This window comes from Lutra lutra, chromosome X (assembly GCF_902655055.1).
Source record: "Lutra lutra chromosome X, mLutLut1.2, whole genome shotgun sequence".
In the NCBI taxonomy this organism is placed as follows: Eukaryota; Metazoa; Chordata; class Mammalia; order Carnivora; family Mustelidae; genus Lutra; species Lutra lutra.
In genome coordinates this window covers 15,580,355-15,703,518 of record NC_062296.1, presented here as the reverse complement: position 1 = coordinate 15,703,518, position 123,164 = coordinate 15,580,355, and the positions used below count along the sequence as shown (strand labels likewise).

Sequence of the window (123,164 nt, the reverse complement as noted above, 5' to 3'; positions counted from 1 at the left end):
AACTTACTTTGGAAGAACTGTTTAACTCCACTAAAGGGATTTGTCCATCTCCAGGGGCATGAATTGGCTTACTCCCCTTGGAATATATATATAAATATATGACTGCCCTGTACTATTTACATAAATGTAACAAGTATATATATGTGTGTGTATATATATACATATATGTATATATATAACATATACATAATAATATATATTATATAATATTATATATAATATATATTATATATATATAACAAATAAATAAAATATAATATATATACACACACACACCATTTTATTTATTTGTTTGACAGAGAGGGAGCACAAGCAGGGAGAGCTGCAGAGTGAGAAGCTGGCTCCTGGCTGAGCAGGGAGCCTGCCATGGGGTTTGATCCCTGGACCCTGGGATCACGACCTGAGCTGAAGGTAGGTGCTTAACAGACTGAGCCACCCAGGTGCCCCAATAGTTACAATTCTAATATAATCTGTGCTCCTAGAGTACCACTTTTATGAGGATATCAGCCCTATACCTTGAGGAGGACACCCAGAAGCCTCCCACATGAAGCAAAAACAGGTTATTCAAGAGAAATTATAAGAGGGATAATTAATTCCCTCTTTATGCCTACACTGTGAGCTGCAATTCTGTAAGGGGGGTGGTAGTAGATCTAGATAGGTGGTCCCAAACTTGTCCCTGCCATTGATAGAAGTAATAAATGACAACACACTTCTGCTTTGGAAGCCTAACAGACTCATCTAAATTGATTAGCTGGTGTTGTCACAAAGGATCACCTCGCCTCTGATTTCCTCTTAGCCAGTCAAGGGAGAGTTTGTACTATAGCAAATACCACTTGTTATGTTTATGTAAATAGTACAGGGCAGGCAGAAGAGTTTGTGACTAAGCTAAAGGAAAAAGCCACCTTCTAGTCGAACACAGACTTGATTCGATTCTGTGACATGTTTTCATTAGCTGGGTTTCGTAATCTAAGCCCCTGACTTCAAGACTTGTTATTGATACTCGCTTCGGATAATTGCTTGTGTTACATTGGCTGATGCAAACCTCCCAGTCTTAGGACACCGAGTTATTACTGTGCAGTCATTTTCATCTCAGAGAATGCAACAGTTCATCCCACAGCAAGCAGGAGGGAAAGACTAACCCCAACCCGACTACAGACTACGTTTTCTAGATAGCCACCCTGACCAGCAGTAGGGAAATCTGGGTGTCATGGAGAAATGGCCCGTAGCTGGACTTCATCTGTCCTTGGCCAAGAGAGAAAAAAGCAGCCCTGTCATCCAGTCTGATGCTCACAGAGAGGCCTGAGTGTTGGTACAAGCTGCCTTGGTACTCACCGCTAGACTACGTTATTCTCCCGTTAAACACAAACAATCTTACAGAAAACCAGTGTCAGCCAAGGTTACTCTAAGATTCACGATAGAGTAAGATCAAACAAGGCTGTTTCACAATTCTGTTTAAGTAGAGACAAAAACAAGATTACCCTGTAGCCCACAAAATGCCAAACATCTCCCTCTCCTGGTTATTGTGAGTGACTGCTGCCTCTCTACAAATTAAGGTAAAGGAACCCCTCTTTGTCCTCAGTTCTGCTTTCCACAGTTTGTTACCCAGGGTCAACCATAGTCGAGAAGCAGATGACCCTCCTGATGAATCATGAGAAGGTCCCCAGTAGCCTGACGCTACGTCACAATGCCTACATCATTCACCTCACTGCATCTCGTTGCTAGGTGTTTAAACATCTCACGTCATCACAAAAAAGAGGACAATAAGATATTTAAGAGAGAGAGAGAGAGAGACCACATTCACAGAACTTTTATTACAGTGTATTGTCATCATTGTTCTATTTTATTATTAGTTATTGTTGTTCATCTCTTCCCATGCCCAATATATAAATTAAACACTGTCATAGATATCTATATATATATATATGTGTAGGAACAAACATGGTCTATGTAGGGTTCGATACTGTCCATGGTTTCAGGCATCCACTGGAGATCTTGGAATGGATCCCCTGTGGGTCAGAGGGGACAACTACAGCTTTATTCCTGCAGTAGTGGGTTCTCTCTGTAGATCAGACTTACTGAGATACCCAATCATGGAATTGTCCCTGCTTTCGGAAGGCAGCTAATCTAAAGCAAATCCTTGCCTCCTTATACCATCCCCAGATTCCCCAACCAAAGCCCAAATACTGTCAGAAGTCTTTCCTAACTCTCTCTTGCTGAGATACCTCACGGTTCGTCCACAGCGTGTGTTCTCTCTTGTGGCAACAAGTAATAAAAGCAACTTGTTCAAATACAGATGTGTTCCTAGTGGCCTTCAACAGGAGGGCGCTGAACACCGCAGAACTTTGGTGGGACCTAAGAGCTGCTAATGAGACTCATCTCCAAAAACCCTGAAAGAAATGTTTCAGGAAGTGATAGACCTTTTTTTAAAAAGATTTTATTTATTTATTTGACAGAGAGAGAGAGAGAGAGAGAGAGATCACAAGTAGGCAGAGAGGCAGGCAAAGAGAGAGAGAGGAGGAAGCAGGCTCCCTGCTGAGCAGAGAGCCCGATGTGGGGCTCGATCCCAGGACCCCGAGATCATGACCTGAGCCAAAGGCAGAGGCTTAACCCACTGAGCCACCCAGGTGCCCCAGGAAGCTATAAACCTTTGCAGGAGGATGAACTTAAGGTATCTTACACAGTTTTCCAGCTGAGGTGAGGGGTGTGACTGACTTGGATGTTCTCAGCTCACTGTCAGATAAGAAGAAAAAGAAGAAAAAAGAAGATCTGGAGGGCACAGTAGAGCACGCAACTCCTGACCCTGGGTTGTGTGTTCAAGCCCCATGCTGGGTGTAAAGGTTACATTCAAAAAATTTATAAAAGATCTGGAGGTCACTAAGGGATAAGGTGTGCCCTTATCGAAGCCTCAAAACTCAACTGAATTGTGTCTCCTACTTAACTAAGCCTGTCTCCCTCTTCCTTGCGCTCCAGGTTCCTTTGAGCTCGGGTCTACCCATATCCCCAGGGTGGTCTGAGCAGGCCTCCGCTCTCCTGGGAATCCTACCATTGCAAAGCCTTAGGGATGCCAGCACTTGGGCACTGGGGCTTCACTTTCATCAACTGGGCCAATTATTACCCTTGATACATTAGGACAAAAAGAACCTGAAAAGGTGATTTTATCTCTCCTAGAAGTCCAGAAAGATGGCACCAAAGGAGAGGAACTCTCGTCCCACAATGGCTTGGATGATAATTTCTACCTGGGATGGGAAGGGGAAGGAATGGCTCAGGGAAGACTTCACAGAAGAAAAGCAAATAACTATGTCAAGTCTTGAGGGATGAGTAGAAAATCTTCAGGTAGCCAAGGGGTGGGGGAGAACAGACTGTGAAAAGAATATTCTAGACCAAGGGAACAACATTTGCAAAAGCAGAGAAGAATGAAAGAGAATGAGACATTTGGGGAATTCTAAATGGTTCACTATAGGCTCAGTGTAGGACTTGAGGACGTGGAACAGTAGGGGAGGGAGAGGAAGAAGTCCACAGGGACCAGGCTGTGGAAGGGCTTTCTTTGCAATGCCATGCTTTTTCTTTTTTTAAAGTTTTAATTCCACTATTGTTAACAGAATTCAGAGGAGCCAAAGTTTATATGTCAAAATCCCAATCCCCACTGTGACAGTATTTGGAGACCTTTGGGAGGTCATTAAGATGAAGCTCTCTTGAATGGGATTAGACCCCCCCAAGAGCTTCCCCATTCCTTCTGCCATGTGTGGACCCAGCAAGAAATGGCCATCTATGAGCCATAAGGTGGGCTGTCACCAGACGCTGAATTGGCCAGTGTCTTGATCCTGCACTTCCCAGTCTCTAGAACTGTGAGAAATAAATGTGTGTTGTTTATAAGTTACCCTGTCTCTGGTATTTTGTTACAGTAGCTCCAGAAGACTAAGACAGGGAGGAACAGGGTATTTACTCTAAGTAAATAAGTCTAAGCAGACTCTAAGTAATTTCCTGTAGATCACTTGTGAATTACAAGTGGAAAAATTAAAACTTCTCAGATTTCAGGAGGAATCTGGTGAATGTCCACCTTAACCAACTGATCAAAGTTTGCATCTTCAATCATGGGACAGAGTGACATCCTGTGTCTTCATGATGCCCTGAGGACACAACAACTCTTCTGTGCTCTTCCTGCTGAAGATACATCACCAGAACTAGGAGGAAAGATTAGACAAACCCAAACTGAGGGATGTTCTGCAAAATGGCTGTCCTGTACACTTCAGAAATGTTGACGTCATGAAAGTCAAGGTAAGTCCAAAGAATATTTCCAGATTAAAGGACACTAAGACATAATGACAGCTAAAAGCAACTGGTCATCCTTGATTGCTCCTGGATCAGAGGGTAAGACTGCGATAGATGATCGTAGTGAGACAGTAGCTTAATGTTAACATGGACCATAGAGGAGATGGGATTACATCAAGGTAAATTGCCCAATTTTGATAATTATACTGTGGTTATGTAAGAAGCTCTTTCTATTCTTAGGAAAATGCCAGCTGAGGTGTTCGGGGTAAAAGGGCACCGTAGCTCCAATTTACTCTTAAGTATTTTTTTTTAAAGAAGATTTTTCTTTTCAAGTATTCTCCACCCCCAATGTGGGGCTCAAACTCACAACCTCGAGATCATGTATCCCATGTGCCACCGCTGGAGTGTTTCAAAAAAAAAGTAAAGAGAGATGATCCGGCACATCAAAATGTCAACTAATTGCAATTTTTAAAAAAGATTTTATTTATTTATGTGACAGACAGAAATCACAAGTAGGCTGATGGTTGGCTTCCATTCCTTTAACAAACTGTTTTCTTTTTTTACTGTCAAAACATTAGGGGCGAGGGTCAAATTTCTTTTTTTGTTGTTTGCTTTAAAGATTTTATTTATTTGTTTGACAGATAAAGATCACAAGCAGGCAGTGAGGCAGGCAGAGAGAGAGGAGGAAGCAGGCTCCCTGCTGAGCAGAGAGCCTGATGTGGGGCTCCATCCCAGGACCTTGGGATCATGACCTGAGCCGAAGGCAGAGGCTTTAACCCACTGAGCCACCCAGGGAACCCTAACTGCAATTTTCTTACAACTTTCTTCCGCAGGTTTGATGTCTTTTTGAAGTCACATGTTTAAAAAAACAAAAACAAAAACAAAAACACCTCTGTAAGGATGGCTCTCTGTTTCTCCAGAATAAGGTCAAAGTTCTGAAAATGGCCCACCAGAGCCTGTGTGTGTGTTTTGGCTCTCCAGTATGTCTCTCCTCTCACTGTGGTCTCCTTACCTTGTTCTGCTCCTGGCACACTGACCTCAGCTCTGTTTCTAGAACATGCGAACATAAATTTTATGAGAAGAGAGAGTTCTCTGTTTTGTTTACTGCCGAATCGCCAGCATCTTACACTCATCAAGTGTTCTTGACTAAATGCTGGTGAGGTCAAAAATACATTTATTATGAACCATGCAGTATTCTAAGTGCATTACATATATTACCTCATTTATACTGTGATGATCATGGATACGATCGTCATCATCATCATCAACATCCTCATTTTGCAGAGGAAGAAGCTGAGGCATTGAGACAAGAAAGAACCCAAGCAGTCTGCTTTCAGAGTCTTTTTTACTAACTACGCTGCTGTGCTGCCTCTCTTGTGGTACGGTCCCTTCTATGTTGTGTTTAAAAGCATGCACATTGGGCACCTGGGGTGGCTCAGTGGGTTAAAGCCTTTGCCTTTGGCTCAGGTCATGATCCCAGGGTCCTGGGATGGAGCCCCGCATCAGGCTCTCTGCTCGGTGGGGAGACTGCTTCCTTCCCTCTCTCTCTGCCTGCCTCTCTGCCTACTTGTGATCTCTGTCTGTCAAATAAATAAATAAAATCTTTAAAAAAAAAAAAAGCATGCACATTTAGGTGATGTCTAAAAATGTGTTGATAAAGGACGCCCACTTATGTAGCAAATCTATGAAGTTATGATGGGAATGACAACCAGCAGGGAGTCGGCTGGATGGGAGTGTTTAAGGTGGCAGGCAGACCTAATCAAAATTCCCCTTGAAAATCGCTTAGCAAGTCCCCAACACTGATGATTTTTTCCTCCAGCATTGGATCCTTTCCTTATTTCTATGGTTCAGACCCAAACTCAATGGCTGATTTGCAGTTGGGGGCCATGTTGGATGGAAATCACCTGCCTCTCATTTGGCCTGGTAATACTCACACCAGGAAGGGAAGAGGGAATGATAATAGCATGGACCTTCACCAGATTAAAGGTCTCTTCTAGCGTCAGAAACAGGGACAGAGTCTCAGTAAGCTCAGCCATCTCGCTCTGTGGGAGGACAAGCAAATCAGCAGAGCCCCATGAGCTCTCGAGACCTTCGAGTTTCCAGGATGGCTCATCACATCCCGTGACAGCCTTTTCTGGTGTTTATCAACTCCTATCAGCAGTAATGACTTACTTATGTTTAACTCTTATCTCCCACTACAATTTCAGCCCATTTCCTATTACTCTAGATACAGAGAACAGATGGTCAACTTTCTCCTTCTAACCTTCCAGAGAGCGGAAGATAACCACTGAAGCCCTCCCTCCTCAGGTGGCATTTTTTTTCCTGACCAAAGACTTCCAGCCTCTTCATTTTTATGCATCTTTCATTTTTCAGCCAGTTGTTTCATTTGTGCCACACTGGATTTTTTTTTTTTTTAGTGGTTCTACTCCCAGTGTGCAGCTTGAACTCATGACCCTGAGATCAAGAGTCACATGCTCTGCCGACTGAGCCAGCCGGGCATCCCGCACTACACTGGATTTTTAAATAAAAGTAAACATAGTGGGGCGCCTGGGTGGCTCAGTGGGTTGAGCCTCTGCCTTCTGCTCAGGTCATGATCTCAGGGTCTTGGGATCAAGCCCCACATTGGGCTCTCGGCTCAGTGGGGAACCTGCTTCTCACCCCCTCTCTCTGCCTGCCTCTCTGCTGACTTGTGATCTCTATCTCTGTCAAATAAAAAAAACTTTTAAAAAAAGTAAACATAGTGATTTTTTTGGAAAAAGTAACACATGGAAATGATGAAACTTCTAGCAGAACAAAAACATATGCAGAGGAAAGTAAGTTTCACTCCCATACAAACCCTTCTCAGTCTCCTTTTCTAGAATCAGCTCTTCTCATCAGGGTCTTCTCCCACAGAATTTTCTTAACATATCCAAGTACAGGGGCGCCCGGGTGGCTCAGTGGGTTAAAGCCTCTGCCTTCGGCTCAGGTCATGATCCCAGGGTCTTGGGATCAAGCCCCACATCGGGCTCTCTGCTTTGCGGGGAGCCTGCTTCCTCCTCGCTCTCTCTCTGCCTGCCTCTCTGCCTACTTGTGATCTCTGTCTCTCAAATAAATAAATAAATAAAACTTTAAAAAAATATCCAAGTACATATGAATATATTCTTCTCCTCGAAATTCTTTTTCAGTTCAACAAACATGCATGAAGCATCTACTATGTGCCAGACACTGTGCCAGCTCCTGGGGCTGGGCCTGAGGGGAACAGAGATGGCTTCCCTGTCCTTAGCAGGGGCACCTTTAGTGGGTGGGGGGAAGGCATAGTCATGTATTCATTTGTTTATTAAATATCCACTGCTGGGTATTTACCCTAAAGATACAAACGTAGTGATCCGAAGGGGCACGTGCACCCGAATGTTTATAGCAGCAATGTCTACAATAGCCAAACTATGGAAAGAACCTAGATGTCCATCAACAGACGAATGGATAAAGAAGATGTGGTATATATACACAATGGAATACTATGCAGCCATCAAAAGAAATGAAATCTTGCCATTTGCGACGATGTGGATGGAACTAGAAGGTATCATGCTTAGCGAAATAAGTCAATCGGAGAAAGACAACTATCATATGATCTCCCTGATATGAGGGAGAGGAGATGCAACATGGGGGGTTAAGGGGGTAGGAGAAGAATAAATGTAACAAGATGGGATTGGGAGGGAGACAAACCATAAGTGACTCTTAATCTCACAAAACAAACTGAGGGTTGATGGGGGGAGGGGGGTTGGGAGAGGGGGGTGGGGTTATGGATATTGGGGAGGGTATGTGCTATGGTGAGTGCTGTGAAGTGTGTAAACCTGGCGATTCGCAGACCTGTACCCCTGGGGATAAAAATATATGTTTATAAAAAATAAAATTAAGAAAAATATCCAACGAGCCCTCCCTCTGTGCCAGGCAGTGTGTGTGCCACTGAACAACATGGAGTTCTGTCCTTCCAGAGCTCATAGTGTCATGGGGGTGGGGGAGGCAGACCAGTGAGCAGACCTGGTGTGAAGTAGAAGCCAATGCCAAAGAAAAGGGAAGATGATCTTTGGCCACCGCTCCACCCCCCCTCGTAATCTGTGTGGACCACGTGGGGTGTGGGCCACAAAAGCTCAGCCTTGCACACAGTGGGAAGAGATAGCAGTGGTGAGTGGCCCAGTTACCCCAGGTCAGACCCTGAGCTCAGCCCTTGACACCCACTGTCTCCTATAATCTTCACAGGGATATGACGGGAATGCCATTAGCCACAGTTTACAAATGAGGACACTGGGGGCTCCATATCACACAACTGAGAATCAAACTCTAGTCTACCTTTCTGGAAAGCCTGGGCTCTCATCCACACCATTCACAGTTTCTGAGCTTGGAGATGAGTAATGGATAATTCTTATATGCCCCCTCCTCCCCTTCCCCCTACCCCCCACCCAGGGAGAGCCACTAGCCTACAGATGACAGGTTGTCTCAGTTCATTAGACTGAATTTTCCCATTTAGGGTGTGGATGAGGGGGAAAACACATTGGCCTGGGAACCAAGGACCCTCAGTCCTAACTCCTGCTCTCATAATCTCTGTGACCTTGAGCAAGTCATTGTACCCTCTGAATTTAGGGTCCTGACCTTGGAAACGGGGAGGCTGGCGGGAATCATCCCCAGAGGCTTGATGGGATTTGACAATATTTCCATCATTCCAAACGGTTATAAGGACACCTCTGGGGGCAAAAGCTGCATTCCCCCCGCTTGAGAATGACATAAAACCAGTTCTGTAAATCTACTTTCGAAGCAACTTGAAGAATGGATCGGCAGTGAGGGTAAGAAGCTGCCTCCGTCTCACTGATGGCCTGAGACGTGAACGTGCTGGTACTTCCTTGGCCCCCGATTTCTGCTCATAGTTCTGAACACTCTTCCCGATCCCCATTTTCTCAATAAAGTGAAATGAGCCTTGGTTAAGTGAGCAAGTACCGGTTTAATATATCCAATTTAATTAAAGTGATAATCAACTAGCAACTGCAGATAATCCTTAGTGAACACCGGGAAAGAGCCCCGAAATGAATGGGTTATTATAGGTATGTAATAACCTGAGAACTTTGCTCAGGCTGATTTCATGCTCGGGAGAGCAGCCCCATGACGTACTGTCAGCTGCAGAAAGAGGATCTGCCCTGGTCAATTAGCCCCATAAAGCTAAGAGCAGAGAGGCTGGGTTGATCTAGGGAAAAAAACAAAACAAAAAACCAAACCAAAACAAAAAAAACAACAACAACAAACCTGTGACCGAGGCAGGACCAGCTGATGAGGAGGCTTCCTGCATCTTGCTTGTCCCATTTCACATCAAGCATAGGGATTTGGAGACCAGATCTGGTCATTCGTAGAGCAAATTCTTCTGGACTCCATAGTGACACGGGGTGGGAAGTTAAAGGAATCCAGCTCTCAGGTAAGTGTCTTTCTTCCTCTCTTCCATGCTTCCTTCCTTCTGTCCTACCTCCCTCTTTCCTTCCTTCTCTCCTTCCTTTCTTCCTGCCTTTACATTTTTTTAAATGATGAAAGAAACACATATTCCTCACAGAAGAACCCAGTTACCTATGACTGTATGAAGTATAAAATAAAGGTCCTTACTCTCTACCCTTTCTTTCTCTCTTTCTCTTCTTTTCCTCCTTCTCATCTTTCTCCCATTTTGGGAAAAAATATGAAAGTAATGCATGCTCAGTATAAAATTCTCAAACCGTACAGAATGATATTAGTTATAGAGGAAACCTGTTTTGTCTGCGTTCTTCCATCCTGTCTTGTCTTCTTCCTCTCTCCCCTCCCTTTCTTCCTTCCTGTCTCCTTCAATTATAAAAATCACATAGGTAACAAATGATAATCATACAAGGACCAAGCAGTACAGAATTGTCTGCTATACAAAAAAAAGTCTTCAGTGCCCATTCCCCCACCTTTTCATACCTGACGGACCTAAGACTTACCAATTCCTTTTAATGGCTGCATAGTATTCTGTAGCGTGTCCCATGAGTTATTTACTGAGTGCCAGGTAAGTCTCTGAAACATACATTGCAATTGTTATAAAAGTTTAGAGGAAATGCAAGAAAGATATAAATTGGATTGTTTGCCACTGAAAATTTCATTTTATAGATAGCAATCGTATCCATTTCTATAGCACTTTAGACTTTGAAAATTGCCTTTGAAATATCACCTCATTTGATCCTCTTCCACAGCAGCTCTGGGAAATAGGCAGATTATTATCTCCATTTTTACAGATAAGGAAACTGAGGCCCAGGGAAACGAAGGAACAGAAATACAGTCCCACAGCTACTTATGGATTCTCAGTCCAGTCCTCCTCCAGCACTGTAAATTTAAGCTGAATTTCATCTTACAAGTCATAAAAGATTTAGACATCCCCTACTTCTAAGCTCGTAGTTTGGGAAATCCATCCAAGTCATACAAATTCCGTTATTATTCTAATGAGAATGGTAGTAGACCACTTTGTAAATATGAAGAACTATATTAATGTCTGGGGCTCGGAGTGAGCCCAAGATTCATTTGGTTTCATAATTGGGTTCTGTTACTTTAAATGTAAAGTGGGTCTATTCACTCCAAATCCCACTTAAAAGTGGTAAGAAATACAATATGTCGCATTATCCTACAGGAAAAGAGATGTTTAAATCAGTAGTAAATCATTCAGAAGTGCATTTTATTTAAAATCAGAAAAGGCCCATCAGCGCCCTACTGTAATATAGTTCTGTAAGATTCATAGTTTTAACGGCGTTTTGGCTGGAGAAAAGGGGATCTCCTGTGTATTTCCCAAATAAGCAGCTTTAATTACACTTTTTAAAAAATGACTTATTTCTATTTTTAGAGTGGAAGGAGGGGGAGGGGGAAAGAATGTCAAGCAGACTCCCTTGAGATGTGGAGCTCCATCTCACGACCCTGAGATCATGACCTGAGCTGAGACCAAGAGTCGGATGCTTAACCGACTGAGCCACCCAGGAGCCCCTAATTACACTTTTTATTTTATTTTGCTTTGCTTATCTATTTGCTTATATATTTTTAAAGATTTTATTTATTTATTTGAGAGAGAGCGAGCATAAGCAGGGTAAGGGTCAGAGGGAGAAGCAGACTCCCCTCTGAGCAGGAAGCCCGACTCTGGGCTCAATCCTGGGACTCTAGGATCATGACGAGCTGAAGGCAGATACTGTTAAGCCTCTGATTATTTATTTATTTTTATTTTTAAAAATTAAAAAAAGATTTTATTTATTTATTTGACAGAGGTCACGAGTAATAAGATTTTTTAAAAAGATTTTATTTATTTGACAGAGATCGCAAGTAGGCAGAGAGGCAGGCAGAGAGAGAGGGGGAAGTAGGCTCCCTGCCAAGCAGAGATCCCGATGCGGGGCTTGATCCCAGGACCCTGAGATCATGACCTGAGTCAAGGGCAGAGGCTTAACACACTGAGCCACCCAGGGGCCCCTTATTTATTTATTTATAAATATTTTACTCATTTATTTGAGAGAGAGAGTGCATGAGCAGGGAGGAGCAGCAGAGGGAGAGGGAGAAGCAGCCTCCCCGCTGAGCAGGGAGCCTGATGCAGAACTTGATCCCAGTACCCTGGGATCATGACCTGAGCCGAAGGCAGACGCTTCATTGACTGAGCCATCCAGGTGTCCCCCTCATTACACTTTTTAAAGGAGAAATCTGGGTAAATGTAAGGAGATGATCAGGTTTCTCTAAGCAGATCTGCTTTAAAAATAGAAATGATTTGATGAGTTACTTTTGCCAATAAAGTCTTCTTGCATGGTGCTTCCTTCAAAATGTTTAGGATCATTAAATTTGCAAGTCGTTGGATTGAAGTTGTGTGCATTAAGGTGGAATGCATCTCATTTTGTAATTATGCATTTGATGTCTGTCTTTCCCTCTGGGCCAACTTGTCTTCCCAGTGCTGTACTGTCAGTGCGTGCGCGTCGTGCGCGTGTGTGTGCAACACAAGGTCTGGCACATATAGGCTCTCAGTGAAGTTTGTTGGAAGGATAGGCACATAAATCAGTCTGTGAGGTTTCAGCAAGGCTGCATAACTCAGGCAAGCGTCAATATTGCAGCTGGAGGACATGGCTTTAAGCGATAAGAAAAAGCCTGGCGTCGGGAGAGGAAAAGTATGCTCACGTACACTTAGAAATTGTTTGTTCTGAATCTCAGCCGGGTGAATTTCTGACTTTTTGAACACAGGTTTACACAATGAAAGAACATATCACATGTCGGAGGCTTTATGGATTGGTCCTCATGTTGAGTTTTACCTTTCTCTCAGGTAAGAAAATGGATTCTTACAATTTCTTTCAATGTCTCATATGCAGTAGCTTACAGAAATAAACCATTTGAAAAGTTGTGGGGCTGCCTCTCAATGGCTTCCTTGTGATCAATATGGCTGTAGGATAGGTTGAAACTTCAGTAAATGAATCCATTCACTCAGGATTGTATAAGACTGATTGAAAATTGGCCTCAAGTGGACAGTAGTTTGGACTATTGTCTTTGACATTTCTTTATTTTTTTCCCTTCCTTCCTTTCTTTTTTTTCTCTCTCTCTTTCTTTTTTCTTTCTTCCTTTCTCTCTCTCTCTCTTTCTTTCTTTCCTTCCTTATTTTTTTCTTTTATTTTTGATTAATTAAGCAGACTCCACACCCAACGTGGGGCTTGAACTCACAACCTTTAGATCAAGAGTTGCATGCTCTACTGACTGAGCCTCCAGTCTCTGTCCTTGACATTTTTTATAAGATTTTATTTATTTATTTGTCAGAGACCAAGAAAGAGAGCATGCACAAGCAGGGGGAGCAGTAGGCAGAGGGAGAGGGAGAAGCAGGCTCCCTGCTGAGCAGGGACCCCCCCCAATGTGGGGTTTGATCAGGACTCTGGAATCACAACCTGAGCTGAAGGCAGATGCTTAACAGACTGAGCCACCCAGGCATCCCTGTCCTTGACATTTCTTTTTCTTTTTTTTTTTTTTAAGATTTTATTTCTTTATTTGACAGAGAGAGATCACAAGTAGGCAGAGAGGCAGGCAGAGAAAGAGAAGGAGAAGCAGGCTCCCCGTTGAGCAGAGAGCCCGAGGCACGGCTCGATCCCAGGACCCTGAGATCATGACCCAAGCTGAAGGCAGAGGCCCAATCCACTGAGCCACTCAGGTGCCCCTGTCCTTGACATTTCTTAGTGCAACTCTGAAATGCCATTTGGTAGCTAATGCACACTCAGTAGAAGCTTTGAGTTCTCTCTTGGGCTGTTTTCCCCCATACAAGTGTTTTATTTATTTATTTCAGATTTTATTGATTTATTAGAGAGAGAGAGAGTGCAAGCACGAGGTGGGGGAGGGGCAGAGGGAGCGGGACAAGCAGATCGCCTGCTGAGCAAGGAGACTGACTCACCCCAGGACCCTGGGATCATGACCTGAGCTGAAGGCAGATGCTTAACCAACTGAGCCACTCAGGCGTCCCAAGCTTTGGACTCTTGATTTCAGTTCAGGTCATGATCTCAGGGTCATGAGCTAGAGCCCCAGGTTGGGCTCTGCACTCAGCCGGGAGTCTGCTTGTCCCTCTCCTTCTCCTTCTATCCCTCCCCCATTCGCAAGTGTGTGCGTGCATGCTCTCTCTCCTCTCTCTCTCTCTCTGAAATAAACAAACAAATCTTTAAAAAAGTTAATGCTCCCTAGAGCATGATGATACCATTTTTTAAAAGATTTTATTTATTTATTTGACAGAGATAGAGACCACAAGTAGGCAGAGGCAGGTGAGAGGGGGAAGCAGGCTCCCTGCTGAGCAGAGAGCCTGATGCGGGGCTCAATCCCAGGACCTTGAGATCATGACCTGAGCCGAAGGCAGAGGCTTAACTCACTGAGCCACCCAGGCGCCCCACCATTTTTCTTTTTTTAAGATATATATCTTATTATTTTTTTAAAAAGATGTATTTATTTATTTTGAGAGAGAGAGTGTGTGGGTCAGGGGAGGGCAGAGGGAGAAGGAGAGTCTCAAGTTGACTCTGCTCTGAGCAGGGAGCCGGTGGCAGGGCTTGATCCCATAACCCTGAGATCATGACCTGAGCCAAATCAAGAGTCAGATGCTCAACCTACCGTGCTATCCACGTGCCCCTAAGACATATATTTTAAGTGCAACAATTTTTTAAATTGTTTTGTTTGGTCACTATTCTTTTCTTTTCTTGTATTTTACCTTATTTTATTATGAGATCATCTTTCTGTCCTTTATTTGTATATGGCAACAAGCATAGACTAGAGATGGGGAAACCAAAGTATGCCAAAAGCTGGTCACTGATTCACAGGGACAAACAGGGGTCTGTTTTGCAGTGGCCCATATCTTGCTTAGGCTCTGTGACAGGAATGGAGGTAGATTCTGTCTCTGTGTCTATTCTGCAGTGACTAGATGATTAAGACAGTTCAACTGAAGTAGCTCATAATTTAGAGACTTAAGGAAAAGGTTGCCTTGGAAAATTGCAATCTCGTCCATATTAAGTAAATTCAGTTGATAACATTGTTCATTTAGCACATCAGTCTTTAGCTAAAAGGTCATACATGTCAGTGAGTGACAATCCCTAATGAAATAGACCTGTGGTTTAATTTGAATAGTCCTCACATTGAGAGCTAATCTTCTGGAAAAATACCAAATCATCATCACCATCAACAACAAACACTGACTGCCTTCTTGCTGTGTGCAGGGCCTGATGGGAAACCACGTTTCTCATAATAAAGCTTGAAATGGGACCTATGGGGCACAGTGGCAACTCTGTCACCTGGCCTTGACTACCTGCTAAGATGTTGATTTATCTTTTCCCCTGTCTGTTTCCTCAAAGGCAAGAAACTATTTTGCCATTTCTTTATCCAGAATGTCCAGCACAGGTCTTGACATTCAGGTTAGACATTCAGTACTTATTTGCTGATTTAATAGATTTGTTTTATTTAATAAATCGATGCAATTTGAAATCGCACAACTTTGTACACCTGTATGGTGGTAGTATATAAGACACAGACTCTAAGTGGGTTATTATTTTTTTAAAAGATTTTATTTATTTATTTGACAGATAGAGATCACAAGTAGGCAGAGAGGCAGGCAGAGAGAGAGAGAGAGGAGGAAGCAGGCTCCCTGCTGAGCAGAGAGCCCGATGTGGGGCTCGATCCCAGGACCCTGGGATCATGACCCAAGCTGAAGGCAGAGGCTTTAACCCACTGAGCCACCCAGGTGCCCCGGGTTATTATTATTATTTTTTGAGGGCTCCTGGGGCATGAAATAGAGGGATCCAGGAAGAGGGCGATCTAGAGGTCTTTAGTATAGTCATGAAAGAAAAAGTGGGAGTGTGTCGTACTGGAAAATTAGAATGAGTTTGAGAGCAATGTCATTGGTCAATGGAAATTATGATAGATATGCAGATCTGAACCCTGAAGAGATCACTTTAAAGCATTCACAAGGTTTTGCAGGCTAAGTCTCAAAACCATAAATCAAGACAACGACTTTTCTAGGTTATCAAACAATTAATTCTAATTGTTCTTCAATTGGTAAGAAACTCATCATTTTCTTCCCTGGGGAGTGGGGTGGTGGGTGGTGTGGGGAAGATCCTGTCTTTGAAACAATGGCATCACTAAGGTTCAGTCTCCTTCAGTCTCCAGATAAGTCACCAGCTTCCCAACTGTGAGGGTCATTGTGAGATAGAGGGCCAGGGTCAACACTAGACCAGGCAGAGGGTGATTCAGATGCTCTGACTGGATGGAGCCAGAGTGTGGAGCAAAACCATGTCTTTGGAAGAATACCCAGGGTCAAGAAGAAGAAATGAACCCTGACATAAAGCCTAAGGGTTGAGAGCAGAGCCAGCAAGAAGGGATGAAGGCTAGGTCAGGAACTGAACAGTTGCAGAATGGAGCAGGAGATAAGGAATGAAGCTGCAACAGGCTCCTCACTGGTCTCCCTGCCTCCACTCTTGTTCTGCTATAGCCCATTCTCAACATGGCAGCCAGAAAAATCCTTTCCTGCGTCAACTTAGATCATGTCACTCTTCTACTCAAAACCTGCCAATACGTTTCCATGACAATTAGAATACAATCCAAACTCTTTCATAAGACCTAAAAATCACTGCATGATCTGGTCTCCCACTGCTTCTTGGGCCTCATTTCTTCCCATACTTCCACTCTCACTCCACTCCAGACACACTGGCTTCCTTCCTATTCCTTGAACATACCAAGCACAACTCTACTTCAAGGCCTTTACATATGCTATTACCCATGTCTGGGTGACTCTTATTCCACACCTTTGTAACCCTAGTTGTTTTTAGTCTCCTAGAAATAAGTAAAAAAGACTTTTCCCTCAAGGAGGTCTTCCTTAACTATCCTATCTACTATAGGTATTCCCATTATCTCATCCCTGTCCCTCCCATTAGCTAACTCATCAGCCTATTAATTTCCTTCAGAGGGCTTTTCACAGTTTGTAATCCTTTATAAAAAAAAGATTTTATTTTTAAATAATCTCTACACCCAACACGGAGCCTGAACTCACAACACTGAGATCGACAGTCTAATACTCCACCAACTGAGCCAGCCAGGTGTCCCACAAGTTGTAATTGTTATATTTGTTTATCAACTACCTCTCTCTTTGGAATTTAAGCTGACTATGGCCAAGGACCTGGTGTGAACGTGAGTTCACTCTATCACTGTACTCTAGCACTGACACATAGTTGGTGCTCAGTAACCATCATGGTTGAGTAAATGAATTTTCCAGGGTGCTTCTGGTTTTATGAGTAAGGACATCCATTTTGTTTGGTGAGACATAGGCTTTGGGTACAAAATTTGAAGGAAAATCACATTACCTATGTGGGGGTAATTTTCTGCTTCTTATTCTGAGAAGAACGCCTGGCAGGCCACATATGTGGTCAGCAACCTGGGTCCTGGTGGAGGGGATGTGTTGGATAAGTCGGTGACTAGTGACTGGTGACAGAAATGAGGCTCAAGGGGCACCTGCGTGGCTCAGTGGGTTAAGCCTCTGCCTTCGGCTCAGGTCATGATCTCAGGGTCCTGGGATCAAGCCCCACATTGGGCTCTCTGCTCGGCAGGGAGCCTGCTTCCCCCCTCTCTCTCTCTGCCTGCTTCTCTGCTACTTTGTGCTCTCTCTCTCTCTCTGTCAAATAAATAAATAAAATCTTTAAAAAAAAAGAAATGAGGCTCAAAGTTGGATGTTTTTATAGTTGGCAGATCTGGTTTACCAGATTAGCTGGTTACTCACAAGACCAGTGGGAAGCGTAGACAGTGGGCGGCAGGCATAACTCCAGTTCTCTGTGGCTGTTCACATGATGACCACGGTGTTGTGGGTCATGGAGCTGCCCAGTATCAGGCATCTATCCCTTATATCAACTCAGACAGCCATAGGTCTGCTAGACTGGGACCAGGTCTACAAAATTTTTCAAAGCTCCTGACCATTCATTTGCAAGGGTTTGTGATACTAAGAGCCAAAAGACTCCTTGTGCAAGTATAGGTTTTGTAAACTATAGAAATGAGTGTCTGCCCACTATCCCCCCACTTTTTAAAAGATTTTATTTGAGAGAGAGAGAGCATGAGCAACACAAACAGGGGGAGGGGCAGAGGGAGAAGCAGACTCTCCACTCAGAAGGGAGCCCAACACAGGGCTCGAACCCAGGACCCTGAGATCATGACCTGAGCTGAAATCCAGAGTCAGACACTTAACCAACTGAGATATCCCAGGCACCCCTGCCCACTCCCATTTTATGAGTGACTAGTGACATTTCCCAGTTGAGGTAGGCTTGGTGTACCCTTGGCAGAATCCCCATCCTCAGAGTGGCCAGATTCTTGACAGTATCCATGCAGCCAATGCCTCTGGTGAGTCCTTTCCCTAAAATTTGCTCTCTCTTGTCTCCCTCTTCTGAAAGGAAGTATCTCCAGGTGATTAGCCAGGCCTTGAGCCTTATTCAGTATGATGAGTTGAATTGTGTCCCCCCAAATTCACATGTTGAAGTCCTTTCCCTCAGCACCTCAGAAGGTAATCACAGTTGGAAGTAGGGTCATTACAACTGTACTTAGTCAAGCGAAGACAAGGTCATAATGGAATATGATGGCCCCTAATCAGACATGACTGGTGTCCTTATAAAGGGGGAAAATGTGGACATAGACACACATACTGGGAGAGGGCCATGCGGAGATATAGGCAGAGACTGGGGAGACGCAACAGTAGGTCTCAGAACACCAAATATTGCTAGTGAACTAGAAACTAGGAGAGAGGCGTGGAACAGATCTTCCCTCCAGAGCTCTTAGAAGGAAAAGATCCTGCCAAGACTTTGACCTTGGCTTGTAGGCTCCAGAACTGTGGGACAATAAATGGCTGTGGTTTAACCCCACCGGCCTATGGCACTTCGTTATAGCACCTAAACAACGCACGCATCACTGCTCAGTCAGACTCTCTGAGTAAAACAGAGGAAAGCAGGTCACCTCACGGGGGAGAAACTGTGACCGGGTCATGCCTCCAGTATCTGACCATGATGAGCTTTGTCTGTCCGCTCCTCCTGAAATGGTTCAGGGCAACACACTGTAACATCTCCATCCCCTACCCTCTGAAACACTTTAACATCGTGAGGAGACACTCGGCCAAAAGAGGACGGAGAAGCAAATACAGGATATATCTGATGATTACTCAATACTGTCTTCAGAAAATTCAGGGACTTTCCTGGTTTTAAAAAAAGAATCCCTTGGATTGCCTCTCTCTTGAGGTTCTAAACCTTTTACTCACTGACTTTTAAAACGACTGTATTTATTACTTTCGTGGTCTGATAGGAAGAGGGAACTTTCCCCAGAAATTTTCCAGAAAGTTCTTGGGCAAGGCGCCAAGTTCAGGTTGCAGTCCAGAACTTCTCATTCTATGCCAAATGCTTCACCCACTTCCCTGATACCTTTGCACGAGGAACAGTCCTAGAGTCCAACTCAGTGCCCTAAAAGCACGGCAAACCATTTATTCAGAAAATAGCAATAAAGGACCCACTATGTGCCAACTGTTGTGCTGGGCACTGGAAACTGACACTAGGGGGCCAAGACTCAGGTTAGGCCCCCGCCGTGAAGAATCAGAGAACATGAAAGTTGAAGTATTCTGGGAAAAACCAGCACTGGTGAATGCTTCACGAATTCAGGTCTGCTTAAAAATTGTGTAAACATGACATCACCAGGCAAAGCAGCTTGGGAATCTCACAAAAGGCAAAATAAAATTACATATTGAGTAACAATTGTGGCAAGAGTTTTATTTTCTTTTCCCCAGGCTCTGCCAGAGATAGGCCTGGAGCACAATGTTTTGCTATATCACTCTGCTAGAGAGTTAAAAAGCAGTACCTGGCAGACACAGCCATCACAAGAAAAGAAATCTGCAGACCAAGATCCCTTATGAATATAGATGCAAAATTCTGTTTTAAAAAAGATTTTTAAAAAAATTTTACATAATCTCTACATTCAACGTGGGACTTGAACCCACAACCCTGAGATCTAGAGTCACGTGCTCCACAGACTGAGCCAGCCAGGTGTACCTGACCCATCCCTTTTTTTAAAAGTAAACTATATGCTCAATGTGAGGCTTAAACTCACAAACCTGACATTTGGAGTTGCATGCTCTACTGACTAAGCCAGCCAGCCTCCCTTAGGTGCAAACATTTTTTAAAAATATTTTTTAAAATTTAAATTCAATTAGCCAACATAGAGTACATTATTAGTTTCAGAGGTAGAGCTCAGTAATTCATCAGTTGCATATCACAGCCAGTTAGATGCAAAAATTCTTTTAAAAAAAAAGATTTTATTTATTAGAGAGAGAGTATAAGCAGGGGGGAGCAGGAGAAGAAGAAGCAGGCTCCCCACTGTGCAGGGAGCCTGATGCAGGGCTCTATCCCAGGACTCCAGTATCATGACCTGAGCTGAGGGCAGACACTTAACCACTGAGCCACCCAGGCACCCATAGATGCAAAAATTCTTAACAGGGGTGCCAGGGTGGCTCAGTCAATTAATCGTCTGCCTTCTGCTCTGGTCATGATCCCAAGGTCCTGGGATCAAGCCCTGTATCGGGTTCCCTGATCAGCGGGGAATCTGTTTCTCCCTCTGCCTCTTCCCCACCTCCCCTGGCTCGTGCTCTCTCTCTCGTTCTCTCTCTCTGTCTCTCTCAAATAAATAAAAATAAAATCTTTAAAAAAATTCTTAACAAAGTATAGCAGACTGAATCCAGCAATATATTTAGAGGATTATATACTTTGATCAAGTGGAATTTATCCCACAAATGAATGCAAAGGTGGTTCAACATGTAAAAATTGATCAATTAATGTACTAAATCACATTTACAGACTTAAGGGGGGGAACCATATGATCATTTTAACTGATACAGGAAAACAGTATGACAAAACCCAACACCCTTTCATGATAAAAATGTAATGTAATAAGAGCATCGATGGGGTTCCTGGGTGGCTCAGTGGGTTAAAGCCTCTGCCTTCAGCTCAGGTCGTGATCTCAGGGTCCTGGGATTGATCCCTGCATCTGACTCTCTGCTCAGTGGGAAGCCTGCTTCCCCCTCTCTCTGTCTCTGCCTGCCTCTCTGTCTACTTGTGATCTGTCAAATAAATAAATAAAAAATCTTAAAAAAAAGAGAGCATCTATGAAAAACCCACAGTAACCATTATACTTCATGGTGAAAAACTGAAAGCTTTCCCCTATGATCAGACACGAGATCAGATTGCCCAGGTTCCCCACTTGCATTCAACAGTACACTGGAAGTTCTAGCCAGAGCATTTGGGCACGAAATAGATATAAAAGTCATCCAAACGGGGAAGAAAAAATAATACTATGTCTATTTGTAGATGATATGATCTATTTGTAGATGATATGATCTTACAAATAGAACATCCTAAAGAATCCACAAAAAATATATTTAAGTTAATAAACACATTCAGCAAAGCTGCAAGATATAAGATCAACACAAAAAATCAGTGGTATTTCTATGCGCCGGCAATGAACAATCTGAAATAAAGTTTAAGAAAACAATTTTAGGGGCGCCTGGGTGGCTCAGAGGGTTAAGCCTCTGCCTTCGGCTCAGGTCATGATCTCAGGGTCTTGGGATCGAGCCCCACATCAGGCTCTCTGCTCAGCAGGGAGCCTGCTTCCTCCTCTCTCTCTGCCTGTCTCTCTGCCTACTTGTGATCTCTGTCTGTCAAATAAATAAATAAAATCTTTAAAAAAAAAACAATTTTATTTACAATAGCATCTAAAAGAGTAAAATACCTAGGAATAAATTTAACCAAGTAGTTGAAAGACTTCTACACTCAAATTACAAACATTGCTGAAAGAAATTAAAAAGACCTAAGTAAATGGAAAAGATCCCATGTTCACGGATTTAATAAAAGATAACAAGATATAATATTAATATGTCAATATTACCCCAAAGAGATTTCCAGATTCAATGCAAGCCATATCAAAATCCAATGGCTTTTTTTTTCTTTAAAGATTTTATTTACTTATTTGACAGAGATCACAAGTAGGCAGAGAGGCCGGGGTCGGGGCGGGGAAGCAGGCTCCCTGCTGATCAGAGATCCTGATGCCAGGCTCCATCCCAGGACCCTGAGATCATGACCTGAGCCAAAGGCAGAGGCTTAACCCACTGAGCCACCCAGGCGCCCCTGGCTTTTTTTTTTTTTTTTTTTTTTACAGATATGTAAAAGCTGATTGTGCAATTCATATGGAATTGCAAGGGACCCTGAATAGCCAAAATGATCTTGAAAAATAACAAAGTTGGAGAAACCATACATCTAGATTTCAATGCTAACTGCAAAGCTATGGTAATCAAAACTGTGTTATTGGCATAGGAACATATATAGATTAATGGAACAGAATTGAGAGTCCAGGAAGAAACCCATGCATATACATATGGTCAATTAATTTTCCATAAGGGTGCCAAGAACATTCAATGGGGGAAAATAATTGCTTCAACAAATGGTGCTGGCCCAGCTGGATGTGTAAATACATATCCATGTACACATGTATATATGTGTATACACATAAACATATAAAAAGAATGAAGTTGGACTCCTGTCTTCACACCATGTACAAAAATTAACTCAAAATGGATGAAATTTCTAAATGTAAGAACTACCACTATAGAAATTAGAAGAAAGCACAGACACGGGCTCGGATTTGGCCTTGGATGACCTTTGGGCTTGGATGACCTTGGATTTGGCAAAGGAGTCTTAGAACTGACACCAAAAGAAGGAGCAGCAAAAGAAAAAAAAAACAGATCAATTGGATTTCATCAAGATTAAAGATGTGTGTATCACAGGACACCATCAAACAGTGAAGAGACAGCCTAGAGAAGGGGAGAAAGTATCTTCAGGTCACATATCTCATAAGGTTCTAGTATCTAGAATATATAAAGAGTGCTTACAACTCAACAACAAAAACAGGAATAGCACAATTTAAAAATGGGTAAAGGATTTGAATAGACATTTCTCCAAAGAAGATATGCAGATGGTCAACAAGCACATGAAAAGATGCTCAATGTCATTAGTCATTAGGGAAATGCAAATCAAAACCATGATGAGATACCACTCTCACCCTCTGCAATGGTTATAATACTAATTTAAAAAATGGAAAACAACAAGTGCTGGTGAAGAGGTAGAGAAATTAGAACCCTTATAAACTGGTGGTGAGAATGTTGAATGGCTGCTGTGGAAAACAGTGGCTGTTAAACATAAAAGTTAAACATAAAATTACTAAATGACCCATCCTAGATATATAGCCCAAAGAAATGAACGCATGTGGGGCACCTGGGTGGCTCAGTGGGTTAAGCCGCTGCCTTCGGCTTGGGTCATGGTCTCAGGGTCCTGGGATAGAGCCCCGCATCGGGCTCCTTGCTCAGTGGGGAGCCTGCTTCTCTCTCTGCCTCTGCCGGCCTCTCTGCCTGCTTGTGATCTCTGTCTCTCTCTCTCTCTCTCTGTCAAATAAATAAATAAATAAAAAGAAATGAACGCATGTTCAAATTGAACAAATGTCATGAATGTCCACAACAACACTGTTCATAATAACTAAAAGGTGGGGGAAAAACCATTAATGTGTCCATTAACAGATTAATCAGTAAATAAAATGTAGCATATCCATACAATGGAATATCATTCAGCCATTAAAAATAATGATGTACTGGGATGTCTGCCTGATTCAATGGGTAGAGCGTGCCACTGGATTTCAGGGCTGTGAGTTTGAGCCCCATGTTGGGTAGAGAGATGGCTTAAAAAGAATATCTTAAAAAAATAATGATCTATTGATGCATGCTAAAACATGGATGAATTTGGAAACATTATGCGAAGTGAAAGAAACTAGAAACAAAAGGTCACTTGTATGTTTCCATTTATATGAAATGTCTAGGATAGTCAAATCCATACAGACAGAAAAGTAGATTAGTGGTTGCCAGTGGGAGTGAGGGGGGAAAGGGCCATGACTGCTTAATGGATATGGGGTTTCCTTTTGGGATAATGAAAATGTTCTGGAACTAGATCATATGATGGTCAGATACCATCATGAATGTACTAAATGCCAATAAGTTGCACACCTTAAAAAGAGTAAAATGGCGAATTTTGTGTTATGTGAAACAGTACAAATAAAATGGTGCCTGGGACTCCAAGGGCTGTAACATAGCCGTTTGTATGAGGCTTATGATAAGGTTTTCCAAACATGGAAAAACGCTTCTTTTACCTTGTTAAGTGAGAAAAGCAGGGTACCAAACTCTCCATGCAATGTGATCTTGGCCACGTAGAACAAACAAAACCTGTACCCGGAAGAAAAGAAACGTTAAAGGAAATTTACCAAAATGTTGTCTCTGGGTGGTGGGACTCCGCCTGACTTTGTTCTCATCTTTTTACTTTTCTAATGCTTGCCATGTTTTCTTTTAAGAAAGCATGTACAATATCACTTTTATAATGGGCAAAACACCTTTTTTTGAAAGCACGGACAACAATAAATGTAATTTAAAATAAAAGGAAACAGGATAGAGGCAAGGAGACACAGAGGAGCCAAATGAAGAGAGAGCACGCTTCAGGGGAGCAATCATGCAATTTGGACTTGAAAATTGCCAGGAAACAGATGGCAGTGTCCAAGCAGACATCTGCAATGGATAGTTAAATCATATGCAAAGACACAAGTGGCCTTTGAAGCAGGCCCTGGAGAGGCCCAACAGAGAAAGCTGCTTGCCTGGCCAAACAGAAGGGCAAAGCCTTTGCCCCCACCTCGTTGCAGCCTGGCCTCCTCTGAGCCCTTGCTGGGAGCCCGGGTCGGGGGTGGGGTGGGGTGGGGGGGCTACAGCAGGGCTCCGTGAAGATGTGCTTGGCTGTGTAAGGGTACAAAAGAGGTTGTGGGAGAAGAAAGAGACTTCTAATCATGACAGTGGCAAACATAGCAGCTGACGTTTACCTGGGGCTTCACAGTTGATAAACATTTCACATACATAACATAAATGGCAGTTACATTACTGCATCATCCTTCGTGACGGCCCCGCCAGGAAACTAATTAGTATTCCAATCTTAACCATGGAGGAAGGAGACACAGAGAAATGACGTGGGTTTGGTGCACACTCGCATAGCGCTCACTATGTGCCGCTGTCCTCAAAGCTTTCTCGTGCATTAATTGTCCACATTGATGCAGCTAGTAAGGGACAAAACTGGGACTCAAAGGTGCGTTTTTGGATTCCACTACACTACGCTTCTGCTGATATCTAAGTAGGACTTAGCTCTGCCTCCAGAATCTCAAGTATGGCCCCAAGTGGTTCTGTCCATCCATCCATCCATCCATCCATCCATCTTTATTTTTCTGATTTTATTTTTTTAAAAGATTTTATTTATTTATTTGACACACACACACACAGAGAGATCACAAGTAGGCAGAGAGGCAGGCAGAGAGAAAGGGGGAAGCAGGCTCCCCGCCGAGCAGAGAGCCCGACTCGGGGCTCGATCCCAGGACCCTGGGATCATGACTTGAGCTGAAGGCAGAGGCTCAACCCACTGAGCCATTCAGGCACCCCTATTTTTCTGATTTTAAATTTGACATATGATTGCATAAAAAGTACAAAAATTACTGAAATAAATAGCATAGAAAGCATAAGTCCCCCTAAATCTCACATCTGAAGATATTCATTCTTTTTTTAAAAAGATTTTATTTATTAATTTGTCAAAGACAGAAGGAGATAGAGCGCACATGTTGGGGGAACGGCAGTCAGAGAGAGAAGCAGGCTCCTTGCTTGGCAAGGAGTCCAGTGTAAGACTCGATCCCACGACCCTGGGATCATGACCTGAGCAGAAGGCAGACACTTAACTGACTGAGCCACCCAGGCACCCCTAAAGATACTCATTCTTAACTGCTTGATGTGTGTTCTTCCAGATTTTTTCTATGCTATGCTAATGCACACATTTTTCTCTTATTTTAAAAAGTAGGATAATACTGTATCTACACTTATGCAATCCCCATTTCATGGAGTACAAAGCCTTGGAAATCTCTACATGACTGTGTAGATCTACCAGATTTGTTTTAAATCTCCATTATATAGAGGTAACAACTGCTTAGCTAGTCACTTACGGATAGACATAAAGATCTTCTTACTTTTTCTCCATTACAAACAATACTGCAATAAATATCCTTGTACATGCATCTTTGTATACACGTATATTTGTCTAGGATAAATGGATATAAATGGAATTGCTGGGTCAAAAGTATATACACAGCCATACACGATGAAAATGTTCATAGATACTGACAGATTGCCCTTCAGATAAAAAGATTACTGGGGTTCCTGGCAGGCTCAGCCAGTGGAGCATGTGATTCTTGATCTCAGGGTTGCAAGGTCCAGTCCAGAGTGGGGTGTAGAGATTACTAAAAAGTAAATAAGTAACCTTTAAAAAAAGGACTGTATTAATTGGTGCTCCCACCAACAGTGTATTAAAATGACTTGTTTTGACAGATGTTGGCAAGGATGCAGAGAAAGGGGAACCCTCCTACACTGTTGGTGGGAATGCAAGCTGGTGCAGCCACTCTGGAAAACAGCATGGAGGTTCCTCAAAAAGTTGAAAACACAGCTACCCTACAACCCAGCATTCACACTACTGGGTATTTACCCCAAAGATACAAATGTAGAAATCTGAAGGGGCACGTGCACCCGAATGTTCATAGCAGCAATGTCCACAATAGCCAAACTATGGAAAGAACCTAGATGTCCATCAACAGATGAATGGATAAAGAAGATGTGATATATATATATATGTACACACACACATACATACATATACACGCGCACACACACAATGGAATACTATGCAGCCATCAAAAGAAATGAAATCTTGTCATTTGCAACAATGGGGATGGAACTAGAGGGTATTATGCTGAGCAAAATAAGTCAATCAGAGAAAGACAATTGTCATATGATCTCTCTGATCTGAGGAATTTGAGAGGTGGGGGGGTGTTGTGGGAGGTAGGGAAGGAAAAAAATGAAAGAAGATGGGATCGGGAGGAAGACAAACCTTAAGAGATTCTTAATCTCATAAAACAAACTGAGGGTTGCTATGGGGCAGGGGTGGGGTAGGGATAGGGTAGCTGGGTTATGGACATTGGGGAGGGTATGTGCTGTGGTGAGTGCTGTGAAATGTGTAAGCCTATTCACAGATCTGTTCACGGATCTGTTCCCCTGGGCCAAATAATACATTATAAGTTAAAAAAAAAAAAAGATATGAAAAAAATAAATAAAATGACTTGTTTCCTCACAAGCTCGTCATTGCTGGATATTCTCAGCCTAAAATGCTATCATTTCAAAACAGTAAAAATAGTATCTCATTGTAGCTTGTGTTTTAAAAATAGGAAGAGGCCATCTTTTTGTATTTCTGATTCAGTAAGTTGCTTGCTTGTGTCCTATGGCAACTGGCTTTGTATTCGTGTATTGCAAAGAGGAGAAACCCTGTAGACAATAGGGGATTGTGGTACATTCTCTTTTAAGGGACAAATAAGGCCTGGAGATTTACATTCACCATAAAACCCATTCTTAAACGTTGTGCTTGACGTCATATTGGAGGGCTGAGCAGAAATGCAGTTGGCCAATCTTAATCGATATTGGGTTTCTTAGTGATTATCACCTTGTAGGGTTACCTTTTGATTTATTAGCCACATGAAATATGGTAAGATAATATAATCACATAAGCCAGGGACAGAAATAAACGTTTGCTCACTCTCCATGGACAGTTCAGAAATAGCTCCCCGGCAGGTGGATGGCAGGGGCTCCCGCACAGGGAGCGGGGTGCGAGCGCACATGCATGCATATGTGCGCGGGCAGGCATGGACTTGCTTGCCTTTGAAAGATACTCAGTGCAGGAATGGAGGGAGACGATCGTGTAGAGCTAGAGAATATCTAGAAGCTCGCACCTGGGGCCATCTCTCCGAAGCAGGGAAGTGGTCACTTCTGGTCAGCCCCTCTAGTGTGCTGTTCTGGCTGTCAGTTTTAGAGTGCTGGTCCCAAGGTCACAGCCCTAATTTAGAGAGGTTGGAATTCCATTCTTCCATAAAGGCCTTTTCGGTTTGTCTTGGGCTGCTCTGGGACTGGAATTAGGTGGATGTTGAGCAGTTCTCAGCTATTTGCCTTGGGTCCTGGGGTGCGAGCTTTGTCACGGTGATAGTATCATGATTCACCAATAGCTTCCCAGGAAGCAAAGGGCACACTCAATTAAAATTTTTGTAGATATTGCCAAATTGCCCACCAAATGACTGTAGTGATGGACATGTTCTTTTTTTCTTAAGACTTCATTTATTTATTTGAGATCGAGGGAGAGCAACAGAGAGCGAGCATGAACAGGGTAAGGAGCAGTGGGGGAGGGGGTAGCAGACTCCCTGCTGAGCAGCGAGTCCGATGTGGGGCTCCATCCTGGGACTCCAGGACGGCGAGCTGACCCAGGTGATGGCGGATGGCCATGTTCTTCAACAACGTTCGAGAGGGCTTTGCAGGCATCATTGCCCTTAATTTTCAAACAGTTTTGTATGGTCAGTAGACAAGGCTATTATCTGGCATAGATTATAATGTAAATGGTGGCTCCCTGAGTTGTGTTACATATTGTGGCCTGGAATCCCCATTTTACTGAAGCAAAGGTTGAGACATCAGGAGGTTAAAGGGTCCTTGCTCAAAGTTACACAGCTGATGAACATCAGACCTGAGATTCCAACTCAGGTTCTTTGACTCCAGAGCCAGTGGTAACTGGGTCCATGGCCATCTGAAAACTTTTATAAAAAAAGATTTGTTTAGGGGCGCCTGGGTGGCTCAGTGGGTTAAAGCCTCTGCCTTCGGCTCAGGTCATGATCCCAGGGTCCTGGGATCCAGCCCCGCATCGGGCTCTCTGCTCAGCGAGGAGCCTGCTTCCTCCTCTCTCTCTGCCTGCCTCTCTGCCTACTTGTGATCTCTGTCTGTCAAACAAATAAATAAAATCTTTAAAAAAAGATTTGTTTATTTCAGAGACACAGAGAGATAGCAGGGGGAGGGGCAAAGGGAGAGGGAAATCAGCAGATTCCCTGCTGAGTGGGGAGCCTGATCCCTTGACCCTGAGATCCCGACCTGAGCCGAAATCAAGAGTCAGACACTCACCCAACTGAGCCTCACAGGCGCCCCCCTCCAGGAACCTCTTAAAGATATGCAGGCCTTTTGGTGAGGAGACAGAAGGAAGGAGTCGGGGTACACTCAGGGCAGTGCCATTTCTCCCATTCCTGAGGACAAACAGAAGCCTTGCAGCTTCAGTATTATCCAACTGGTCATCCTCCAGGCCTCTGTCGGAGCCTTCAGTGAGAAGCAGTCTCCAGAGACCAAATAAATCAGGTAATTTGGCTCAGGAAAAGGCATTGGAGAAATAAATTGCTGTTGCACCATGAATATAATAAGGCAGTTAGGTAGATGGAAAGAGCTATCTTTTGATTACACGAGTGAAGGTTATGTGCAGCAGATTTTTAAATCCAAGCTGCCTTTTCCTTGGCCGCCTCTCTGCCAACTTAGCTAAATACTTCTAGCTGCTTCCCCACACTGTCCAGCTGGTGTGTGCTCTGGGAGCACTAATCTGACTTTTCATATTAGCCCAGGCAAAATATAATTAGGAAGAGACTCTTCTGCCAGAAAATGTCACATGCCAGTGTCAAATAGAGATGATTTTTGTATATCCACTATTTGGGGTTGGGTTGGCTTTTTTTGTTTTGTTTTGTTTTGTTTTGCACCCGTGTTGACTCATAACAAATAGCATTGTGTAATCTGGGATTGATTGACTATGTGGCTAAAGAAGATAAAATTGGGGGCGCCTGGGTGGCTCAGTGGGTTAAAGCCTCTGCCTTCGGCTCAGGTCATGATCCCAGGGTCCTGGGATCGAGCCCCGCATCGGGCTCTCTGCTCAGCGGGGAGCCTGCTTCCTCCTCTCTCTCTCTCTGCCTGCCTCTCTGCCTACTTGTGATCTCTGTCTGTCAAATAAAATAAATAAAATCTTTTAAAAAAAAAAAAGAAGATACAATTGAATTTTTGTTATCAAAATTTCATTTGCTTTCTCTTTCCCCTTCCCCAAATTTGGGCAGAGGCACTTTCCCTAAAAGGAAAAAGACTGGATTTTTATGGAAGAGCTGACACATATGTGAGCCTGGCCAGCACGGTTCCTGAACTCAGTCGACTCACAGCATGCATTGACCTGGTGTTCGTGGAGAACAAATTAAGTGATTGGATGGCCTTCTCCTATATTGCTAATAATGCCTTCCTGGGCAGAGAAGCCATAGACCTTGGACTTGGAGGAGACCATCAGCAGCTAATACTATACAACTTGGGCAAGACCTTTTATATCCGTTACTCCCTGACTCCCTTTCAATGGCATACGGTATGCTTGGTATGGGATGGTGTGAAGGGCAGATTAGAGCTCTTCCTGAATACTGAAAGGATACTGGTAATGATGGATCAACCACAAAGCCTGACACCTAATGGGACTCTGATTCTAGGACATTTTCTTACGAACCGGGACAGCCAGGTAGGAAGGGCCCTGCCTGGCTTCACAGGCAGCTTGTACTACTTTCAGCTCTGGGACCACATCCTGGAAAATGAGGAGTTTCTCAAGTGCATGAGTGGAAACATTGTTAGCTGGGAAGAAGATGTTTGGCTCATCAACGAGATCACCCCAACTGTTGACACGAGACTGCGCTGCTGTGAGTAACTTCTGAACTGTCCTCCTTGGCAAGGCTTGGTCTTCTGTTCACTAGTCTGGATAATCCACTCTGGGCCAAGGCTCTGTCTTCATCAGAGGGGCCCAAGGTTGCCAGTTTTTTCATCTGCTTTTTTTTTAATGATTTTATTTATTTATTTGACAGAGAGAGATCACAAGTAGGCAAAGAGGCAGGCAGAGAGAGGAGGAAGCAAGCTTCCCTCTGAGCAGAGAGCCCGATGTGGGGCTCGATCCCAGGACCCTGAGATCATGACCCAAGCTAAAGGCAGAGGCTTTAACCCACTGAGCCACTCAGGCGCCCCTATCTGCTTTTTAACGTAGAGCAAAGACTATTTTCTTTCTCTTTGTGTTTTGTCTTTTGTTTTGATATCATTTAAAACTTGCAGAAAATTACAACAGGACAAGGAATTTATACAAGTTCTTTACCCAGATTCACTGATTGTTACTTTGTTTCCCCGGATTTTATTATTCTTCCTCTCTCTCTCTTTCCTCCTCCCTACACACACACACACACACACACACACACAATCTGTTTCTTAATCCTTTAAGAATAAGTTATGGACATAGTGCCTCATTACCCCTAAATAGCTCAGTGTGTATTTCCTTAGAATAAGGACATTCTCTTACTGCTGTACCTTGATATAATATCAGTATTTAATCCATCATCAATATTCAAATTGTCCTACTAATTTCTTTTATAGCTATTTTTCTAGATTTCTCCACTGTTACTATTTTTCCCTCTGAAATTAATAACCAATTTCTGGGAAAGGGTCCCTGGGTGGCTCAGTTGGTTAAGGGTCTGACTCTTGGTTTCCGCTCAGGTCATGAGCTCATGGGTCCTGGGATTGGGCTCTGCACTCAGTGGGGAGTCTGCTTGAGGATTCTCTCCCTCTGCCTCGTCCCCCCTCAAATAAATAAATCTTTTAAAAAAAACCAATTTGGGGGGAGATATTTGGAGGCTACGTAAATATCCTGTTCTTCTCAAACTTTTTTGTTAAAACTGACTGATCATTTTTTTTTAAGATTTTATTTATTTATTTGACAGACAGAGATCACAAGTAGGCAGAGAGTCAGGCAGAGGAAAGGGAAGGAAGCAGCCTCCCCACCGAGCAGAGAGCCCGATGCGGGGCTCGATCCCAGGACCCTGGGATCATGACCTGAGCCAAAGGCAGAGGCTTTAACCCACTGAACCACCCAGGTGCCCCCTTCTCAAACTTTTTTTAAAAAGGTTTTATTTATTTGTCAGAGAGAGTGAGCACAAGCATGGGGAACAGCAGGCAAAGGAAGAAGCAGGCTCCCCGCTGAGCAAGGAACCCAATGCGGGACTCGATCCCAGAAATCTGGGATCATGATCAGAATGGAAGGCAGATGCTCAAGCAACTGAGCCACCCAGGCGCCCCTGTTAACAAACTTTCACCCAGTAGTTTTACATCTATCAAAGATGCTTGCCTCAATGGCTTATACAATAGTCCCAAAACATTGATTTTTAAAACTCTGTCATTTTTCAACATTTATTAGGTAGTATTCTATTGCAAGGAAGAGTGTTTTCTTCTTCCACATTTACTTTGATATTCCTTCAGTTGTTATGTGTCTGTACCAGCATGAACTCATGGATTCTTACCTTATTCAATGGGTCACAATCTGTTGCTATCATTTATTTTGATGTTCAAATTGGCCCAGTTTGGGCCAGTGGGAGTCCTTCCATCTGGCTCTTGTGTCCTTTTGCCACGTTCCCATCATTTTTTGAGTACTTCCTTACTTTCAGCACAAGATGTTATAGGCTCATCTTGTACTTTCTCTGCTCAGCACAAGAATCAACCATTTTTACCAAAGAGTCCTGTTTCCTTTTAGCAAGGAATGGGATTTATAAACCAATTCATTTTTCTTTCATGAGCAATGATCATGTTAGGAACTTTTTGGGATGGCGTTCTTGGAACGGCTGCTTGGAACGACACATATATTTTTCTCTCCTTCTTTCTAATTTCAAGGAGAGAATATACGATTGGTTTTCTCTGTCCAACCCTGTTCTCCCCTCAAATCCAATCTTTTCCAACCTTGGCAGCAGCGGTCCTGAGCATGGGTAAAGTCAGTGATAACAGGATCAAGATGAGATTTCCACTCCCCCCTCATTTCCTGAAATGTGTACTCATTCTTAGGTTTTATTCACGATTCTTAGGGATTGGGGGTGGTATCGAGGGAATGGGGGTTAGATCCACGCCTAATAAGTTCTCACAGACTTCGGGGATGTATTTTCACCAGCAGTTTGAATTAATGGCAGAGGCACATTCCAGGGGGCTTCTGGGTTTCTTTAAGATGATACTAAAGCAAAGAAACAGGAAAGCTATTCCTTTGAGTGACTACCTGGAGACATTTGGTTTTTCTCTTTTCTGAAGCCTTGAAAATAAAAGAGAGCAGTGTTCGCTGGCTCTGATTACAAAATGGAGCTAGGGACTAGTAGGTTAAGCCTGAACAGCTCACCCAGAGCAGTTTAAAGTTACTTAATCTTTGATCTAAAGAACCGGAAGTATGGCTCTATTAAATCCTTATGCTTAGCAGTGGTCTTTGAAAACCTAATCTGGCCAGTGAATTGCCATGGCCTTTCCTACCACTTTGCTGGCAAATCACGAAATCTAGCTGATGTTGTTAAAGTGCAAGACAGCCCTCATTTACTTTGGTCTTTTGTACCCTCTTTAATGAACATCCTATCCTCTTAGTCTGATTGGGTTCCGGTAGGCATAATACACCAATACTCCAGCACAACAAAAAGGAAAAGAAAGCACAACCTAAAATGACAACCCGAAAAAGGAGTAGAAAATATTATTTTTACTTTTCAGGTGTCTTCAGATGTTCTTTCTAAACCTTAGACCAGGGCTTTCTAACCTGAGGTCCGGAATGGCCTCAATAGTTGGGCAGAGCCCTTGAAAGGTTTGAAAGTATACTAAAAAGGCAAGATGGATTCCTCTTTCCAAGGACAGAGTCTATAGTTTCCCTCCTATTCAAAAATAACATGGTAATTGCTACTTTTTACAAAGTTCTTTCCACGTGCCAGGCATTTTATAGATGAGGAAAGAGAGGCTCAAAGAGGTTAGGAAAAACTGCTTAATGTCACCTATTAAATAAACAGTGGGGCTGGGATTTGAGCAAAAAGTTATCCGGTTGCAAATCTTGTGCTCTTTTCACTTCTGCCTGCTCACCACTGAAGGAACTGTAACACCATAGAATTTCTTCTACCTCTGCCCTGGCCGTGTGACATCTGGGGGAGAGGGGACACTTACATGAATAAATACGACTGATTACAACATGGCTAGCTCAGCTTTTGCCTAATAAATTGGTATTTATGGTCTATAGAAGGATTATGACCTTTAAGGAATAAATTTTAATGAGCATATTGCTAGGTTACAAATCTCAATAAATCTATTTACCCATAAATTATATATGTATATATTTATATATTCATGAGAACAAGGCTTTTGGGGAACATTTGCTGAAAATCATGAACCCTATCTGGATTTAATAAACAAGTATTCACAAGAGTTGGCGATGTCTCAGGAATATTTAAACAACACAGTAATAAATAATAACAACAGCGAAGTTGCCAGTCATTAGGGATTTAGCTGTGGAGGTGTTTTTAAGCATCTTTTCTTTATTTATTTATTTTTTAAGATTTTACTTATTTATTTGCCAGAGAGAGAGAGAGAGAGAGAGTGAGCACAGGCAGGCAGAGTGGCAGCAGAGGCAGAGGGAGAAGCAGGCTCCCCGCCGAGCAAGGAGCCCGATGTGGGACTCGATCCCAGGACGCTGGGATCATGACCTGAGCCGAAGGCAGCTGCTTAACCAACTGAGCCACCCAGGCGTCCCCTTTTCTTTATTTTTACAAATTACAAATGCAGGGGGCAACCTGGCTGGCTCAGTTGGTGGAGCATGGGACTCTTGAACTCAGGGTTGTAAGTTCAGTGTACACGTTGGGTGTAGAGATGACTTAAAAACAAAACCTTTAGGGACGCCTGGCTAGCTCAGTCAGGGGGGCATGTCACTCTTGATCCCAGGGTCGTGAGTTCAATCGTCACGTTGGACGTGGAGTCTACTTAAAAGAAAAATATCTTTTTATTTTTTTAAAAAGATTTTATTTATTTATTTGACACGGAGAGATCACAAGTAGGCAGAGAGGCAGGCAGAGGGAGAGGGGGAAGCAGACTCCCTGCTGATCAGAGAGCCCAATTCGGGGCTGGATCCCAGGACCCTGAGATCATGACCTGAGCCAAAGGCAGAGGCTTAACCCACTGAGCCACCCAGGTGCCCCCAAAAAACAAAATCTTAAAAAAAAATCACGAGTGCAATACATTATGGTTGTTTATTATATGGAATTTATTATAAACTCAAACAATACAAAGTGCATGAACTATGAAGTAAAACCTCTCCACAGAGGTGTCTGTTCTTTTAGATTTTTTAAAATGGCTTTATAACAAGTGTCCACCTGTGTGTATAGTCCTAAAAAAAAAAAAACAAAATAAGGGGCACCTGGGTGGCTCAGTGGGTTAAAACCTCTGCCCTCAGCTCAGGTCATGATCCCAGGGTCCTGGGATGGAGCCCCACATCGGGCTCTCTGCTCAGCAGGGAGCCTGCTTCCCCCTGTCTGTCTCTGCCTGCCTCTCTATCTACTTGTGATCTCTGTCTGTCAAATAAATAAATAAAATCTTTAAAAAAAGCCAATATACAAGATTTTTAAAAAACCAAAATAATATGTACATACATACAGAATGTTTTACACTTGATGTATTTTATAAGTTAATATTATCATGGACACATCAGTACATTTAGATCAACCTCATGCATGTTTAGTGCTACATATACCCATTTTACAGATGTGCTCTGATTTCTTTAACTCACCACTGACGGGCATTAAAGTTGGTTTTTTTTTTAATAGGATTTTTATAGGGTTTTTTTATAGTTTTAAATAATGCTGTGACAAATATCCTTGTACATACATCTTGGTATATGTGGGTTTGCTTTTTCATAGGACACGTTTGTAAGAGTAGAATTTCAAGGCAAAAGATAGAAGTTTTACAATTTAAACTGTCACCATTTGTACTAGTTTATTACTTTAACTATTCATTAAAATGGATTTATTTTTTAAAGTAAAAGTAGTAGATAGGCTGGTAAAAATTTGAACAATGCACAAAGATAGAAATTAAAAGGAAAAGCCTCCTTTCTCATCAATATTGTTCTTACCCTAAGTCCTTTCCCTAAAAGTGACGATTTTTAACAATCTCTTACTTAATCTTTGCAGGAACAACTGAAAACTTGGGTTTACGTGAATATAGTCTTTGTTTTTCTTTTTCAAAGTTAGGATCATCATTATATGCTCATAGTCTTCATCTTTTTTATCCATTTAATTATATATTTTGGAGGCACTCCCATATCAGAAAACATAGAATATAGAGCTGCCTGCTTATTGGGGGGGGGATGCTGATTAGTACGACGGAGTAGGGATCTCCTATAATTTATTCATCGAGCTCCCTTTGAAGGACTTTTAAGCTGTTTCCAGGTTTTAGCCGTGACAAAAGTCTGCCGTATTTTGAAAAGGAATGGATGGTGTCAGGAAATTCTTGAAGTGACCATTAGGGACAGATCACAAGCTCAAATTCCTCTCTAAGTATGTTTAGCATAATTGCTTCATGTTAGCCCAGACACATGGCCCAACAAAGGATTTGTTCAGACTTTAGGATGTATGAAGATGAAGAGTCTTCCCAAAGATATGCAGATGAAATGACTCCTAGATACGTACTGGAGAAATCACCTTTGAAAAGAATGAAATAACATGAGCTGAGTCCATCCTGGGAAATCCGCACTGTATCAAAACCCAGGGTCCCTGTATCTGTGGAGGTATTGAGTTGCTAAGAGGTATTAATTGATCTCATGTTCCAGCGGCTTTGAATCACTTTATAAACTAACCATTCTTCAAATATGCAGAAATTGATTATATAGTTTATGCACTTTCTAAGACCTTTGTTTGGCCCACTAGGAAGCCCTCTAAGCAATTGTCAGCTCTGATAGGAAAGGTTCCATGGTCATGGGCTCTACTAGCTAAAAGGCAATTTGGTTTGGCCCTTGTGTATCAATTCTCTGTGCTATCCTTGTTTTTATCACAAAAGATAAGCAAGAGCTGTTTGTAGTTTGCTCGAACCTTCTTATTTGTATTCCCATGCACAGAGTGACATTCTCCTATAGATTCAGAGATGGAAGCTCTAGCCTGTCTCTCTCCCTATCACAGAATTCATTTTTCATGCCTTGCCTGGAAACTGAATACAGACACCATTTTGAAAAAAATATATATACATACATATATATATTCTCATCATCTTAAAGATACTCATTTCATATTTTTTCTACCTCACAGGCAGATCTGTCTGTGGCGGTTCCTGGTCACTATTATCTCACAAATCTAATAAACACACTCGTGATTGAAAGAAAAAAACCAGATGCAATATGTAGGCTAGAAAAACACAAAGATTTAATATGAGGTGATATACCCAAATCACAGGCAGAATTTGGTACCTTAGCAAATGTTCTATTTAATATTCTCTTGGCAGGTACATCTGCAACAAAATGCCTCATAAATATTCAGCGACTCTATACCTCTGTTCTCCAGCTCCCAATGATTACAATAATACAATTTTGTCTAGAGTGAAGGAGCAAATGGCAATTAAGCCCACAGGCCGCTGTGAATTAGCATGGATTATCCCCACTTTAAACTACAGAGATAGCAAAACTCATGCAAATCAATTGTGCAAATGATCACTTGTTCACAAACGGGAACAGAATGAATGTGGCAAAACACGTTTGCAAGCCCTTCAAAGATGGAGGCCTGACTCCATGGTTTCTGTGGTCCCTCCAGTAGGGATGGACATTTGGTTATCACTCAGCTACATGCATGATGTGGGTTTTTGCATTTGCCTTTTTTTAATTGTGAGAACTGTAGATTCACATGTGGCTGGAGATCCCTTGTACAATTTGCGCAGTTTCCCCCAAGACTAACATCTCACAAAGTTGTTGGTATAATGACCAGAATATTGATGTTGATACAATTCACTAATCTTACTCAGATTTCCCTAGTTCTACTTGGACTTGTGTGTGTGTGTGTGTGTATTAAGTTCTATATAATTCTATCACCTGTGTCGATTTGTGCATCTACCAACATAGTCAAGGTAGTGGACACTTTCAATATCTCAGGGATCCCCCTCGTTGCCCTTCATGAACACACCCACCTCCCTCCTGTCCTTTCTCTCCACCTCCCTCGGCTCTCCACATCGCTAACCCTTGACAACCACTAATCTGTCTGCCATTTGTAGGAGTTTGTCATTTCAAAAATGTTAGTAAATGAAATCAGATGGTATGTAATCTTTTAGCATTGAATTTTTTCCACTCAGCATCATTGCCCCCCTTGAGATCTGCCCAGCTTATATGTATCCATAGTTTGTTCTTTTCCATTGTGGAGCAAGACTCCATGGTATGGATGTACCACAGTGAGTTTAAACATTCACCTGATGAAAGACATTTGGACTGATTCTAATTTTGGGCTGTAGCCACTCCCTCCCCCTAAAAACACCCACACCCTGTTAGGAGTCTCTGTGTTCAGGTTTTTTGTGTAAATACAAATTTTCATTTCTCCAGGATAAATGCCCAGGAGTGCCATTGCTGAGCTGTATGGTAGTTGCCCATTTATTTTTATTTTTTTAAACTTTATTTTTTAGATTTCTAAAGATTTTATTTATTTGACAGAGAGAGACACACCGAGAGAGGGAACACAAGCAGGGGGAGTTGGAGAGGGAGAAGCAGGCTCCCTGCTGAGCAGGGAGCTCAATTCGGGGCTTGATCCCAGGACTCTGGGACCATGACCTGAGCAGAAGGCAGACGCTTAACCGACTGAGCCACCCAGGCACCCCACCCACTTAGTTTTGCACAAAATTTTCAGGCTGTTTTCCAAAGTGGCTGTACCTTCTTAATATTTCCACCAGCGATGGATGAGTGATCGATCCAGTTTCTCCCGTCCTTGCCAGCATTTGGTGTTGCCACTAATTTTTGTTTTAGCCATTCTGGTAAGTGTGGTTACATTATGGTTTTCATTGGCATTTTCCTGGTGCCTAATGACATTGAACATCCTTTTCTATGATTATTTGCCATTTGTACATCCTCTTCAGTGAACTATTTGTGTCTTTTGCCCATTTAAAAAATTTTTTTAAATTTAGTTTAGCACAGTGATACTCTCCTCTATGGTTTATGTCACGTAGTTTTGGGTGATTGCTTATTCTTGAGCTGTTCAGCACTTGCAGAACTTGGCTTTTATTATCTAAGTTTTTTTTTTTTTTTTAAGGTAGAGTCTCTTCTTTCTCCTAGGTTTGTGGTGGTTCTGTATAAATTGAGGGCATGCACTTATGGGTGCTAGATAATTAAAACTCTGACACACAATGTCTTACTTCTCTACATGTTTCATCTGTGGAAGTCTCATCCTGTCAGCACTGTACCTCTCTGGGCTTAGCCTCTAAATGAAGGGATTGAACACAATTGCCAAGAGTTAGTTCTATGTTTCTGTGATTTAAATTAAGGAAGACAGGAGTCTTTGTGAATAAAGACATTAGAGGAGGGACGCCTGGGTGGCTCAGTTGGTTAAGCCTCTGCCTTCAGCTCAGGTCATGATTCCAGGGTCCTGGGATCAAGCCCCACATTCGGCTTCTTGCTCAGTGGGGAGCCTGCTTCTCCCTCTCCCTCTGCCTGCTGCTCTGCTTACTTGTGCTCTCTATCTCTCTGTCAAATAAACAAAATCATAAAAATAAAAGACATTAGAGGAGAAATTTGGTACACTTATCCTTCTGGAGAAAACCTCTCACCTGAAAGAGTCAATGGGAGGGTTGTTGAAATAGAGAAATCCAGGCTTTGGGTTCAAGTGAGGCAATGTAAATTGCACTATTTTCTAAGAGATACCTGGTACTTAAAATGTTACCTGCTTGGCAATTTTGTTCAACTCATTTGTTTTTTCTTTTCTAAGTATTTTTTTAAGATTTTATTTTTGGGGGCACCAGGATGGCTCAGTGGGTTAAGCCTCTGCCTTTGGCTCAGGTCATGATCTCAGGGTCCTGGGATTGAGCCCCACGTCAGGCTCTTGTTTCCCCCTCTTTTTCTGCCTGCCTCTCTGCCTACTTGTGATCTCTCTCCTTCTCTTTCTGTGTCAAATAAATTTAAAAAAGATTTTATTTTTTAAAAGATTTTATTTATTTATTTATTTTACAGAGAAAGAGCGAGAGAGAGAGAGAGAGAGAGAGAGAGAGAGAGAAGGAGGGAGGAGGGGTCCAGGGGAGGGAGAGGGAGAACGAGAGAATCTCAAGCAGACTCCCTCCTGAGTGCAGAACCTGATGAGAGGCTGACTCTCATGACCCTAAGATCATGACGTAAGCTAAAACCAAGGGTTCGATGCTTAATGAACTGAGCCACCCAGGGGTCCCTTAAGATTTTTTTTTAAATAATCTCTACACCCAATGTAGGTCTCAAACTCACAACCCCGAAATGAGGAATCCCACGCTACACTGACTGAGCCAGCCAGGCATCCCCCTCCTTTCCTAAGTTTTATGCATCTTTTTCAAATGCTTACTGGAAGCATTTACAATTACTTACAATTAATATCTACAGCTCAGCCATCTTTAGGTACAAATATCATACCTAACTCCCAACCTCTGTGTTCTGAGTTTCTCATTACTCATTAAGACTCCTGGGACACTGCTCTTTTAATATTGTATCAAAGAAGATGGACTTCTGTGGTGTTCGGTATTTTATTGTTTTCCTAAAAAGTGAGTGCAGCTCCATCACGAATCACTTGTAAAAGAGCGAGAATTAGTGTATTCTTGGAGAGTGATTAAGGAGCTGGGACGCCACACTCCTCAAGTGTGGTATAAGTGACCCTTTAAAAAGTTTGCAAAGCCAGTTGGCTGTGGTAAAGCCTTCTGCAAAAACGGAAACCAAAATCCAGACTATTCACCCTCTACTTGTAGTTATGGACACATTTGAAGGCAGAAGTCTTGACATAAATGTTGTGCTGCAGAAGGATAGCAGTTTCTTGGTAAAGTCTAACAGAATGTGGATATCTGATCATTGAAATGATGTTGTAAAATTAAGTGGGAGAGTACTTCTACTAACTCTGACTTTTCCCTTTGCATGCGTGTGTTGTGACTTTATACGTGTGTGACTTTTGTCAACTCTGTCTGTACAGTCAGTTGCAGGCTTCTGAGTGTCATTCATCCCACTTCCTAATGACCACAAAATCCTAAAGAACATCCTACACACATCTCAGAATTTCTATCTATGCAAATTAAAAGCGATTTGAATGCTCAAGACAGTGGAACAAGTTGGTAGATGGTCTACCACCATAATTATTTCTACATCATAAGTAATATGCTTCCCAGGTGGATAAATTCAAAATGCTAATTTCCCAATGGTAAATATGCATGATTTCATTCTGGGTAATCTGAACCGGAGAAAAATTATGACTCAGTCTTGAATTTTACTATGTGCCATTTTCGCTTGGATGTTCCATCACCCTAAGTTCCACTTATCCAAGTCAGAAGTGCATATTTTTCTTCGGAGAGAGGCCACCTTCCCAATTTCCCTATTTCCTATGATTATCAACATTCTCCAAGTTGCCCAAAAGCAAGATTTGCGTCCTCTGAGATTTCTTTGTCTTCTTCATCTTGTAAGCTTCTTTGTTACCATAACCTGTTGCTTCTTCCTTTGGGAATCCCCCACACTACTCTTATTTCATTCCAAGTCCTCGTCATCCCCTTACTCTGTCAGCCTGCAAATTTTACTGGACATCTCCCACGTGCCAGGCCCTGTGCATACGGTGTAGTGAAGAGGACAGACGGGAATAAGCACGCACTGATATAAACCTGCCGCAGTGACAACTACTCTGAAGAAGAGGTGTGGGGTGTCCCAACAGCCTAGAATAGATTGTTTCGACCTAGTCATGGAAGCTAAGGAAGGTAGCCAGCCTCCTTGAGGAAGCAATGCATGAGCTGAACTCTGAAGGATGAGAAGTTAATCAGATCAAGAGGGATGGGAAGCACACTCCCAGTACAGGGTAGGTAGCGGTCTTGTGGTGGGAAAGAGAACACCAGGTATTGGAGGATTAAAATAAAACTGGTGGGCTGGAGTTCAAGAAACAGGAGAGAAAGCTTCTCACACAGAGTGAGGCTGGACAGTTTGGGTACGGACCAAACTGTGCATAGCTTTATAAGCTCTATTAAGAAACACACTTTTTTTTAATCCTAGGAGTAATGGAAGGCCACTAAAGGGAGCGAAGTTTTGTGTGTGTGTGTGTGTGTGTGAGAGAGAGAGAGAGAGAGAGAGAGACATGATCAAATTAGTATTTCAAAAAGATCATCCTGATGGAACTATGGAACAGATTGGAGGGGGGCCAAGAGTAAAGGCAGACGGTTCAGTTGGGAGGCTATTGCAGAGTTTAGGTGAAGAGACTGATGGTGGTTTGGTGAGGGTGGTAAGTGATCAAGATGGAGAGAAACAGAGTCAAGAGCTATTTAGGAGATAAGAGTCATAGGGCAAAATTATGGGTTGGCTATTGCAGGTGAGGGAGAAATGGAAGGAGACCAAGGGAGAGGGTTTTGGCTTGCATAATTGAATGTATGATGATGCCATTCACTGAGAGAGTACTGAAAGGACCCAGTTTGGAGAGAAGAAAATGAGTTCAAATTGAGGCATATGATAGAGTTTGAGGGGTTAATGAGATATCCAAGAGATGTCAAGTAAGCAGTTGTGGAGCTCAGAATAGAGATCTGGTCTAGAGATATAACTTTGATTTTCATTTGTGTACAGATGTAAACTCGAATATGGAGGTGTATGGAGGAACCACAGGGTAAGGAGAGAAGAGATACTGGGACCAAGTCTTGAAGAACTCAAATACTTAATGACTGGGTTAAATAGGATGGATCTGCAAAGGACATAAAATAGGAGTGCCTGGAGGGTTAGGAGAAAGCCCAAGAGCATGTTATGTCATGGAAATCAATGAAAAGAGTATTTTAAGAACGACAGAATGGTCAACATTGTCAGAAGCTGTTGAGAGATCAAGTAAGATGAAGACTTGAGAAGTATGTGTTCTCAGGGAGGCCATTGGTAGCCTTAGTGGGTGCCACGCAGAGGAATGAAGACAAAACCCAGACTAATGTGGGCTAAAGAATGGGGCTGAGGAGGGTGGAGAGAGTCAGGATAGATAACCTTTCTTAAAGTGATGTGATGATGAGGAGGGAGATAGGGCAGTACCTGCAAAGAGATGTGGGGCTTTTATTTTTATGTTGTAAGAGACTGGAAGATATTTTAAATCAGGAAGGAAAGGCTCCTTAGGGAAAGGAGAGATAACTGCTGATGAGGGCTAACTGAGGTGGTGCTGAGTTTCTGATCAGTTATGTTTTTCTATGAAGGAAGGGGCACAGGTACTCAATAAACATGTGGGGGCAGAGTTCGATAATGAGGAAGGTTTTATTTTACGTATTTATTTTTTTAACATTTTATTTATTTATTTGATGAAAGAGAGAGAGAGCACAAACAGGGGGAGGGGCAGAGGGAGAGGGAGAAGCAGGCTCTCCACTGAGCAGGGAGCCCAATGCAGGACTCGATCCCAAGACCCTGGGATCTCGACCTGAGCCGAAGGCAGATGCTTAACTGACTGAGCCACCCAAGCACCCCAGTGAGGAAGGTTTTAAATAGTTACTGCACTGAGTAGTAGCAAAATTAACCAGAGAAAAGTAGACTGGGCAGTGTGAAAGGCTTATTTGGGTTTGGTGATGATGAATTGATAGAAATACTAGTTCATCCCCTTGTGTGACCATGTCCAGCAGTACTTGACTGCTCAGATGCAGGTACGGAGGTGATGGAGAGTTGTGCTGGCCCAGAGTTGGTGGGAATGAAGTGAGGAGGATGACTCTACCAGCCTCCTAAAAAGTTTCCTAGCTTTCACTGTCTTCCTGTTCCTACCCATCCTGTATATGAAATTCTTTTTTTTTTTTTTTTTGAGAAAGAGAGAGAGAGAGAGAGAGAGAAAGCAAGTATACGAGCTGGGTTGGGAAGGGGCAGAGGAGAGAGAGAGAGAGAGAAAGAGAGAAAGAATCTTAAGCAGGCTCTATGAACAGCACTGAGCCCAATGTGGGGCTCGATCTCATGACCATGAGATCATGAACTGAGCCGAAATTAAGAGTTGGACACAACCAACTGAGCCACCCAGGCAACCCTGAAATGGACGTCCTTCTACTTGTTACATAATGAAGGCATTTTGAGAACCATACAGAGATTTTAGAAAGTAGAAAATCATCTTAAGAAAAACCAAGTAGGGTGCCTGGGTGGCTCAGTGGTTTAAAGCCTCTGCCTTCGGCTCAGGTCATGATCTCAGGGTCCTGGGATTGAGTCCCGCATCAGGCTCTCTGCTCAGTGGGGAGCCTGCTTCCTCCTCTCTCTGCCTGCCTCTCTGCCTACTTGTGATCTGTCTCTGTCAAATAAATAAAATTTAAAAAAAAAAGAAAAAGAAAAAGAAAAACCAAGTAATCAGGCGGCTTGATTATATCTGATACTTATCTCCTCTTAAAAACATGAGAAAAAATTATAGAGCTCTAACAGAATTGTCTCTGATTTCTAAAGCCAAAGCCAAAGTAACACATGCTTTCTGATTTTCAGTTGTTTCTGAAAATATAACAATTCAAGAAATGAGCACAATTCTTCCACAACAAATAGATTTGACAACTCCATCCCAAGTTACTGGACTAAAACCGCAAGAGAAAATATATTCTTCTACAATGAAGTTTAAAAGCATGCCTGTGTTTGCAACTGATTATACAACCATATCATATTCCAATACAACATCTCCACCTCTGAAAACAATGACTGCACCAAAATTTTTAAAGACACCCATAGCTGAGACAACCAGATTCACAGCGCACATTTTGTCTACTTCAGCAGCCGTCCCTCTGCCTACCAAGAGCACCTCCATAGACACTACTAACAATTCCATGAAAATAACTAAGTCTCCATCTTCAGAGAGCATAAGGACAACAAAAGTGGCTGAAGCCATTGCTACTAAGACTTTTCATCCAACTACAGTTACGAATTTTCTATACACTTCTGGACTGACCAAGAATTCAGTTATATCCAAAACTTCAGTGACTGCATCTCAGTCAGCCATTATGAAGACAACACCTTCATTCTCCTCTGTTGAGTCAAAACCCATATCTACAATATCTTGGCCCAAACATGAATCCCCAGGTATTGATGTACTTTCAATCTCCACAGCTAGCCAGGAACTTCTTGCCTCTACAGCTGGTGGAACAGTACCTTGGTGTTCGGTGGAAGAGACTTCAGCTACAACTACTCACGTTGGGACTGCATCGACATTCCCACCCGAGTCTGTGCTCAACTCCACGGTTGCTCCAGTGGATTCCATATTTCCTAGAAATCAGACAGCACCCACGTTGGCAACAATTGACATGGAAATAGCATCTCCAGCATCAAAAATGCTCCCAACTAGGCCTATTGAGGTGATGGCTATGCTCACGGCTGAAACAGAATTGACATCTACAAATTTTCAGGAGGTCTCTTCATCCAGAATGGAAGATCAAGTCTCTACCTCCATACCAAAAAGGGCCTCTTCTGTGGCCCTTTCTTTTAGGACATCCTCCCCATTCACCGAAGCTCAGAGTGCACAGCCAGTTATTGACACTGAGTCTACACATACAGCCTTGACTCTTGGGGTCACACTTGCACCAGTGGTGGCTGACACTCTGCTTCCCCCCATAACACCTGGGCCAGTATATACCCAGAACACACCCACAGGTGGAGGAAACATGCTTCTTTTGAATTCTACTAGGTCAGCTTCCACGTTTAAGGCATCTGAGTCTGGTCCCACATGGATAACTCATGATGGTGCCCATCTGTTCTCTACCAATGAAACCACGTGGACTCCCGGGCTAGACCAGCCCCTGCAGACATCAGCATTCCACGGGAGTGATTCTAATGCAGGACATTCATCCCCTACTAGTACTACTATTATCCCACCAGAAGGCCCCTCAAAAAGCGAGGCTGCCACAATCACTGATGCTAGTATTACTGCTGGTGCTAGTACAGACAGATACACGACAGCTCTATCCACGTTGATGACTTCATGGTTTGCTAATTTTTCCACAGTTTCGGGAACGATATCTATAACCAAATTGCCTGAGTTTAAACTTACCACCTTGCGACTAAAAACTACGTCTCTGCCCACAGCAGGTGGAAGCAAGCCTCTTTCAACAACGAGGGAGACATTTGTTCCACCAGTAGATATAATATCTACCCTTGCTAACGTTGAACCAAATGTTTCTACTGAGGAGAGCACTTCTGAGACCACACTAACAGAGACAAATGCCACAGTTGCATTTGGAGAGACAACAACTCTTGTACCAGAGTCTGCAACAACACAAGGATGCAATGGTCCTGCGACAAGGACAGAAACAACTTCCCATTATCTTGAGGGAAAATCAACTATAGCAGTGACAACTGAGCTTTCCCCATTTGCAACAACGCTGGAAGCAGCAGATGAATCTGCACAAATGGTAACAGCTTCTGTCACCGTTTCCCCTTTTCCTGACTTAGAAAAGTTGACCACCCCGTTGGATACTAAAACTGCAACCACTGAGGTGAGAGGAAGTTGGCTTTCTACAAAATCGATGAAAACCACACGTAAGAGCTCATATGATGGAACCACAGAAATCTTTAATTCTGCCCACACCCACACAGCACGTTGGACTTCAGAAGCTCCACCTGAGGAGAATCCAACTCCATCTCCCATTTCCGGAAGCACACAGACATTCCCTGAGCCCCTGGGTGCTTCTACCACAAGGATATCGGGGACCAATTTTGCTACTGTCCCTACAGCTGTGTCCTTGTCTGCTGGCATCTTGCCTCCACAGCCTACTGCTACCCATTCCTCAGCAGCCCCTGTGCCATCAGTTATGGTGACCACAACCTCAGTGTCACCATTGGATCAGACTGCTTCAACAACCAGCGATCCTGTGCCTACCCACAGACACTCAATTCCCACCACTTCAGAAGCCACAGTGTTCTCTGTCAGGATGACACCCATGACAGTTCCCTCTCTGACAGAGACTCCAGTCCCCTCGTGGAGACCTCTCACTCCTGTGGCAACTAAGGCTGAGACCACCTTTCTCTTCACCTCAGCTGACACAGTAACCCCATTTACACCCACTCTTGTCTGCTCTAAATCTCTCCCCGACAACATTCCTGTTGTGTCCCCTATCCATGTGACCTCAACTATGTTTACACCAGTAGCAACCCAGCCCATATCACAAGGGAAAGAGACTTCTACCCATGCTCTCAGCCTTCCATACACTTTCAGCCACAGTAGGGCTGTTGTTAGCTTGGCTCCTGGCTCCACAGAAACTTCTGTTGTTGATGAGACCGTATCTTCACACACCTCTGCCAATAAGCTTACAGTAGATGGTCCCATTTCTCAATCTTCAACAGGTCTTGGAAACACACTGGTCCCCACCCTATTAGTGACTGACGTTTCTGCCTTATCTTCTGACAAAGAACAGATGACCACATTCCTGGGAAACACCTCGAGAACTATGAAGGTGACAGAAATGCCCCCATCAGAGAATCCTTTTGTTTCAGACTCCCAGAGTACTTCATCCTTAGAAACAACAGATATGGGATTTGCTGAGAGCCCAACAATTTCCAGTCACCAAACACATTCACCTTCAGAGTTTCCACTTGCAGCTCCACCTGACAGGATTTCAGCTTCTTCTCCCACTTCTGGGACTATACAGACTACACCTACCTCTATCTCAAGTCACACAGTAGATGCTCACATTCCAGAAATGTTTACCAGTCTTGGGAAAACAGCCCTCCCTTCACAAGCTCTGACAATTACCAGATTTCTGTCTCCTGAAAAAGAAGGCATCAGTGCCCTTTCAGTATATACTCCCAGAACTGAGAAAATGGTAGTGAGTGCCACCTCTGTGACTCACCCTTTCTCATACCACCAGGATACTTCATTTGTAGACACCGCAACTTCCAGGACAACTAGAATGTCCAATCCTGTAAATGTCAACACAACTCTTTCATACTTGCTTTCCCCTAAGACTCAAACTAAGGTGACTTCAGTTGCCTCTCCCATTTCTGAAAGCACACATACCTCTCCTGAGTTCCTGTCTCTTTCCACAACTGGACCATCTAGTGCCGATTTTACAGTCATCTCCACTGATGGGATCACTACAGCCCTGTCTGCTCCAAATGCACCTACGGCACTTCAGGGGAAAACCTCTGTGGCGACGTCCACTCCTATCTATCAGATGTCTTCACTGCCGGTTAGTATCGCTGCCTTCAGCTCCAAAAGAGTTTCTGACACTCCCACGATACCAATAATGAAATCTTCTAAAACAACACATCCAGATTCTTTGAAAAGTCCCTCTTTGGCCACTTTTGGGCCTATGTCTGAGATGCCCTCAATGTCAGTTAATGGCTCTGCTTTCTTACCTCCAGCTGTTTCTTTTGACACTTCCACAAGAGTTGGACCATTGTCTTCATTATTGTCCTCAACTGCCCCTAGGACTATGATGACCCTACAAACATTGACATTGGATGTTGCACCTGGGCCTACTTCAAAAAGTGCACCGTCTTCTTCTGCTTCCATTATTTCAGGAATGACAGAGGTGTCCTCCAGGATCACACCTACATCCTTTTCCTCTCCGACACAGCCAAATTTTCCCTCTGTGAAAACCATTCCAACCACTGTTATGGCGGAGATAGCGACTCCATCCATAGGCACCTCTAATCTACGAGTAGAGCTCGGTTCTAGGAACACTGAAGCTATTTCTTCCATTCCAACGACCACATTTTCACCATTTAGATCAACAACTCGACAGTCATCACAAAGAGATGAGACCACAGCTCTGGGCATATTATCTGGGACTACGAATGGATCCTTTTCTCCCGGAGGCAGTAGTACAGTAACCGCTCTCACAAATACTTATTCCAGAACTGCTGCCCTTGAAAGTGTGCTTTCATCTACTCCATCAGATAATCTCCATACTTCATTGAATATTCAGGTTTCCCCATCTCTGGCGAGCCTTAAGAGCACTTCTGGCCCCACAGAAAGGGTAAAAGCGACCACCTACCTTTCTTCAAGTACAGAAAAGATGACATCCTTGTCAGAAAATACTTCAGCAGCTGGACTAACAAAAGGAGCCACATCTGTGGATACCCCTGTTTCGCATCCTCCATGGACTCCATCCATTACAATGCCACCTTCATTGACATCATTTCTTTCTTCACCTCATAGTACTAAAGCCAAGCTCTCCACTTCAGAGACGTTTTTCCCTCTTACAACCCAAATGGTTGAATTTCCAGTTCTGGGAACAAGGATCACATCTGGTAATGCCCAATCTCTGCTTATGACTTCCTGGAACACACCCACAGCTAAAGGTTCTCAATTTCCAATTTCCACCAATACTCATATACCTACACCCCGTAAGGTGGAAACAGAGACTCCATACCTAGTTCCTGGGTCTTTGTCAACATCCACACCCTCTCAGACTGGTCTTGTGTCTGGAGATGTTATGGCAAAGTCATCAATTTTCACGTCAGGAATTCTTCCTACCTTGGGGATGTCTGACAGCCCTTCATCACCAACATCTTCAAGATCTACTCCTATCACTTTGGCTGATATTAAGCACACCCTTGAGAAGACAGCTACACCTGTGACTCCTGGGAGCACACTCGCATGGACTCCTTCCAGTGCCACTTCAGGATCTGTACTTTCAGAGGGTGCTAGTTCATCCACACTGGCTTGGATTTTACCTGCTCTCCCTCTGGCTTCTCTACCGGCAACTGTATCCGGTACCCCTCACACTGTAACTTCTTCTCCAGTAGAGGTGTCAAAGTCCTCCTTTCTGACTTCTGACACCATGCCAGTGCACTCATTCACTAACTTTACAACACTACCCATTGCTGCTGTAAGCACTGCACCCACCCAAACCACTCTTGAACCTACAGTGAGCAGTATCACTACTGGCTTCCCAGTTTCTCTCCCCGTATCTATAAAAATCACAGCTGATGGTGCATACATTTCCAAATCCCCTGAGGCATCTTCCAGAACCTCTGTGGCTGCCAACTCCAGGACCGTGTCTCAACCTCTACCCTTTAGCAGAATGAGTAGGTCGCCTCCTGCTATACACCACACCCTATCTATCAGTTCTGAGCTTCCACCTAGCCCCATAGGAACGTCTGCTTGGAGCAGAATCCCAGCTGCATCAACATCCCCTTCTTTAGTTCTTCCTAAGCCCATGCTGGACTCCCTTCCAAATATAACTACCACCACACTTACCGCTACCACAGCCTTATTTCCACTCACATCCACTGAAGTAACGCATCGTTCCACAGCGTCTGTGTCTTCACTACTCTCTTCCTCTTCTGAGATAGCCTGGCTGGAGTCCACATCTTCTTTTCTGCCTATGGAAACAGTGACTTCCCTTACTGCCACTGAGTCCACGGGTATGTTCCGCAATAGGAGTCCGCATTGCTAACAGAACGCATGCACAATGGGTCACGTGTTCTCTAAGGCAGCCATTTCTCTGAAGGCAGAAAAAGATAAAGAATGGTATAGACGTTTCCTCTCTCCTTCAGACAGTGGGTGCAGGGGATACCCTGTCCAAACACAGACTTCTCTAGCCATCTTGCTTAGCTTTGCTTTATTGAAGTATAATGTAAATGTATCTTGTCATTCACGGTGGCATTTCTTTTCTTTTCTTTAAAGATTTTAATTATTCATTTGACAGAGACACAGTGAAAGAGGGAACACAAGCAGGGGGAGTGGGAGAGGGAGAAGCCAGCTTCCCGCCGAGCAGGGAGCCGGATGCAGAGCTCAATCCCAGGACCCCGGGATCATGACCTGAGTCGAAGGCAGATGCTTAATGACTGAGCCACCCAGGCACCCCTCTTTTTTTTTTTAAGATTTTATTTATTTATTTATTTGAGAGAGAGAATGAGAGAGAGCATGAGAGGGGAGAGGGTCAGAGGGAGAAGCAGACACCCCACTGAGCAGGGAGCTGGTTGTGGGACTTGATCCTGGGACTGCGGAATCATGACCTGAGCTGAAGGCAGTCGCTTAACCAACTGAGCCATGCAGGCGCCCTCATGGTGACATTTCTAAACACACTTTCTACCCATTTTGTTCCTGATACTCTGTCTCTGCCAGTGTAAACATGGATCAGGAACTTCTGCCTCTCCCAGTAGAGAACTACATGGCCTTAGGTCTGACATGATGACTACATACCAGCAAACACCAGGAGATACTCTAGCCTGTTTGCTTGAATGCCTCGTAGGCCCCAGTTTCTACATTCTCCACCTCCTGCCGGTTTGGAAAGCTTATCCATGGCTGGGGAGTATTTACCTTCCATGTCATTCCAATATTGGATGTCCTTTCAGCTTCTAACATTCCAAAATTGAAATCTGACAGGACCAGACAAGAGAAGGAGGAAAAGAGAGAAAAACCTGAACAGAAGGAAAGTCACAGGAAGAAATAAATATTTTCTCAGGGCAAATGATATTGTGAGATAATGTTCAGCTTCACCATGAAATGGACTAGGAAATGTGTTGGCTAATGAAAACTGAGGATTTGGGGGATTTGCAGAATGTCCATCAACTGTGTAGCTGTCAGGAAACTGCCCAAATAATTAAAGCAAAAATGTAATAGTACATCTGTTTTGCTTTTGGATATGGAGCCCAAAGTGCTGGTTCTTGACCTTGGAGTTAAATTAAGCAAAATTTAGGAATGAGATTTCATTGTTAGTCTCTTTAAAATGACAAGCAACTTTCACCAGATTTATGGAAGTTAAATTTCTTGAACTAAGTGAATGAAATTTATCTCATTTTTAATTACAGTTTCCTTCTACAATATTGAAATGAGCTTCTCTGTGTATGATGAAGAGCCAAGGATCCCTATTACCAGTGTTGTAAATGAATTTGCAGAAAATTGGGTAAAATAATCTTTTAAATATTTATGGTACATATAAAATATGTGAATATATCTACATCAGGGACTGAGCAGATGAAAACTAGGCTTTACTTTTTTTCTACCCATAATACATTTCACACCTAATTGGTTTTGATTTTTTCTGCTGCAAATTTATCCACTCTGTGAGTAACACCATAAAGATGTATGTGGTCTCTCTTTCATAGCGCCAATGCTGAAAGCTTTTATGGGATGTTATTATTTTAATTTGTTTAGAACTGTACATTTCCCTCCACTGACACAAATTCTGGGCCTGTGCCAAATTTTTCCTATTTGGAGAAAAGTAGGAGAGCAGAGATAACACAGTCTATGCTATTATATTTACATATGTTCATTTTTTGCATTTTAACTGTTTTCTCTCCTACACAAGAAATGTTTTATTTATCCTCACATTTTTCTGATTATAAGAGTAGTACATACCCTCTGTAAAAAAGTTCAGACCCTGAAATCTGAGACTCAGAAAGTAAATGTCTTCTCCCTGTATTGACTCCTCTTAAAAGTCTGAGGTATATTTGTTCAGATTTTTTCTACCTGTGATAACACTGATGCAAGTATGTTCTTTGACAAAAATAACTGGACTCATACCATTATGCTGTTCTGCAGCTTGCTTTTTCTCACGTAACCATATATCTTTGAGCATATTCATGCCACAGTATTGATCTACCTCATATACTTTAAAGATACCAAGGATTTCACTAGATGGTTATAAAGTAATATATATATTTTTAAATACAGACATTCATTGGTGGACATTTAGGTTGCTTTTATTTTTTTTCCCCTATTTAGAAACAATGCTGACAGTAATGCCCTTGCAATAAATTTTGGGGACACTTGAGTTTTTCTAGAGGATAAATTCCCAGAACTGGAATTGTTGGATCAAATGACATGATCATTTCACATTTTAATAACTAGAGCTAAGTGGCCTCCCAGACAGGTGATACCAATTTGCACCCCACCAACAGTAAAAGATCATGTCTGTTTCCTCTCTTGGTCCATCAGCATTTCTTTGCAAGTACATATGACATGATTATAAGCACTTGAAAGTTGGGGGGTATATTTGTTCACTAGGTCCGCCATAACAAAATAGGATGCACTGGGGGACATGAACAGCAGACATTTCTTTTCTTACGGTTTTAGAGGCTGGAAGTCTAAGATCAAGGCATTGGTTTCTCCTGAGGACTCTCTCCTTGGCTTGCAGATGGATCATCTTCTCTCTGGGTCCTCACATAGCACGCGCCTGCGTGCGCGCGTGCACACACACACACACACACACACACACACCAGAGAGAGATCTGGGGTCTCCTTCTCTTCTTACAGGAACACCAGTCCTATCAAATTAGGGTTCCACCCTTTTGACCATATTTAGCATCAATTTCCTCCTTTAAAGGCCCTACTTCCCAATATAGTCATTAGGGCGTTCGGACTTCAATATACGAATTTGAGGGGGGACACAATTCAGCCCCCAAATAGAAAAACTGAGTGAAGCAGATGGAAATGTTGAACCAACCCAAATAATAAATGCAGCTTAATGATGACACTGTCTCTGGTAAATTTCCTGGATTAAGATAGAGGAGTGAGAATACTAAACCTGATATGTTTTATCTTTTACAGTTGAATTCTATATTTCAGGACAGTGAATTTGCTCTTGCTAATCTGGCTATTCAAACCAAAACCAGGTATGTGAGGGTCATTTATTGTGGGTCGAAGGCAGTTTGAGGGATTCTGGGTATGTTCCTATCCAGGGGGGATTTCTTTTCTTTTCTTTTCTTTTTTTTTCCTGTCTGAGATTTAGGGACTGCATTTTAAGTTGCCTCTTCCCTTCTGAGTGTAGCTTCTCTTTGGAATAAGGAAGAAATTCTATCATCATTGTAGGGTGTAAAGCCAATGGGAGAACAAAACAGAAGGAAATAAATCGGGGAAATGGTTGAATTGGATTCAATTACCTTTAATGCCCCTCTTAGCTTTAAAATGCTATGATTCTGTGATTTTGGGGGAAAAAAATCCTTCCTTAAAAGTATGTAAGGCGAGGGACGGCCAATGGTGAAGACCCTTTATTTTCCAATAATGCACTTTCAAGAGTTAGAAATTCCAAAGGGAACTTGAAATGTTTAAAGTGAGGAACACAGACTAGTCTAAGACTAGGCTAGGACACAAAGTTGGAGCGGTGATTGCATTGCCAAGGGCCGGCATTGAGTAGTATCAAGGAGCGGAAGACAAAGAAAATACATGCTTTCCCCCACCCTCTCAAAGAACTCTGGTTTATGCCTCGAAAATACACCATGTATATCTTTTCAGGCCAATACGTACGGATTTAGCTTATTCATTTTAATGACCACATAGAATTCTTTTGCATGGGTGTGCCATGGTGTATTTACCAATTACCTAGTGATGGACCTTTCCATTATTTCCACCCTTATCCATATGTTTGTATGCACTCTTGCTGTACTATTATGGGATAGATTCCTGGAAGCGGGGTTACTCGATGACTTACCACTATTTGGGTACATAGATAATGACCAGGCTTCTGAAGTGTCTCCTTAGAGCCCTAGTATTTGAAATCCAACCTGGGGAATTCCACTATTCTGCCTCACAGTTGTCTTTCTTCTGAGCTTTTGTCCTACTGTAGTGGGCACCGTATTTCATATATATAATTTTTTTTTGCTTTTGGTACAGAGACACTTCTGAAGGAGAAATAACCATGGACCAAACTGTAGTAATTTTTCAGAATGAATTTACTTGTGACTCTTCTAATACCTGAGTAGATGTGAGTAAAATAGTGCTCCTACCTAAGTGGACACCAGGCCAAGCTCAACTGTGGTCATCGAGGGTCAACTTACATTACCTTCTTTGGCATCTGCACAAGAACACAGTAGGAAAACCATCCTCTGATTTTTCTGAGGTCCCTGCGGGGACTTTTGGAGGCACATTTTGTGGGCTATGGGAGTGTGAAATGACTTGGGTATTGTCAATGGCAAATGAAATGTCTTAGTTGTGGACTTCTTGGAAAGAAGCCCAGTTCTTCCAAGAATGACACAATTTTTGCAAGACTGGCATTCATATAATCAATCCCCTCTTTATCTCTATAGATTTGAAATCAGGGTGTGACCAAACCATCTCCCACCATCCTTGCCCCAATACTCAGTCTTTATTCCAGTACCCCCAAGCTTTACCATGTTAGACTCTGAAAGGATCAGCAAGCACAGACCTTGTAATGTATTTAAATATGAGGGAAATATTTTGATTCTACAAAGTACAATCAAGACTACAGTGTCTTCCAAATTATCTACCATGATTTAAAATGCTTTCTGGAAAGAGCTGAGTCTGAATTTCTTTTTTTTTTTTTTTAAAGATGGACAGAGATCACAAGTAGGCAGAGAGGCAGGCAGGGAGAGAGAGGTGGGGAAACAGGCTCCCCGCTGAGCAGAGAGCCCGATGTGGGGCTTGATCCCAGGACTCTGGGATCATGACCTGAGCCAAAGACAGAGGCTTTAACCCACTGAGCCACCCAGATGCCCCTGAGTCTTAATTTCTTAATTTAATAAATGATAGATTACATGACCTAAGTAAAATTCCTCTCAAATAATAGGTGTCAAAAACCTTTTGGTGACAAGGTGGTCCCCAGAATCAGGCTGCCTGCATTGGAACCCCTGTTCTTCCACTTCCTGACTGGGAGACATTGGGCAACCTAATTAAACTCTCTGTGCCTCAGTTTCCTCATCTGAGGAAATGGGGATGGGGATGACAATATTACCATTCCTCATAGGGCTGTTGGAAAGATGGAATGGAATGATAAGTAAATGCTCGATAATGTTTCCTTGTCATCACCATGTTAGGGTACAGATCCAGAAGGCTCAGACTGCTCTCAGTTCTGACTCATCAGCTGTGTGATACTGGGCAGATCATTGAACTTCTCTGAGACTTAGCTTCCCCATCTAGGAAAGGGGGTGATAATCCCTGCATTGCCCACACTAGGGGTGAGGTGAGGACTAGATGCTTGACTTTTCTGATTCTGATTTGCAAATGACAAAAATGAGTTACGTAAATGTAAAGCATAATTATGATTGCCGTTGTTGACAATAAGCCCTATACTCAAATGTGATGTTTGTTTCAAGATTTCAGTGATGATGTACTTTTGTTTTGCATTATTTTGGAACAGAGAGAAGGGCAAGGAATGGCTACAATTTCCCATGTACCATCCAGGTAAGAGCTGAGTTTATTCATAGCTGGTACATTTAGTTCTGATTTTCTTTCCATTTAATTCTGTATTTGCAGCCTGTTGGTCAGAGCTGTCAGAAGGAAATCAAAGTACCTGGTGGTTATTTTACAGATGCTGTAATTGGGCTCTTGCCTTCATGAAATAAGTTGTTTCGGTTGGTCATGGTGCAGCCTAGCAGCCTGCCTTCTGCCTCTTTGTAGTGAAGAGAAAATGGGGTCCAAAGTGGCCATAATTTGGGGATGGGAAATAAAGTGTTTGTTGTCGTCAAAAAAATACTGGAAATACTGAGCAGGGAAGTGGAAAACAACATGGAAAGCATCCTTGATTCTGTTCAGACTTGTGGTCCGGCTCCTTCCGGAACACTGGCTATTGCTGCCCTGCCTGATGCAATTCAGAGAAGCTCATGGGAAGGTCACTGACAAGTTCAGGGTGCTAAGAGCAGAGAGTCTGTTGCAGCAAAGGGAGAGGTTAAAAAAAGGAGTCCTCTTAAGAGTGGCAAAATGAGAGCTGGGAAAAGACGGGCACTTCACGGAAGGGCAGGATGAGCAGGGACTCTGCTTACTGTGGATCAGTGGAGGGGGAGGCGTGGCTTGGGTTGGACAAAGAAATTTTGAGTTAGCACAGGCACATCTAACTTTCAACAGCTGTATGAAACCTAGGAAATGCGTGCTTCAAAAAGACGTACTGGCAAATAGAAATGGAGAAAAAAATCTAGGTAAGCTTGTGACTCTTTTTTTTTTTTAAGATTTTGTTTATTTGAGAGAGAAAGAGGACACGAGCAGGGGAAGAGGGACAGAGGGAGTGGGAAAAGCAGACTTTCCACTCAGTGGGGAGCAGGACCTGGGGCTTGATTCCAGGATCGTGAGCTGAGCCAGTCAGCCGCTTAACCAACTGAACCAACCAACCATCCAGGCGCCCCTAAGCTTAAAGATGCTCTGTAATGAGCTGACTGGAATGTCTGAGGACATCGCTCCAGCCGTTGAGGTCAAGAACAGCCATTCTTTTGGAACGTATATTTTAGTGGACAGAATATTCTAAGGATGTACTAGGTATTTGTGACCTTGGCTAAGTCTCAGCTCCCTCATCTGTGGAATGGGGACTGTAATAGCTCTACTTATGAGGCTGTTGTGAAGGTAAAATTAGTCAAAATACAAGGAGCGAGAGTGCTACAAATGTTAGCTACTATCACCACCATTATCTCCATTATTATTCTATTATAGAAATAGGCCTTCTGCAGAACACATCTTTAGAGACTAATTGAACATGTGCCATTTGCCTTCTTGCACTAATGATGGATAAATTGGAGACCAGAGGATAAAAGGTTTTCTCCAAAGTAATAAATCCTGAGTACTCCATCTTCTCTATTAATTAGTACAAGCTCCTAGAGAACGCATGGCTGGTTCATTTTATTTTATTTTATTTTGTTTATTTCATTTTTTAAAGATTTATTTATTTATTTGAGGGGGGAGGGGCAGAGGGATTGAGCAGACTCCCCACTGAGTGCGGACAGACTCAGGGATTAATCCTGTGACCCTAAAATCAATGACCAGAGCCAAAACCAAGAGTCAGATGCTTAACCGCTTAATCCACTGAGCCACCCAGGCACCCTTCATTGATTTTAATATAATGGAACTGTTGCTGACTGTTCTTTTGAAAATGGGTTTTGAGGGGTGCCTGCGTGGCTTAGTCATTGGGTGTCTGCCTTTGGCTCAGGTCACGATCCCAGGGTTCCTGCTCGGCAGGAAGCCTGCTTCTCCCTCTCCCACTCCTCTGCTTGTGTCCCTTCCCTTGCTGTGTCTCTCTCTGTCAAATAAATAAGTAAAATCTTAAAAAAAGAGAGAGAGAAAATGGGTTATGAGTTGTTTGTTCTGCATATGAGAAAATTTATCAGATTTCAACATGCTGTCTTCCATCATTTCTTAAGATTTGCCTGTTGAGGGGCGCCTGGGTGGCTCAGTGGGTTAAGCCGCTGCCTTCGGCTCAGGTCATGATCCCAGGTCCTGGGTTCGAGCCCCGCATCGGGCTTTCTGCTCAGCAGGGAGCCTGCTTCCTCCTCTCTCTCTGCCTGCCTCTCTGCCTACTTGTGATTTCTCTCTGTCAAATAAATAAATAAAATCTTTAAAAAAAAAAAGATTTGCCTGTTGATAGATGTAAAATGTTTGATATTGATAGACTCCCAGTTAAATCATGTGTGTGGAATTTCAACACCGTGTGCAGGTTGCACTTTGTTGACATAAATGCAGCATCATTCTTTCTTGCTCTGCTTTTTAGCTATCTTTGTCAGACCATCCTGAAGGCCAGCTCTTCCTTAGCAGCCTCCGAACTGATTAATAGAATCAAAAGTAAAATACACGGCAACCTCACCCATGGAAACTTCACCAAGGGTCAACTGACGTTATTAGTAAAATCTGAACACGTTGCGGTGAAAAAACTAGGTAATTGGGGGCAGGGGTATTCCATACACATTCAGTCCCCCTTTGTATTTATTTTTATTTTATTTTATTTTTAAAGATTTTATTTATGTATTTGACAGAGAGAGACACAGCGAGAGAGGGAACACAAGTGGCGGGGAGGGGGAGAGGGAATAGCAGGCTTCCCGCTGAGCGGGGAGCCTAATATAGGGTTTGATCCCAGGATCCTGGCTCGATCCCAGGATCCTGGGATCATGACGTGAGCCGAAGGCACAGGCTTAACAACTGAGCCACCCAGGCGCCCCATTCACTCTCCTTTTTAGAGAACTCATAACGCATGTGCAGTAAGACATCCTGAGATCTGGGGGGAGAGGAGGTGTCTTCATGTTCCTTTCCACATCCTCAGTGCTCACTTGCCCTTTCCACCTGTTAGAGCTTATGAAAAACACAGAGGGGTTCCTGCAGACCATCGGTCCGCTCTGGGTATCAGCAGTGGCCAGGGCATCAGCGGAGTGGGAGGACTGTCCCTCTTGCATAAATACCCAGAGGCTTGGGGAGTTCCTCATTCTACACCATAATTGCCCGATAGAGGCTTACTGATTTATGGATTGATATAGCCAGGCCAGTCATCTGAGAAAATGATCTGGGTACAGTCCAGAATTTCTCTCACGGGCATCTCTTTCCTTTAATGGTAAAGAGAAAGGCTATTGGATCGCTCCATCCTCTTGCCGTGGCTGCCAGTGGACTTCAGTAAAAACATCGGGCTAAGCCAGATGACATGCAGAGGCAATTAGAACACACGGTCCTTGGCAACAAAGTGATCAGGTAGCAGAGGCAGGCTGTGATTGCTAGCAACAGTGAGATGGGAGGCAGAGAAGTGTAGAAGCCACAGGGAGAGCCCACCATGCAAATGGCACTGATGGCTGCCTTCAGAGGAAGCTGGGATTCTCCTGGCTCTCCACTCCTCCAGGCCACCGTATCAACACATGAAGGAAAGATTTCCGGAATCAGGGTGACGGACCCAGTGCGTGGTCAGTAGAACCTGGGGACTTATCACACACACTTAGCCCAGGTCACTTCTCCCTTAATGTGACCACACTTGGCAACAAAACCTTGCCCTTGGCACCACCAACAGAGCAGAGCTCCTGTGTCTAATACTGGCGATGGCAGACGCTTTGAGTTTACTAAAACCAAATCCACCCCAGAGTCCATTAGGAAGGGAGGAACCATCCAGAAGGAGAAGTCAGCCTTTGGTTTCCTGTCATTGACCATGGGGGAGTCTCAGAAGGAGGGCAGTTGGCAGGTGAGGACATCTGAACTTTTGTGTGTGTGGCTTGACCTTTTTTCAAGGCAGATGTAACATTTTTAAAAACTGAGACCAAAAAAACAGTCCTGTCAGCTTACGGTTTTAATGAAACAGACTAAGTGTGAGTTTTTTCCAGGAGGCTTACTTAAAAAAAAAAAAAAAGACAGTATTTCATGTACTTTCAGTGAAGCCTGATTTAAATGGCCTGGTAGAAAAAGTTTCCTCTTTTATTGGCTAGTGTTTACGTGTCGGGAAATAATGATGGGTCATAATGGATGCTCATGACCCTTGTAAGTGACTTATACCCCTTCAAATGCATACATTTTCTCCATAGAGCCAGGAAGGTGTGAAGCCCAGAAAACAGTCTCTAAATACAAAGGGACCTATAACTGGCTCTTAACCAACCCTACTGAGACAGCCCAAACTAGATGCATAAAAAACAGGCATGGCAACGCTACTAGAATCTGGTACGTATTGGCCAAGTTGTTATTGCCCCTCTACCCTGTCCTCTCACCCTTTGGACCTACTTAAGCATGCACAGGCAACATGAGAGCATTCTGAAAAGATGTTCAAGGAGACAAAAGAGAAAAAGTCACCCATAATCCCCCCAACCACTGGTTTTAGGTTGGCGTATTTTTTTCATCTCCCTGTTTCCTGTGTGCCTTTAAGTTTTATGTAGTTTTATGTAGTGGAAATCACTGTCCTCATCTCAATAATGTGATTTACCTTTTCACTCAATAGTTGATCAAACATTTTTCCATGTTTTATGTTCTTCTTCTTAATGACCATTTCGAAAAATTGCCTCAGAAGCTACCTCGTTGATGGGCCATAATAATTTACTAAATCACCCTTCTATTGTTGCCTTATCATTTTCCTTCTTTAAATCATCAGTCCCTCTTCTCTGACTCTCTGCTGTTAATGGTTTATGCCATTACCTTAAGTAGGCATACCAGAAGGACAGCAGGTTTTGACAGAGGCTTAAAAGCTCTCTGCTGGAAGGCAATATCTTGGACAGGGTCCTACTCTCTTCGTACATCTAATCAGTCAGCAAATCATGCTGGTTTTGTGATCACAGAGCTCGTATGTACCTTTCCATCCCTACCACATGACGCTGGTGCAGATCCTTGCTATCATCCCTCATCTGCTCTTAGAGCAGTCTCCTTGCCTTCCTCCACTCTGGTTCCACATTGCCTCAAGTATGAAGTCCAAACTCTTAAATACGGAGCTCAAGGCCCACAGGTGTTCTGTTTACCAAGCATGCCAGCCAAAAACAGCCTTTTGCTCTTGTGGACCCCAGTGGGTACCTCCCTGTGTCTCATTCTCTACCTGTGTTATCTGCTCTATTTTGGGGTGGGAGGGGCCTTTCTCCCAGACCCTGCCCTATTTGTCTGCACCTCGTGTCAGTCATCCTGGCACGTCCGGGGTGCTCAGTAAATGTGCTCTCTCATCATGAAATGCACTAGACTGAGTTGGATGAGGCATAGGGGAGGGTGGATGTTGAAGGCTGATGAGCTGCAGAGGGTGCTATGTTCACTGCCTTCAGGAAATGATGTGCAGAGCTAGGGACCAAATTCCATCAGGAATTTCCTCTTAAAATGGGGATAAGAAGGGAAAGTGAGGGTAAGCAGCCATGTCCAAGGGCCAACATCTCCTCCTTGACTCTTGCTCCACTGAACATTGCCAGACTTCATCTCATACTCTCTTGCCTTTTTACACCTCCTGCATTGGAACCCTCCATTCCCTTGTTCCCCAAGTGCAAAGTGTTCTTCCACAGGCCTCCCACCTTTGCTATCTGAACCCAGAGGCTAGGAGTGGGTAGAGAGAGGCATGCCCCGGCTACATTGTGTTCCTTTGTTTGCTCTAAGACTTTTCTGGCCTCATCTTCCAATGAGAAAGCTTTTTGTCCCTCCCTCCCTCCTCTCTTTTTCAGCTCAATCAGTATCCATACTGGCAAATCTCAGTGGGAAAAGCCAAAGTTGAAACAATGCAAACTGCTTCAAGGACTTCCTGATAAGATTGTGGATCTTGCTAACATTACTATCAGTGATGGTAAGTAAGACTGTTCTGTACACATTAATGACATAATGGAACCTTGCTTAGTTGGTCTGCTTGACCTGAGATGAAAGGGTACAGGCAAGCCTCATGTAGGAAAATCTACCTTACAATGATCCAATTTCAGAAACTAGGAAGTTAATGTTGGTGGAGGTGGGAGTGGGGCATGCTAAGGTGGGACCATCAGTGTTTTTTGCTTTCTAGTGCTTTTATTTTATAATTTTTTTAAAAGATTTTATTTATTTATTCTAAAGAGAGAGAATGAGCAGGTTGAGGGGCAGAGGAAGAGGGAGAAGCAAGCTCCCCATTGAGCAGGGATCCCAACCCAGAGCTCGATCCCAGGACCTTGTGGTCATGACCTGAGCTGAAGGCAAGATGCTTAACAACTGAGCCACCACCCAGGTGCCCCACTATTTTTCATCTTAAAACAGTTTTAACAGGGGGACCTCTGGGGGACTCAGTTAAAAGTCTGACTCTTGGTTTTGGATGAGGTCATGATATCAGAGTCATAGGATCAAGCCCAAGTTCAGCTCCACGCTCATGGGGGAGTCTGCTTAAGACTCTCTCTCTGCCTCTCCCTCTGCCCCTCCCCCTGCTCACTCCCACACACACTCTCTCTCTATTTCAAATAATAAATAAATAGATATTTACAAAAAACAATTTTGGGGCACCTGTGTGGCTCGGTCAGTTAAGTGTCTGTCTCTTGGTTTTAGCTCAGGTCATGATCTCAGAGTTATGGGATCCAGCCCCGCTTCTGGCTCTGTGCTCAGCTCAGAGTCTGCTGGAGGTTCCCTCCCTCTCCCTGTCACTTTCCTGCTCCCTCTCTCTCTCTCTCAAATAAATAAATAAATAAATAAATAAATAATAAAATTTTTAAAAAGATTTTATTTATTTATTTGACAGAGATCACAAGTAGGCAGAGAGGCAGGCAGAGAGTGAGAGGGGGAAGAAGGCTCATCATGGTTTTTAGTGTATTCACTAGATTGTGCAACTGTCAACTAGTTCCAGAACATTTTGATTTTGATCTCTCCAAAAAGAAGCCCCATACACATTAGCAGGCACTCTCATTACCCCCTCCCACAGCCCCTGGAAACCTCTAATCTACTTTCTTTCTTCTTTTAATTTTATTTTGTTGTAGTAAGAACACTTAACATGAGGTCCATCCTCTTGATATATTTTTAAAGTACAATGTTGAAAAAAAAATAAAGTACAATGTTGGGGTGCCTGGATGGCTCAGTTCGTTAAGCATCTGCTTTCGGCTCAGGTCATGATCCTGGAGTCCTAGGATCAAGTCCCGCATCTGGCTCCCTCCTCAGTGGGGGGAGTCTGTTTCTCCTTCTGATCTCTCCCTTCTCGTGCTCTCTCTCTCTCTCAAATAAATAAATAAATAAAATCTTTTTTAAAAAGTACAATGTGGTATGGCTGACCACCAGAACTTATTCATCTTGCTTAACTGAAACTTTATCCCTGTTGATTAGCAACTCTCCATTTCCCCTACCCCTGGCCCTTGGCAAGTACTATTCCACTCTGTGCTTTTGTGAGTTGGATTATGTTAGATTCCCCATGTAAGTGAGATCATGCAGTATTTGTTTTTCTGTGTCTGGCTTATTTCACTTAGCATAATGCTCTCCAGGTTTATTTTATCCTTTTATTTTAAAGTAGGCTCCATGCCCAATGTGGGGCTTGAACTCATGACCCATGCTCTACTGACTAAGCCAGCAGGTGCCCCATGAGTTATAGAAATTCTTTGTATATTTTGGAGATGAACTCCTTATCAAACATATGGTTTGCAAATATTTTTTAGTAAGTTCGCCTTTCAGTCTGTTGATTGATTATTTCCCTTGTTGTGAGACACTTTTTATTTGATGTAGTCCCGCTTGTTTATTCTTGTTTCTGTTGCCTGTGCCTTTGGTGTCATATCCATGAAATTGTTGTCAAGATCAAGGTCATGAAGATCTTCCATTATGGTCTCTTCTAGGGGTTTTTGAGTTTCAGGTCTTGCATATAAGTCTAGAATAATTTTGAGTTGATTTTTGTGTATGGTGTAACAGGAGGGCCAATTTCATTCTTTGGCATTTGAATTTTCAGTTTTCCCAACACCATTTATGGAAGAGATTATCCTTTTCCCATTGTGTGTTCTTTGTGCTCTTACTGAAGATCAGTTGATGGTGCATGTGTGGATTTGTTTCTGGGCTCTCTATTCTGTTCCATTGGTTTATAGGTCTGTTTTGACTACTGCAGCTTTGTTTTGTATTTTGATATCAAGGAGTGTGATGTCTTTGTTCTGCTTTCTCAAGATTGATTTGGCTATTTGGTTTGTGTGTGTGTGTGTGTGTGTGTGTGTGTGTGTGTGTGTTTCTAATGAATTTTAGAAGTGCCTTTTTAAAAAAAATTTCTGTCCAAGATACCATTGGTTAGACTAGTTCAGTGAAGTCTATGGTCCCTGCAGTGTAGATCTTCTGATGCTTCTCCTTAGGAGATGCAGGCTTGGGCTTGGACTAATTCTGACGACCAGGAATGACTCTGGTTCTAGCTAGGTTCTCTCTGTTTCTTTCTCTGATCTCCCTGTCGAGCTTCTGGAAGGCATGCCTCTCTTGGTATCACACCCAGCTGTTAGCCTCCGAATTGCTAGTTGATGGCTTTGTTGTTCTTGACAAAACCTTGTGACATAAATTGCTCCATAGTCTGATTGCATTATAGTCCATCCCCTTGACTGGGACAGAGTATTGCCAGTTTTTGAGGCTTTCCCTCACCCTTCTCTATGAAAATATATCTGTCCTATGGTGCAAGAGCTCGGGAGATGGTAGAGTGATGAATGTGTCCTTCACAAGATGCTTCACCAGAGTTTTCCCTATGGAGCAGGGGCTGTGTGTGAATTTGAGGGGAAGGGGGACTTACCACTGGCACTCAGGAGACCCGAGCCAGAAATATGGGAACTTCCAAGGTCCACTGGCTCTCAAATCCACTCAGAATAGTTCTTCTACTCCAGGGACCTGTGGGAGATGGTAACTACCACTCAGCTACCTAGCCCAGTAGAGCGATTTTTCCACAAGACAGAGCTCTGGGAGATGGGGCCAATCCCTAGCTCAAATGTCATGACCTCTCACTGTACGACCAAGTTTCCATAGATTTTGTTGATTAAATTGCCTGTCAATTGGTTGGAAGATCTCTCATCAACCACCAGGGACTGTGAATTGTTGTTTTTGCTAACTTTGACCAGTGTAATTGAGGTTGCTCTTGGTGAATTTTTCCCCAACCCCTCCTTTCAGTCTATTCTTAAAGTCCTACCTAACTTATCGTGTTTTGAAAGTGTGCCTAAGTTTCCCTCATCGACTCTCAGTCTTTACACACCTTGTCACGTGTAACTCTACCATGTGAATGCCCCCCGTCTCCCCACACCATGATGACTAGTTGAAAACTAAGGTGCAGGCATTCCATTGCCTTCCAGGACAGCTAGGGAACTACCCTGAGGCAGTGAACTCCTCGAACTTGTCTTCCTTGCAGAAGATGGAAATTTGAGATCCTTGCAAAGGAATATCTAGAAGAATTAGAAAAGTAAGCACAGGTCTGATAGTTTCTGGGTCCAAAATCATAACTCAGTACACTAGGGAGAGTTGTAGCTTGAAGCAAGTGGACAGCGAGTTACAGAGGTCTGTGTTTCATGCTGACCTCCCTCCTCTGAGCGACACATTTTTCTTAGACATGATAATAGAATTTTCTCCATAGGAGAAAAAGTTAAACAACCTTAACAATAAGAGAAGCATTGCACTGAGTTAGGATTTTTTGAAAATTAACTGTCAGAAATCACTTTGTTTAAAAAAAAATCCACAGAGGATGAGAAGAGTTGCACAGTGGCTGTAATGGATATAACTGAAAATAAATTATCAAATTTATTAGCTTCGGAGCAATGCTTCTTATAAGTTAGCTTGATGAAAAATGAGCACAGTGTAAGGGAAAGAAAATGCATTCACATTGAGACAATTTTTCTTTAGCCTTCAATCTTGCCGACGAGCATTAGATATCTTGGTTGGAGAAAAACTTGTCAGTTCCTCCAGTTAAATGCTCATTTCATGTAACTCCTTAATATTGCAGAGTTCAAAAATTACCCTTATTTCAAAAGCATGTGGGTTCTTTGCTTTGCCTCGTCTTTGTGACCTCCAAAACACTGAAGATGCATCACACTCTAATGAAGTTGGCTGGAACTTTTCACGTGGGTGTGTCCATCCCATGGCCTGGGCAGGATCGTGGATGGTGAAGAGAAAGCAATGTAATTTCCAGGATGTCAGGGAGAAGGACTGTAAAGCACAGAGGTTCCAACCCCAAAACAGTGGAGAAAAGGGACAAAGGCACAGATGCTGTAGTAGAAAGTGATATTAAAGAACACTAACTTTGGACTCAAACAGGCCTGGATTAAAAGCTGGGTTAGAACCTCTATGGCACAATTCCTTAATCTGTATAAAGGGAATAATGTCAGTACCCATCATACCGGGCTATCACGACAATGAAATTGGAGAATGTATGTCTAAATGCCTTGTATCTTGTCTCCAAAATGCCCACCATCCATTTATTTCCTCCTTGTCAATTAGAAGTTGAATCAGGGCTGCCTTGTTGCTACTTAGCCCAGTAGAATTCAGCCGCAGTGACACTGTGCCTATCATGGGACAAACTTTTAAGGGGACGGGAAATTTTTGCTTCTGTTCTCTTGTATGCTCTCAGTGGGGATTCTTCCTCTCAGAACCCAGATAGCATGCTATAAGGAGCCTGGAAAATGTTTAAACTACCAGCTCTGCCAAAAAAAAAAGGTAATTTTGTCGCACTTGCTGATTTCCTTGGTGTAATTCTCCCCTGATGGCTGGGTACAAACTACAACATGGGGTTGTTAAGAGATGGACATGAGTTGGTAAGAGATACACAGATAGCATAGCTATAAATAGTCACCAAAGCATACATTATTAAAATGTAACAAAATCATTAGGAATTGATGAGTCTTGGGTATCATGGGTATCACCATTGTTTTTAATATGATTTATTTGATTAAGAGTTGATATAATTTAATTTTCAATAATGGCTGTGTTTAACAACCAGCTCACAAAATTCCCGAAAATTTAACAGCTCATTCTGACAAGTTGACACCAGGCTGGATCCAACATACCGCTGAGCCTAAGCCACTGGGAGAGACCATGTGCTGGGAATAGCCTCAAATGACTGACCCCCAGAGGACAGCAGCCCCAACTTGACTGTTTTCTGTGTATAAACTGCCAGCCATGTGAGCGAGCCCTTGGACCTCCAGACCAGTCTAGTCTTCAGATGACTCCAGTCCCAGCTGCCATTTGAGCACAACTGCATGAGAGGCCATAATCAGAACCTCTCAGCTAAAACCGGTCAACACACAGAACCATGAGGGATAATAATGAATTCTTGTTTGAAGCTGTTACGTTAAGGGTGGTTTGTTACGCAGCCGTAGACAACGCCCATACTGACCCATAGGAATTGCTCAATCAATAACAGATATGATTCTTGTCTTGATGGCTGCAATTATTGGCAGATTAATTATTTCAAGCAATGGGGGATTCATATATTTTACAATGAATAAGGGAGGATTCCTTTTATTGCTTTTCCTCGAGGACTTAGAATTTTTACACAATGAGTGTAGTTTGTCCTGAGTTTGACTTAAAAAACCATATAACTCTAGCTGAAAAGTCTACAATTACTTTCCACAATATAGTTATTCTCCCATTCGCCTGTTATTTACTTTCCTCCTGTGACAGCAGGGACTGCAGGAAGTAAAGTCACACCACCAAGGCCCAAAGAATGACTCCAGGTCAGCAGCTCTGGCTATCCCATTGACAGCAAAGCCTGAAAATTTAATAAAGCAATAGAAAGACTTGTGAATGAGAGCACTATATTTTTCTTCTGTCCCCTGTCTTATTGTTCTCTCAGTTTCTTTAACTGACCAGAAGACAGATGTACCAAGGACAAAATATTAATTTAGAAGTAATTACAACCTTGTTCAACCTCCCCCTTTCTTCCATCTCAGTTCCTAGGCCATTGTTGGGCAGATTGAAGTAATGGTTGAAGGGGTGGGAAAATTGAGAGAATCTCAGTTAAGATTGCTTAATTTACATAGACAAGGACAGGGAATTGTTTGCAGAGAGAGAGAGAGGGAGAAAGAGGGGGGATGGAGGGGAGGGTGATGCTTATGGTAATTTCTTTTGTTTTTCCAAACAGACTTGGTTATTTGTCATGTAACCCAGGTTAAGTTATGAATACAATCTCTCTCTGGACTTTTTCTCAACGGATTGTGTTTCTCAATATTTTCCAATATATTTTAGTTACTGGACTTAAATATGAGGGCTTTAAGCTGGGAGGGCACCCCAAGGAGCTTAGCTTTCTGTGGGTTATATCGAACTAAAATCTAATTTGTGTTGGATTTGTTTTAACAAATACTGGCATTGTGGTGACGATAAACGGAGGTCTTTCGTTGTAGAGATGCATACTGAAGTATTTATGGATGAAATGATATGTCTGGGATTTGCTTTAAAATAATCTGGGGTGGGGCACCTGGGTGGTTCAGTGGGTTAAGCCTCTGCCTTTGGCTCAGGTCATGATCCCAGGGTCCTGGGATCAAGCCCCATATCGGGCTCTCTGCTCAGCAGGGAACCTGCTTCCTCCTCTCTCTCTCTGCCTGCCTCTCTGCCTACTTGTGATCTCTGTCTGTTAAATAAGTAAATAAAATCTTTAAAATAAAATAAAATAATCTGGGGTTGCGGGAAGGTGGGTGAGAGTGTCGGTAAAATAAGATTAGCTCTTCATTGACACTTGTTGAAGCTAGGTGATTCATGAGGTATATGGGGATTCATTATACTAGTCTTTCTACTTTTGTGCATGTTTGAAAATTTCCATAATAAAAAGTGAAGAAAAAAGTGGGCGAGTTAATATCTATTGTTCCTCTTCTCTAAAAAAAAAAAATCTAAATGAAATTGCTCCTTATTATACATGGTCCATAGTTGCTTTTTTTTTTTCTGTGATTGCTGGTTCTTGACAGAAAAATATCACTACCACCCTTGATTAGGAAAACACAGACTGAGTGTTTGCAGATATTTTCGTACAGGTGGGATCTACTTAACTCAATCCAATACTCAAAAGTCTTAACTTAATTAGAATCTAATTGCAAGATAATCTTCAGTGACAAAAAGGTTTCCCTGGTGTATTTTAAAAAGGATTTAATGAATAAAAACTTGACTTGTGTGCTATTTTCTGGGACTCTGCCTATTGTAGAAATTGAGGTCCAGCATTTTCTTTTTTACTGTAAATTTTGCTGCCTGTGTAGATATTTGCATTTGACTGCCTTAACTTTTTTTTTTTAAATATTTTATTTATTTATTTGACAGACAGAGATCACAAGTAGGCAGAGAGGTGGGAGGGGGAAGCAAGCTCCCTGCCGAGCAGAGAGCCCAGATCGGGGCTTGATCCTAGAACCCTGGGATCATGACCTGAGCCGAAGGCAGAGGCTTAACCCACTGAGCCACCCAGGCACCCCAACTGCCTTTACTTTTGAAAGGGAAGGAAGCAGGCCAGCGTGGTCCCAAAGGAAATAATGCGGGTTTTCTATTTCAATTTTCCTTCCCCAGAGAATGCAGATGATGTCGCAGAGCACGTTTTAAATTTAATAAATGAATCCCCCCCTCTGGATGAAGAAGAAACAAAGATTATTGTTTCTAAAGTATCTGATATTTCACAATGTGATGAGATAAGTATGAATCTAACCCAGATTATATTACAAATAATCAATGCTGTTTTGGAAAAACAAAACAATTCAGCATCTGATCTGCATGAAGTGAGAAATGAGTAAGTACTAATGCTTTGCTAAAATAAGTTATTTTGTAAAATCTATATTATTTGTTATTCATTTGCCTACAGCCATCAGATTGTCAAGGTCAGGTAGCTATGAGTGGAAAGCTGCATTAGTATGACGCAGTGGGGTCATCCCATACAAGTCCCCGTTGTGGAGGGATGCTTTGCAAGATTCGAATTCAGAATTCGAATTAATTGTTGCAGAGTTTCAAGTAAATAGTTGCCCCAAACCGAACCTCCACTCTATTTTCCCAGCCCTGGTGCTCCCCCAAGTTCTATAAAATGCATCTACCTATTGCTGAAGCAAAAAGCTTGGGAATAATACTAGTTACCTCCCTCTACTTCACAGCCAGTCAGTAACCAAGTCTTGCAGGAGGCACTGGACATGAGGTTTTTAATCCCTGAAATACTCCTCAAACCCGTCTACTTCTGTCCATCCCCAAACCCACTCCCACCTATGTCCCAGCCTCATATCTCTCCACTGACCTTCTACAGTAACCTCCTAACTGGGCTCCCCCCACATCTTTTCACGCACATATCAGCTCATGTCATTCTCTTGCTTTAAAACCCCTCAGTGGCTTTCTGTTACACATGGAATAAAATCCAAATTTCTTGGCCTATGACTCCATGCAGCATCTGGCTTTATATACAACAATGTCATTTAATCTTGAGAACCGCTTGTGAGAGGAGTGCTAGGCTTACCTCCGGGTGGCAGGTAAGTAAACAGAAGCTCAACCACATTACCATATTTGCCCACACAGTTAGAAATTAGAGGAGCTAAGCTTTAAACCGCAGCCTGTCTGACTCCAAAGCCAGTGCTCTGATTTGATAGTCCCTTCCACAGTATAAAGACAGTGATTAAAACGGAAGGAAAAGTCTGACACTGAGGACATCTCGCAAGGAGGATGGGTCTTATATTACAGCGATAGGAATGCTCTTCTCTCCCTGCGGTTTCTTGCAGAATTCTGAGGATAATCGAGCGTGTGGGTCACAAGATGGAGTTTTCTGGGAGGACAGCAAATCTGACGGTGGCCAGGCTGGCGTTGGCCATCCTGCGGGTGGATCACATGTTTGAAGGCATGGCGTTCGCCATTCGCTCCTATGAAGAAGGCACAGACCCCGAGGTGAGTCTACCTCCAGGAACTAAGAACCAATCAGGCAAGTCTTCATTCACTGACTCCTTGGGAGAGAGAGGGGATACTTTTTAAGGGTTTTACTCTTAGGGGGACCTTATGAAAATACAAATATCCCAGAGAAGATTCATATAGAAACTTCAGAAGCCTAACAGCTCGGTCAGAATGGTGTCCGTGAGGTGTTCAGCAACACCATCTTTGGCCCCTGTGGCCCGAAATCATCTCACATGTTACTTCATTATTAGCTACCATTTCTAGAGTGCTTATTATATGTCGGGGCACTGAGCTACTACCTGTGTGGATAAGGAAACAGAGTAGTTAAGTAACTTGCTCTAGGACACACAGCCTAATGGCAGAGTCAGGATTCGAAGTTATGTCTGTCTGGCTTTGAAGTCTGGGCCCTTTCCATCACACCACAATACCTCAGCCTTTGGCAGGCCACAGGCCACCAACCACTGCAGAAAACAATTGGTAAGGGTACCATTTTTTAAAAAAATTTATAGTTTAAAAAAATTATAAAATTGACATATGGGGAAATGCACAAATTATAAGTATCTGTTTTCTGAATTCAAACAGTTGCATATGTCTGTGTAACTCAAACCCCTATCAAGTCACAGAATATTACTGTCACCCCTAAAATCCCCCTCCTGCCCCTTCCCAGTCAATCCCCACAGCTACGACCTCCCCTAGCACCCACTGTTCTGGTATCCTGCCACTATAGTTTTGCCTGTTCTAGAACTTGATATAAGTGGAATCGTAAAATATGTACATTCTTCTGTTTCTGTAATTTATTCTTTTTTATTGCTGAATAATATTCCATTGTATGGATATACCACAGATCGTGTATCTAGTCTGCTGTTGATGGACACTGGGATTGTTTCCAGTTTTTGGCTATTATGAATGATAAAACTGAACATTGATGTAACAGTCTCTGTGTAGACATATGTGTTCATATATCATGAATAAATACCCAGGAAAGGGATTGCTGGCTCATAAGATGTAAGTTTAAGTTTGTAAGAACCTATCATGCTGTTCTATAAAGTGGATCATGGAGTGATTTTTCATTTTTTTAAAAAATTGAAGTGTAGGGCCCCTGGGTAGCTCAGTCAGTTAAGCGTCTACCTTCAGCTCAGGTCATGATCTCAGGGTCCTGGGACTGAATCCCACATCAGGCTCCTTACTCAGCAGAGATCCTGCTTCTCCCTCTCCCTCTCCCTCTGCCACTCCCACTGCTTGTGCTCTCTTGCTCGCTGACAAATAATAAATGAAATCTTTAAAAAAATAAATTAAATACAAATATAGTTGACACACAATGCTACATTAGTTTAATTTTTCATTTTTAAAAAATATTTTATTTATTTATTTGACAGAGAGAGACACAGCAAGAGAGGGAACAGAAGCAGGGGGAGTAGGAGAGGGAGAAGCAGGCTTCCCACTGAGCAGAGAGCCCAATGTGGGGCTCGATCCCAGGACCCTGGGATCATGACCTGAGTTGAAGGCAGACATTTAACCAACTGAGCCCCCCAGGCACCCCAGTTGATTCCTACAGTCTTGAAGTCAGGTAGTGGGAGTCCTTCAACTTTGTTCTTTTTCAAGATAGCTTTGGTTATTCTAGGCTTGAAGTCAGGTAGTGGGAGTCCTTCAACTTTGTTCTTTTTCAAGATAGCTTTGGTTATTCTAGGCTTTTCCCGTGTCCATAGGAATTTTCAAACATCATTATCAATTTGTACAAAAAGAAATGTGTTGAGAGTGATTGGGATTGAGTCGAAGCTATTGATTAATTTTGGGAGACTGATTTCTCAGTAATATTAAGTCTTCTCATCCAGGAACATATACTCAGGTTGATTTTTAATGTCCCTTAGCAAAGTTTTGTACCTTATTTATTTATTTATTATTTGAAGTTTTTATTTTCATTCCAGTTAGTTAACATATGGTGTTATATTAGTTTCAGGTATACAATGTAGTGATTCAACACTTCCATACATCACCCTCTGCTCATCACAAGCGTACTTACTCCTAGATGATAGACAGAGATAGACCTAGACCATCAACTTTATTTTTATATACTTCCAGCAAATAATTGAAAAATTATATTTAAAAAATTCCATTTGCAACAGCATCAGAAAACATAAAATATTTAGGAATAAATTTATTTATTTACACCCAGTGTGGAGCCCAATGTGAGGCTTGAATTCATCATGGTGAGATCGAGACCGCAGCTGAGATCAAGAGTTGGACACTTAACTGACAGAGCCACGCAGGCGTCCCTTTGTTCTGTAGTTTTAAGCAGAGTAGTAACAGTATGGGGGCCCCTGGGTGGCTCAGTGGGTTAAAGCCTCTGCCTTCAGCTCAGGTCATGATCTCAGGGTCCTGGGATGGAGCCCTGCAAAGGGCTCTCTGCTCAGCAGGGAGCCTGCTTCCCCACCCCCCCACCTGCCTTTCTGCCTACTTGTGATCTCTCTCTGTCAGATAAATAAATAAATAAATCTTTTTAAAAAAGAATAGTATCAGCATGTTTTAAAGTTTTAAGTGGAGCAGTATCACATGTCTTTTGTTAAATAAAAAAATAAAGTTGATAGTCTATGTCTAGATCTATGTCTATGTCTGTCTGTCTATCTGTGTATCATCATCTAATTTTGAATCCTATGAATTCGCTAATCTCACCCGTTAGTTGTAATGTCATCTGGCAATAGAGACAGTTTAATGTCTTTCTTATTGATTTTTATTCATTTCTGCTATTAGTGCCTCCAATAAAATGCTGAATTGAAGTAGTTAAATTGACATCTTTGTCTTGTTCTTGATATCAGGAAAAAGTATTTACTATTTTACCATTACTGTGATGTTAGCCATGTTTTTTTATTGTTGTTTTATTTTTAGATCCCCTTATTTGATTGTGGATACTACCTTCTCTTTCTAGTTTGCTGAGAGATTTTATTGTGATTGGTTGCCGAATTTTGTGAAAAAAAAATTTTTTTTTTCCTATATCTCTTGAAGCAATCGTTTGGCTTCTCTCCTTTATCCTTCTAATCCGGTGAATTACACTGATTTTAGGATGTTAAACCAATCTTGCATTTCTGGAAGAAAACTTACTAGTAATGATGGATTATCACGTTTATATACTGCTATTTTCAACTTGCTTGTATTTTAAGTATTTTTACAGTAATGCTCATGAAGGATGTTGATCTAGAATTTTTTTCTAATTTTTTTTTATCAGGCTTTAGATTAGGGTCATGCCAACTTCATAAAAGTGAGTTGGGAAATGGTCCCTGTTCTACTTTTAGAAAAAGTTTCTGTAACTTTGGTGTTATTCCTTCATCAAAGGCCTGATAGTTTCACTAGGAAACTCTCTGGGTCTAGAATTTCTCTGTGGAAAGTATTTTGATAGCAAACCCAATTAATTTAATGGATAGAGAGTCATTCAGTGTTCTGATTCATCTTGTGTCTGTTTTGATTATTTATATTTTTTTGAGAATTTATTTCATCTAACTTATCAAGCTTGTTGACAACAGCTGTTCATAGTATTTCCTAATGATTTCTTAATGTCTGTATGATTTATAGGGGTGGTCAGCAAACTTTTTCTGTAAAAGGTAATAAATATTTCAGGCTTTGTAAGTCATAGGTAGCTTCTGTCGGATGAACATTTTTATTGTTTCTCTTTTTCTTCCTTCTTCTCTTTCTCTCTTCCTCCCTCCTTTCCTTCCTTCCATCATCACATTCTTTTTTTTTAAGATTTTATTTATTTATTTGACAGATGGAGATCACAAGTAGGCAGAGAGGCAGGCAGAGAGAGGCGGGGGAAAGCAGATTCCCCGCTGAGCAGAGAGCCCAATGTGGGGCTCGATCCCAGGACTCTGGGATCATGACCTGAGCTGAAGGCAGAGGCTTAACCCACTGAGCCACCCAGGCGTCCCCAGTTGTCACATTCTTTATTTTTTTTTAAAGATTTATTTATTTGACAGAGGGAGAGATCACAAGTTGACAGAGAGGCAGGCAGAGAGTAGGGGGAAGCAGGGTCCCTGAGAGCCCAGTGTGGTGCTTGATGCTGGGCTCGATCCCAGGACTCTGAGATCATGACCTGATCCAAAGCTAGAGGCTTAACCCACTGAGCCACCCAGGTGCCCCTGTCACATTCTTTTTTTTTTTTTTTTTAAGATTTTATTTATCTATCTGACAGAGAGACAGAGATCACAAGAAGGCAGAAAGGCAGGCAGAGAGAGAGAGGGAGGGAGAAGCAGGCTCCCTTCTGAGCAGAGAGCCCGATGTGGGGTTCAATCCCAGGACCCTGAGATCATGACCTGAGCTGAAGGCAGAGGCTTAACCCGCTGAGCCACCCAGGTGCCCTGCCCCTGTCACATTCTTAAAAAAAAAAAAAAAGAAATATTAAAGCTATTCTTAGCTTGAGGCATATGAAATCAAGCCTTGGGTAGGGTTTGTCCTGCTGACTAATTTATCAATCTCTCTTTAATTCTTGATAATTTTGTTTAGATTTTATTTATTTGTCAGAGAGAGAGAGAATGAGAGCACGCAAGCAGGGGGACCAGCAGGCAGAGGGAGAAGCAGGCTCCCCACAGAGCAGGGAACCCAGTGTGAGACTCAATCCTAGGACCCTGGGATCATGACCTGAGCCAAAGGCAGACACTTAACCGTCTAAGCCACCCAGGCATCCCAAATTCTTGATAATGTTAACTTCTTCTTCTTTTTATTCTCTCTCAATCAGTGTAACTAGAGATTTTTCAATTTTGTGGATCCTTTTTAAGAACCAACTTCATTGGGGCGCCTGGGTGGCTCAGTGGTTTAAGCCTCTGCCTTCGGCTCAGGTCATGATCCCGGGGTCCGGGAATCGAGCCCTGCATCGGGCTCTCTGCTCAGCAGGGAGCCTGTTTCCCTTCCTCTCTCTCTGCCTACCTCTCTGCCTGCTTGTGATTTCTCTGTCAAATAAACAAATAAAATTCTTAAAAAAAAAAGAACCAACTTCATTAATTTTCTTTATCACTTGTTTTCTATTTTGTTACCATCTGCTTTAGCTTTATTATTTCCCTCTGTGTACTTACTTTGTGTTTATTTTGCTCTTCTTTATCTAGTTTCTTTTCTTAAGATTTTGTTTATTTATTTGACATAGAGAGGGAGAGAGCGCAAGCAGGGGGAGGGGCAGAGGGAAAGGGAGAAGCAGACTCCCTGCAGAGCAGGGAGCCTGATGTGGGGCTCCATCCTAGGACCCACAGATTATGACCTGAGCTGAATGAAGGCAGACGCTCAACCATCAGAGCCACCCAGGCACCTCTTTTATCTAGTTTCTTAAGGTGGATCCATGGGCCATTGATTTTAGATGTTTCTTCTTTTCCAATATAATCATAAAAAGCTATAAATATCTTGCAAAGCAATTTCAGCTATGATCTGCAAATTTTGATGTTGTATTTTCATTTCTTTTTCTTTCTCTTTCTTTCTTTCTTTCTTTCTTTCAGAAAGAGAGAGGGAACATGAGCAAGGGGAGGGGCAGAGAGAGAGGGAGAGAGAGAATCCCTCAAGCGGGCTCTGAGTGGAGCCCAACTCAGGCTTGATCCCACCACCCAAGATCATGACCTGAGCCAAAACCAAGAATTGGTCCATCAACCGACTGAGCCACCCAGCACCCTGATATGCTGTATTTTCATGAGCAGTCAGTTTAGAATATTTCCTACTTTCTCCTTTGATCTGTGGATTATTCAGAACTATGTTCTTTCAGTCCCAAACATTTGAGGAACATCCAAGACTTATCGTTGTTGATTTCTTGTTTATTTCACATGGATCACAGAATGTATTCAGAATAATTTCAATCCATTTAAATCTGTTGAGACTTGTTTTATGACCCAGTGTGTGATCTATTTTGATGTTTTATACACTTGAAACACTTGGTGTATTCTACCGTTATTGGATATGTTGTCCTACAAATATCGATTAGATCTCAAAGGGGTTGATAATGTTACTCAGATCATCTAAGTCTTCACTGATTTTTTTTCTTAGTTGTTTCCTAGTTTAGAGAGGTGTTAAAATCTCTGACGTTGATTATGAAATTGTCTATTTCTCCCTTTAGTTGTATCAAATTTTGCTTTATTTTGGGACTCTGCTATAAGGTGACTATACATGTATGTTGTTATGTCTTCCTCATAATAACTCTAATACTAACTTATTTATCATTATGAAATAGTTCTCTTTATTTCTGGTAATATTCTTTGACTTGAAGTCGATTTTATCTGATATATACATATATTTTTTTTGCACCCACTTACTTTCTATTTCTTCATATTTAAAGTACACTTCTTGTAGATAGCATACAGTTTGTGTTTCACTTTTTTATCCATCCTGAAAATATCTGCCTTTGAATTACCGTGTATAATTCTTTTAACATTTAATGTATTTTTTTGATCTGGTTGGATTTAGGAGTACCATTTTATTTTATTTTCTACCTGTCGCTTCTGGTTTTTGTTCCTCTTTTCCTGATGCCTTTTCATTTATTTTAATATTTATTACAATTGAACTTTAATTTTTTACTAACTCCTTAGCTACACTATTTGCATTGTTTTCTTGATGGTTGCTCTAGAGATTATAATATGCATCCTTTTATTTTTGTAGTCTGCTTCAAGGCAACATTGTACCAATTCATGTAAAACACACAAACTTTGACCATACACATCCATTTACACCCTCTGGATTTTATGTTATAGTTGTCATATATATTACATCTAAGATCAGAACCCCCACCAGACAATGTTATCATCATTGTTTTAAGAGTCTTGTGAAATTGAAAGAAAAAATAGTCTCCTATATTTATATTAGATATTTATAATTTTCAATATTCTTCCTTCTTCCCTAAAAGTCAGAGTTCCATCTAGTAATATTTCCCTTCAACTTGAAGAAATTTACTTAGAATTTCTTATAGTACAGGTCTGATGGTGATGAATTTTCTTAATTTTCATTTATCTGAGAATGTCTTTATTTTGCCTTTATTCTCCTTTTTATAATATTTATATTTATTTTAAAGAACACAAGAAGGGGAAGGGGCAGAGGGGGAGGGAGATACAGATTCCCCTCTGAGTGTGGAGGCCAACGTGATGTGGGGCTGGATCCCACAACTCTGAGATCATGACCTGAGCCAAAATCAAGAGCCGGATGCTTAACTGACTGAGCCACCCAGGTGCCCCCTCTCTGATTGTTCTCAGTGTTTTCTTTGTTTCTTTGCAGTTTAGCATTATGTGTGTAGGTGTATTTTCTCTGCATTTCTCCTGCTTGAGGTTTGCTGAGATTTCTGAACCTGTAAATTTATGTCTTTTATCAAATTTGGGGAATTTTCCATCTTTATTTCCTTTTTTTTAAAGATTTTATTTATTTATTTGACAGAGATCACAAGTAGGCAGAGAGGCAGGCAGAGAGAGGAAGGGAAGCAGGCTCACCACTGAGCAGAGAGCCTGATGCGGGGCTCGATCCCAGGACCCTGGGATCATGACCTGAGCTGAAGGCAGAGGCTTTAACCCACTGAGCCACGCAGGTGCCCTTTACTATTTATTTTTCTGAGACTGTAATTTCTACTGATTTCTCTCCAAGTTCACTGACATCTGTTATCTTCATGTTACTCTTGGACCCATCCAAAGCAATTTAAACATTTTTGATACTGTATTTTTTGTTCTAGAATTTCCATTTTTGTCCTTTTTCTGCTTGCTTCTCCACTGGTATTTCTTCTTTTTGTTTTAATTGCAAGCATATTTTCTTTTAAATACCTGAGCATAATTACACCAGCTGCTTAAAAATCCTTGTTTGTTGACTCCAACATTGTAGTCATCTGCAGGTTGATCTCCACTGATTATCCTTTCACTTCAAAATGAGTCACATTCATTCTTCCTTCACACATGGGGTAAGTTTGAATTATGTCCTGGATATTGTGAATGTTATATTGCGGAAATTCCAGGTTCCACTATATTCTTTGGAAGACTATTGACTTTTGTTATACCAGGCAAATGACTCTGTTGGAACTGAACAGCAGATTCCATCTCTTGAATGGCAGCCTAAATCTCAGTAAAGTTTCTTTATCCTTAGTTGGAGTCTGTCTTGTACATTAATGGTTCGGAGGCCAGGCAGAGTCTATACTCAGAATTATGTCTCCTCCTGGTGGGGTGCCTGGGTAGCTCAGTAGGTTAAATGTCTAACTTCAGCTCAGGTCATGATGCCTGGGTCCTGGGATCCAGCCCAGCACGGGCTCCCTGCCGGGTCTGCTTGTCTGCATCTCCCTCTGCCCCCTCACACTGTGCTAGGTTCACCTGGGTACTCTCTCTTAAACAAATAAATCTTAAAAAAAAAAAAAAAAAGAGTTTTGGCTCCTCCTGTCTAGCTTCCTCTTTCCCATAATTCCCTGCTCCTCCCCTGACCCCGCAGAGTTTCCAGTGACAGGTTGTGATTACCCTGACCTTTGTTTTATGGTTCCTCATGTCACTAAGACTGCAGGTTTTCTATCAGAATTTTGAGTGTTCTTCACAACATTAGTTTCACCTTGCCATCAGGTTAAAAGCTGTAAAAATAGATAACTCTCGTTGTGATGTTACCTTTTTCCAAATCTCTGCTCTGGTCTGGAATTGGCCTGCTTTTGTTCATTTCCCAGTGCTTTCGAGTTGTGGTTATTCTGTATTGTTGTCGCGCACAGGAGGGTCAAGTCCATTCAGAGCTACTCAGTCTTGCCAGAGGCAGACGTTGACTTCCCATTGTATTTTGTTTATATATGGGGGTTTCTGTTATAGACTTTGGGGGAGAAGCAAGTCAACCAACCCCAATCACATTCTTGGTACCAAACTGCTTTCATATTAAAGCTAAATCAGAACTTCTCCGGGCTGCCTGGGGGGCTGAATGGGTTAAGTGTCTGCCTTTGGCTCAGGTCGTGATCCCACGGTCCTGGGATTGAGCCCCGCATCAGGCTCCCTGCTCAGCCAGAAGCCTGCTTCTCCTTCTCCCTCTCCCACTCCCCCTGCTTGAGTTCCCTCTCTCACTGTGTCTTTCTCTGTTGGATAAATAACTAAAATCTTAAAGACAATCAGAACCTCTCCGCAGTCCTTCATTGCCTTAGTGGAGTTTATTTGTGCTGGCAGAAGTCATATTGCTTTAGGGTTCACAAATAATTTTTTAAAATATTGTAAACTCTTATCTCCCTCATTTCCACAGCTGACTAGGTAATAGTTCCTTGATAGACCACACAGATAATAGGGGAAATGGAGGTCCAAATTACACATGTCTTTGTTCAACTATATCCCAGCTGTGTGACCCTAGGCAAGTCTCTTAACCTCTCTGAGCCACCATTTCCTGATATCATACAACATACATTTCAGAGCTAATACATGAGTGAACACATGTAAAGGTGCCCATATACCCTGTCTTGCCTGGTAGAGTCCAGGTTTACAACTGTGGTCCCAGTTTAGTGGTAAAGCCCCCTTTCACTCTCAAAAATGTTCTAATACTTTTAAAAAAATGTTCTAATACTTATAAAATACTATTACCAATTAAATCAGTGAATTTTCCTACTATCGAGCCTCTAGCGGAATTCCTAAGGCCTTACTGCTTTACTTCCCTGTCTTTTCAACAAAAGCATTGCCCAATAAAATACGGGGCAATGCCTAATGTATCGGTAATGCCTATTATATCGGTTTTTTGTTTCATTTTTTTCCCTCTCAGAACTGTATGGGTGAAGGGGGTCTACTTTCAAAGACTGGCCTTTATTTCCGAGAATTAGGGCAAATCCCCTGATTTGTCATTCCCCTTTCCACCTCTATACATACCCAGATGCAAGTAGACCAGGGAGAAGTTTGGGAAGAAAAATGGGTGTGTGTGTGTGTGTGTGTGTGTGTGTGTGTGTCTATGTGCACCCTGGTCACGCCTGGCTCTGTGATCTGAGTGTGTGTGTGGCTGTGTGTGTGTGTGTATGTGTGTGTATGTGTATGTGTGTACATAAAAGGTGTTGCATACAGGGTACCTGGGTGGCTCAGTTGTGAAGCATCTGCCTTCAGCTCAGGTCACGATGTCAGAGTCCTGGGATTGAGCCCCGAATTGGGCTCCCTGCTCAGCGGGGAGCCTGCTTCTCCCTCTCCCACTCCCCCTGCTTGTGTTCCCTCTCTTTCTGTCTCCCTCTCTGTCAAAAAAATAAATAAAATCTTTCAGAAAAAAAGGTGTTGCATAGCTTGTGCAACTAGCTCCCACCCTTCAGCCCTACAGCGTGATGCTCTGGGGGTTGAAGCTGGGGTTCAGGTGGGAGGAGGGGGTGGTTCAGGCTCATGGGTGATGATTCCAGTTTCCACTTCCCGCCTTGTCTTGGCAGATTTACCTGGGTGAGGTCCCTCTGGGAAGGATTTTGGCTTCCATATATTTGCCTAAATCACTGAGGGAGAGAATTCCTGTGAGCAACTTACAGACCATCTTGTTTAATTTTTTTGGCCAAACTTCACTCTTTAAGGTAAGTTCTTCCCTCTGGAAACTGTCATGAGCTGACATATGGTGACTCATTGTAATTATGAGCTCTTGCTATTTTCATGATGTTCTGTTTATTTTAGAATATGCTCTCTGATTTATTCTGCAAGTCTCCTGGCACAACCCCGGCCCTCAACATGAATCAGTGTCTTCTTTAATGATGTTCCCAGTTTTTTAAATTTCACAGCTTCTCGGCTCTGCAAGGGACCTTACAGATCCTGTGGTGACCAGACAGAGACCTCAGGATGGTTTTAAAACCAGAAAAGGACAGCAAGTCCTCCTGATGAGTGTTGTTCTAACTTGTTCATGCTTTCTTCCCGAATCTTCCTTGGTTCCTCTGAGCCTCCACGCCCATTGTTTTGGGCCAACTCATTTGAAGCTGAGCGGTGGCCAGTAGGACATTTGCCCTAGAGCGTGTGTCACTCCTTCCCACCGCTTTCACAGAACCTTCTCTGAGGGTTCCAGTCCTTACCCATTTTTAAAACCAAGAGAGAGTATGTTGTGGTGGTTATGGGCATGGATCTGGGACTGGCTGAATTTAAAGCCAGCTGTGCCATAGTCTAGCTGTGGGACCTTGGGTGGGTTACCCAACCTCCACGGGCCTTACGTAGAATAGGATAATAACAGTGCCTCACTGGGCTATTAAGGATTAAAGGAGTTAATACACAGAAAGTGCTTAGAACATTGCCTAGCATGTCATTATCAACAGGTAACTGTTTGCGTCACTATTATTATTTGCCTCTTTGGGGGCTGTGCCTAATAAAAAGTTCATTCATTCAGCCCACTCTGTCCCATGTAGCTGTTGGGAAGACAGCAGCCAGAGATCGCATGAAATGGTTGATGATCACTATTAATTGTTAATGTTCACACTTTATTATCTCATTTACTTAGGAGGAACCTTGACTCAAAGAGTGCTGTGGTCTGAATGTTTGTGTCCCCCAGAATTCATGCATTGACATCCTAACCCCCAAGACGATGGTATTAGGAGATGGAGCCTTTGGGAGGGGATGAGTTCATAAGGGTGGAGTCATCATAATGGGATGAGTCCCCTTATTCAAGAGGCCCCAGAGAGCTTGCTTGACCCTTCCTCCATGTGAGGATGCAGCAGGAAGCTGCCCTCTCTGAAATGGAAAGCAAGCCTTCACCAGAACCTGACCATGTAGGCACCCTGATCTTGGACTTCCAACTTCCAGAGCTGGGACAAAGATGTTTCTGTTATTTAGAAGCCGCTCAATCTGATATTTTGTTCTAACAGCTTGAACGGACCTAGACGAAGAGGCTAAGTTATTTTGCTCAAGGCCACACAGCTAGGAAGTGGCATAACTGGTAATCAAACCTGGGCTGTCTGACTCCAGAGTTCAAGTTTTTAAGAGATCCATACATTAACACCCATGTGTATTTGCATTTTTTAGAGAGGCTATCCAAAGGAATGAATTCATAATGGTCAAATATACAGAGAGTTATTGCAGGGAGATTGCACCAGGCCAACTTAAATATACCACATACCAACTCAAATATAACACATTTTCTCCAGTTATATCTGTAGGATGTCCTGTTCTCCTGGAATTCTCTAGCGGCTCCCCTTTCTATGTATATTCTATTTATTCCTGTGGGTTCAGCTCAAATCCCACCCAGAAAGTCCACCTGGAGTTCATGAGCCCCTGCTTTCCTCCACACCCACCGCTGGCATTCTTGTCTTCTGTATCCAACTAGTCTCTAGTCCAGTTTCCCTAAGTAGACTGGCAGATGTCGTAGGTCAGACATGTTTTATTTTCATGGCCCTGGCACAGGGCTAGGTATCCAACATGTTTTCAGTAGATATATATTAAGCCTTGTTTTTAATTGGAAAAAATTGGTTAGACTGGGGACAAGACAGTGAACAAAAACTTTAATAAAAAGGAAGAATGTGGTTCATAGCACTCTGATCCTTTTGGTAAACTTGAAATTTCTCTGTCTCATTTGATATACCATTATTTTTGTCTTAATTTCTCTCCTTGAGAGAGCTGTGCTTGTTGCATAGAAGAGAAGATAAACTTATTTTGCATAGATTTCACACCTAATAAGTAATTTTTATTCACTAACATCTTCCACGGAAGGGGATTAAAGATCTTTGACAAAATTAGCCTACGGACGTCATAGTGCCAGATAATGGATTAGAAGTAGCCTGCCGTCACATTCAGAACCAGAAGGGCCCTTGTAACTCTTAGTGGCCCGTCTCATTTTACCGATGACCATGTTGAGACTCAGAGAGGGGAGCGCCTGCTAGAGGTGATACAAGGTATTCAGTCGGTCACACAGTTATTACTCAACCAGCAAATAGTGATCGAGATCCTACTAGGGGTCTTGTGTCGTGCTGGGTGCTGGAGATACAACAAGAGACATGGTGTGGGTCCTCATGGAACTTTTGGTGTGAGGGGGGAGAACAGATACCGACAGATTCTAACCTTGAAGGGGATGACCTTGAACCTGGGTCTGGTGCCACTGATCACTGGGGAGGGAGTGCTTATAAGAGATGCCTCCCTTTAACTACCTTTTCCCCAAGTCCCAAGTTAGCCTTGCTTTCACGTTGCTTCCTCTGATCTTTTTATCAAAATCTTAACAGCCACTGCAACATTTTACTTTAATGCTTGATAAGGGGAAGCCGGCTGGTTCCATCAGTGGAGCGGGCGACCTTGGATCTTGGGGTTGTGAGTTCCAGCCCCACATTGGGTGTAGAGATGATGTAAAAATAAAATATTGAAAAAAAATTTGTTGAGAAGACAGCGCTCTTGGAAAACACATACCTCCTCCACCATGAGAGGAGGGTCTCTAGAAGGACAAAATGTTAGGCAAGTACAATATGGCACAGGGGCTCTGGGAGCATAGGGGAGATCAGGAAAGACCTAGAGAGGTGTGGGCCGGAACCCAAGGTTGAGTAGAAGGTAGGAGATAAAAGGGGCAGGGAGAAGTGTGGAGGAGGGCTTCCGGTAGAGGGAACAACTTCTCTAAAAGGTTCAGAAGTGGAACAGATAAAACTTGAGCCTTGAGCCAAAGTGTGGAAGAGGGAGAAATGATGTAGCACCTTTTCCTGCGTGGCTGCCATTTTGTATGGAAGAGAGATAAAACCAGAGGACAGGTTAATTAAGTCCTGGGTTGTGGTATGTTTCCCCTCTTTTGGCATTTCCACTCCAGAAAACTGTATCTCTTCCTAAGTTGAGAAGATTGTTTGATGTCCACTGGTCCACTTTTCTTCCTGTTATCAGTGTACCAGAGGGGAAGAGATTTTAAGGAACAAGAGGGCTTGGGCTAGCGCTTGGTCTTTGGATGGTCATTCGGGGCCCTGGGCACCATATTGTGCTGTAGATTCACCTCGGCCTCAGGCCACCGCACAGGAATTTCTCTGGGAAAAGAGCCTGGGACCACCAGGCTGGCTTTAGAGGAACAGAGCTGGTCAGGAAAGGGAGGAGTAGCTTCCTAGCGAAACCCCAGGCTGTGTTCACAGTTACCCAGTTCTCAGGGGCTTCAGGGCTCAGAAATAGGAGCGCCAGGCATCTTCTGAAAATGGCCCAGCAGGCTCTGCAAGGAACATCATCTGGGCTCACCTCATCTAGGCTTTCTTGGCAAGTCCTCAGAGGACTTTCTCCTCAGCCCTCCTGTCCTGTGCCTGCCTCACCTCTTGTCTCTTCACATGTGCCCCAGAAGAGGCAATCTCCCAGCTGCCTCGCCCCCTGGGGCCTTGGCCTGTGGCCCTTTGGCCCTGAGAATTAGCAAGTTGCCACATCCTAACAGCTACATTCTATGGGATCTCCTTTGAACCAATATTTATGAAGCGTCCTTGCGCCATCCTGCCCTAGCTGTGGGATCTTTGCCCAAGCCTTTGAGCCTCCCCAACCTTCTGTTTATCCAGAAAATGTGTATATTGTTTCAGTGAGGACTGAAGAGAGTGTATGTAGAAAGCACCTAACGATGTAACCGGCTCGCTCTGGGCACAAGATGAAATGCTTGCTCTATGTCCGGCCATGAGGGGGGACACAGGTCACGCGACATCTCTGTTGTGACCTCAGATCTCACAGTCCCCTAGGGAGGAGATGATGGCCCTCGGAAACTTATTTCAACCTGGATGTTTATCCTCCTGCTTCCAACTTCAGGGGGGAGGAACAAAAGGGTGGCTAACCCATGACAAATTTATGTTTCTTGGGGGAGGGGCCCCTCTAAAAGTAAGTACAGGTGGTTAGGAGTTAGAGCTAAGATACGTTGTGAAATGTCAGGGTTGGGAGTTATGGAAGTAGGGCATGGTTTCACCTCGAGGTTAGTGAGGTACTGAGTAGCAAGTATCAACAAAGTAGCAGCAAAGCCGATGCTTGCCAGCAAGACAAGAAGACAGGAGATGAGCTAAATGACATCTAAAACTTTTTCTCACGGGCCGCCTAGCCGGCTCTGTCAGTAAAGCATGCAATTCTTGATATCAGGGTCGTGAGTTCGAGCCTCAAGTGGGGTATAGAGTTTACTTAAAAAAGAAGTAAAATAATAAAAATAAATACAAATAAAAATTTTTCTTCAGCTTGTGATTTTATTTTCTGTATTTCTGTACCTCCTGCCATGCATTAGTAACTCTGAATTAATTGTTGACGTGCCAGAAATTGGGGATTTATAAGCTGAACTCTTCGTTATGTCTCACCCACAGACCGGAAGCGTCACTAAAGCACTAAGCACCTTCGTGGTGAGTGCCAGCGTTTCAGACACATCCCTTGAAAACTTGGCTGAGCCGGTGGTTATCACTCTGCAGCATGTTGAAGGAAACCAGGTAGTGTACCCTTTTTCATCTCAGGATAGGAAGGACTTTGAAACCCTCCTTGGGCTTTCTGTTAAAAATAATGGAGTAGTGGGGCACTTGGTGGCTCAGTGGGTTAAGTCTCTGCCTTCAGCTCAGGTCATGATCCCAGGGTCCTGGGATCAAGTCCTACATCCGGCTCCTGGCTCAACAGGGAGCCTGCTTCTTCCTCTCTCTCTGCCTGCCGCTCCTCTTGCTTGTGTGTGCTCTCTCTCGCTCTGTGTGTGTCCAGTAAATAAAATCTTTAAAAACTGGGCTATTTAACAGATGTGGTTCTAAGACTTAAAGAAGATCATCCCATTTTAGGCAGTAGAGGTGTGTTGTAGTTGAGGCCTTCTAGACATAATGCCATGGCTTAAAAGGATAAGTAATGGTGGGCTTCTAGCACAGTGACAGATCGGCAGAGGACTGACTAGGGCAAGTGGATGTTTTGGTGGTCCCATTACACTAAATGATATTGAATTCCATTTGTTTTTGAGTGAGGCAAACAATTTAAAATAATTGAACATTTTGATCCTTTTGAATTGCCACTAAGAGCATTAAAATATGTATTAATTATCACCAACGAATTAAAACCGTAGTCATATGGCATAACATACGGAATATATTACTAAATGATCAAATTTAGCTGTAGTATAAGAATGAACTACTATTCCATTCTTTGATGTTAATGTATGTCCAGTGTGAAGTCTTAATAGCTTTCTTCATTCCCAATCGAAACGACCATATGGTACAGCATATTTTTCACAGGTCTTAATTCTAGGAGGGAAGGAGGAAGGGTGGGAAAAGGATGTAAGAAACACCAGATACCAACGAAACATGTTAGATGGATAAGATCTCTTAATTCCAACACAGGCCCCAGCTCTCCAAGCATCCTCCAGCAAACAAATTCCAAAGTTCTGCAAGGAACACCTACCCGACATTGGACCTGCCCTGACCTTTCATAGCCTCCTCCTGGGCCTTCCACCAGGAGGGTGTGGCAAATTCCTCTGTTACCAGATATTTGTGTGTATGTGTGTACACACTGAATTTTATTGTAACAAAGCAACTTGTACACTTTTAATATTTAAAACCAAGCATCATCTTGGGGCCCCTGGGTGGCTCAGTCTGTTAAGCATCTGACTTTAGCACAGGTCATGATCCTGGAATCCTGAGACTGAGCCCCATGTTGGGCTCCTCGCTCAGTGGGGAGTCATCTTGGCCCTCTCCCTATGCACCTCCCCCTGTCCATGCTCTCTCTCAAATAAATAAATAAAATCTTAAAAAAAAAAACAAAACAAAACCCTGAGCATCATCCGTCCTTTGCAGTGAAACAAACAAACAGATGGAAGAATAAACAAGAACAAAGATATGACAGAGAATGTCAATTCCAAGTAATAGCCTACAGGTACTGCTAATTCTCCCATTCAGTGGCAGGGCACAAGTCACCATTAGGAGAGAATTTTATTTTAAAATTGCCATCTTGGGGGCACCTGGGTGGCTCAGTGGGTTACGCCTCTGCCTTTGGCTCAGGTCATGATCTCAGGGTCCTGGGATCGAGCCCCGCATCGGGCTCTCTGCTCAGCGGGGAGCCTGCTTCCCCCCTCTCTCTCTGCCTGCCTCTCTGCCTACTTGTGATCTCTGTCTGTCAAATAAACAAAATCTTAAAAAAAAATAAAATTGCCGTCTTAAACTGCAAGGGTGTCCATTAAACATCACAACCAAAGATATCGGAGGAGAAGCCATGTGGTCAGAATGCCCACTTAACTCACCCAAACATCTCAAACCCAACCTTTGGTGACCTTCTATAACCCCATTTTAAAATTTTATTTTTTAAAATGTTTTAATTATTTTAGAGAGAGAGTGTTGGAGAGAGAGAGAGAGAGTATGAGCATAGCAGAGGGAGGGGCACAGGGAGAAGCAGAGTCCCCGCTGAACAGGGAGCCTGATGCGGGACTTGATCCCAGGATCCTGGCAACAAGACCTGAGCCAAAGGCAGATGCTCAACCAACTGAGCTACCCAGGTGCCCCTGTACCTCATTTTTAAATTTTTTTCTTTTTTTTTTAACCAAGAGAAAGTAGACAGATGCATGTTGCTCAATACTGTCCATACTCCATACTCAAGTAGAGAAGCTGTAATCTCTGAGCCCAATATCCAGAGAAAGGAGGAAAACTGGAACTCGAGGCACTCCCACATGTGGGTCCCACACCCTTCAGTTTCCAGCAGAGCTAGGGGAGCAGAAAGGTTTCCTTTTTTTTCCCACAGAGCATGGTGGTATTCATTCCAGAATATTTGTGTTGAGACAGGAAGGGATAAAAATGAATTTGGAACAGAAAGGATAGAGATTCTTTCCCCACTGTATTCTGCTTGAGGCATTTCCCCCCAAAATAAGTTGAGAACCGTGGTATAGATGGAGAGAAGAGATACTTGAAAAAACAGGACAAATGGGCACAAGATGGGGGTGTGTGGGCTGCAACTTGCTGCCAAGGACTGGAGAAAATTTTAAAAAGAAGGTTGGGATCCATGATTGTTCCATGACTCAGTTTCTCCTTCCTCCTCCTATCCTACCTCCCCTCATCCTCCTCTTCATCTTCTTCACCTTCATCCTCCTCCCCTTCATCAATATCTTCCAATCCTCCTTCTTCATCATCACCTACTTCTTCTTCCCCTCCTTCATCATCCATATCGAGAACAAAGTAGTGCAGTCATGGATTTGGCCAAGTATTATCTTCAATGACCTCTGCTGGTTCATCTGCAACGGCATCAGAATCATCAGGAAACCAGGGGAATAAGCTCTCTGGCTCGTCATGCAGTCTCTTCCTGCTGACTCCATTCTGTTTTGGACCTGTACATTTCATCAAATCCTTTATGGATTTCCATTTGATTTCAGTGGACTTGGAAGATGAAATCACCACTCTCGGTCAGATGAAATTCTTTGGAGAGAACTTTATTTTTGAAGGAAGGGTTTTCATCAAAGTAAAAATCTGTTCTGAAACCTACCTGATTTCATATCTTCAAATTCTGTCACCTCGGCTCAGGATCTCTTCATCCCCCTCCCCGAGCAGTGCAGACACCTGTGGATGGTTGACTCTTGGCCATCAGTTCCGACCTTTTCTGAAAAATGTGGTTGGTGGAGTTTGTTATATTCTGTTCTAGTTTCAAGATCTCCATGCAGGGGTGTTCATAAGTCTGTCTATTTCATTTTGTACTTCATCAGTATGTGCAGTTGCTTCCTGCTGCTCTTTTTCTCCCTTTAGCAAGTGCTCAGAGGTCAACAGCTCCTCTGGCCTAGGGGCAGGAGGCGGACTCTCTTTCTTCATCTGAGGCAGGAGCGAAGACTGCCATTTTGGGGCCATGCTGTGAGGAAGATCCATGGAACAAAGGCAGACGCACATCTGGAAGATGTTCTGATTACTCTTATGTTATGAAATATTGTATTTGTTTATTTGTTTATGTATTAATTTATTTTAAAGATTTTATTTATTTGAGGGAGCGAGAGAGCACACATAAGCACGGGGAGGGGCAGACGAAGAGGGAGAGAAGTAGACTCTCAGCTGAGCACAGAGCCTGACGTGGGGCTCAATCCCAATATCCTGAGATCATGACCTCTGCCGAAACCAAGAATCAGATGCTTGACCAACTGAGCCACCCAGAAGCCCATACCAAACATTTTAAAGGACACATACTAGACCACCATGCAGTAGCATGCTGTTTTCTCACTTATAAACCCCAAGTCACTTGGGGTTAGTCTTAACGCCAACTCGCAAATGGTCCAAGTATGTGTGTGTGTGTGTCTGTCTGTCTCTACTATTTGTAAAAACATTGAGAAGAAAATGCTTCTGTGTACTCATCATTGTGTGGTAACTATCACAAGAAAAGTTGTTTACCTCTGATTTTTCTTTTTTCTAGAATTATGATCGAGTTCACTGTGCCTTTTGGGACTTTGGGAGTAACAGTAAGTATTTTTCTGAGCAAGCTTTGTCTTCAGCCCTCAATGAGACTTTGCCCCTGACCATTTTCCTAGTTGGCAGTTGGATGACAAGGAGCCGTACTTTCTTACCAGACCCTACAGAGAACTCTGACTGACCAAGATATGAATATGAGGTTTATATCTAGTTAGGGCATGGAGGGTTAAAAAAAAAGCCTTTCTTTTTGATAAGAGACTTATTTGGGGGATCAGAAAAGTCATACAACTTGAGAATAAGGGAATTTGGAAGACCGGGTGCAGGGTAGCCTTGAGCTGTTTGAAGCAAGTTGAGAAATAAACACCTGGCTCTCTATCTGTGTTTTCCTGTGGAGATTTGCAACATCTACTATCTTCTTCCCTTTTTCCCTCATCTCCTCTAGACTGACTGTGTGACCTTGAGGAGTCCATTTAATCTCTACGGGCCCCAATCTTTTTATCTTTTCACCAAGGGGGTAAGACTTGCTGGGTGGACTTGAAGGGCCCTTCCTGTTTGGCTAGGTATGAGTCTTTGGGGACAGTAAGAGAAGGGGTTGGGGATGGGGATCACAGAATGGGTTCCTCTTCAGTCTGACTGCTCCATTGGAATCTCCAGAGATATGGTCAAATGTCAAAGTATTCCCTTCCAGAATCCATTTTCCCTGGAATGCCAGGGGCTATGTGCCCCTCAGCCTGGGAACTTTTCCCTTTTCAGTATCCTTGAAATTCTGGGAGAAAAAGGAAATTCTCCTCCTGTTGGACTCCCTAGGATGTAGGACTACTATTCCTTCCCTATAACAGAGATGGCACATCCTTTCCTGGTCCTCTCCAAGTCTCCCAGGATAAGATTCCTGTTGAATGGTAAACCTTGTCACTGACAGCCTCAATAAATTGAGCCAGTGGCCAGATTCCTCGCAGGTCTCCCTTTGTCCCCACCCTCTATCCATGGATCCAGAGCCTCTGGAATCTATGGGGTTATCTTGGATGGACAAATTTTTATCACATTTAGCTGCCCGCTTTATGATAACCTCTCTGGTCTGGTGCCATCCTGGAGGTTCTACTCCAGATCTGGTCTAGTATCTGAGGTCTACAGGTTACGTGGAATTGTGGAGGTTGGTTTTGGAACCCTTAATAAACTCAGGAGTGAGAAACGAGGCAAGTGTCAAATAAAGCAGAGCCTTTAGTTGGCCCTAAGGAGTGACAGACAGCCCATGATCCGGCTGGAACTGGTGGTTTCAGATGTTTCTTCCAACACCACCAAGCAGGCCCAGATGTCAGCCTAGATTCTGTAGCTCATGTCCTTCAAAAAGTTCTAGATCTACCTGTTCCCTATTTGTGCTACTTAAGAAAACAGTCCTTACTCTGTCACTCCGGCATGGTGGCAGGACTGTGGTTTATAACTAAAGTCTGTCCTGATCTATAGAAGGAATCTGTAGGAGTTCTTGTGTGGGGACAGGAAGTGAGAGCCCAAGACGGAATGCCATGCACGAGGTCCCCCAAAAGTCCATTTTGCCTATTAGACTTCATTTGATTGCAATGTTCAACTATACCTCTATCTTGCTCTCTTAACAAAAAATACTAATTAGAACACACGCTCTGAAGGTGCGTATAATGAAAAGTTAAACATATCTGAGAAAAACAAAATTGCTTTGAAATTCCCTTCTGTCTCCTGCAGATGGGCAAGGTGGATGGAATTCGTCAGGCTGTAAAGTAAAGGAAACGAACGTAAATCACACAATCTGTCAGTGTGACCACCTCACCCATTTTGGAGTCTTAATGGTGAGTTGTCTGTTAATTACTCCTTGATAGAGTTTGGACAACTTTTATTAGATTGCAGACCAGAAGTACATGTGTGAACTGTGATGGAAAAGTGGTGTATGAGTTGGAAAAAATAAAAATTTCACCCAAAGTAGAGCAGATTGAAATAAATATTTCTCTCCTTATCAAAGTAATGCCTGCTCTTCAAAAGTCAAACATTACAGAAAAGGTCCTTATAATCCCCTCCCAAGAAATCACTGCCTTTAACACCTTTATGTAAATTCTTTCACGTTCTTTTCCTACGTGTATATTAGTATATGTTTTTGTTTTATAGAAACAGGATCAAATTATTCACGCTGTTTACCACTTGCTTTGTATTAACAATGCAATGGGGCATTATAGATGGCAAATATCTATCCATCTACTTCAATTTTCAAAATGCTTTTATAGAATTCTCTTGTGTGGATTTAACACGATGAATGTAGCCAATCCCCTATATGCAGGCATTTTAGTTGTTACTGTTTTTCTCCATTATGAACAATGCTGTAATACACATTTTTATTCATTTCTCTTCTAACCCTGGTATAACTACTTCTGTGGGATAAATTGATGGAAGCAGAAATGCTGGGTCAAAGGGTATGGTCATTAAATTTTTAATTGTCAGATTGCAGTGTAGGAAAAATATAATTTGTTTTAAATTATTGCAGTACTTACCAAACAAGACTCATCTCATCAATTCTCTTATTCAGGCTTAGAGCTTCAGAGTCATCATTAATTAACTCTTCCATCTCTTTAGTTCCCTATGTCCCTCCCCAACATGGGGACTTGCTGAGTTTTCCTTCAAAATAGTGCCTGGCTGGCTCAGACAGAAGAACGCCTGACTCTTGATCTCGGGGTCAGGAGTTTGAGCCCCACGTTGGGCAGAGTTTACTGATCAAAGAAAAGAAAGAAAATGACTCTTAAATGTGTTCCTTCTTCTCTACCCCTCTCTGAGTACTTTCTTAGCTCTCCTGAGTTACTTTATTATATATACTGTATACTGTCATCGGAATGTGTTGTGCATGAGTTGTTTCTTGTGCACACTGTTGATATTCTGAGCCAAATATTTTTCCTTGTGGGGGACTGTTCTGTGCATGGTCAGATGTTTAGCAACATCTCTGGCTTCTCTACCCACTAGATGCCCATAGCCCCTTTCCCAGCTGAGACAACCAAAAATGTCTAGACATTGCTGATATCCAGGGTGGAAGGGAGGGGCGATATCACTTCCAGTTAAGAACAACCAGGGTAGACCAGTGCTTCTTAGTCTTTTATGATTCGTGAATCTCTATAACTATCCAAGGAAAGCTCTGGACCTTCTCCCCAGAACAATGCACACATACAGTCAAATGATTTTGCCTGCCATTTCAAGTCTTTTATGATCCCCGGGTTAGGAAATTTTGGGATTATGTGATCTCTAAGATCCATTTTGTCTCTTAATTTTATGAAAGTTATTTAAGGTCTAAGGGAAAGGAACTTTTTAAAAAAAATATTCTGTGTAGTGTTTTGGGACGCTTAGTTCAAATAATGATTCACCTTGCATCCCAAATTCACATCTGTTAGTTTGGTTATATTTTAAGTGTGGAACATGTTAATGACAATAAAGCCAAGACTAAATGTTCTTCCAGGGCTGTTGATGGCTCTCCATTACCTGTACACAGTAAGCTGCACCAGGCATAGCCAACAAACAGTATACAGTCTTATTGAATATTCGTCCACACATTCTGGTTTTATAAGAGCTGTAGCAGAGAGGCTGTATATCCTGAGAACCTCCTGTTGGTGAACTCTGGAAACGTTTTACCATAAACTTGCTCTGGCAAACGTGTAAAATACAACATATTGCATTTCCTAGGATTTATCCAGGTCTGCAATGGATGCAGTGAATGAACAGATATTAGTGCTGATAACGTACATTGGATGTGGAATCTCCTCCATTTTCCTGGGAGTTGCAATAGTGACATACATAGCTTTTCAGTAAGTTGATACAGTCTTGCTCCGAGTAGGTTTAATTTGGTTTGATGGATGCTATTGTCATTGTAACCACGTTAATTTCATAAAATGTTCCTACTCATCACAATAGGAAGAGGTCAAATCCATTAGATGATGAAGTGGACAGATTTAAAAAAAAAATGACCAAGGCTCTTTCAAAAAAAGAGAAGGAGAGAGCGAGAGAGTGATTGCAGCTGGATTTTTAAAAAGAAAGATGTTTGGGGTGGGGTAAGATTTCTCTAATGGGGTACAAATGCTAACCATAAAAGGAAAAGTTGATAAATTGGACTTCATTGAAATTATGAACTTCCTTCACCAAAAGACACAATCAAGGTAGTGAAAAGGCAAACCATAAACTGGGAGAAGATAATTGCAGTGCTGATATCTGACAAAGGACTTTTATGCAGAGTATCTATCTATCTGTATTATATATATACTATATGTTATATAGTATATAATTATATAACTAGTAATTATATAAGTTATATAATATATAATAAATGTAATAAATTAATAATTATAATAATTTTATATAATAATATATATACTCTTACAAAGGAAAAAGATAGACAATACAATTAAAAGTAGGCAAAGAATTTGAAAGAGACCTCACAAAAGAGGATATCCATGCCTAACCTTAATCCTTACCCAAATGGCTAATATCCATACGACAATGTTCTCAACATCATTACTCATCAGAGAAGTGTTAATGAAAAGCACAGTTATACTTCTATACACCTACCAGAATGGCTAAAATTAATAGTATTAACAAGAGCAAGTGCCAACAAGGGTGTGTAAAATGGCACAGATACTTCCAAAAATTCTTTGGCAATACCTGCTGAAGATAAATACCTATCTGTTGACCCAGAAACTTCACTATTAGAGAGAAATAAGTGCATATGTCCACCGGAAGATATATACAAAAATATGCACAGCAGGGGCGTCTGGGTGGCTCAGTCGGTTAAACATCTGCCTTCAGCTCAGATCATGATCTCAGGGTCCTGGGATCCAGGCCCATGTCAGACTCCCTGTTCAGTGGAGAGAGTCTGCTTCTCTCTCTCCCTTTGCCCCTCATCCCTACTCGTGCTCTCTTTCTCGCTCTCACTCTACTCTCTCTTTCAAATTAAATAAGTAAAAATCTTAAAAAAAAAAAGAATATTCACATCAGCTTCATTCATAGTGGCTCCAAATTGGAAACAACCCCAATGCACATTAGCAGTTGACTGGATGAATAAATTGTGGTATACTCATAAAATGGAATGCTTCACAACAGTAAAAAAGAATGGACTTCTTCTGTACAACACGGAACATAATATCCAAACCTCAGAGGTGTATTGTTGAACAAAAGGAAGCAGAAGCCAGAAAAAGCCGAGAGCATACTGCATGGTTCCATTTATATGAAGTTCTAAGTACAGGCCAAGCTAAGTCTAACAAAAGTTAGAATATTGGTTACTTCTACCATGTGTGTTGAGTGCAGGGGTCGGGGGAGGTTATCGAATGGGAGAAAGAATAAAGGAGCCTTCTGAGATTTGAAAATATTCCCTCTAGAGAAGATATTGGCAAATGACATATCTGATAAAAGGTTGGTATCCAAAATATATATTAAAGTGCTCGCTTCGGCAGCACATATACCAAAATATATATTAAAAAAAAAAAATGGGGTGGGGCGCCTGGGTGGCTCAGTGGGTTAAGCCTCTGCCTTCGGCTCAGGTCATGATCCCAGGGTCCTGGGATCAAGCCCCACATCGGGCTCTCTGCTCTGCTCAGCTTGCTTCCTCCCCTCTCTCTGCCTGCCTCTTTGTCTACTTGTGATCTCTCTCTCTTTCAAATAAATAAATGAAATCTTAAAAAAAAAAAAAAAACGGGGCATCTGGCTGGTTCAGTCAGTGGAGCACGCAGCTCTTGATCTCAGGGTCATGAGTTCAAGCCCCACATTGGAAATAGAGATTACTTTTAAAAAAAAAGCAATAAACTTTTAAAACAATTCAATAGTTTAAAAATATATACAAAAAAGTGATAAAACTCAACACCCCCCCAAAAACAATAATCTAATTAAAAATAGGCAGAAGAGGGGCTCCTGGGTGGCTCAGTGGGTTGAAGCCTCTGCCTTCGGCTCAGGTCATGGTCTCAGGGTCCTGGGGTCGAGCCCCACATCAGGCTCTCTGCTCAGCGGGGAGCCTGCTTCCCCCTCTCCTTCTGCCTGCCTCTCTGCCTGCTTGTGATCTCTCTCTCTCTGTCAAATAAATAAATAAAATCTTTTTTTAAAAAATGGGCAGAAGACATGAACAGACATTTCTCCAAAGAAGACATCTAGGGAACCAACAGACATCTGAAAAGATGCTCGACATCCCTCAGCATCAGGGAACTGCTAATCAAAACTACAGTGAGATTATCACCTCACACCTGTCAGAAGGACTAAAATCAACAACAGAAGAAACAACAAGTGGATCCAGCCCTGAGTCTGCTGAAGGCGTAATAACACAATGGTGGTATCCAGGAAACTCCTTCCTTCCTTCTCCCCAAAATACAAAAAGAAAAGGAAAAAGAAAAAAGGGTGCTGCTTAGCTCAGAGAGGCTACTATTATTACTGTTAGTGAAGGTCACGGTATTTAGGATACTTTGACTCTACCTGGAAAAAGGGTGGAAAGCTCGAAAAATCCATTACATGTAAGGTAAAATGAGTAAGTTAGTTTTTTTAAAGATTTTATTTATTTGTTTGTCAGACAGAGAGTGAGAGAGAGAGCACAAGCAGGGGCAGAGGCAGAGAGAGAAGCAGGCTCCCCGTGCAGCAAGGAGCCCAACGCAGGACTCGATTCTAGGACCCTGGGATTATGACCCCAGCTGAAGGCAGACACTTAACACACTGAGCCACCCAGGAGTCCGTGAGCAAGTTAATTTTAATAGATACTACTTTTCTTTGATTTTTTAAAAAAGATTTATTTATTTTAAAGACAGAGAAAGGGGGGGCAGAGGGAGAGAGAATCTCAAGCAGACTCCTGTGTGCAGAGCCTAATGCACGGCTCAATCTCATGACCCCAAGATCACCAGCTCAGCTGAAATCCAGTTGGCTGCTTAACTTTAACCAACTGAGCCACCCAGGTGCCCCTAGATGCTTCTTTTATTCTTTCACTTCTCAAGCAGATAAGATGTGGCAATGCTTCATTGAAACCAGAGACCCTACCTAACCAAACACTGTGCCTTTTCTTTTAGCAAACTTCGAAAAGATCATCCTTCCAAAATCCTGATCAACCTGTGCATGGCACTACTGATGTTAAACCTGACATTTCTGGTCAATTCCTGGTCCTCATCATTTCAGAAAGCCGGACTCTGTGTCACAGCTGCGGTGGCCCTCCATTACTTCCTGCTCGTCTCTTTGACTTGGATGGGCCTAGAGGGGGTCCACATGTACTTGTCTCTCGTCAGAGTCTTCAACATATACATCCCCAATTATATCCTTAAATTTTGTCTCGTTGGTTGGGGTAAGGATATCTGCTTGTCTGATGTCTCTGTTTTAGACCTGTGTTTATTTCTAATTCCGGCTTCCTGAGACACAGTATTCAGGACCAAATTCTGTTATTATCATCAGTAAGGACGCAGCATCCTTATTCAGCATTCACAATACTTCCAAGAGAAGGATTTCATCATTATTCCCATTTCATGGTGAGGACACTGAGGTGCAGAGAGGTTAGGTAATTCGCCAGTGTACACAGCTGGTATGCTGCAGAACTGGGATTTGAACCAGAGATTTGGCTCCATAGTTTGGACATGTAACCTCTATGATGCAGCCATATTGTTGAAGGGACAGGGAAAGGGCTTGGAATGTGCGGAGGGGTGCTGGGTCAAACACGCCCTGATTCCCACTACACCCCAAGGTGGTCATTGTGGCTGTTTCCCGATAGAAGAAGCCAGGAAGGGAACCCAGTATGACAATTCCCTAATTTAAATGTTTCTTCATTGGTTTGCTGTCCTGTATTTCTGACACGGTCAGCTCAGTTCCTCACCGCCCCCCTTGCCTGTTCAAAATAGATTTTGAGTTCAGAGTATGTGTTGGAGACACAGGAGGCGTATATGAAGTGGGACACAGAGGATCCATGTGAGGATAGATTTTATCTTCCACTGCCTTTGTAAAGACAATAGCTTCCCAATTAGCTCCTCATCCTTTTAATGAGTTCATTAACATAGCACATGCTTTCACAGGATATATAGTCAGTGCTATTATCCATGCTAATGTGGGGAGCAGAGACAGGCAAATACTAAGCAGAGCATAATCTAAAGTTGTTTTACCACACTTTGCAATCCATCAGAAACACGGAGCCCAAAGCAGTCAGTACACTCCGGTGCCTGGCAGCCCTCATCTCAAGTCAACCGGGAGATTGAAAAACGTTGCGGAAGAGGCTTCATGAATAATCCCCAAAGCAGATAACCCACACTGGCTAACTGTAAAGGGGCGGGAAATCACGCTCGGTCCTGGCTTTCCTTCCCCCTTGTCATCTCTCATCCTTGGTTTCCTTCTCAGTCCCCTCCTCCTTCATTCATTCCTCAAGTGGCAGGGTTCCCCAAGGCTCGCTTTTTTCTCTTGATCTCATTCCACACACACTTTCCGGGGTGCAAAGAGTAGCAGCGAAGGCGAAGACTTGGAACCTGGAGGTGGGATAAACCTAGGGAGTGTCAAGGACACACCCCAGCCAAAGTCAAGGCCAAGGCCCCACCGCCTGGACCAGTCCAGATGTAACAAGCTGCTTTCAGATTCAGCTGATGGCTTTCTTATCCAGCTAACGGAAGAGTAGCTAAAGGCGCCAGCTCCCAAGTCCTTGTCCCCCACACTATACAAGAACGACACCAAAACAAAAGGGAGCAGATGGCTGCCACATGAGTTGAGGGATTCCCTGTAGCCAAAGAGCCAGTTATGAGCTGGAGCTCTGCACTTTTCTATTCTGCAGCTCTGTGCTGAGGGGGCGGGGTGCAAAGCCCCACACCTCCCCTGAACCTGGGAGGGACAAGAAAGAAACTGCCTCACGACAGCCTCTGGTGGAGATGGAGAGGCGAGTAGGGGACGGCCTCCGCACCTCCTCACACGCCTGGAGTCTCTTCCAACTCGTGCGGGCTTAAGGGCTTTCTGCCCAAGCTCAGGTCCCCTGCTAGTCCAGCCTTTGCCTGCTCTGCCCATTGGGTACCTGCAAGGTCACCAGGGAGCCACTGCAGAGCTGTCCTGCTAAGGGGACTTTTGGAGCATTTAAATATTAAACAAATGCAATCAATGGCGAGGAAAACAAACATTAGCATCTGCTTATGTTTGAAGTTCTGTCTTCTTAATGCCAAAGCAACCTGTTGAAAAGGTTTTACTCCTGTATTTAAATCCCTGTCCAAGGCAGTTGATCGGTCCACATTTTTTCTTCAATAACCAGTAGGGGATCTTTTTGTTTAGTAACTGGTTATGGATTGATTTGTTAATTACCAAAGGGTAAACACAGCTTGGGGACCACCTCACAACTCGCACTGTAGATGTGAGGTTTCCCTCCATCCCTCCTTTCTGGCTTCCAACAGATTAAAAAAACCCTTTTTAACACTCAATGTTACATGAGTTTCAGGTGTGCGACATTGTGACTGGACAAGTCTACACGTTCTGCCATGCTCCCTGCAATCTCTCCCCATACAGCGCCATTCCAGATACCATTTGTGACATTTCCTACGCTGCGCCTTCCATCCCTGTGACTTACTCATTCCATGACTGGAAGCCTGCCCCTCCCGCCCTCCTTCACCTGTGTTGCCCATCCCCATCCTCTCTCCTCTGGCAACCCTTAGTTTGTAATCACGATTATGATTATGGGTCTGTCCCAGTTTTGTTTTGTTTTGTTTTTCAACAGGTATTTTTGTAAATATCTACATCACGCCCGGCACTGTGCTAACTGTGTGATATACAGATCAGATGGGACTGTCCTGTTTCTTACAGAACAGGACAGTGGAGGATTTTTCAAGATGCTTGGCACTCTGGGATTCAGAACAGCCTTGCAAAGCATCTTACGAAACCCCTAAACCGTGTGCAGGTGTAATGCTCTTAGTTGAGGAGAAATACGTTGTTAGAAATGAAGAAATCATGTAATTTTTGCAAATGTACACGCAATTGGATTTTTAAATCCTGTGTCTACACTCACATCACGTTTGACCACTTTGACGGAACTGATTGCTTTATTATAGTCTGGCTGAACTGACTGGTTGTTAACTGGTCGATCTAGTCAAAATGTCAAACTAGTAACGAGTGTGGAAACAGCCCCCCCTGTCAGAAAGCACTGAAGGCTGCCACTGATTGCCTCTGCCCTTCCTCCAAGGTGACCTAGACAAAAAGATCCTGGGAACTAAGGGGCTTTATCGAAAAGGAGAAAAGAATTGGCAGCCCATCATCTGGGAAGAAACGCTTGATGTGAACCTTTCTTACGATGAACTAGATACTTCTATTGCCAAGTTGATTTTTTGGCACTTGAGCTATTTTTAATAACCAGTGGGCGTTGTATTGGAGCCTTTGGTATGCTGTTTAGTTTAGCAGATTGAAGCACTCCTAGAAATGTTTAACTTGGGAAAATTCACAAACATTTTGCAAACAATGGTATTTTGATGCCCGCACATCTGTGGCTCAATTAAACAGTGTCTTGGTGTATCAGGGCTCACCGTCAATGATCAGGACTTCTCCCACTTCCTAATGGGATGCCTTTGGCTTGCTTCCCCCTCTAGGAATCCCAGGGATCATGGTGGCGATCACATTGTGTGTGAAAAAAGATCTGTATGGATCTCTGAGCTCAACGACTCCATTGTAAGTACCAGCATCTCTGCTTCTCAGGTGATGATGTGGTGATCAGGGTCTCAGGGGTGGGGAGTGTTTCTGACCTGTGGCTTGGTCTTGACACTGGCTCGGGGCGGGGGGACACTCAGCCTCAGCCTTTTTTGGCTTAAACACAGTCACGGTCAAACTCATGTAAAGATTAGGTGACTGGCTCTGTGTGACCTTGGGCAACTTACTTTACCTCTTCCTTCCATTTCCTCCACTGGCAAACGGGGGACAATAATGTTTGCTGTCCATGTAGTGTGTAATTAAAATGACATCACATATATAAAATGTTCAGCATATGGCCTCTTCCACATGTTCGACATTACGGGCCGTGATTACGATTAGAAAGCTCACAGAACCCGGGAGGAGTTGTAGTGAGCACTGTAAGGAAATAGGGAGACGGTTGGAAGACATTTTCCACCATCAACAACAGTCTCCCCTGAAAGACTCCACTGCCTTCCTTTGTAAATTGGCTCAGCCTTGTTTTCCTCTCTTCTTTTAATTTTTAAAAAACTGTTATTTTATTTTTATTTGAGTACAGTTGACACACAATGTTACATTAGCTTCTGGTGTACAACTTAGTGTTTGGACAAGTTTATACATTGTGCTGTGTTTGCCATCTTTTGTTTTCTTCTTTTGTTTCTTCTTTATCTCTCCAGAACTTTCTTTCATAGGTGCATAGCCAGTTATTATGTAGCCCTTTAGATAGCGTGCTTTCCTTTCATGCTTCTGATTGTTTTTTACTTACCCAGATCCATTCTCTTTATTGTTGCCTCTCAAGCTGGTTTTTTTTTTTAAACTACAGATTTCCTCTTTCATTGGACTGCAATGAAATGTGGGAGGTCTCGCCCCCCAGACTCCTCCATCTTTTGTGTTGAGTTGAGTTCCTGGAGGGTCAAAATTATATTGTCCTTTCCAGCTGGTGCTTTCTAATTATATAATTTCTTGTTATCCTTCCTTTCTCTCTCTTTTCTCTTCCTTTCCTTCTCATCTCCTCCTCTGTCCTTGCTCCTCGATGTTCCGTGGCATAAAGGGCCCCCAGTGCCTACATATTGGTGATTCTTCTTCAAAGATCAAAAGCAAAAGCAAAACCAGAACAAAACCAACTCCACTCCTCCTGAAAAGAGCCCTTTCATATGTGAATTGGTTAGTAAGAGGCAGAGTGCTCTAAGAGCTTTTTTTTTTTTTTGGTAATTATATTTTGAAGAAGTAATACATGCACATGGTACAAAATTCAAATGCACAAAAGGGTAGAGGATGAAAAGTAAGCCCTTTTCCCAACCCCCAGCCACACTGTCTCTCTTCCTTGATGCAACTCTTATTACCAACAGTCAGATCTGTATAGATATTCTCTTGGACACTCTGTTATCCAAATGGCAGATATACACTGTTCCGTACTTAACAATATATTTTAAGGATGATTCTTCATCCAAACATACACCAGCACTGTCCCTTTTTAAAATGTTTTCTATAGCCTCCTTTAGGGCTGAAGATGATATTGAGGGAACCCTAAATATTAGACTTTATTAGGGGAATTCAACGCTTTTTTTTCCCTCACTCCCTCCCAACGTGTGCACAAACACACAGAAACTCGAAGTATCCACACCAGTGTGAAGAATACGATGGCAACGGATTTTCCTGGTTCTAAACAAGAGGTCTCGGCTAAGTTGACACAGAGTTAAATTGGCAAGCTTGTCCCTGTTCAAAACTCAGAGGTAATGCCTCTAGTCATGGGAAATGTATCAGATGAGATATTTATTCATAGGAGTCATCACTTATTTCTTCTTTAATAGAAATGGTAGAGCCATTAAGAGTCCAGTGGCCAGGGTTGCCTTTTGTCGTCCAAACCCGAGGATGCGGAGGGAGGTTTAAAATATACATCATTAACACTGATGATCTCTTCATTGTTTGACATAGCATTCAGAAAAGCCAGTCATTGCTCGTGTCCTTTTACTGTGATATTTATCATGCAAAACAGAATTCATCCTGCAAACAAAAGCTCAGGTGTAAGGTGGTGGGGCAGGATTGGGGGGCGGCGGGGAAGAGCCACTTTGGAGGAAAATATATCACTTGTTTTTCTGCTGTTGAGGAACAAAATAGCCTCCCAGGGAATTGGACTGAGAAGTGTCTGCATATCCTCTAGGATTTCTGGCACTGGAAAGAACCCTGGACTGGGGCTCAGGAGATTGGGGTTTGAGCCCCACCCTGCCCCCAGTGAGCGTGCGTGAACTCTTGTCAAGGCAGTCCCTCTCTCTAGGTGCAGATGCTCTCAGGTGAACTAAAGCTGACAAGGTGATCTTCAGGGTCTCATTGAAAAGTACACATGTGTGTTTCTCTGCCTCACAATGGCCTTCTCTTCTTTGTCTCTTACAGTTGTTGGATTAAAGACGATTCTATCTTTTACACCTCAGTTGTGGCTTATTTTTGCCTCATATTTCTACTGAATCTCTCCATGTTCTGCACTGTCCTCGTTCAGCTGAATTCCATGAACTCCCAAAGCCGGAAGACTCGGTGGCAGACGATCCTGCATGACCTCAAAGGCACAATGAGCCTGACATTCTTACTTGGCCTCACCTGGGGGTTTGCTTTTTTTGCCTGGGGACCTGTAAGGATTTTGTTCTTGTATCTTTTTGCCATTTTCAACACGTTGCAAGGTAACTTCTGCTTCTTTTTCCTTTCCGTGGCTAGCCAGAGCTCCCCACCAAAGCTTTGCTGCTTTGGAAAAGATACTCCAAGAGGCTTCTGGTATCAATCAAGTGATAGACAGTCATTGGAAACATTACCCAGATGTTCGGACGTCATGAAATGAGCTCACTCTTACTTGGGGATATAGACAAGAGCCCAGAGAGCCAACTCAACTCCAGCTAGTTGGCAATGTTTATATCAAACACTGGCTGGTGATACTTTCTACAGTATTCCCAGTATTCCCTGAATACTGTAGAATACTGAATTCTGCATACTAAAACCACATGGTTCTCGGAAGTGTTCGGGTCCACACTTGTGTTGACATTCTGAAGCACACGATCCCATCGAACACAATAATTACTGGACAGCAGACACATTAAACTGTTGACCCCCTAGACTCTGGCTACATCAGAGATCCAAATATTCTGGGAAGGAGCCAGGCTAGGAAATTAGAGAGTCATAAAGGAATAAAGATGAAGAGCAAAGAGCCATGGGTCAAGGCAAGAGGCCAAGGTTCTAGTCTTGGGTTTTGCTCCAAACTGACCTTGAACAAGCCGCCACAGCTGGTTGAATTAGATGATGGTAAGCTAATGTCTCTATAGCTCTTTAGTTTTATTCCCATTTTCTGCTGAAAGAAGGAAATGATAGTGATGTGGTAGGTGATTGCGTGGTAGGCCAAAGACGTCACGAGCAGTAAGAGTGAGGGGTCTGGTTAATCCACCTCTGAATCATTGTTGATGTTCATTTTAACCTGACTTTGCCTGTTACAAATCTTCAGGGGAAGAGGCATGCAGAATGATTTCCTGGGAGTGTCAGGCTCTGCTCCATGCTCTTCTTGTCCTCAAATTTGGCCCAGTTTATTTAAACCACCGGCAGCTTGGAGGAACTTGGGCAGTGCATTGAATGAGCATCTCCCTGAGTGCTCCAAACTACTTATCCACTCACTAAACCCCTTTACCAGACTCCAGGCCATTGGTAGTCCATAGGATGTTCCAGCAAGAGAAGAGTTCTATGGTCAAAGAATTTCAGGAAACGCAGCAAACTATATTCCCCCATTCTTAAAATGGCACCATCTATATTATCATGGTGAAAGTTCTGAGAACTTCTGCTCAGAAAAAAAAAGAAAAACCTTAAAAGATTTGTTTTAACCAAACATTTGTTTTTAAAAGCCTCAGAGCACTTTGTCCTATCGTTATTAACCCTTGCAGAACCTTGGGAAGTATGACTTGGTGTGTAGTTATTCTATGCCAGGCATTTGCAGGGAGATAGGGCAGCAATCTAGAATAAGGAATAACATTTGCTTTCATGTCTTTCGATTCAAGAAACCATCTCATTTTAGAGCAATGAAGTGTATCAGCCAAAATTTCTGTCCCACCAGATTCTTCCAAGCATGTTCCGATTGGAATGTAAAAAGGCACAGAAAGCCCGGTATGTGCAGGAGTGGATTAGGAACCACATCCCCGGGGCAGATTTCTTCCTCAGCAGTAAGTCTGCTCACTAATTCTGAGGAGAAACACTCACCCTATGCAAAGAGGGGCTAACGGGGAAGCTGCCGGAAAGAAGAGAGCAAAGCAGTTGAAGGCTTACGAAGGGAGGAGGATGTCTTCAAAGCAAGGGCTCCATTCCTGAGGTGGAAAGGGAAAGTGGTTTCTAAGCAGGAAGCCTCCATGGCTTCAAAGCAGAATCCAGTGCGGGATCTACTGAGGACTAAACCCAAAGTCCCACAGATCCCGCATGGACAGAGCCCAGCTGTCTGTCAGATACGCTTTATGGCAACCAAACACCAAGCGTTTCTGGTTCTCCTAGTCCTGCCTTACAAGATAGAAGGTGCCCTCCTCCAGAGGGCGGGTTTGCAGCGTCCTGAGTTTCAAACTCAAGTTACCACGCGCACACACGCACGCACGCACGCACACGCATGCGCCCTCCGAGCAAGAATGCAACAGAACAAGTGAACGAATGAGCCGTTTAAAAGACAGGTGGCAAGTTTGCAGTTCAGGCTGAAGGGGGTTGCCCTGTGGTCAGGTGTGAAAAAATGCTATGCACAGTGAGCCATTTCTGAAGAAGGGTTGCACAAATAAAAATGCAGGTGACAAAAACCTGACATCTTCCCTCACGCCTGTGTGCTAGTGAGTAAGCAGATCAATCTGTTATTGGAAGGAAAAGGGAAGGCTGACAGGCAGAGAGGGAGAGCTGGCAGGCAGCTCATTGGAATTCATATAATAACCTTTAAGTCTGAGAACAAACTAAACTCCATGCAGGAAACCAGCACGGTAATACGTGCTTGTGGTCTCTGTTGCCCCTTGTTCCTGCTGAAGCTGGAGGAGTTGTACATGCTCCGAGACTGGGGTTCGCTCTCACCAGGTTGCTGCACCCACTTCCAGGTGGCTGCTGCTGGGAAGGAGTGAGCGCTGCTCGACTCATCACCACCGTTGTTGTTCGGTTACACGGAGATAAAGCCCTCGGGGGAGTGAGTGAGACATGTCATCCCGTTTAGCCTCCAGATTGTTACCTCCCACCTAGAAGCAGAGCATCCCAGGGCTGGGGCTGGGGACCCAAGTTCTTCCCAATCCAACTTCCCCTCGAGTGACAGAAAGTCACATGCCTCTACCTGAAACTTTCCAGATACAGGGAGCTCACTGTTCTGTAAAGCAGAGCATTCAATTTCTCTCTTTGTCTAATGGAAATATATTTGATATTTAACATCGTGTAAATTTAAGAGGTAGAACACGTTGATTTGATACACTGATATATTGTAGTACAATTACCGCTGTAGCTTCTAATCTGCTCTGCATCTTATCCAGGTCCCCCTTTTCTGAGGGTAGAATGTGCAGTGCAGTGGTTAAGACCTTGGGCTCTGCAGCCAGACTGCCTGCGTTTGGTCTTGAGGCTGCCATTTCAATATTAGCCCCGTGACTCGGTCAGATTTACTAGATTTCCAGAACTCTGAGATCTCTCAACTAGAAAAATGACACTAGCAGCACAATGCCTATGACATAATCATTACTTGGTAAACACTAGCTTCGATTACCTAGTTTGTCCTCTTCATACCAGCCCTTCCACATCTGTAGCTATAGCTACCATCTCTCCCCACCCTGTGTTCCCACTCCAAGTCTTCTCTATTCTTGAACACTTCGATTTGTCGTCATCATTTCAAAATGAAGTCTCCCAACCTGATATTGTGCTGGTAGGGAGAAAGGGCCAAGCTGGGTCAGGATGGCAGGATACTCTTACCTGCCTCAACCAACATTCTTGACTTCCACTGATGCCCTAGCTGAAGTGAGCTCTGGGGACATTTACTATTGACTCATGCCCAACTTGCAATGAGTTAGGACCACTTCGACCCATTACTAATCAGTTACTTCAGCACAACTGACCAGTGAGGAGACAAGCTGAACCTTATATAGAGAACAAAGGGTTGCAAACTGCACTTGGGTCAAAAGAAAGATTTTGAGGCCCGAGAACATAATACGAAGGCTGCAGAAACTGAGAGTTTGTGTCTCAAGTGCCTTGGAGTTCAAGTCAACAAACATCTGTTGAGCTGCCACATAGTACTGGAGGCAGAGAGAGAAGTAATACGAGGATGAAAAGCCTTTACAGCTGGGTGAGGAGATGGGCAATACAGGAAGACTGTGGCCACATATAGCAACTCATAGAAGAAACGATGCTATGGGACCTCAGAGGTGGGAAAGATGAGTTTCAGTTTGAGGCCCCTGGAGAGGCTTTGTTTTTTTTTGTGTGTTTTTTTTTTTTTTTTTTAAGATTTTATTTGTTTATTTGACAGAGAGAGATCACAAGTAGACAGAGAGGCAGGCAGAGAGAGAGAGAGAGAGAAGCAGGCTCCCTGCTGAGCAGAGAGCCCGATGCGGGACTCGATCCCAGGACCCTGAGATCATGACCTGAGCTGAAGGCAGCGGCTTAACCCACTGAGCCACCCAGGCTCCCTGGAGAGGCTTTGTTAATGGGAGATATTTCTGCCAATTCCACACCCAGGCTATAGGAGATCCAATTTGCCCTTCAGAGCATTTACCATCAGGAAAATCTCAAGTCCTACTTTTTTTCTCCCAAGGAGATATTTTAGAGAGAGGGGATGAGAAATGGCCAGGGCTGCTGATGGATGCCCTCAGCCCCTCTCGATCCCACTTTCAGGACAAAATCAGGGCTGGCAGTGGAAAATGAGGGCACCAAATTTATGGTTTCTACGTGGTGTAATTGTGCCAAAGAGCATGTGTGTTAGTTATTTATTGCCATGTAACAAATTACTCCTGAAGTTCAGCAGCCTAAAGCAACAGCACATATTATCATACCCGGTTACTGGGTTGGGAATTCAGGAGCAGCTTAGGTGGGTAGTTCTGGCTCAGGGACTCTTTTTTTTTTTTTTTTAAGTGAGTTCCAGCAGAGCTTGATCTCATGACCCTGAGATCAAGACCTGAGCTGAGATCAAGAGTTGAGTACTTAACCAACTGTGCCACCCAGGTGCCCGTGGCTTGGGGACTTTTATGAAATTGCAGTCAAGCTGTCAGCCAAGGCTGTAGTCATGTGGAAACTTGACTGGCTCTGGAAAATCTGCTTCTAGGAAGCCTCACTCACATGACTGGGGACTGGAAGCCTCACTTCCTCACCATGTGGGCCTCTCCACAGGGCTGCAGAATGTCCTCACACTATAACACTTAGGTTCCTTTGGAGGGAGTCATCAGAGATAGAAGCCACAATGTCTTTTATAAGCTTTTCTTGGAAGTGAAATGACATCACTTCTGCCCTATTCTATTGATATGTTGTGGAGAGAGATGACACAAGGATACAAATGCCAGGATGTAAGGATCATTAAGAACCATTTTGGAGGCTGACTACCTTTGCAGGGCTGCTCTCTCAAGCTCTATGATTGACAGCAGCCCCAGGGGGAACACTGTGGTTGATAGGAAGTCTTGAAACAGACCTTCTTACCATCACTGCCTTTGACAGGGAAGTTAGAAAGATGAGCTCAGAAAGCCATAATGGCTCTGGGGTTCCTTAGGAGGACTGTTTATGGTGATAAGAGAAGATCTGGGTCTGGGTGTTGGTGATGCTGGCGAAAGAAACTGAAACAGACTGACCTTCTTCTTTTGACTTAGGATTCCTCATTTTCGTGTTTTACTGCCTGATGAAGGAGAGTGTGCGGGAGCAGTGGCAGATACACCTCTGTTGTGGGTGGTTACGACTGGATAATTCTTCGGGTAAGATGCCACTTTGGGTAAGGTTTTGAATTTCACGGGTTTCCCACAACTGATCTGATTAACTTGTCTCCTGACTTGAATTCATAGAGCATTGGCAACATGGAGGCTGTTTCCATGTCATGAACATGATTTGTACTTTTGTGCTGAGAGGAATGAAGTCAAGTGAAGAATGTGATTCGGCCATATTTTAACTTAGTAAAGCTTCTCTTTTGGCCCAGATTCTTGAATTGCTTGTCGTCACTGTCACCTCAATCTCAGCTCAATTAAAAAGAATGTTGATTGAGTGCCCTACTGTGTTTCAGGCCCTGGGTCACAGGGGCTTTCTGGCCTGTAGCCAACAGCGGGTTGAGTGGATGAGGGAACAAAGAGAGGAAGCAGAGGCAGGGAGAATCCTAGCTGGATGGAGCAGTGGCCCATCCTACACAGTGAGAGATGTGGTGGACTCCGACGTTGTCTCTGAGATTATCTCCAGTACAGGCAAATTGATTTTCTGTGTATCAGAGTCTCTTCCATCCAATTCAGACAACTTTTCTCAGCCTCAATGCAAAGCTCAGTCTGTTTTAGGGAAGGCAAGTGCTTGAACTTGAAGATTTTATAAATGGCACAGAGATATCCCTCCTTTATCCTGGGCATGTCAGTAACCCACAGGTCTCTGTGCCAAACTCTAAGGAAAGGAGGCATCCTTGGTAAGTGAATTAGCTCTGGCTGTGTCACACATTACAATATAAATTTACTTCTCACAACTTCATAGCGAAGCAGACCCCTTGAGGTACCTAGAACAGATACTCTCTGCATTGAGCTTCATATTTTTAACAGGATGATTGAGGTACAATTCATACATCATGCAATTTGCCCATGTTAAGTGTAGAATTTGATGTATTTCCTGGTTTTAACTTTTATGGTGTCATTTCAGATGAGGACAGCAGGTGCGGGCTACGAGTTGGGTATAAACAAGAGAGACTGAAGAAAACCTTCCAAGACAAATTGTTGACACCATCCTTCAAGTCAACTACCACAAGTTCTACCTTCAAATCTGTAGGCTCTGCACAATGCATGCTTTCAGAAATCAGCTTCCCAAAAGGTGAGGGAAAAACTATGCTGTCTACTCTTACATTCCAAAAATATCAAATTAATGTGAGGCGACATATGTGGTCTTTGGAGTTGGTTCCTCCTCAAAACTAAAAGCACGTGTGCATGTATATACCTGGGCTCATTCCTGGCTGAGAAAGTGTGTATAGAAGCACCTAGTGAACTTGGTACATGCAAACCTGGTAGGTTATTCCACTGAAATGGGAGGGAAGAGACTAGAAGTCAAAACAAATTCATGTGTGATTCAAAACAATGGTCAGAGACTGTGAAAGCCAGAAGGAACCTTAGACAATGTCCAGAGTGATGTCATTTTCCAGATGAGGAACCTTAAACAGGGAAAGGAAAATGTCTTACGGATGCTTGCTCACCGTCAGCAGCAGAACTGGGGTCAGAACTCAGGTGGCCTGGCTCTCAGGCTAGGGCACATCACATGCTACCAAGAACACCTACTAAGCAGCACGACGTTCTTAGTTGCTCAGCTTCTTCCATAGGAAGATAAATTTCTAGGTATAGAGACAGCTGTTGAGGTGGAGGTGGTTATTAGAAGGGAAAATGTAAGGAAAGGTTTGATCTTTTTTTAGAGATTTTATTTATTTGAGATAGAGAGAGAGAGTGAGCGAGCTCATATGAGAGCACAAGTAGAGAGGGAGAAGCAGACTGCCCATTGATGCAGGGCTCAATCCCAGGACCCTGGGATCATGACCTGAGCCAAAAGCAGACCCTTAACCGACTGAGCCACCCAGGCGTCCCAGGAAAGGATTGATCTAAAAGCCCGAAGTAAAGAGAAAGGCAAAGGGAACAAGAACTTGAGAACTCAAGCTGATGTTGTGATGCCTCTGTGTTGTGTACTGCCCTGGACAATGATGCTTACTTAAGGACCAAAGTTGACTCCAGTTCACACACACAGAACACCTCTAGTGGCCCGGCTGTAGCCATTCTCACACCTCAGTGCTGGTGGAACTGCTGCTTGTATTTTTCATTATATTGGCTCCACACAGCTGTTCTATTTCCAAGGTCTGCAGCCAATCTGAAATCAGCATGGTGGGTAAAAAATAAATAAATAAAGCCACCAAGGGTCACCTGGCTGGCTCGGTTGGTAGAACGTGCAACTCTTGATCGCGGGGTCATGAGTTCAAGCCCCACATTAGGTGTAGTGATGACTTAAAAAATAAAAAATAATAAAAAATAAAATCTTTAAAAAATAATAAAGGCACCAAACTTGGAGTCAGAAGGCTTTGGTTCAACTCCCAGCTCTGTCACTAACTCTGTAACCTTGGGCACATCTCTCCCTTAGTGAGAGCTACATTCTTTCTACCTTCAACGTGAGGAGGCTAGGATGGACAGATAATCTCCAAAGTGCCTACCAGCTTCTGGACTGTGTGGGACAACATTGTTTCCCAGTTTAGACTGATTGTCTAGTGTACAGTCTCAGTCTCCTTCTCCGTATGGGAAAGTTGGTGCATATGGAAAGACTCTTTCCATGCCCACAAGTGTCCATTACTCTGGCCAGCTAACTTGCACATACATTCCAGTGCTCATATGGAGGCACTGGGGAGCCATAGCATATAATAGAGGGCAGAAGTTGAGGAAGCTGCTTAGTAGATAATAGTTGAGGCCGATAGGGAAATATCATTTTTGCAAAAGGATTCATTGGCATTGGCTCTCTTGCTGTCCCTGGGGGATACTGTTTCATTAGCAAATATATGGCTCAAATGTACGTGTTTTTCTTCAGGGGGGATGGTAGCCCCCTGTGCCTAGGATTTTAGGGTTGTTTTTAATAACATTCCCAGCATTTTTGTGTTGTTGTATCAAGTGACAGATCCGGAGACCCAAGGGCCTGGGGTTGTGACCGTGACGCAGCTGGTGAGACAGGTAGTCTAGCCTCTTGGCCACAGGTCCCAAATCTGGAGTCTGGATGTGGCCCTTGGATGGTCAGAGCCAGCAGTTTCATTTCCATGAACACGGAGTGAAGACGTGCCTTCTGTAATTGCCCAAACAGTGCTGTCAGGATGAACGAATTACCCTGGGTCCGCATAAACTACCCAAGAAAAGCCCCACAACCTTTACTTCCTTTCTAATTCCTCTATTCACTCCTTTGTTTGCTTAAAAAAAAATTGTCTGTTACTTCTACTATCTGCAAAGTCCCCAGTGCAACAACTGAAAATGTTCTTTTTTTCTTTAATGCAGGTGACTTTGATGAAGATCCCTACTGTTTCTCTCCCTTGAGTTGTAAAGTTGTGCCTAATTATGTGGGAAGAATATTACCTGTGGAAGTCAAAACGAATTCCACTCACAAAGATTTCTTGAATAATTCCCAGCAGAGATACCCACCTCCCCCTAGCCCCAGATTAGGGAAAATGTTGAGTTTGTGAAACCATCTGCTTCGACTTTGTATTGTAAATATTATTTTGGAAGGCGCAGAATGAAATAGCGTTTAGTGGCTATTAAAGTCAGAATAATTCTCCTATTCATTGTTATAGCTGTTTTTTTCTTTTTCTAGGTAAGACTTGAGCCTATAGTTGTGGGATATTGGGGGACATATATCCACAGCACTGGAGATTTTGTTTCAAAACGCTAAGTGTCCCATCCTGAAAGAAAAGAATTAAGATCAGTGTCCTTAACTTCACTAGGAATGAAATAATTTCAGGCAGCCCCAGTTTTCGGATACTCAGTTGGCTTGACACCCACAGGGGAAGTAGGAAGAGTCTCAAGGTCATACCTTTTGGGAAAAAAGTATCCTGTTGGCCTGTCATGACAAAGCATCTGAAATCCCCATTATTCAAGTCACTCTTTGATCGACTGCCCTTGTTGACGTGTAACCACATTTTGTGAAGATCATCATCCTTAGTGTGGCTGGACAGAGAGCTGCGTTCTGAGGAATGTAACAGCAGGAGCTGTTTGAGGCTGGCGGTTCTCTTTAGGGAGGAAAGGACAAGTCAGGGTGACCAGGACAGTGCCGGGAGAGAGGTGAAAAAGAGTCACCCAGAGGCAACAGAGTGAGCACTGATGATGACTTCTGCCTTCTTGTTGCTCTGTGGCTAACCTCGATGCGATGCGTGGCCTTCTTAATTCTCCCCCAGATATTGCTTCTAAGTCTTCCCAGCCAGGCTGGTTTCTCCCATATGGCCTAGGGTAGCAAGGAAGAAAGAGATGAACACTTTGGAAGGACACACAAGCAACAAGTATCAGTGGTTGCCTTCAGGAAGGGGAGCCGGGTATCTGGAAAGGGAGAAGGACTTTTCACCCCATACCTCTTGATATCGTTTGAATATTGTATTGAGAGAATATATTGCTCTTTTTAAGCAATAAATGGGGGATCGGACCTTTCCAATGAGAAAGAAAGATAAACTCCTGAGTTTTAATACCATAAATCAAGTCCCCCATCGTCCTTGGGGATATGTATGATATAGTGGGCTGTGGAGACAGAGGAACTGGTTTCAAATCCCAGCTTTGTCACTCCTTCGAGTTGAAACCCAGGGAAATAAGAGTGATAGTACATTTGTTATAGAGCTCAAGTGAGACTTACATGAAGGCTATACATTTTCAAGCACAGTGAAACAGTACATCTTCACCCTTTTCTCTTTATAACTCACACCCTCTTACCTCTCAACCCCTCGTGGCCCACAGATGGTATTTGCTCCATTAAAGTTACCATCTCGGATCCTGTAAGCAAGAGTTTTTTTGTGGGTCTTTTTTTTCAAGCTTTCTTTCTTTTTTTTTTTTTTAAAGATTTTATTTATTTATTTGACAGACAGAGATCACAAGTAGGCAGAGAGGAGGCAGAGAGAGAGAGGAGGAAGCAGGCTCCCCGCCGAGCAGAGAGCCCAATGCAGGGCTCGATCCCAGGACCCTGGGATCATGACCTGAGCCGAAAGCAGCTGCTTAACTGACTGAGCCACCCAGGCACCCCCTGTAAACAAGAGTTAATGCTGACCACTAAATGGACCAGGGCAGTGGTTCCAGTCCAGTCACTGGTATGAAGCTCCTAGGCTCCCTTTTGTCCCCTCTGCCACCTGAGGTAACATAAAAAAATGTAGGAAGGCCCTCAGGCCCCTGGATACCTGCCTCAGGGTCAGTCCCCTTGCCTATGAAATTTTGCTCTTGAGGTAATTCTGCAACCATTGTTCTCCATAGGTCCGCTTGTGTACTTTTGTTGTAGGGGAAGGTGAGTACATGAGAGAGAGAGTGTGTGTGTGTGTGTGTGTGTGTGGACTACCACAGAATGAAGAAACTGTCTTGAATGTTGGAAAATGTCTTAGAACTGAAACTATTGTCACCTTCATTCAAAAAACAAATTTAGGGACAGGGCTTGGGTATAATTAACAAGTCAGTCTCTCTCTCTCTCTCTCTCTCTCTATATATATATATATATATATATAGATATAGATATAGATATATATACATTCTGCAACTTCTTTGACTTGGGGGATCGTTTTGGCTGTGAAAATGCCCATGACTGTTCTGCTTCTGCTGGAGCAATGAATGTACATGCTGTCAAGAACAGAAATATTTTATAGAAAAGATTATGATTCCTGTCATGACTCCTCCTACTAATTAGTAAAACATGGGTTTTCCACAAATTAAACAACAATATGAAATTATAGGGAAAACAATGATTAAACATCTTTCAGGCATCCTTTTGTTTGCTCTTCCTGAGCCCCCCAAATGGCTGACACTTGTGTGAAGGCAGGCCCACATGATTATGAAAAAGAGACTCTAGAACCTTGGTGCTGCTTTCAATCAACAATCTACCCCCAATTTATTTGCTGAGCGGTGACATGGAGAGAAAGATTCAGATCTGACATCTGTAGGTCACTACATCCAACAGCTTACCATCTTTACTTGAGGAGACCAGATACTCACACTAGAATAGTCAACGATCAAAGCAGCGAGGATATGGTGGAAGAGTAATGCTTCCCAGGAAGTAAACGATGTGCTTTTTAGTCCAGCTGAAGGTGGAGTATTCTAGGTTTGGAGGGTGGCATCTTTGGTAAAGCAGGATTTCATTTCTCAATACCACAGACCAATGTTGCGTATGAAGTACGGGTCAGAAAATTTACAAAGCCCCTTTGGAGCTTCAGGGCATGGGCTCTGTCTTCTTATTCTCTGCAGTGTCTTAGGCACCCTGGGGGCAAGCTTGAAAACACTGACCAGGACTACACTTTATCTGGACGAAGTTTGAGGACACTCCTGCCGAGCACCTGAATCTTTACCTGTTTTGTCGGAAGTCCCAAAGGTGACGGTGACCATCTGTGATGGTCTCCCTCCCATGAACCCAGAAACACGAGAAGGGTGGTGGCTGGAAGGGTAAGAGGAGGTAAGGCTCATCTTTTTGACAGCTCAGGCCTATCATTAAAACATGTCTTTCTGGTCCTGACCTTCAGCTTTTTAAGGGACATGATGAGTCTGGAGCAATGGAGAAAAGACCTAGTTATACTTCTGTCGATTAGACGAAATAAATGAGATGGATTACATTCATTCTTATAATGTCTGGCACCTCGTAGGCCCTCTGTACATATTCATCATATGCATGGATGAATGAACAGTCCACAATACAGTGTAAATGAAAACAATGGCTGACTTCCTTATCTAGGGATTCTTATCTTCGTGCTAAGTAAACCTATGTTACCCACTCATAAGTGAGCCTCATGGGGGCAGAATCCTTGTCTAGCTTGTCAGTTGCTCTACAGTCAGTGCCTGACACGCTGTTTCAGTTGAGGCTCTTTGGTGGCTGGCGAGGGAAACAACATGTCTTTAAATTGACAATATTGTCACTTCTGGTTACCCAAGGGAAAGGGAACTGGTAGAATGGACTTGGGGAACTCAAATACTTCATGGGAAGTTTAAAGAATAGGGCTTGAAAAAAAGAGATCTACAGATCAGGAACCACAGGGGTAGCTTCCTAGCCAGGACACATCTTGTAAGGGCATCAATTGTGGGAAAAATAAAGAGTAATTTCTTCTATCCTCATGTTATCAGCTTAAGATTCAGAGTCTCACCAGACTGCCTGTGATCAGCTGAGTTTGAATTCTGGGCCATACTAAGTAGTCAGATGAGGGATATGTCAGAAGAAACCTTCAGGGAACCTTCTGGTTTTGATAGTGGTAGGACAGGAGCTTGGATTTACCATCCCACCAAGAACACCCACAGTGGGGGAGAAGTCATTCTGCAAAAAGAAATTAGGGTGCTGTTAAGAATGGACAAGTAGTTGGGAGAAATCCCACATTTGCCCACTACGCACAATACAGGACTGAATGTATTTTTGTTGAATGAATGCCTCATTCAGGAACATACTTCTTCAATGTGGGTGCAACCATGCTTGGAAAAGGAGTGCCCCACCCCCGCCACACCTCATTCATGTATTCACTTGGGGTTTTTTTTGTTTTGTTTTTTTAAAGATTTTATTTATTTATTTGATAGAGATCACAAGTAGGCAGAGAGGCAGGCAGAGAGAGAGGGGGAAGCAGGCTCCCCACCGAGCAGAGAGCCCGATGTGGGGCTCAATCCCAGGACTCTGGGATCATGACCTGAGCCAAAGGCAGAGGCTTTAACCCACTGAGCCACCCAGGTGCTCCTCACTTGTTTTTCAAAGGCTGGGGTATATCGGGACATGCTGGGAAAGCTGGGGAGTTCAAAATAAGCATCCAAGAATGATGGAGAAGAGTGCTGTTACAAATCATGATTTTAAGAGTTCTTGGGTACACAGGTTGACCTTACTCTGAGGAAAATTGATATATGAAAACAATCTTCGTTGTCTATGGTGTTGCACAATCTCTCCAGAAAACTTCACAACTCATTACATTCTTGGGATGCCTGGGTGGATCCGTTAGTTAAGAGTCTGCCTTCAGCTCAGGTCATGATCCTAGGGTCCTGGGATCGAGCCCGCATGGGGCTCTCTGCTCAGCAGGGAGTCTGCTTCTTCCTCTCCCTCTCCCTGCCCCCCTCAAATAAGTAAATAATTTTTTTAAACAACTCATATTCTTATGTGAAGCTGCTTCACCGTACTGCTCTCTAAAATTTCCCCCACATATTCGACTTCTAGGACCCTTCAGCTCTGATTAAGGAGGGCTCAGTTGTCTGATAAGGCAATGAGAAGGAATGCTTCTTACATTCTCCAGGTGACTATACTATTTGCAGGATAGTAATAGAGTGAGGTTCATAGGAAAGGGGGAGACATATGGCACTCAGGGCCCTGCATTGGAAGACTCTGGTGTGAGTATATAAAAAAAAAAAAAAGAAGAACCAGAAGACATGAGTAAGTGGTAACTTCAAATATTGAAAAAAATTCATCTCATCTAAATATATAAGAAAACTACAGATGTTCCCTTAACATATGCAGTCCTATGCAAATGATTATGTAAATTAAACAAAAAGTTGGAACTGGCAAATTCCCAGGTTTCCAAGATTTTCTTATGTTAACCTAGTATTCCTCATAGAAACAAGGTTGAGGATTTTTGCTTACATCCCAAAGCACTTAGACGTGTGTGGGGAGGCAAGATTGAATGACATGTTACAGTAACAGTGTTGAAGGACATGCTGGATAGATGGTTAGATGGATGGATGGATGGATGGATGGATGGATGGATGGATGGAAGGGTGGATGGATAGATGGAAGGATGGATGGATGGATGGATGGATGGATGGATGGATAGATGGAAGGGTGGATGGATGGATGGATGGATGGATAGAAGGAAGGATGGATGGATGGGTAGATGGATGGATAGATAGATAGATAGATAGATAGATAGATAGATCATATTTTTTCCTTTCAAAATGTTAGCCAGCTTATCCATCATGCTTGGTTGTGGGCAGCAATGGGACAAGAAATAGAAATGAATCTGAATTGCAGTGAATTTTGATAAAGGCCTAGTTCATGCAAGAAAGACTGAAAAAAAATCCTCAGCCCACAAATTCCCAGAGGAATGGAAATCTTTAGAGATAGCTACAGGGGAAGAATGATGACCTAGTGTAACAGGCTCCATCCAATCTTCAGACTCTGGTCCTTTCAGGGGTAGAGATAGAGGGGGATACTTTGTAGTGGGTCAGACGCCCCCAGCGAGCATCACCTGGGTCCATTGCATAGGCCGAAGGAATGAGGTTATGAAGACTGACAGCAGGCTGGCTCAGACCCTAGCTGTCTTCCATCCAGGAAAAATTCTTCCAAGTCCTCTCCCCACGCTGTACTGACCACAGATGGCAGTGTCATAGACATACTCTTCTTTTTTGTTATTGTTTTTGTTTTGTTATATATCAGGACAGAAAGAGTTTCATTTTTTCTAAAGGCTGCATTGTACTCTGTTTTTGAAGCAGATTCCCTAACGATGGTTTCCAAACTTCTGCTCTTTCAAATAAATGCTGTAATACATAGCCTTGTACCTGCGGGAGAAAAACAGAAATCAGGTTGTGGACCTGAGGTTGGGGGAATATTTCCTAGGATTGGGGCCAGTAGCTATGTAGCTAATGAGTGGTAGAAGAAGATTCCTTCTCTTCCTTCTTTTATCCTGAGTCCAGAACTGAGAGCAAGTGAAGATTTGAGGAAGGTCTGACGTTCTTCTACCCATTATCTAACCAAATACAGCATGCTGGGTATTATAGGCCATTTCTCTGTGCCCAGCTCTATGCCATGGAAGATAGAGCAATGAATAAGCCACAGTTCCACCCGTAACAAGCTGGGACCATCCTTGGGGTAATAAAACATTCACACTTGTGACAATTTGTCCATGGTAACATACTTTAATTGTGTGATAGGGACCTTTAGGCATAATACACAGTAGCCCCTTAATTACTAATCTAATCCCACAAATACTTACTGAGCCTTCACTCTGATTGAGGAACTGACCAAGACAGACACAGTTCCTACAATCATCTGGGGAAATGGAAAGTGAACACGTGCAATCACTATCCCGTATGGGATACTCTCATTCACTACGACTGGGGGTTCCGATTTACACGGCTGGTGAGAGGACAAACAGGTAGAGCCTCTCTGGAAAACTGTTTTGTAGCTTCTAACAAGAAGTTAAACATACTCCGTGATCCAGCCCTTCCACTCCTAGAAACATGCAAACATACATCCGCAAAAAGACTTGCACACAGAGGTTCACAGCCACCTTCTCGTAACAGCCAAGAAAGGGCACACAACTGAAATCGCTCACAACAGGTGAACGGACAGACAAACTGCAGGCTGCTTGTACAATGAACTACTATGTAACAGTAAGCAGTAAGTAAGCAAAGAGGCCTGCAGAGAGAGAGGAGGAAGCAGGCTCCCTGCTGAGCAGAGAGCCTGATGCGGGGCTCGATCCCAGGACTCTGGGATCATGACCTGAGCCGAAGGCAGAGGCTTTAACCCACTGAGCCACCCAGGAGCCCACAATTGTTTTATAAAGAGAAAAATAACTGACAATTCTAGAAATCACAATAGTGGCGGCCTCTGGGGGAGGAGGACATGCTGGGAAGGTGCAGGAGGGAACTTCTGGGATGCTAGAAATGGTGTGGATCCTGATCCACGTGGTGGTTACACAGGTCTATACACCTATAGAGTTCATCCAGTTGCACACTTGAAATAGTGCTCTTTATGCATTTACTGTGTGTATGCTGTGTCTCAGTTGAAAAGCAGAAGAAAGGGGCGCCTGGGTGGCTCAGTGGGTTAAGACTCTGCCTTCAGCTCAGGTCATGATCTCAGGGTCCTGGGATCGAGCCCCGCATCGGGCTCTCTGCTCAGCGGGGAGCCTGCTTCTCCCTCTCTCTCTGCCTGTCTCTCTGCCTACTTGTGATCTCTCTCTGTCAAATAAATAAATAAAAAAAATCTTTAAAAAAAAAAAAAAGAAAAGCAGAAGAAAAAAGCCACACACTTTTTTTGAAGGCACATTTGCAGGACCTGTCCAAATGTGTATGTACCTACTCTCACCCCAGAAATCCCATTTCCAACATTCTATCCAGCTCAGGAATACAAAGATTTATGGACAATGGCTTTTTTCTTTTTCAGTTATATTTATTTTTCTATATGTTCACCTTTTAATTTTTTAATATGAGTTAAATTGTTATTACAATAATAATAACAATAATAATAATAAGGGCACCTGGGTGGCTCAGTGGGTTGAGCCTCTGCCTTCGGCTCGGGTCATGATCCCGGTGTCATGGGATCGAGCCCCAAATTGGGCTCTCTGCTCAGCGGGGAGTCTGCTTCTCTCTCTCTGTCTCTCTGCCTGCCTCTCTGCCTACTTGTGATCTCTGTCTGTCAAATAAATAAATAAAATCTTTTAAAAATAATAATAATAATAGTACAATATTATTGACTATAGTCCCTCTGCTGTACTTTTCATCTCTGTGACTTATTTATTCTCCAGCTGGAAGTTTGTACCTCTTAATCCCTTTTATCTGTTTTTGTCCATGGGCAAAGTTATTTACTGAAACCCTGGAATAGTGAAAACGGGATAAAATAAAGTCCAGTGATATCGTAATAGGTAAATAAATGTGGCCTGTGTATAATATGGGATGATATTCAGCTGATAAAAAGAATAGGTTATATCAATATGATTAAAACTGTAAAGATATCCACAATATATTTTTACTCTAAAAAGCAAATTGCCAAACAGTACATAGAGTATAATAAAGTATGTGTACAAATAAAACTGTGTGGTGAACGCTACCTTCCTTGTCAATAGAGGCTTACCTCTGGGAAGAATGATTGGTGGGGGCTTTCAGTTTTTAATTTAAATACTTAAGTATTATTTTCATGTTTATAACAAGCCTCTATGACTTTTGTAATTTAAAATTTTCGTAAGGATCAGAATATAGACAGTGCTGTGAGTTTCCCTGACTTGGGAAATCAAATGGCCGATGATGCTCTTTGCTCACGAAGATAATAGTAGTGGAAGTGATCGAAGGGGTGTTGGTGAGAAAGATGATACATTCAGTCTTGGACATCTGGTTTTGAGATGTACACATCTGGAGGGGAGGTGACGTGTAGGTCTGGGGCAGAGGAGAGAAATTAGGGATGGACCTCGAGATTTGGGGATATGAATGGCAATCCATGCCACTGTAGGAGTGAATGAGATTACAAAGGGGAGCAAAGGGGCTCAGAAATGAGGAACACCAAGGAGCAGACAGAATTGGATCAGCCTGCAAAGGATGCCTTGAAGGACTGGCTAGAGAGGTAGGCAGAAAATCAGGAGCACGAGGTGTCATGCAAGCCAAGGAAAGAGAAGTTCATGATGGACAAGGTACTCAGTGGTGACAAATGTTGGTGCAAATGGACATACACTAAGGAGAGAAACATGTGTCCTGGAGTGAGTGACAAGAGAGCTTTGGTGAGGTCCAGGAGGTTGTGTGCATTGGGGAGCCAATGTAGCTCTTTTATTAAATGCAGTTGCTAAGTTGCAGGGGTTGATGGTGGAGACGATGGTCACTGGAAGGGACTGAGGTTGAGACAGATCTCTTTTTACATCATTTTTTAAAAGATTTTATTTTTAAGTAATCTCTACACCCAATATGGAGCTCGAACTCACAACCCTGAGATCAAGAGTTGGAAGCCAGGTGCCCCGAGAGAGGTTTTTTAAATGTAGTCTTAAAATCAGAAAGATTTAAACACCTTGACACGGTGATGGGCGGTAGCTAGTAGAAGTGTAGAGACCCAAATACTGAGGGGGGACAGGGTATAATTTAGACACTAGAGCAAGGAAGGAGGGGATGGGGATCCACAGGAAGGAAGGAGAGGGTGGGTGTAGATACGGGCAAACGTATGGAGTTGGGAAAAGGACTTCAAGGGCACTCTCATCTGATAGCAACGATTTTCTTCAGGAAGTAGGAGATGACAGGACCTGCTGAGTGTGGGGAGAAGTGACGAGATGGAGAACAGAAGGAAGCGCTGAGGAGGGAAACGAGAATTGGGAGGCCTCCTTACAGCCCTAGTTGCCGTGAAGAACCATGGTCTGTGTCATTTGGGGGGGGGGGATTATGGGAGCCCATCTCCCAGGAGGAAGGGAAGAGATAGCAGGTCTACACAACGGCGAAATCTCTGACCGACTAGGTGGATGGATTCAAACCCCTAGTCAACTGAGTGAAGAAAACCTACTCCCACAGCTCCTCAGCACCGCAAGAGGCCCAATCCTGTTTACTGCCCTAGCTGAAGCATTTGGATGTCATTCTGCCACTGGTGTCAGAGCCAAGGCGACCCTAGCAGTAGCACTTCGCCATTCTAGTCACAGCTCTGAAGTGGCCCCTTTCCTCTTCACACCTGCACTTACAATTCTGTTCTAAATTGGAAAGCTTCTTACCGCAGCATTATTTATGGTGACGGGAAGTTGGAAGCCATCTGACACAGTCATCACCAAGAGAGTGGAGAGGCGAAGTGTGGTTGGAGGCACGCTCCAGAGTTGTTCTCAGCAATTAGAACCAGAGGATTTGGTGTACATGAGCAACATGCAGAGGCTTTTCAAGCATCGTGTTGGGTGTAAAAAAATAAATAAATAACAAGAGACAGAATAATATGGATAGCCATATCATTTACAGAAGTTTAAAAAGACATTTACTGAAAATGAGACTACACACTTTATAAGAACCCATACCAAAAAAAAAAAAAAAAGAGAGAGAGAGAGAGTCATTAAACAGAAGAGAAAGGTTGCCAATGAGGGAGAGGGGAGACCATCGATGAGGCGTGGGGATAACAGGCAATAATAAAGTAAACCAGATCCCCCTGAGAAATGCGTCGCTGGCTGGGTTTGATGGTCAAAGTCATGCCCTCAGTTGCAAAGCTTAGACTAGACCCAGGCCTCCTGGGCCCAGGACTCCCTTCTTCTGACCACACATACCTACTCGGGAGAATTCTCCCATGTTTTGTTGCTGTTGTTTGCTTCTGAAATGAATTCGACTCCATCTTGGGGTTTCTGCTTCCTTCATTTTTTTTTTTTAATTTAAAATTAAAAGCAGAAAAAGAGTGTACTGTCGTGACCTGTCTACACCAAGCCAGTAAAACTTAGCTGACTGCAAGAGTTCTCAACTATTTTTTTTTTAGTTTATTGTATACTACTGAATACTATAATTTGCAGCAGCATGCTTCCAGGGGTTTCAAAAGTATCCTAAGCATGCTGTCCCTTCTGAATTAATAACGATGCCTCACGGGGTCCGAGGAGGCAGAATGTTTATCTATGTGCCTCTCAACATGTGTCAGCCTTGGGTCATGGTTTCAGTAGATCAGTTCCCTGCCCCGATCACCCTCGCTTATGTACCCAGGACACAAGTGAGCATGAAAGCTTTCTGGAGACCTGGTGCTACTTTTCTGCAACATTTGTTCCTTGTTATTTGATGTTGCCCTATGCCTCCTCCCCGCCTTACACAGACTGAATCTGGTCGGTTCTATATTGCATGACCTACTCAACTCAATGTTCTTTAGGACAGTCATCATCATAACATGTTGTATGCTCAGTTGTCACAAAACTACCCTGCTTTCTTGGCCCCCAGGAAGGGTTTCGGGGCACACCTGCTGAGAACCACTGCTCCAGGCTGTGATGGGGTATAGCGGAATGGAGTCATTAAGGGCATGGGCTTTAGTATTGGAGACTCCAGAGTTTAGATGCGACACCCATCACCGGGCAACCAACCTTTGGCAAGATACTTAGGCTTTTTAATTCAAACCAACGAACATAAATGGTTCTGCCATATGCAAGGTGCTGTTCCAGGTGCTTGGGGGTAGGGTAGGAAGCCAAACAGATGAAAACATGGAGCTGACATTCTAATAGGGGGAAATAGACAACAAACAAATAACATAA

At 43.0% G+C, this 123,164-nt stretch overlaps 1 protein-coding gene across 1 annotated transcript; it reads left to right on the top strand.

The window, feature by feature from the left end:
• The first annotated feature begins 9,569 nt into the window (after positions 1-9,569).
• ADGRG4 (adhesion G protein-coupled receptor G4) lies at positions 9,570-111,773 on the top strand. Its single transcript, XM_047716586.1, has 24 exons — positions 9,570-9,706; positions 12,490-12,568; positions 29,887-30,501; positions 44,244-50,114; positions 51,504-51,598; positions 53,245-53,309; positions 54,307-54,338; positions 55,773-55,833; positions 58,121-58,284; positions 59,901-60,033; positions 61,497-61,615; positions 69,250-69,466; positions 70,434-70,596; positions 80,933-81,067; positions 85,745-85,864; positions 89,781-89,826; positions 91,490-91,593; positions 93,461-93,582; positions 96,808-97,076; positions 100,324-100,402; positions 102,791-103,071; positions 108,211-108,312; positions 109,226-109,393; positions 111,589-111,773. Exons 2-24 carry the CDS (start codon positions 12,499-12,501, stop codon positions 111,771-111,773), a joined length of 9,216 nt encoding a protein of 3,071 aa, XP_047572542.1. The 5' UTR covers positions 9,570-9,706; positions 12,490-12,498.
• Positions 111,774-123,164: the final 11,391 nt, after the last annotated feature.

Bases quoted from the DNA above. Each gene is read 5' to 3' on its own strand.
- ADGRG4 (XM_047716586.1), top strand. From the start codon at position 12,499: ATGAAAGAACATATCACATGTCGGAGGCTTTATGGATTGGTCCTCATG. The intron at 60,034-61,496 runs GTACGTATTGGC...TCTCTTTTTCAG, and splicing joins GGCAACGCTACTAGAATCTG to CTCAATCAGTATCCATACTG. The intron at 89,827-91,489 runs GTAAGTATTTTT...TGTCTCCTGCAG, and splicing joins TTGGGACTTTGGGAGTAACA to ATGGGCAAGGTGGATGGAAT.